This window comes from Carettochelys insculpta, chromosome 1 (assembly GCF_033958435.1).
Source record: "Carettochelys insculpta isolate YL-2023 chromosome 1, ASM3395843v1, whole genome shotgun sequence".
NCBI classification, from domain to species: Eukaryota; Metazoa; Chordata; order Testudines; family Carettochelyidae; genus Carettochelys; species Carettochelys insculpta.
Window position 1 is genome coordinate 45226629 of NC_134137.1, and position 117359 is coordinate 45343987.

Here is a 117359-nt window from a genome sequence, read left to right on the forward strand (position 1 = left end):
TTTGGTATAAACTTCCCCCCACAAAATCCTAAAAACCTTAGATTTTGGGGATAAAATCTGCTGCCACCACCCAAGTAATAGTAACAAAACCAGGGAGAGACTACTTGGGAAAGTGAAAACCAGGACACAAACATTAACCAATACCAGGTTAATAAAAAGAAAAAGAGAGAACTTTTATTATTACAACAATATTCATGTTGCAAACCCCATGACTAGATGGAAGAGTCACAAAGTAAAACACATGGGGAGTCTCCACCATGGGCCTAGAACTTAGTTACAAGGAGAGTAAAAGTACATTTCTAAAAAGTGCACAGACATCAGATCCCACTTCCCAAACCATAAAACAATAAGGCCTAATGCATCTATCTAAACTTTACCCTACTTACAGAAGATTGGAGGGGCTGTTCTTGGAGAGAGATATTCTGTGTCTCTCTCCCTCATAGCTGGAAAAAAGAAGAAGGAACAGAGAACAGAAGAGGGAGGAGCCAAAATTCAATTCTTACCTACATACCTATAGGCCAACCCCACCTGGCTAAGGAAGTTTACCCTTTTACTCCCAGGCTCCTGGCTAACCCTAATGATCATGACAACTGGTAAGGCCACATCTGGAGTACTGACTCCAGTTTTGGGCTCCCCAGTATAAAAAGGATGTGAATTTGCTGGAGCCGTTTCAGCAGAGGGCAACAAAAATGATTAAGGGTCTGAGGGATTTGGGCTTGTTTAGTTTACGGAAGAGAAGACTTAGGGGTGATTTAATAGCAGCCTTCAACTTCCTGAAGTGGAGCTCTAAAGAGGAGGGTGAGAAACTGTTCTCAGTGGTGTCAGATGGCAGAACAAGGAGTAATGGTCTGATGTTAAAGAGGGAGAGGTGTAGGTTGGATATTAGGAAAAACTCCTTCACCAGGAGGGTGGTGAAGCATTGGAATGCGTTGCCTAGAGAGGTGGTGGATTCCCCATTCCTCGAGATTTTTAAGTCCTGGCTTGACAAAGTCCTGGCTGGGATGACTTAGTGGGGGTTGATCCTGCTTGAAGCAGGGGGCTGAAATAGATGACCTCCTGAGGTCCCTTCCAGCCCTGTGATTCTGTGATTCTGTGATGTCTAAAGGGGAGCATCCAGGTATGGAAATATTATGACATCTAGACAACGCAGATATGCTGATAACACTACAAGGGTCTTGGAGAAAACCCCGTGTGCTGTCGAGAGGCCAAAAGGCAATACCCTGTACTGAAAATGCTCTGTATCCACAGTAAATCGTAGGAAATGTCTGTGGGCAGGATGGATTATTATATGAAAGTATGCATCCAGTAAGTCAAGGGCTGCGAATCAGTCTTCATTGTCCAACACAGCACTTATGGAAGCAATGGTAACTATCTTGAAGCACTGCTTGCGTAAGTAAATATTCAATGCCCTTAGGTCCAGAATGGGTCTCCTTGACCCTGTCTTTTTCTCCATACGGAAACAGTGGAACTAGAATCCCTTCCCTCTGAATACATGAGGTACCTGCTCCTATTGTAAGGAGGTGCTCAACCTATTACCTCTATAAAGTCTCATGAGAGGTATCCCTCAAGAGGGACAGGGTGGGGCGAGTAGCAGGTGGAAAGGGATGGCATAGCCTGCTGAGATTATTTCCATTACCCACTTGTCCATGGTGATCTTGGACCATTGGTGGTAAAAGGGGTGTAGCTGATGGTGAAAAATATGTTGGGTTGGTGGTTCGCATTGGACAGAGGAGATGGTGGCACAGACCTCGATGGAAGAGTCAAAGTTGCTGTCTCAGAGTTTGTGTGGATGGATTATGCTGCTGCTGGTTATGTCTTCTAGATAGCCTGTTGGGTTGTTGAGATTCATCATAACCCCTCTGCTGGTAGGGTTGTCGCTGATATGGGTAGTTGTATCACCTCTGATATGGATAGTATCTTTTTCTTTTGTCAGGCAGGGTGTGCAAGCCTATGGTGCTGAGTGTTGTTCGAGAGTCTGCTTGAATGTAGGACAGTGTAGTTAGCAAAAATTATAGACTCTTGTGTTGTATAATTCACCATGTTCAACTGCAAAGTAGATGATGCATAAACCTTTCTCCTGAACAAATCCAGCCTTTTAGCATCTTTGTCAGATGGTGGATTTATAATGTGGTACTTTGGATCTCTGCTGGGATAATTCTACTACCAGCGAGTTTGGTTGGGGATGTTTAAAAAGAAATTTCATACCCTGGGATGGTACAAAGTACTTTTTGTCCGATCTGTTTAGTGGTTGAGATGGAAACAGGAGTCTGCCAAATGTTGTACTGCCTTTATTATGGCATCATACAATGAGATTGCAATCTTGGATGATGGAGGGGGTCTTAAGTTCTTTAAAAGTTTATGCTGCTTCTCAGTGATTTCAGCAATTGGAACATCTTGACTTTGTGTCACCCTTTTAAACAGCTCCTGAAATTGTCTCAAGTCATCTGGAGGGGAAGAATCACCCTGGATAACTGCTTCATCATGGGACAAAGAGGAGACATTTGTGTAATAGGTTTCCATCTGTTCCTCTATTTCCCTGGTTGGTTTTCCAAGGGTTCCAACAGGATGGCAATTTCAGGTTGGGCCCCTGGTGGAGAGGGCTCTGAAAGTGGTGCTGGAGGGGAACCTGAAAGCCAGTACTCCTGTCTTGACTCAGGAGAGATATTTCTAGACCTGCTGCAATAATGGTATCGCTGATGGTGGTCCCTGTATTGGTGAGCATGAGAATAGCAGCATAGATGAGCATCTGGCGATGAAGAGCGAGAAAGAGAATGCCTTCTGTGTTCATGGTAGTGATCGGACTAAGGTAGATAAGAAAGTCTTGAGGACGGTGGAGGTGAGGGGCACCTGCAATAGGTATGGCTGTAAGCATGATGTGGTTGTTTCAGAAAGAATGAGGGTGGTCTTAGGAATGGCAAGAGAGAAGATACAGGATGCTGAAATGTTGACAGCACCAGGGTGGAGCAAGGAGACATGGACTGGGGGGATAATGTGGCCATGATTACTGACTGAAGTGATGGACTACAGTGCTGGGTTTTGGCCAGAACTATCAGGTTGAAGAGCTTTCTCAAAGAGAATAATTCTCAATCTCATTTCTCTGTCTTTCCTGGATCTCACTGTGAGCTTGGAGCAATGCAGGCACTTATGAGGGTTGCGGGACTCACCTAAGCAGCGTATGAATTGAGTGTGGCTGTCTGAAGCCGATATTGCCTCCCAGCAAGAGACACACTTCTTAAAGCCCATCGCAGGCATTTTAACAAACACTGGAACTGTTAACAACTTTAATTCTTAAGAATTGTAAATGAGAAGAACTGGTTGAACAGGCTACTACTAACACTAAACTCTACGGAAACTGTTATACAACTTTTTTATTTTTTTTAAAAACTATAGAACCGCAACTAGTAACACAAACTACTAATATTAACTTAATAACAACTATAAATAACAAAGGTCAAAATTCTTTTTTAGACATGCTACTGAGGAGCACAGGAGAAGTCTGTCTGCAGCCAAGGGCAGTTGAGAGGAACCGGCTCAGACCGGATTGCGCACAGGAGTAGAAGCATGCAAAGAGCCCAGCAAACTCCTGCACATGCATGATCCAAACAGAAACTGCTTTGCAAATCTCCGGTCTACGGCGCTGGGACCAGCCCAACACCTGATGTGGAGTACCCCTGGGGACCACTTGAAGAAGAAAGTTTGTATTTTTCCTTCTTGCCTAATTCAGAAACAGCTGAATGCACCCAACTTCTCACACACAAATCACTTTTTATCAGGGACAGGTACATAAAGTTTGACGGGTTGGGTCAAAGATAGTCACATGATGGGTTGCTAAAACCACTCAGCCTGCATACCTGCCCTCTAGGGTGTCCCACTACCCTGTCCTGGTGAGTTAGAAGCTATTGTCTTTCTCAGAAAAGTCACAGAGTTGTGGTAACAGCCCCCCAGCAGAGTAACACATACACTGAGAACAGCTCAACTCTAGGAGGGCTCAGTTACACGGGCTCGACCGCACCCAGAAGCACATTCCCAATGGGCCCAAAACCACAAATAACCTGTATAAAAGTTTTACACAGAGAAAGCTCATGAAGTCTGCTCTATTTAACAATAAAAGATAGATGTTCAAAGCTGTTAACTACCTCCCTCCACATGCCTGGAGCAATTATTTACACTGTGTTTGATATAAAACAAAAGTGGATTTATTTAGTACAAAATTTAGGATTTAAGAGGATGCAAGTGATAACAGGCATATCAAAGCAAGTCACTAAGCTAAAATAAAACAAAGCATGCCATTTAAGCCTAATAAACAAAGACAAGTTGTTACTAATCATATTTCTCACCTGAGTTCTCATTTGGGATGACATCTTTTCAGATCAGAGCTGTTCTTTCTGATTTGGGTGCAGCAGCTTATCTCCACACCTGTTATCAGAGTACTTTTGTTTCCAAATGCTTTCCTGTATTCTTGGAGTGAGGAGCAGTCTCTGAAGCCAGATGACGACCATCATTCCATCATTATTTGCTTCCCATTCTTTAAATAGAATTTCCTCAGGGTAGAAAATCTTTGTCTCCATTTCCCCCACTGCTGTGGAAAAGTACCAAATTCAAGATAGATTCCAGCACCTGGTGGCATGGTCACATATCTTTGTAGGACCAGCCACAGATTAGGTTTACAGAAAATGACTATTCACAGATCCTTTTTCTGACCATTGGGCCATTAAGTTCTTTAAGTATCACTAATGGTTTTCATAAGAAAACCAGGATTAATAAACAGGTTTATGCTTTATATTTCTAACTTCACATACAAGAAAGATACATACAGACAAATAGAGTATACACATTCAGGGGATTACAAGATCATGAATAATAGGTTACTTACCCCATTTTGCATACAGCATATTTAAGTTCTACATATTCATATTCAAAAACACATTTCCATAAAAATATGGGGGCACAGTGTGATATAAAGTTTCAGTTCAAAGGAAGATATTGAAGAAAAGGTCAGACGACAAAGTTATAATGGAAGTTGAGTTGCAGTTTTACCATGCTGTTTTCCCCATTTGGAATCTGTATGCAACAGATGTATGTGCTTTCACAAGCCAACACATCCTTTATGAAAAAGCCCAAGTTTCCACTGAGTAGGCTGCATGGCTGAAACACAGTTATATTGTATCACACATTTTCATCAATGGAAGCAATTCAAGTACAAACGGTTCCTGGGAAAATTAAAATGGATTTGCTCTTTCTTTATAAGAACTCTTAGGTTGAGTCTACACTAACAAGTCCTTTTGGAAAACCAGGCCCTCTTCCGAAAGAACAAGCACAGCGTCCACACACAAAATGCGCTCTTTCAAAGTCCTTTTGAAAGAACATGGTGCTTCTTCCGAGGGCCCTACTCCTCTCCCGAAGGAGGACGAGCACCCTTTTTTTCAAAAATTCTTTCAGAAAAAAGTGTGTATAGATGCTCTGGGGGCCCTTTGTTCAAAAGAGCGATTCTCATGGGTCTTTTGATCCCTGGCACGTTCTTTCTAAAGGGTGGGGGTTGTGTGGACACTCTCTTCTGAAAAAGCAGATTGCTCTTTTGATCTGCTTTTTTGTGTGTGGACGTGTGCTTTTGAAAGATGATCTTCCAGAAGATCATCTTTTGAAAGATCCCTGTAGTGTAGATGTGGCCTTAATCTCTACCCAGTTTCCTGGAACACCTCACAAAAGACCGGTTCCATTTCGTAAGACAAAACACTTCATGAGTAATGCGGGACTTGTGGCAAAACTTTCAGGTGGAGTTAGGCCACTCCCAGAGTGACTCTCTAATCATCATAGCACTGGGCTGAGAGAAGTGTGACCCACATTATTATTTACTCCTTATGGCTATGCTCACAGGGGCTACATCTACACTAGCCAAAAACTTTGAAATTGCCATGCAAATGGCCATTTCGAAGTTTACTAATAAAGTGTTGAAATACATATTCAGTGCTTCATTAGCATGCGGGCGTCCGTGGCACTTCAAAATTGACACGGCTCGCCGCCGCGCAGCTTGTCCAGATGGGGCTCCTTTTTGAAAGGACCCCAGCTACTTCGAAGTCCCCTTATTCCTATCTGCTCATAGGAATAAGGGGACTTCGAAGTAGCCGGGGTCCTTTCGAAAAGGAGCCCTGTGTGGGTGAGCCATGTGGCGGCGAACTGCATCAATTTCGAAGTGCCATGGCTGCCCGCATGCTAATGAGGCGCTGAATATGTATTTCAGTGCTTCATTAGTAAACTTTGAAATGGCCATTTGCATGGCTATTTCGAAGTTTTTGGCTAGTGTAGACACGGCCAGGCTGTTTCTACACATGACACTTTCCTCCCAAAGTGGCATTCTAATGAACAGCTTGAAATATGCTAATGAAGCATGGATGCAAATTCCTGGCGCCTCATTAGCATAAGGTCTGGTGGTTTGGAGTCCGGAAGACATTTTTCCAGACTCCAAAACGCCGGGTAGAAGCACGGCCTCGGGGGGTCTTCTGGAAGGAAGTCCTCCTTCTGGAGGCCCCTTCTTCCCGAAAAAGTCCTTCTTCCCAGCAGCTGCGCTTCTATACGGTGTTTTGGAGTCCAGAAAAACATCTTCCGGGCTCCAGACCACGTGACTTTATGCTAATGAGGCACTGGGAATTTGAATCCATGCCTCATTAGCATATTTCAGGCTTTTCATTAGCATGCCACTTTCAGAGGAAAGTGGCATGTGTAGAAACAGCCACAATGCTTTCCAAACAGACAACATGGCACGGTCCCTTATGACAATCATTTACGGTTACAACTTTGCATAAAATCAGATGTTGAAGATTCAACAGGTCCCACAACACAAAACAGGATTTTCACCAGAATTCCTAAAGCTGTGTCCATGCTAGAGCACTTACAGTGGTGCAACTGTACCAGTGCAGCTGCATGGCTGTCAGATCACTCATGTAGCTACTCTATGCCAACGGCAGAGACCTCTCCCATGATCATAATTAAACCATCCCCAATGAGCAGCAGGAGGTGAAGGTGCTGAGGATACACAAGACCTCTGTAAAATCATGCTCTGGGGATCTAAAGATGGTCACTCAAAATGGAAACATCCAAAACTAGAGGCCGCTTTTGAAAATGTGGTCCCCACTAACTTGTGCCTGATCACCAAGAAGCTAAGTGAAGAGATGGGAATAGAAGCCTGGTGTCCCCACTAAACAGAGAAATACTGAGTCAGGGAGCAATACTGAAGCCTTGCCTACACTGCTTGCGTTCTGCTGATACAACTATATGGATACAGCGCTACCAGCACAGCTCCTTAATGTGGACCCAATGCACATCTGCACAGGGGAAGATGGAAGAAACCCAGCTGTATTGGCATAGCTGAGTCTACACTGGAGGTTTTTACTACTTCAGCTGTGTCAGAGGGTGGTGTGGCTTTTTCTTATCCCTGACAGACACAGCAAAACTTTGTTCTGCAGATCTGACCAAGCAGTCTTGCCAATCTGACAGGATGGTGCTTGGTCGTGCCAAGAGCAGGTCCCTTTCAGTCCTATGAGATGTATGTGTATCTCCATAAAACCTCTCTTGGAAGGGTGGAGCAAAGTTGCATCAAGAATTTTTAGGACAAGAAACACTGATCATGCTAAAACTGGGTTTAACTGGGAGCCTACCAAGCTGTATGATTTTCTAAATCTTCTTGAATGGCCTCTCGAATCTGGGAGGATTTTTTTCCTACCATTGAAATTACTGAAGACCACTAAAATAAATCTTTATCAAATGGTTTGTTCCAAAACCCACTGAAGGCAATGGGAGCCTTCCATTGATTCCTGTGTATGACTTTCAACTGTCTTCAACAGACTATGGATTAGCACCCACATTTTTTATAATGGGAAAAACCCACTGAGCAACATAAGTGAGGGGTAAATATGCCAGCCCAACATGTGAACTGGACCTTGTAAAGGAAGAGTTAACCCACACAGCCTAATGACCCCTTCAAATGGTAGGCAGTACAACCAAACTCCATTGTATATTTATTTAGTTTAGTTAACAGGAGTCAGCCAACTTCTCTAAATGGTCTTAGTCCTGGCACGGGTCTGTAATAACATATCATAAATCTTAAATGACATCAGCAAAATCAAATCATTCATGCTTAAATTTCCAGATCTTTGTCCCTATGGAAACTAGTGCTTATACCATTGTTCCTCCATTTACATAAGGTTACTGCAATTACATGCACTAGGGAACATTACATGTTACCATGAAAGGTAAGCATGATACGTCATTCATGCACAACTGGGGCTGACCAGGGCTCCTGCCTGCTGAAAATCTGAACCTTAAGTTTATCTTATTTGGACGCAAATTATTTTTTAGAAACTTTTATAACTATAATTTTTGTTTCTAATGGATAGAGGACATCAGGAACGCTGTCCCCAGGCCTACAAGAAGTGGTACACAGGGTAATACATCATTTAATAACAATAGGACAGCAAATATATCACCGTCACCAGGCGCACAAGACATAACTCTGAAACCACAAATATGACACAACACTAACTACACATATTTACAAACCAGTTTGTATTTGCACATATTTACAGCCTTTATTTTAGTTTAGATTTCACAACTGCTGTTTATCAGTTAAACTCCATGGACTCTGTACACTGGGGACAAAAGAACAAATTAAATCAGTATTAATCCGCTTCTTCAAAAAAACCTGATGTCTCTAATACCTATATATTTAAATGTTCATGGCTTAAATAGTCTACGTATTCTATATTTAAACAACTTCCTTGAACATTCAAAGACATGCCTACCCCATTTGCTTTGTAAAAGCAGATTAATATTGGATAGTATTGTTTTTATTCAACTTTTCGTCCCCAGTTTACATCCACCATGGGGCATTTCTACACATACCACTTTTGTGGCATGCTACTAAATGGCCCAAAATATGCTAATGAGGCATGGATGCAAATTCCCCACACCTCATTAGCATAGGGTCACATGATTTGGAGTCCAGAAGACGCTCTTCCAGACTCCAAAAAGGTGTGTAGAAGCGCGGCCCCTGCGGCGTCTTCCGGAGGCCCCTTCTTCCCAAAAATTTCCACACAAAACCCCACCTTTAAATATAGTTTCCCTAGAAGCAGAGAAATCTTACCTCACAGAAGTGCCTCTCTTCTCCACAGCAGTCTTCGAGTGTCTCTGGGAAAGTGTATCTTTGGATGGGACATGAAGAATGTGGTATCTGTTCTCTGACCTTCTGTCAGTGCTCTTGCTGACAGGGAAGGGAGGAGAAAGGAGACATGCCAATCCCAGTAAGTATATGGTGTTTATCACTTACCAGCCCCGGCACCCTCAGGGAAGAACCACACCATGGTGGAGGGGCACTTACTACAAGGGCTTTCCTGCTGAGAAGTTGCAAGAGTTTAACTAGCTCAATTCAAAATTTATTTTGTAAATGCTCTTAATCCAGTTTATCCTTTCCTCAAATCAGTTTGTCTTGCACTGATAATTTACCAGATTAAGCAAAACTAATAAAAGTCAGGTTTAAAATAGAGCAAAATGCATGCACATGAATGCACCTCAGTTGATTTAGTTAACCTAGAGAAACTTCACAATCAAAGGCAAGTTTCACTAAATCCAGGCTCACTAAAAGGCACTGGAAGACCTCATTTGTTTTGCAAGCATGTCCTTGTACATAGCTCCATCCTCCCTGAAACACTCCGTGCGGATTCTTGTCTACTTAAAATCCATCTGCAGCACAGAACAGAAAAGACAAACAGTTCCTGTCTATAGTAAGCAAAATGGAGATCAAGCAATGGTTGGCTGTAGCACTGAGCATCTGCATCACCTGTAAAACTGGTCCACACCCTAATGCCATTTTAGGAGTTTTACATGCATTGGACATGCCTAGACTACACCCACTATAGCAGCACAGCTACAGAGCTGCAGCTGTGCCACTGTCATGCAGATGCTTCCTACATTGACAGAATGGCTTTTTCCATTGATGTATGTGTAGGGAATGTGGCAAAAGGAATGCAGTGCTGCTGAAGGCTGGGAGGAATAAGTCTCCCAGAGGTCATCTGCATAAGAATGCAAAAGGTGTGCATGTGTGATACCTTTTCAGGCAAAGCCTAATGCGTAGCAAGTAAGCCATGAGATTTGGTCTATTGTAAACATGTAGTTGTAAAATCACAATTTAAGCTGACACTTAAGGTGGAAGTTGTGAGATCTCACCAATGCTCTGGGTTGTTGTGGGGGGACAGGGCAGTCGCCTTAGCTGTGTAAGACATTAATTACACAGGGCTCCCTGGTTTAAAGCATTGTGAGAGAGAAGGGGAGGGGTATGGGTTGAGCCAGCTTGCTGAGTGCCTTGGCCCTGCCTATGCCTTGGCCATATAGCTATAAGCCTGGCTTAACTAACCCTCCCCACCTGTTAAAAGATAGAGCTGGCTACTAGGGTGTTTGTGAAACCCCACACTAGAGATACCAAGAGCTGAAATCACAGAGTGGCAGCTGAGGCCACACAGAGCTGAAATCACTGGGTTCTGCCTTAGGGCAGTCCCAAGCAGTGGGGTTAGGACTGGCGGACAACAGCAGGACCAGCGGGCGGCCGGTAGGAGCGGCGGCGGTAGACGACGGCGGCCGGTAGGAGCGGCGGCGGCCGACGACGGCGACCGGCGGGCGGCCGGTAGGGGCGGCGGTGGCGGCAGACGACGGCGACCGGCGGGCGGCCGGTAGGAGCGGCAGCGGCAGACGACGGCGACCGGCGGGCGGCCGGTAGGAGCGGCGGCGGCGGCAGACGACAGCGACCGGCGGGCGGCCGGTAGGAGCGGCGGTGGCCGACGACGGCGACTGGCGGGCGGCCGGTAGGAGCGGCGGCAGCGGCCGACGACGGCGACCGGCGGGCGGCCGGTAGGAGCAGCAGCGGCAGACAACGGCGACCGGCAGGCGGCCGGTAGGAGCAGTGGCGGCGGCAGACGACGGCGACCGGCGGGCGGCTGGTGACAGCAAGGGGAGGCTACAGACAAGTGGACAGCTAGTATTGCCCTGGTGATGTATCTGTGGGCTTTAAGTTTGGAACTGTACCGCAGAGGGTACACCCTGTAACTGTGTGTGTGTGGAAAGGGCCAAGAGCCCCAGCAAAAGACTGGGTTCTACTGCATATGGGGATGGTATCTGGGTAAAAGGGGTTTTATCTCTTCTGTGCTGAGATATACTGCATCTGTCGCTGTAACCTTGGGGTAGGTTATGGTCATGAAACAAGCCATTTCTATCTCAGACTCTGTGCTTGCGAGGGGGGGGAGAACCGCCTTACAGGCACCCAGCACGGGGGTGAAATTGTCCCAGGCCACTGGGTGGGGGCTCGAGCCAGTTGATTGTATCCTTGATAGGAAAACCCCACAAGAGTTGAACCCGGCCCTTCTGGCAGGCATCTGGCGTTAACAGAAGGGTTACATATGTAATCCACCTCTCTAAGAGGCAATAGCTAGGTCAATGGAAGAGTTCTTTCGCCAAACTAGCCCTGGGAACCCCCGTGGTTGGGTCACCCTAGTTATATTACAATAGGCTGTGAACTTTTTTAACAGCCCTGAGCAATTTGGCTAGGTTGCTCTAATTTTTAAGTGTACATCAAGCCTGAGGTTACTCCAGCATAGTTATGTCAGTGTAACTATGCCCAGGGACACCGGAGCTGGGAGGCCACAGTCCCACCACTTTTTGTTGCTTGTAACCACAAGAACTGGAGGGGGGAGGAAAGGAGCAGAGAAGAGTGAGTGCATAGCAGGGTCTTTGGGGGGCAGGGGGTGGAACCCTCCTCCATCAACATAGCGGTGTCTGCACTGTGAGGGGGAGGGGCTGTTTTGATAAGCTATGGCTATACGGATGTAACTTTTCAGTGTAGACCAGGCCTAGGTTCCAATGCAGCTAACAGTGGGGTTTTCAGAGTGGCTGGGAAGGCAGAGGCACTAGAATCACATCGATACAGTCACTCCCCAGAGCTCTATCCTACAATAGAGCATCTCCCTTTTTGGCCAAAGTTCTGCACTATGTTTCCCACTCCCAGGCTTTCCGTGAGGCGATTTGACTGGACGCCACTCGCTGCTATGCGAGGCCAAGCACTTGCACTATGTGACAACAGTGCATACTTAGCAACCAGTATCCATTTCTGAAAGACTGTGCGTTATTTCCTGCTGATTTGATTCCAAACTGACCTCAACAACATTTTTAATCAGCAAACTTACCCCTAACAGAGTGTACCATTTCAAACCAGAGTTCAGTGTCACCAGGGCTATGTCTACACTAGCCGAAAACTTCAAAATGGCCATGCAAATGGCCATTTCAACGTTTACTAATGAAGCGCTGAAATACATATTCAGCGCCTCATTAGCATGCGGGCGGCCGCGGCACTTCGAAAGTGATGCAGCTCGTCCAGATGGGGCTCCTTTTTGAAAGGGCCCCCCCTACTTCGAAGTCCCCTTATTCCTATCTGCTCATAGGAAGAAGGGGACTTCGAAGTAGCCGGGGTCCTTTCGAAAAGGAGCCCTGTCTGGATGAGCCATGCAGTGGTGAGCCACGTCAATTTCAAAGCGCCGCGGCTGCCCGCTTGCTAATGAGGCGCTGAATATGTATTTCAGCGCTTCATTAGTAAACTTCAAAATGGCTATCTGCATAGCCATTTTGAAGTTTTTTGGCTAGTGTAGACACGGCCCAGAGGTGTAACTAGGCATTTTACTGGTTGGGTTGAGCAAACATATTTGCATCCCCTACCAGAGCTGCGTCTACACGTGCACGCTACTTCGAAGTAGCGGCACCAACTTCGACGTTAGGCGGCGAGACGTTGAAGTCGCTAACCTCATGAGGAGATAGGAATAGCACCCTACTTCGACGTTCAACGTCGAAGTAGGGACCGTGTAGATGATCCGCGTCCTGCAACGTCGAAATTGCTGGGTCCTCCATGGCGGCCATCAGCTGGGGGGTTGAGAGATGCTCTCTCTCCAGCCCCTGCGGGGCTCTATGGTCACCGTGGGCAGCAGCCCTTAGCCCAGGGCTTCTGGCTGCTTCTGCGGCAGCTGGGGATCTATGCTTCAGGCACAGGGTCTGCAACCAGTTGTCAGCTCTGTGTATCTTGTGTTGTTCAGTGCAACTGTGTCTGGGAGGGGCCCTTTAAGGGAGTGGCTGGCTGTTGAGTCCGCCCTGTGACCCTGTCTGCAGCTGTGCCTGGCATCCCTATTTCGATGTGTGCTACTTTGACGTGTAGACGTTCCCTCGCTGTGCCTATTTCGATGTTGGGCTGAGCAACGTCGAAGTTGAACATCGACGTTGCCGGCCCTGGAGGACGTGTAGACGTTATTCATCGAAATAGACTATTTCGATGTTGCTACATCGAAATAAGCTATTTCGATGTTGGCTGCACGTGTAGACGTAGCCCAGACGTAACATTCTGGGGACGCACAGGGTCATGTCCCCTCAAACCTCCCCCTCCCCTCTGCTCCCCTCCCTTCCGTTTTTTTCGTTGCATCCATCCTAACTAGATAGAATGGCTGGTCTGCTGAGGTGAATCGGAGTAGAGGTTGCACCCTCTCCCTGAGCCCTGCCTTGCACAACTGGCCCCACCAACCCCCTGGTGACTGGTGTCACCTGCTCGAGTTGCCCCCACAGACCTAGGTGGCTGCCCCAATTTGCCCTATGCTAGTTATAGCCTTGAGCGTAAGCAGGAAAATATCACAAAGGACCTTTGTGGAAGTCAGTATATTTCATTAGCATCTTTTATTCATAAGCAAAGACCAGAAATGGATGCAGATATTTGATGCTGTGATAGATTTACAGAGATTTTAAAACAAGCTAAAGAGCAACAAATCAGCTAAGATGTTATGAGACTGCTCCTGTGGACATGCACATAGCAAAAAGGAAACAATCTTATATTTAAAAAGAGATATTAAAACCTTCTCTGACCTTCTCTAGAATAGGGAGAAAGGTATTATAAAAATGATATGAACTAACAGGGTCTGAAAGACCACATAGCACAGCCACTGCTCCACACCTTCTCCTTATGTGGTTATAAAGCAGGTATCTGCCAATTTGCAGGGCTTTATATATTATTTATATTACACTGGTGCCCAAAGGTTCAAAACAAGATCAGAACTCTACCATGCTGAGAACCACACAGACCAACAACAGAAGACAGTCCCTGCCCCGAAGAACAAATTGGTACATAATCAAACTAGAGGTGAGAGAAGAACAGATGCACAGAAAGGGGAAGTGACTCACCCAAGGTCACACAGCATGTCAGTGGCAGAGTTGAGAAGAGAAGCCAGGGCTCAGATCAATGTCCTGTCCACTAAACCCTAGTGCCTCTTACGTTAGCTAACTCAATTTAAAAATAACTCTTACCACCTTTTTTCTCTTCTAGAGAGGGCCTATTCTAGGTAGCAATAAACTGCTGGTGACATCAAAAACTGCTGATTCTCTTCAGGGCAAAGTCATGGGCTGTCAAGCACACAGCCTGAAAAACCAGGTGGGGTCCTGTTGAGTTCTAGAGGAGCTGGAGGGCAGGGAGACATTCTGATCTAGTCTATTCAGGCACTTATGCCTTGTCTGTCAGCATGGTATGTAAGTGCCTAAGGGAGGAGGGAGGGAAGGGAAAGGCATTCTCTCACCAAGATAGTGGAACAGCTACAGAGCTGGGTTGCCGCAACCCCTGAAGCTGTTTTGTGCTCCTATTCTGTGGGGAGAACGGCCAGTGCATTTGTCCCCTGTTCTCCCTGGGAGTGGTGCAGGAGGTCCCTCATGCACATTCCACAAATTCTCCTGTCACCCCAATGCAGTGGAATTAGACAGAGCTCACCATGCCCGCAGAAAGGCTTTGGGGAGCAGAATTTGTCCCATAATGACAAACATTTGATGTCTGCCTGTTCCTGGACCCACGCATGGCTGAGGCTATATATTTCCAAGCAAGATTATTAAATGTATCATTTTAAAAATTACTGCGTGCCTGTCTAGTCCAGTATTAACAATGTTGATAGTAGCTATTATTATAGAGACTCAGTGGGTTGAGGTAGTTATCTTACTGGATCAACTTCTGTCAGCGAGGGACAAGCTTTTGTGCTTACATAGAACTATTTTTCAGGTCTCCCATATCAACAGAAGTTGATCCAAGAAAGATACTACCTTACTTGTCATCTTGTCTCTCTACTATACTGGGACCGACAAGGCTACAATAAATGTGCATAAGCTAGTATTAAAGCATTTAGAATAATCAGATAAAAAGTATTTTTATGAATTAGTTTCTTATGCAGTTCCTGTCAGTAATTAATAATGCAATGACAATTTGGAACACATTTTGAATCAGCCTCTGCATCTGTACATGGGCAAAAATCATCACATACATACTGAGTCATACGTTCTGCACCAGTAAATACAGATTTGTGCCTGTGGAAACACAAGTGCCCACTTTTGTGGAGACCTGCAGATAATTTGCCCTTGTGTATTACAGAGGATGAATTTCAGTTGGATTTCATTTGTTTCTTCAACTTGGCAAGACCCAAAAGACATTCATCTCTCCATTCTCTCCTGGCATTTAGGTGTTCTGGATCAGCTGGAGTTTTTTCACTCATGGCCTGAAACAAAGAAAATGGAAAATTAGATTTCATTTTGCATGTTGGAATTTCTTTCCAAGATTGTTTTTGTCTGTTTTATCCCCTCTTCAGATTAACAGTTGTGCTGTTAATATTCTCATGGGTTCTGATGCCGCTGACGACAGACAGGAGGGTCAAAAAGGTTTGTTAGCTGTCTGTTTAAAGTCCATGCCTTTTTTCTACAGGGAGGACGAGATCATTGAGTCATATTGTTCTTGTTTGTTTTCAGGCTGAATGATGAACTAGTTGGCAGTTAGTTGATTTTTATGCTGGCCAGTCAGCATCTGTACTTGGAAGTAGGTGCTCTCATCTCTCACTGCCCTGACACTGGTAGTGAAAGTGCAGGCTGTATCCACACTAGAAGTTGAGTGCAACCTGAGAGAGATAAAATCATAAGGTGAGACACATCCAAGAAATGATGCTATCACTTTCTGTAAGAGTGGTTTCAGGAGCAAGCTTAAGTTATTAATAGGTTCCCACAGCTAGAAACCATAACAAGATGGCAAAATGAAACTAGAAGCAAAATAACACCTAACAGAACTATAGGAAAGTTGGTCCTAGTGTCTGAGCACAAGGATTAAGGCCCTGAATACCTACATGTTAAATGGATCACCAGAATCAGAAGTGGGTCTTGCCCATGACAACTCATTACCTAATAAATAAATTTGTTAGTTTTTAAGGTGCTAGAGAACTGCTTGGTTTTTGATAATTAAACGTCCTGGCTCAAATGAACAGAGACAACATGGGGAAGGAAGGCTGGGTGCAATCTTAGCTAGACCCGATCCCTTTTTGAAGGCCATGCAAGGTGGTTCCAAGGTGCATGAACACCTGAATTTCATATACCAGCAGGCCAATGTCAACATAACCAGGAAAGCAACCTTCCAAAAGAGCAGGAAGCCAGAGGCTTGAAGGGGGGACCTGTAAGCTGTGACAGCATCAGATTCAAGTCCCATGGTGGCACAGGGTCCCTGATGTGTGGGTAGAGGCATTGTACGCCCTTGTGGAATCTGGCTGTGATATCCTAAGTGAAAACTGACCTGCTCTTGACCAACCACTGGAAGTCTGAAATGGCTGGTTGATGGTCTTGATCAATGAGAGGGACAAGCCCTGGAGCTTGAGATGTAGCAGTCAGTTTAGAATGAGCTGCAGTGAAACTCCTATATTATGCAATCCAGCAGCTGAACTGCTTCCGTTTGGTCAGTTAGATTGCTCTGGTGGAGGGCTTTCTACTTCTCAACAGGAGTCACTGGGTATCTTTCAAGCTCTTGCATATTTAACCACCCAAGCTGTCAGATGTACCACCGTTGGGTTTGGCTGCAAAAACTGCCATGTTTCTGGGATAATCGATCCACTCAAAGGGGCAGTTGGCATGGACTCGCCACCAAAATGTCCAGTACAGTGCTGAATTGGTGATGGTGCGAAGAAGATGGCACTACAAAGATGACCTTCACCTTGTCCTGTTTGAGCTTCTTGAGGAGCCTGGGCAGCAGTGGCACCAGAAGAAAGACACATATCAGAGTTACCAGCTACGGGAGCAGGAAGGTGTCTGACAGGAATTTCCTGTCCATGCCCCAAATGGAGCAGAAAAGTGACATTTTCTATTGTGACTGGACATAAACATATCTGCCCAGAGAGAATGAGGGACATGGGACTGACAGTCTCTGGATGAAGAGTCCACTTGTGTCAAGATGAGACTGTCCTGCTGAGGAGGTCGGCCAAAGCATTCTTGGCCCCTGAAAGGAGAGTAGCTAGGAAATGGATTCTGTGCTGCAGGCCAGAAGTTCCAGAGGTGGAGGGCTTCTTAGCAGAGGGCAGAAGACTTGTTTGCACCTTGCTTTTGACCAGAAGACTTTCACCATGCCATCCATTAGGACTTGAATCACCATGCCCTGTATTTGAGGCAGAAGAGTTTGGCAGGCTAGACAAACCACCCTGAAGGAAGGAAGGCTGAGAGCTAAATTGCTAACGGACTCAAATTATACACACCCCAACCTCAAAGTTCTTGGTGCATGCGTGTAGCGGTGATGGAAGAAACGGCTACCGTAAGTCAAGATTCTGGGGTACAGCTGCATTGGATGGGTCCTTAGTTCTTTGTTTCACACTTCAGTTCACAGCAAAGATCCTGCAGACGTGAGAAGCAGATTTGAACACAAAATGAAGGAATTTCCAGTACCCTTTATATATTCTCAGCCATGTGGAGGGAAGCCCATTGTTCTGCTCTGTGTAAAAGTACATTCCAAGATGGAATCTGGAGACATGTGGGCAAGTCACCTGTTCATGCATGACTCAGGTCTTACAAACGGATGTCATTGCTCCCATGCTAATCTGAACATTCACAGAAAAACTCATTATATGTGGATTGGCATCACCCAAGGCCAACGGTCAGCCAAATGCTTCTATTCACTTGAATAGCAGCCATTTCACAATAGGCTGGCCAAGCCTCCTGATATCTCCCCAGAAACAAATCTTTGAAATACAAGTACATAGCTAACACTTGAATCTTCAAATATGAAAATGATGCATGATGCAAATAGTTTAAACAAACAGTGAATCATAAGTTTTATACAGACAGCTCACTTGACCAACTCTGTGCATGACTTTTCCAGATCCAGGGAGGGAATGCTGGAGCATAGGGAAACCATGCAAACCTTCAAATTCTTGAGAGACTTGTTGAGGTAATACAGGTCTAGAATAGTTTTGAGGCCCCCTTTTGCCTTTGGAATTAGGAAATTGTGGGAGTAGAATACTCTTCCTTGCATGTTCTAAGGAGCCTCCTGACCTAGGATCTGTTTGTGAGAAAGTCTCAGAAGAGGGAAGCAGGGTGGGATGGTTTACTATAAATTTGAGCTGTAGGTCAAAGAAACTATATTGCACACCCAGTGGCCTGAGCTGATATGGTATGAGGCTGAACAGAAATGGCAGAGGCTCTTAAGAAGGGGGATGGATTCAGTAAACTGGGATGTCATCCTCAGGTGCACCCACACAATTTCTTGTTTTGACTGCACTGGTCCCTAGAAGGACCAGGGTCAGCAAGGGGATGAGATTACAATGGGAGAGGGGGGAAAATAACCCTTAAAATCTCGAGGTCTGTCCTCCTTTCTGTAGGAGCCAGACTCAGGGACATCCCAAGACCTGGAGAGAGATGGAGGTGGAAGGTGGCAAAATGTCTTTCGGAGTACACAGGCCCAAGGATTGGAGGGGGGCTTGGGAGTTTTAAAGCCATGAAGCTTTGTGTCACTCTGCTCTGAAAAGAGCCTTGTTCTGTCGAAGGTCCTGGAGAATAGTCTGCATCTCCTGGCACAGTCCAGCAAAGGGGACCACCCTGGATGCCAAGTTCGTAGCATCCCAGACTCTCTGGAGGGCACCAGTGGCTACAGTCTTGTCCTATTCCACCAAGGTGGTGCACTCCTGAGCTCAATCCTGTGGGAGAATCTCCTTGAACTCGCTGATGGAGTCCACAGGTGGAACTGAACCTGCCAAGTAGGGCCTAATGTTTAGATACCCTCCAACTGAAGGTATCTAAATGTTGAATAACTCTTCCTGCCAAATATGTCCAGTCTCTTGGTATCTTAATTCTTGGGTGTGCCACTTGCCTGGGTCTCCCATTGACAGGGCACATGAACAAGGATCCTACAGGGGAGTAAGCAAACACGTATTCAAACCCTTTTGTGGGGATGTAGCACTTCTTTTCCACCTTCTTGGAGGTAGGTGGAATGGAAGATGACACTGAAGAGTTTGCTGGACTCCTCAGCAAGCTCCTTGAGCTCCAGATTCAGGTTGGCAGCCACCCTCTTCAACAGGACTTGCAGCTCCTAATACTCATTGGGAGGGGAATAGTAACGGAGAGGTAGCCATGTTCGTCTGTATCCTAACAAAACAAACCAGCAGTCATGTAGTGCTTTAAAGACTAACAAAATAATTTATTAGGTGATAAACTTTCATGGGACAGATCCACTTCTTCAGACCTGGAGACAGACCTGAAAAAGTGGGTCTGCCCCACGAAAGCTCATCTCCTAATAAATTATTCTGTTAGTCTTTGAAGTGCTACATGATTGCTGGCTTGTTTTATTGGGATGGGAGGATGTCCTACTACTTCCTCTGAGGGTGACTGCACGGATGGCAGCCGGGGGCTGCTCTGCAGTCACTGCAGCTTCCTGTGATGCTCCCACAGTAGACTCTGCACCACACTCTGACTCTAGTGCCAGCTGCACTGGAGACAACTTATCCAATGCAGCCTAAGACGAACAGTGGAAGTATGGTGCCAGCAAAACAGGTAAAGCCCACAGGTTCTAGTACTGGCACTGAGAGGGCCATTGCCCCAACTCCACATTGCAGCCACACACGCCATTGTGGTTTACTGGCTGGGTGGATTTCACCCTTTACAGGGGAAGGGCTGAACTGACCCCCTGATCTGGACCATTTCCCTTCCAGTGAACAGAGTGGGGCTGTTGAAACCTGAATCTGTCAACTGACCCTTGTCTGCAAGTGCTACAGTGATGGTGAGGAGCAGTGTCTGCCCAAACACTGCCAGGACACTGATGACCAGGACTGCGACCAGGAACAGGGACCAATGCCTGGGATACCTGATGGGCAATGGCAATTAGCACCAGGGTGACTGCTGGTGGGAGGTCTGACAGTACTGTGAGAACAGGGATCAGCATTATGACTCTGGAGTTCCATGCCTTGTTTGTAGGGAGCATGACGTCAGAGACCAAAGCTGTGGTACTAGGGTCTGAGCAACATCTGTGGTCCAGGGACTGAGGACACTCCATTACTTTTGGGTTGCTCCCATAACCAGCCTGACCATTGGCACTGGTGTCTTAGTGGGGCTTGCCATGAAGCCAGGCATCTGCGGTGCCAGTTGGTCTAAATGCTCTTTGGCTGCCAGCCGCACTTCATGTGTAGGTGGCACTGTAATAGGCCAGGACCCCTTAACGCTACCTAGAGTCAGAGGCAGGCTCTTGGCAGGGCTAGGGAATCCAACCACTGTGATACCCCTGAAACCTTCTGTAGTGGGTACGAGGCCTAACATGGTTCCTATGTTTAAAGTTCCTTTCTTGTGCGGTGCTGGTGAACCTGTTGACTTAGAACACTGTTTCTTCAGTACCAGGGAGGGGGAATGGTGCCAGACACACTTCATATGGTGTACTGAGTGCGGAAACCCAAGGTGCCAGGCGGACATTCCAAGTGTGAGTGCTCCCATGCTGGATGCAGAGCAGCCTCCAAGAGGGGGGCCCTTAATGTCATGTCCTGCTCTTTCTAAGTCCAGGAATGAAAACCTTTGCAGATCTGGTGCTTTTCTTTTCATTAGGATCCCCCAATATGTTTTACACAGGGTCACTGATGGGCATCCACTGGCTGCACTTAGAACACAGCTTGAAGCCTGGGAATGGGGCACACCCGACCTCAGGACAAAACAGACCCAGCCAGTACTCTGACTGCTCAACTACTGTGAAACACATTTACCAGCTAATTAATCACTGAACTATGCAATGAGGGAGAAAAATCTGACCAGTGAAGAACCACTAATGCTCTTGCAAAGCAAGACTAGGCACTACAGCCATCATCGGAGGCCAGGAGAAACTGAGAGTGCACAGGGCTGGTGGTGCTTGATCTATACCACATGAACACAGCACTCTAGAGAGCGCCATATCCAACCCACAGATACTGCTACGACAGAAATCTCTGATGTCTGTGCACATAGGTGCGCACACAGATAAAATGGAATTGATACAAACAAGCACTCAAAGAACAAGAAACTGTTATAAATATTATTCGTAACAACACTCAGACCTCCAAGTTCTGTTCATTAGAATAGACAGAAAGCACGTATCTTACTGTTGTATACAACAGCTAGTTTTCTACAAATACTGTGAAATGCATCTACACTAGCTCTCAGAATTCTATCAAGACAATAACGCAGATTAGGGACTTAGTTTATAGAGTACATAAATGGAAGAATTTTAAACAAAGCCAGTTACATACCTTTTCAGAACTGTTGTTCTTTGAGATGTGTTGCTTACTAATTCTTACATGGTATTTAAAAGTAATCCCATCAAGGTAGTTAAGCACTGGGTAAGGCTGAGGAATCTCCATCACTGGAGGTTTTTAATAAAGTATCATATGCACACCTCTGAAGGACAGTCCAGAGATAACACTTAGTACTCTGTCCAGAAAAGCTAGACCAGATTACCCAGTTACGTCTCTTCTAGTGTTTCACTTCTATGATTTTTCATCCATAGATATCAACATGCTTTACAAAGAGATTTAAGTTACTGTGTAAATTCTATTGCAGCATTTTTATTCAGCACATACTCTCACTGAGAAATATAGATCAGAGCTCAATCAAATAAGTGAGCATTGCAAAGGAATTAAAGCCAATATTTGTTATTTTGAAGGTCCTCATGACATCACATCTATTCAGTTTTGTACACTTACCTGGCTGATTTTCTGCTCAATTTCACCGGAGAAATCTGGTATCGGCCCAAAGGTTTTCAAAACACGTATCATTCCTTCCTGGTATCTCTCACAATAATTTGACATTCCTAAGACAGGGGTGAAAAAAGGATTTGGTCTGTTCTAGAACAGAAAATTCCAACAGTTTGCTTCAATAATATAACCTTGATCTTAAGAATTGTCCTGAATAGAGTACTTTCAGCTCTAGTAGTTTAGAAACACACACAGAGACAAGGACATCTAGGTAGAAAAAAAATTAAATTTGTAAAGTCAAGCACTGAAAAGTTAGGAAATATCAAATTTAGGGTTGCCTGGGCAATTTTAATTCACCCCACATATTGCTTCCTTCCCCCCCCACCGACCACCACTCAAGGACTCCTGCCTCATTTGGTGCACAGGAGAGATACAGTGCTCTGGGAATCAATCAGGCTTGTGCAGGAAATCAAGCTGTTACCTGTAAGACACCAACACCACTTGCTACAGAAGTTGACATGTAAGTAGTGAAGGAGTCAGGAATAACTGTTGTACACTCTTTGCTGTTGCAGTTGATTTGGTTACCAGTGGCTTGTGGTTTTCTACAATGGGATTTCCAAAGCTGGAGTTTCAGGAGTAAGTCATTTTGGTTTTTTCATCAGATGAGGGCAAAAGATGGCAAGGAGTCAGGGGAAAGAGACAGTGGGGACAGGTGTTAGGAAACAGTGACACTGGCTAAAGAGAGGAAGGGCAGTCTCATAGTTAAGAGGCTGTTAAAAGCCACCCAAGAGAGCTGGATTCTATCCCAACCACTCTCCTAAATTCCTATATAATGCTGGGCAAGTCACTGAGGTTATGTTTTCAGTCTTCATGGCAAAAAATAATTAGTTTCATACTGAAATAGCTAACTTGAGATTTGCCATTAGGATTGCACATTGAGAGAGCTGAGGCACTGTAAATTTCTACCTCAAAATAGCTAATTAAGGTCAACCCTACACCGCCCACTTTGTGCAGGTGTCCACTCCTGGCAGATCATTTTGCTCCTTTTCCCCAGACGCAAACCAGTGAGTGTTCAGCTCACGCTCAAGAGACTCATGTGTCTCCTTGTACTCAGTTTATACAAGTTAGTTTGATGTAAACCTGGGTATCTCTCAAAAGTCACCAGATACATCATAAAGGAGAAGGTGGAATTGATGCCAGATTGGGGAAAGAAATATATATTTAAAACAGTTAAGACTCATACTTTTTCCTTCAGTGACCCAACACGGAAAAGTTTCACAAAAATATGTGTGAAGCTAGTGCATGTCCCAAGAAACATGGAATTTACAAGCTACGTAGCACCAGGAGTGAGAGTCACAAATGGAGTTGGCCCAAAAGGGGGCACCCTCTTTCCTCAAAAAGTTTGAGATGAAACAAAGCATTTCACCACTGAACCAGTGAGCATGACAATACAAATTCATCTATGCTGTTGAGTGAAATGTAGCAACAAACACACATTTCAACTCTGAGTACATAAAAGCCACACCACGTTGTATTTCCTGAAACCCAGCAAATAAAAGTGGTTCTGACTCACTGTTTGCGGTTGATATTTTTAATGTTATTTAGTGTTTTTTACATTCCACACTCTATTCGCCACAACCGTACCCGTCTTGAGAGATTTCTAAAACGATCAAGAAGGCTCACCAGTGTCAGAAAGATCACATCGCACCATAAAGTGGAGGGCCATATGCTTCCTCCATGCAATTCATGATGACACAAGTGGAAATCCCCACAGTGGACAGTGAACAGGAGACTACCCAAAAACTGCATAATATTATTTTTATTCTCACGCTATTTAGAAGTCCTTCGTAGTCTCAATATGCCACCGATGTGCTAGAACACTACTTCCCAAATGATGTCTCCAGACCCACCAGCAGGCTGTGAGAAAGATCTAGCTGGGACATGCATGCCTTGGAGTACTCACTTTCCCCTTAGTCTTACATCCCCTGGACAGACAGCAGACAGCAGTGTGGGGAGTGGGATTTAGGTGGTAGCAGCAGCTGCCTGGAGGAAGCCTTTTCGGGACACAGGTGAGGCAGGGACAGGCCGCTGACTGTCTGCTTACTGCTGCCTGGATCCTGCTCTGATTTCCCCCAAGGGAATGGACAACAGTGTGGGGAATGGGAGCCAGGCAAGGGCAGCAAGAGCCTGTTCATGCCCCAGAAGAGCTTCCACTTGCTTTCGCTCCCTCTGGGCACATCTGTGTGGGGAGCCCAGTCCAGGCAGCAGCATGGAGGAAGCAGCCAGAGCAATCAAGCAGTTGGCTGCCTAAGAAACAGAGGGGCTGACAGGAGCTGGCTGAGATAACAGCTGGTCCCAACAAAAGAAAGAAAATACAGTTGGAGGGTTGCCCTAATAAAAATTTTGGAAACCACAGGGCTAGAAGGTAACAGAGAGAAAGCCGTGCTAGTCTATATAATATCAAAACAAAAAAGCAGTCCAGTAGCACTTTATAGACTAACAAAATAATTTATTAGGTGACGAGCTTTCGTGGGACAGACCCACTTATTCTGTTCTAGTATGGCTATGTCTGAAGAAGTGGGTCTGCCCCATGAAAGCTCATCACCTAATAAATTATTTTGTTAGTCTGCAAAGTGCTACTGGACTGCTTTTTTGTTTTCACAGGGCTAGAGTTAGCAGCTTGAGGGCCAGATTCTGATTTTGGTTTCACTAGTACAAATGTAGAATAACTACGACTGAGATCAGAAGAGCCCAAATCACCCCCTCACCCCTTTTACAGATTTAAGCATTTAAAAATAACAAAATAGAGACAATGGATTTCAGGAAGGCAGATTTTGGTAAACTCAGAGAGCTCGTAGGTTAGATCCCAAGAGAAGCAAGACTAAGAGGAAACACAACTGAAGAGAATTGGCAGTTTTGCAAAGAGACATTATTAAAGGCCCAAAAGCAAGCTACACTGATGCATAGGAAAGATCGAAAGAATGGTAAAGGGCCACCCTGGCTTAGCCAGAAGATCTTGCATGATCTCAAAATCAAATATGAGTTAAAAAAAAAGTGAAAACTAGGAGAAATTACAAAAGATGAATATAAACAAATAATAGATGCAGGGGCAAGATTAGAAAGGTAAAGGCAGAAAACAAGCTCTAACTAGCTGGAGACATAAAGGATAATAAGAAGATATACTAGAAGCAAGAGGAAGACCAAGGACAGGGAAGGTCCACTATTCAGTGAGGAGGGAGAAACAATATCAGGAAACCTGGAAATGGCTGAAGTACTTAATGACTTATTTGTTTCAGTCTTCACCAAGAAATCTGAGGCAGAAAGGTCTAACTTCAAAAAATTAGAAGTCTGCAAGTCACCAGGGTCTGATGAAATGCATCCTAGAATACTCAAGGAACTGATAGAGGAAGTATCGGAACCTTTAGCTACCATCTTTGAAAAGTCCTGGAAGTCTAGAGAGATTCCAGAAGACTGAAAAAGGGCAAATATAGTGCCCATCTATAAAAAGGGAAAAACGAACAACCAGGAAACTACAGATCAGTCAGTTTAACTTCGGTGCCGGGAAAGATAATGGAGCAAGTAACTAAGGAATTCATCTGCCAACATCTGGAAGAAAATAAGGTGATATGTAACAGCTAGTATGGATTTGTAAAGAACAAATCATGCAAGACCAATCTGATAGCTTTTTTTTTGACAGTATAACAAATCTTGTGGATAAGGGAGACACAGTGGATGTGGTATACCTAGACTTTAGTAAGGCATTTGATGCGGTCTTGCATATCTTCTTATCAATAAACTACACAAATACAATTTAGATGGGGCTACTATAAGATGGGTGCATAACCGGCTAGATAACAATTTTCAGAGAGTAGTTATTAATGGTTCACAGTCATGCTGGAAGGGCATAACAAGTGGGGTTCCACAGGGGTCTGTTTTGGATGGGTTCTATTTAATGTCTTCATCAACAATTTAGATATTGCCACAGAGAATACGCTTATTAAGTTTGCAGATGATACCAAGCTGCGTGGGGTTGCAACTGCTATGGAGGATAGGGTCAGAATTCAAAATGATAGGGGCAAACTGGAGAAATGGTTTGAGGTACACAGGATGAAGTTTAAGCCCAAATGCAAAATAGTCCATTTAGGAAGGAACAATCAGCTTCATACATACAAAATGGGAAGTGACTATCTAGGAAGGAGTACTGCAAAGAGGGACTTAAGGGGCATAGTGGACCATAAGCTAAATATGAGTCAACAGTTGCAAAAAAGGCAAACGTGATTCTGGAATGCATTAACAGGAGTGTTGTGAGCAAGACACGAGAAGTCATTCTTCCGCTCTTCTCAGCGTTCATTAGGCCTCATTTGCAGTATTGTGCCCACTTCTGGGCACCACATTTCATGAAAAATGTGGAGAAATTTGAGAAGGGCCAAAGAAGAGCAACAAGAATGATTAAAGTTCTAGAGAATATGAGCCATGAGGGAAGACTGAAAGAACTGGGCTTGTTTAGCTTAGAAAAGAGAAGATATAGAGGGGACATGATAGCAGCTTTCAAGTACCTAGAAGAGGGTTACAAGGAGGAGGGAGAAAAATTGTTCTCCTTGGCCTCTAAGGATAGGACAAGGAGCAATGGGCTTAAACTGCAGCAAGGGAGGCTTAGGGTGGTCATTAGGAAAATTGTCCTAACTGTCAGGGTGGTTAAACACTGGAATAAATTGCCTAAGCAGGCTGTGGAATCTCCATCACTGGAGATATTTAAGAGCAGGTTAGAAAGACATCTATCAGGGATGGTCTACATGGTGCTTGGTTCGGTTGTGAGGGGAGGGGACTGGACTCGATGACCTCTCAAGCTCCATTCCACTTTTAGTGTTGCATGGTTTTATGAAAATTATATTAATGATCATTTATTCGCTTGTTTTACAGCGGCTACTTCTTGAAGATTAAAGTTATTCTTGAAGCTTAAAAACAAACATATAGTCTTAGAGAGTCTGGACAAACCTCAGCAGATTAACAGATAGCTCATTACAAGGAAGTATTGTGTGTATTAAAGTAATATTGTGATAAATGAGAAAAAGTCTCTCAGGTATTATATTGATGTTTATTTCCAGGTAAAGGGCTGGTGGCATTTCTGTGTGGTGGTACCATGCCAAATCTTAAAATATCCAATTTAGCAGTATGGAATTTATCAGATTTGAAAGCAACAAAAAAACACCATTATGTTAAGTCAGATGTCCTTATAATACATTCCTTGTTTTCATGGGCTTCCTTTCTGTCTGTTCCCATTCAGTTCTCAAGTTTCTGTCTCATTGCCTTCCGTGACTTGAGATTGGCATTTGTTCTGTATTCACAGCTATTGGCACAGTGCTGTATGTTCAGATCTCTTAGTTGACTAATAGGGAAAAGTGCCCTAGACAATATCCTGTGGTCAGTAATTTTGCAAAAAGGGGGGAAAGAAAATAAGGGACAGAGTAAAGGGGGTGGAGAGCTGTGGTATTTGCAGGTGGGAAGATCTTGGGATATTCTTCCCACAAACAGCCAAACAAAAGAAACCAACACTCTCCTCCAGAAGTATCCTTGTGCATCAGGTTCTCCTCTCCCAAAAGAGATGATCACACCCTTATCTTCCAACATAAAACATCTCTCCCCACACCCAAAATTTCATCCTTTGTCCCCTCCCCCAAGATTTCCATTTTCATCCTTACTAATTCCTCCTGGAGATAGGAGATAGAGGAGCTGCTAGGATGAATTTCTGGCAGAAGAGAGATGCAGGCCAGCTGCAGGCAGATGCTGTTCAGTTGGTGGATCTGCTGGGCGGACTAGTCAGAGGAGAGTTCACCTCCCACTCCCCTTTGTTGCAAATTGGAAGGTGATGCCAGTGCTGGAGATCTATCCTGGGGACGGACGAGGAACCTAAACTGATAGTTCTCACACCATCTAAAGCAGTTTGGAAAAGCAAGGAGAAAACAGACCAAACATTGCAACTGATGTCCACTGAGTGAACTGCAGAATGGGCATTCAGCAATGACACTGCTGACCTTTCTCTGATGACAGCAATCAGTAGCAGCCTGAGTCTGTCTGCTGGATGCTATGTAAGCAGATGCTTTACATCCCCAGCCCGTACCAGCAGGACTGGGAGAGGATCAACATACCAGATTATGAATGGAACCAGGCAAATGCCCTGTTGTCTCGTGGCCCAGTCCAGGCCTGCAGGCAGTGTATGACTGTAATTTTTAATGGGGGAGTTACAAGCAATAGAATTATCCACCTACAGTGCACTCCATTTTATTTTGTTCATTAATGTTAAAATAATGTGTTTGCCAAATGCTGCTGCAAACCTACTGCAGCACCTTCTTTTGTAAATGGGCAACATGAGATACGAGTCTGCAGGGTAATCCTCTACTTACAAAACCTTTGCCACCCTGATTTACATCATTAAAGTAATCTTAGTATTAATCTGCTAGATCTGGGGTGGGCAGTAATTTTTGATGAGGGGCCACTCCAGCACTTGACCACTTACCAAATTCTTGCACTCTTCCATGATATTAATGGAGGAGGTGTGAGGTCTGAGATAGAAGTTGGGTGCAGAAGGGAGCTTGGTGTAAGAGACTGGGGTGCAGGAGAGGTGTGGTGTCCAAGACAGAGTGAAGGAGACTGTTGTGACCTGGGGCAGCAGACTGGGGGGCAGCAGGAGGTGCAGGGGTTTGGGCTGTGACTTAGGATAGGAGGGGACTGTGACCCAGTGGCTGGCTGCTCTGTGTCTGAGATGGTCCATGGGCTGGATCTGATGACTTGGTGGGCCAGATCTTGCCCACCCCTGTGTGAGAAGGATATACTCTGCTTTTACACAGTCAGCGCCTTCAAATAAAAAACAAACAAACCCCACCATCATTCTACAGTGCGAGGTATTTACTAGCTCATTTGAAAAAAGAAAAGCTTGCAACTCTTCCTGGCAACTGGTATTTTTAGAAGAAAAGAAACAAATGTGGGTTGTGATAAATGCCAAAGGGGAAATGTAGATGCCACTTTTGTGCTTTGTACTTTTTCCTTTTATTTGATATTTACTGAGAGTTAAACTACGCTGAAGGAATGTGCAGTGTGAGAATTACACTATAAAAGTGAATCACCGTTTTAATACTAAGAATAAAATTGTATGGCTGTCCAGTTACAGGTTGGTGTCTGAGACAAGCCTAAAATCTTCTGGTGCTAACAGGGATTATTATGATGACCACAGTCTACTAATGTGAGCTTAATGAGAAAAGGAAAAGCCAGCTCCTCACAGCACAGATTTCAATGGCAACTGAGTCGTTCTTTTTCTTCACCCACTTAAACGGCTCCACAGAGGAGACTGTACCCATTTAAACAGTTTCTTCGAGACAGAGTCCCCAGTCACCAGGCTTCTAGCCAACTGAACTATGGAGAAGCCACACTGAGAGTTTCAGGGTTTTGAAGTTAGGGTGAAATGTGGTGCCGTGGCGCTGAGTGAGAAGATTCGGCACCACTGGGAGAGGAATTGGTCAGTCAAGTGATAGGTAGTGCAGGTAAGGAAACTGTGGATGCCTGGACCAATCTGGCACTATGAGTATTACAGCTGCCTGATCTGTCCTGATTTTGTTGATCACTCTGGCAATGAGTGGAACTGGGGGAAAGGTGTAGAGAAGGGGAGCTGCACAGCCAATCATGAATGCATCCTCCTGCAATGTCTTGCCTATTCCTACCCTGGAACAAAAAAACTGTGGAACTTGCAATTGTGAGGAGTAGCAAAGCAGTCTATTGTCAGGAAGCCCCATTTGCAGAAGATGGAGAGAAGTATATCAGTATTGATCTCCCATTCGTTCTGGTCTGAGAAATACCTGCTCAGCCTGTCTACTGTGGTATTCTGTTCCCCAGGTAGTTATGTTGCTATTGGGGTCACCCAGTTCTTTATGCACCAGTTCCATAACCTGAGCACCTTGGCACATACAGAGTGTCACTGGACACGTCCCCCAGCTGGTTGATATAAAACATAGTGGGCGTGTTGTCTGTGAGGACCCAAATAGTTTTGTCCAATACCAATGGGAGAAAATGGGCACAGACTCTTCCAACAGCCCTGAGCTCCAGGATATTGATATGAAGAAGTCTCTTGTGGTGAGCCCATGTGCCCTGAATTGATGATGTGTTGCTGTGGGCCCCCCAACCCATGAGAGAGGCATCACAGTTAGTTACAGAGGGATCTGGGGATGCAAAGTTTTGCCCAGGAGGAGATTTGTTCTGGATGTACACCAGTCCAGTGACTGTAACGCTAGTGGAGGAAAAGCAAGTGTCTTTGATAATCTGTGGCAGATTGGTATGTAGTTGCAGGCAACCCAATGATGGAGGCAGCGCATATGCAATCTTGCAAATGGGACTACGAATGTCGTGGCAGCCATGGGCCCTAACAATTGGAGGCAAGTTTAAGACGTAGTAAAAGGGGCCTGTTTGACTACGTGCATGAGGTTGCAGATTGCCTGAAACCTGTGAACAGGTATGTAGGCTCTGGCTGAAACCAAATCCAGTAGAGCACCTACGAACTCTAGGCTCTGTGTCGGTCTCAAAGTGGACTTCTATAGGTTTACAAGGAGGCCAAGCTGGGAAAAACATTCCCTGGTAGTATTTATCATAAGGCAAGCGGAACCCTTGATCAGGCAGTTGTCTAAATAAGGAAAAATAACAATGTTCTGGCTTCTGAGGTGTGCTGTGACCACATCAAGTGTTTTGGAGAAAATTCGCAGGGCCACTGAAAGTCCAAAAGGGAGGACTTTTTATTGGGTCCTGACCCACCACAAAACGGAGGAACCTCCTGTGGGACAGGTGAATGGTGACACGAAAATAAGCATCCTAGAGGTCAAGGGCTGAGAACCAGCCCCTCAACTAGTGCCGAAATGATAGTTTGTAAGGTTACCATCTTGAATTTTGTGCTGAGAACGAATCTATTCAGTTCCTTGAGGTCTAAGATAAGCCTCCATCCCCTTGAATTTCTTGGTCATCAGAAAACAGTTGGAATAAAAACCCTTGCCCCTGTGCTTGTCAGGGATGGGTTCTACTGCCCCTAAAGTAAGGAGTTTCTGTACTTTTGTTCACAGGAGTGGCTTGTGAGATGGATCCCTGAAGAGGGATGGGGTAGGTGGATGGGTGTGGGGGGATATTTGTAAAAGGAATTGTGTAGCCACCTCTGATAAATATCTAAGACCCATTTGTTGGATGTAATCTCAGTCCACTGATGGTAAAAGCCAATGATGGAAAGTGGGCCCAGAATGCACTAGATCTAAAGGTGGTCACTCAGACCCTTGACCAAGCCATTTGATGCTTTTGGGAGGTAGGGTGGGCTATAGATGACTGGACCTGATGTGTCCTCCTCCTGTTCAATCTATTTTTAAGTTTATTATTGTATTGCCTATGCTGTTGTCTGCAGTAGGGGTAGTTATGCTCCCTACATCTATGGAAGGCAGAGTACTTGTGTCTCTTGTTAGGAGGGGAGTACATTCCCAGCTGCGCAATGTTGTTCTGGAGTCTTTCATGAAATGTAACATCTCATCAGTGGTGCTGGAGAACACCTGTTTTCTATCAAAGGGGAGCTCTTCCCCCTTAGACTGGATTTCACATGGAATACCTGAAGACAAGAGCCATGCCACCCCACGCATAACTATCGCAGTGGCAATTGCTCTAGCAGCTGTGTCAGCCACATCCTTTGCTGCCTGAAGGGCAGTTTTAGCAATTGAGAAGCCCTCCTTAATTACAGACTGCAGGATAGGGCGTTTGGTGTCTGGCAAGTCTTGTGTCAGGTCTTGTAATTTATTGTAGTTTGTATGGTCATAATTGGTTAAAAGAGCAGTATAGTTCGCAATTCTGTACTGCAGGGTGGATGAAGAGTTTACCTTATGCCCAAAGGAATCTAAACACTTATGTTCCCTATCAGAGAGGGTAGATTTAAATTGAGGGTTCTTGGATTTCTGGCTTACTGAATCCACAACTAAGGAATTGGGTTGTGGATGTGAAAAGAGAAAATCTGTGCCCTCAGATGGGACGAAATACTTCCTATCTGCCCTGCAATTGGTGGGCAGGATACAAACCAGGATCGTCCAGAGAACGTTTGAGGATTGCTTCATTAACAGGTAGGGCTGTTTTGGGAGGTGCAGATGACTGCAGAATTGTGAGCAGCATATATTGTTCATCTTGCACCTCCTGCAGGGTGAGATCCTGGGACTGGGCAATCCTTTTACAGAGTTCTTGGAAGTGCTTTAGGTCATCAGCTAGAGGAGAGCAAGAAATCTGAAAAGCTGCCTCATCTCATATAGACCTGTGACCCTTGGAAGAAGCCTCAGAGTCTGAATGAGCTAACTCTTCCACAGCATTAGAAATTGTTTGTGAAACTATAGATGACGGATTAGTCGGTGAGGACTGTGCTGACATTGTAGGAGGGCACCCAGACATATGCTCATGCTGAGGGATAGCATGCCTAGAGCGGTGCATCTGGGATGAGTGAGGCTGATATGTGTGCCAGACATCCTACGGATCCCACTGTGGTGGAAACTGTTGACTGTGGTATGGCCACGACTGATGTACCCAGAAAGGGGGAGGCTGATAGGGATGGTCCCTTCATGCCTGCTACTGCCTTCAGATTGAGAGGAAGATGAGTGAGGGTTGTTATATGAGGTGCTAGCATGCTCGTGCCCCATAGAGTTTGGTGAGAACACACATGGTGTTGAGTATAGCTGATGGGATTTGTGGATTTGTCATGTTTTTTGTTGTGCCTTCTTATGTCTAACTGACTGATACATACCAGCAGCCTAGAGTCACAGAATCATAGAACAATAGAGCTGGAAGAGACCTAAAAAAGCCATCAAGTCCAGCCCCCTGCCAAAGGCAGGACCAAACCCATCAGATCAGTCCAGCCAGGGCTTTGTCAAGACGAGACTTAAACACCTCCAAGGATGGAGACTCCACTACTTCCCTGGGTAGACTGTTCCAGTGCTTCACCACCCTCCTAGTGAAAAAGTTTTTCCTAATGTTCAACCTGGACCTTCCCAACCGCATCTTGAGACTACGGTTCCATGTTCTGCCATCCATGACCACTGTGAACAGCCTCTCTCCAGCCTCTTTGCAACCTCCCTTCAGTAAGTTGAAGGCTATTATCAAGTCTCCCCTCGGTCTTCTCTTCTGCAGACTAAACAGTCCCAGTTCCCTCAACCCTTCTTCAAATGTCATATGCTCCAGCCCCCTAATTATTTTGGTCGCCTTCCGCTGGACCCTCTCCAGTGTATCCACATCCTTCCCATAACTGGGGGCCCAGAACTGGACACAGTACTCCAGATGTGGCCTCACCAAAGCTGAATTAGAGAGGAATAATCACTTTTCTGGATCTATTGGCAACGCTCCTCTTGATGCAGCCTAATATGCCATTAGCCTTCTTGGCTACAATGGCACACTGTTGACTCACGTCCAGCTTCTCGTTCACTACAACTCCCAGGTCCTTTTCTGCAGAACTACTACTGAGCCAGTCGGACCCCAGCCTGTAACAATGCTTGGGATTCTTCTGGCCCAAGTGCAGGACTCTGCACTTGTCCTTATTGAACCTCAATAGGTAGTAGGCACTGCTGGTGGAGGCATGTAGGGCTTTTCAGGAGCAGATGCCTGGGAGGCATCAGTTGATGTGGGTTGCCTGGTCTCTCCCTTAGCTCTCCTGGCTGAGTAGGACCTGCATCTCTCTACAATACCCGACACGAGTGGCACCGGAGAACACGAGGCTGCCAGCAACTCACACAGAGAGCTAGAGGGTGACACTCTCACAGCATGAGAGCCTCTGCAGGACGACGTAGCTACCCCATCTGAGGGCTTTTGCTCCCCCCCACGTCATTTGGCGTGCCCCTAGATGAGAGGGACTTTTGCTCCCCCTCACGTCATTTGGCGTGCCCCTAGATGAGAGGGACTTTTGCTCCCCCTCACGTCATTTGGCGTGCCCCTAGATGAGAGGGACTTTTGCCAAAGCAGTGCTTTTAAGCGCGCTTCACGTTCTTTCTGTGCCTTTGCCAGCATACCCCGGCAATGGGGGCACATAGAAATGCTGTGGGATTCACCCAAGCATTCAAGGCATGAGGCATGCCCATCAGACAAAGGCATAATGCCACTGCCGGTTTCACAATTCTTCATAGATTCAGCTGCATTTTTCCTCAATATCTGTCTCTTTTAAGACAAACACTGCTCGTGTAAGAAAAAAGCCGCTGCCACAGCTCCACGGCAGCTGCCACTTGATTTTTTTTTTTACTTTTTTTTTTGGGTTAAGTAAAAGTGAATCAAAAATAAATAAGTATTAATAATATGAGGGAAAGGAGGGAGGCTAAACAAAAAAACTGGTTTTTCTAGTCAGGAAAGAAAGAGCTGCTCTGTGTGCATCCACAGCTGAGGATGGTAGAAAAGGTGCTGAGGAGGGCCGTGCTGCATGCTCTGTCTTCAGTGCAGTGATGTCACCCACTGGCTTTTGTGCATACGTAGCACACGGAGGTGGGGGTGGTGCACTGCTCTGCAAAGCTTTCCAATCCGCAGCGCAGGGGCGCACTGACACCTGTGTGGAGCACTGGCAGGGAACACTCGAAGGAGAACAGTATCTTAAATTTGTATTTCAGCTAAGCAAGCTCATGCATAAGGGTTTCAGCCACCCACCTGCAAGGACCAGGAAGGGTTCCAAGCAGTGTATTCTGGGAGGTTTATTTTTAAAAATCTTTTTCTAAAGCACAGAGGATAGTCCTGGCTGCAAACAGGACACTGAGTGGAGCGGGCTAGGTCATTCTCTCTCTCAGGTGCAGGGCCAGTTTGTTCTCACTCACATGGTCAGGGTGTAACTGATCTTCACATCTAGAGGTGGGAAGAAATCTTCCTTCAGGTCAGATTGGCAGTGACCATATGGGGTTTCGTCTTCTCCGAAGCGTGCGACTTATCTGGGTATAGCTCACTTACCCCATTTCCCTTCCACTGAACGGGCTTCGGGCACTGGTGCAGTCGATCCTCCCTGTTCTCTGCTTGTGGCATGTAATATTTTAGTCTCCTGTGGGCTGTAATACTTTAGCTCAAATTCAGTTGTTGGGGTTAGTGTGCAGATGATGGGTGGTATTGGTGGCCTGTGATATACAGAACATTAAGTATCTTAAAAGTCTGTGAGAATGTAAAGTGGTATTATTAACTGATCAGCTGAAGTGACTTAGGGCATTGCACAAGCCACTTACTGTACTCACAGCACCTACAGCCATTTGCCAAATTGGTATTAATGTGAATTAACCTAGAACCCCAGCACCCACCTGAAGAGAATCATCTTGTATTTGCACCTCAGCCTCTGGTGAACTTTTCTGTTTTATCCTTCTGCTGCCAGCCCTAAAACTGGGCTGAATTACACATATGAGAATGTTTCCGAGCAATTGGGACAAAAATTAGTAACTCATCTTAAAAAACTGAATCTGGATTCAGACAGTTGGTCAATGGCCACCTCCTTCTGTGACAAATGTGGCAATATTCTTGAAAGCTTGTGTTGTGTTGGTTTATGTATTGTATCAGCCAGGACTGAATATGGCCTCTCTGGAGGGAAATGAGACATATCTCTGGGGTCAATTGATCAAATGGACAATTTATAAATGATTATGATCTACTCCAAGGAGGAGGGTACTACAGCTTACCAAAGCACTCAAGAAGGTACCCCCGCATACAGAAGTGCATATACCAGTCCAAATCTCATTCTTCAGAGACTGAGGCTACTTCTACACTATCACTCTCCCATCAGAGATGCCATGATAATGAGGCAATTTGAAGGAGGCTAATGGGGTGCTAACGTTCATATTCAGCACCTCATTAGCATAATGAAGGCCATGCGAACATCTAAGTGCAGACTTCAAATTGCAGACAGTGAAGATGGGAGGCAGCTTAGAAATGAGTCCCCCACTTCGACATTCCCTTACTCTGATCTAGTTCTGAGGAAGAAAGGGAATGTCAAAGTGGGCAGCTTATTTCAAAGCTGCCTTCATCTTCACTGCCAATCTGAAATTCAAAGTCTGCACTTTGAAATTCATGCAGCCACTATTATGCTCACGAGGTGCTGAATATGCACGTTAGCGCCTCATTAGCCTGGTTTGAATTGCATGGCACCTCTGATGGGAGAGTGATAGTGGAGGAGCAGCCAAAGAGATTAAAACAAGGCTTTTGGATAAACAGCAAGATATTAAGCTGACTCCGGGCCTTCTCTTTGATTCAACAAATGGCTAAAATGGATGGGGGTAATCCTTGTGTGAGGATTGGCAGGAATTGGCTTGCATAAGACTGATACGTGACCTCTGGTAAACTGTTAGCTTGTATATAAGAACTTTTATTAGTTTTTATTATTGGTGGTTCTATGTTTTCTCTGTAATGTTATTACCTCAGGAATAAATGTGCTTTTTTAGAAACAGCATGATAACTTCAGAAAACGTGCCAGCTATAGCCTTTTTGGAGAAAGCAAAGTGTAAACAGTGGCCTGTTTAGATAGCCTGTATTGTTGAAGTTAATCCAGGGAGCTATGCACTTTAACTCCAGTCAGGAGAGAGAGAGAGAGACATGGGTTTCTACCAAACAGAGGAGACGACGGGGAACCAGAAATCACCAAGTGAACGTCTTCAAGGGATATGGAAAGGGAAGGTGCAACCACCCTGAAACTGCAAAAGCTTTTATATTGTTTCAAGACTTGAGACCTACCTTATTATGAAAAGAGATAAGACATTTACAGTCAGTCAATCTTATGCTGGTCTGAACTGTGAAGACAGTATTAGCAAAGCTTTATACAAGAAATTATTGCCTTGGAAACTGTTATATTTAACTCTTAAGGGGAAAATGCATACCTTCTGCATTGAGATGCATTGTTTCAAGAGGCCCTATAAATGCGTACCGCATTCCCAATCCATCAGACATCACAAGGTCTAGATCAGCAGGAGATACTATTCCTTCCTAAAGGGCAAAATGGGGACAGAAAAATCTCAGCACAAAGAATGTTATAGTTTTTCATTTAGTTTAGTTAGAATATATTTTGTTATCACAAAACACAAAAATACTACCTCTTGAGATAATGAATAATCTGCAAATAGAAAAACAGATCCCAAGATACAGCTCTCTTATGGCAGTACTTAGTGTTTAATATTTAAATTAATGAGCTAATTTAAGAGGTTGGTTTTTAGCATACTGTATAGGTTTGGCATGTTTTAGCACTAAATTATATTCTTTGTAAATCTGAACAAATGAGTCTGTAACTCCATTGGTTGCTTAAGAGAGTATTTGTTTTTAGAGGCATAACCAGAAATAGGTATGATATTGGTTGTAAGTTCTGTTTTAGTGTGTTAATATTTAATTTATTCCTTTTCCCCCCACAAAAACCAAAAGACCCAAAACCACAAGAATTAAAGGAATGGAAAAAGAAAATAAGAAAGGGGAAGAGTGGGAATGGGAAAGAGAGCAACATCTCAGTTTCCATCCACAAAGGATTAGTAAAATATTTCTAAAAAGTCTGACCACATTTTTTCAAATTTATCTACAGTTCCTCTTCTCCAAGTGTTACCCACTTTTTAGCTGTCAGGGCAGCCAAGACGCTGAGCCATGCTTCTATTGCTGGAGGCAGTCTGCTCTTCCACCTAAGCAACATGAGTTATTTGGTTACAAGAAGTGCTCTGGAGAACCAAGCTTTCCACGAGCTGGAGAGATTCCATGCAGTTCTGGGGAGTAATTTTAAGGAGCTATCCATTATCTTTTAAACCTCCCGTCCACTTCTAGCCAAAAGGATTGTATCCTGGGATATTTCCAAAACTCATGAGCCCATGTGGCTCTGAGAGATCCATCTCTCCAGCAGCAGTTTGTTCTGACAAAGCACAGGCATTCTAGCCTATGTGAGGACCAATGCATACAAAATATAATCTTCTGCTGGATAAGACTTCATTGCAGAGCAATAGTAGCGTCATGAATGTATTGCAAGGCAGCTTCCCATTGGCTAAGGTTCAGGATATACACAAACTTTTGTTCCAGGCCTGGAACAGAACATTTAAATTAGGGAGATTCTTTTGGACCAAGATGTCCCAACAGGCTACCTGGCCAGCTGCACCTATGGTGCTCTTTTCTCATCAGCATCAATCCCAGAGTCTTGCAGCAACCCTAAATGGCTAGGTATATTTTAATAGAACTTTGTATTCCTATGTATCTTGGTTTCACCCTGTATTACCATGTATCTTTTTAATAGGCCACAGACTTTTGTATTACTCTTTAGATTTCTTATTTTACCTCTGTCTTATCCTTTATATTGGTTATTTTATATTCACAAGACACTTTTTACTGGATCCCATATTGTACCTAAAACTCCATTTTACTCGCGTATGAGCCTGTAAACCTTGTGAGGTTGGTGAGAATGGGCATGTGTGAGAGCCACCTGGAAGTGTGAATGTGGATGCTTAAAGAGTTAGCCTCTGGAGTCAGCCTGTCTGGACCACAAAGACTTGGTGGCTAAAGAACAATGAGAGTTGGACTCTACAGCAGTGACCCGCCCAAAGAGGAAGATTAAATCCCATCTGTAGGTGATGAGTCGCACAGTAACCTGGGCAGTGGGAAAGGATCAAACCCATCTGCCATTGACAGGTGACTCATCATGCCTGGGGCAGTGGGACAGAACCAGAACTATGGACTAAAAGCTATAAGAGACATGTGCACCACAACAGAGCTGGGTTCCTCTTCTTGTCTTGTTAACATCAGAGCATTGATTCAGATCAACAGAACCTTGCTCCACACTCACCGCTAATCCATCTGGCCGATGGATTAGAGTGAGCAACCATTGGTACCTATAAGCAACCACAAGATGCATATAATATAATGGTACTGTATTCTCAATAAACGCGGCATTCTTGCCTTGTCCCTCTAAAAAGATCCTGTGTGCTTCTTATAAGCATAATAGTCTCGGGTCCTTCCAGCACATCAGGACCAAAAATGTTTTTCAAGAGATGCTTAAGCTGCAGGTAATGTCATCCAGCTGGACCAGGTAGGTTGTACTGTCATTGGTGGGATTGGAATACTAGCCAACACTGCAAGGGACATTTTACAATCAGAAAATTAACACGCTGAACCCTCTATTCCTTATAGTGGGAAGGAAGACAGAACCACCCCCATTCCAGTAGCAGCAGCTAGGGAAAAGTCTGTTCTGTTCCATCTGGAGCCACTAAACTACCTGGCTAAAAAGATGGACTGCATGACAGTGATCCAGATCTGACTGGGAGTTGCAATCTACACAAAGCCTCCCCCCAACATCCAGAGAAATATTTTAAAAATGTTATTAAGTTTTCCTAAAATAAAACTGAGGAGAGTAACAGTGAGATCTCTGAGGATACACAGTATTTGCGGAAGCACATTCACTAACTTGTCAGACCATCTGCTATTATTTATTTTACTACATGTGCCAATACAAAGTTCAATACATTTTCATCACTGTATGGTTTTCTCAAAAGGGAGGGTGCAAAGGAGACAGTATTGTTGAGCGTGGTATCACTGAAAGACCCTTTGATCAGGAGATTATTATATCAAAAGCCATATGCTGCAGCAGAACTTTTGAATAAAGTTCCTTTTCCCCCTTTATTCTCTACCATTTATCCCCCAAAACCCCACAGTGTACAAAGAAACAGAGATTTCATCACCACAGCTTTAACAGGAGCCCTTTAAAAGATCTCAGTATCAGCCCATCTTCTTGCACACCTGACAGAGAGGCAGGAGGTAAGGAAGGAAGGAAAGAAGGATAGCTCAGTGGTTTGATCATTGGCCTGCTAAACCCAGGGTTGTGAGCCCAGCCCTTGAGGGGACCATTTAGGAATTGGGGGGGGCAGGGGCTACAGGGCTCATTAGGTTGATTTTAAGGGGTTCAGAGGTTGACTTTTGTAAACCTGATTTTACTGTAGTGGACTCTCTTGTTCAAACTAAAACATTTACTTCTCTGCTACCAAGCAGAGCTCCATAAAACAAAGTCTTTGTTTTCTTAGCTTTACCACTTCAAAGATTAAAGACAATAAAAACAAAACAGCAGACACACAACACTTTAAAGACTATCAAAATGATTTATTTGGTGATGAGCATTCATGGGACAGACCCACTTCATCACTTCCTGTCCCACAAAAGCTCATGATTGTATAAAATCATTTTGTTATTCTTTAAAGTGCTAGATTTCTGATGTTTTGTTTTGTTAGAATACAGACTAACAGGGCTACCTCTCTGTTACTATAAAGACAATCAAGTAATGAACCTGATAAACTAATTCCCTGGGGAATGTTCCAGCTCCCATTTAAAGAGAGTGTTTGTTGGTAGAGTGAGTCATCTTCTAAAGAAAAAGAACAAAAGTAACAGTCGACAAGGTGCTTTGCACAAGTGTTGGTGTCTACTGGAAGAAAGGAGAAAGACTCCTGATGCACTGTGCTTGGCTGTGGAACTCAACCTTCCTGAAGGCATTCTCCCCATTTCCCAAGAAGCCAGTGGTAAGCCTGCTGGCGGAGCACTTATTCCCTTATCAGCTCATGGGAATAAGGGGACATCGAAGTAGGCGGGGTCCTTTTGAAAAGGAGCCCTGTTGGGACGAGCCACGCGGCAGCGAGCCGCGTCAATTTCGAAGTGCCGTGGCCGCCTGCATGCTAATGAAGCGCTGAATATGCATTTCAGCGCTTCATTAGTAAACTTCAAAATGGCCATTTGCGTTGCCATTTCGAAGTTTGGGGCTCATGCAGACACGGCCATGGAGACACACATCTCATAGAGTTTGAAGAAACCTTAGGAGGTCATCAAATCCAGTCTCGTGCCCTCTTGTGAGCTACAGAGACTTGAGCTAGAGCAATGTTTCCCAATTTTATTTGGCCACAGAAGGCTTTTAAACTCAAAACAATTTTGTGGAGCCAAATACCTAGGCTCTATCCTCCTCAGCCCCCAAGCTTTACTTCCATCCCACAAACCCACCCCCCGCATCCCGGCTCAACCCCTGTCAGCCTCAAACACCCACCCCCCACAACCCCAGACTTAACCCCTCTCAGCCCCAAACTGACCCCTGGGACTAACCCATCCAGGGCACTGCCTGGGGAACCTATGCCAAGTGCCACGTGTGCCCAGTGAAAGAAAGGTTGGTGGAGCTTTTCTGCTGCTGGGGGGGTGTGAGCTGGGCCATGCCCACCAGAGAGGTATGGCTGCTCAGGTAGTGGGGCAAGCGAGGGGCTCTCTGTGGCTCCCTGCCCTGCTGTCAAAATAATGGAACTAAATTCATTTGGTTTAACAGACAGATTCTTCCCACCACCCTGCCAGCCATTAAACCAACGAAAATTAGTTCTACTGTTTCAATTGTGTCAGGGCAGGGAGCCACAGAGGAATTTTTCTCTCTCTCTCTCTCTCTCTCTCTCTCACACACAAGCACACGTGTGCTTTGTTCACCTGTGTTAGAGAATGAGTACTCAGCTCATTCAAGTGGCTTGTTAGCACCACCCTACAAGGAAAAGTTCATACAACTATTTGTCTTACAGTAATGCATAGAGACCCCAGCTAAGAACAGTCCCAGAAGAATGTGAAGTCTAATCGGACAAGACACTCAGTGGTGGAGGAAGAAGTGTGATCTCCATTTTATAGCTAGGGAATGAAAACAAAATTAAGTGACTTGCCCAAGGTCACAAAGGAAGGCTGTATCACAGGTGCAAACCCAACACAAGTCTTCAGAGTCTTAGCCTAGTGTTTCAACCACAACATCATCCTTCATCTCAAGACAAGTTTAGAATCACATGATAAACTGAGGCCTGGCCTACACTAGAAGATTAATTTGGATTTAAGGGAGTTAGGTTGATTTTATAAAGCATCAGTCTTCACTACAGGGCTCATCATGTCATTTTGAAGGGGCTCAAAGGCTGCGTCCACACTACAAGATAAAATCAAATTTCCATTTGGTAGCTTGATATTAAAACGTGACTGTGTTCACACTTAATACCGCTAACCGTTATTGAGCAATAATATCAATTACAGATATCAATATTACGGGATGGGTATACGATCAAATTCAAATTTAAAATCTCGAATCAAGGCTAGTGTGGAAGCGCCACTTCCTTAATTCAAATTTATTAGCCTCCATAAGTGTCCTGTATGCATCCCACAAAGCTACGTGGTGACCCTCTGTTATGGCTTTTTTCCCACTTTAGCAAGACAAATGCAGAAGTGGGGGCCAGCAAAAGTACCTCCAAAACCTGATCTACCAGGTTTTCGTATAAACTTTTTCCCCAAAATTCTAAAAAACTTAGATTTTGGGGATAAAATTTGCTGCCACCACCCAAGTAATAATAAGGAAACCAGGGAGAGACTACTTGGGAAATTTTAGCCCCAAAAGTAAAAAACTAAGACACAAACATTAACCAATACCAGGTTAACAAAAAGAAAAAGAGAGAACCTTTATTATTACAACAATATTTGTGTCGCAAGCCTTATGACTAGATGGAAGAGTTACAAAGTAAAACACATGGGGAGTCTCCACCATGGGCCTAGAACTGAGTTACAAGGAGAGTAAAAGAACATTTTTAAAAAGTGCACAGACATCAGATCCCACTTCCCAAACCATAAAACAATAAAGCCTAACGGATTTATCTAAACTTTACCCTACTTACAGAGGATTGGAGGGCCTGTTTTTGGAGGGAGATATTTTGTGTTTGTCTCCCTTATGGCTGGAAAGAAGAAGAAGCAACAGAGGACAGAAAAGGGAGGAGCCAAAAAATTTAATTTTTACCTACATTCCCATAGGCCAACCCCATCTGGCTAAGGAGCTTAACCCTTTTACTCCCAGGCTGTTGGCTAACCCCTGTGATTATGACACACTCCAAGTGTGGCTGCGAGGTTTTGACTGAATTTGAATTAAAATTTGAATTGGAATTTAGCAGCCCAGCCTTGCAAATAAAAAAGGCACCCATTATGAAAAAATCCATTTGCCCATCGCATCACACCACATCAGTAGCCATCACACCACATCGGAAGCAATTATTGGTAGCCCTATACTGCAATCAAGAGCAGTTAGGGTAGTGATCTGACTAGCACTACTCAGGCTTGCAAGAAAGCCCCAGCTTGGACCCACCAGGAGATTCTTGAGCTTATTCCCATTTGGGGTGACCAACCAGTGATGAAGAAACTTCAGGTGGCCAAGAGAAACGCTGCAATCTATGATCAGATGGTGCATGAGATGACCGCCCGAGGTTACTCCCGGGACTCTAACCAGTGCCAAGTGAAGGTAAAAGAATTCTGGCAGGCCTATCCTAAAGTCCAGGAAGGCACTCAGCAGTCAGGGACAGCCCCACGGACCTGCTGCTATTTCAACAGCTGCACATGCTTATGGGGAACAACCCCACCATGGATCCCGGACTGAATTATGACACTTGTGGAGGCCCTTATATTGGGTTTGGGGTGAGCCCGGAGGAGCAGGGTGGCCCGGAGGAAGAGGGCAACGAAGAGAAGGAAAGGAGCAATGAGCAGGAGACAGAGGAAGCTGTTCCAGAAAGCCCAGAGCTCTTCACCCTAGACCTGGAACCGGTCCCCTCCACGGCATTGCCCTCCACGCCAGTCCATGAGCCCCCTGGACCAAGCAGTTTGGTTAAGTATTTATTCTGCACACGAGAAGCGAGTTGGGGGTGGGTATAGCTATAGGGTTGTATATAGGTGTAAGTTCACTAGCTGTGGTTCTGTGCCCAACAGAACAGTGTGTTAATGTTTCTTGGGACGGAGAGCTTCTCCTTTTTGGAGATCTCCTCAAAGGCCTCATCCAGGTATTCTTGTAAGTTTTTCATGAGGTTCTTGGGCAGGCCTGACTTGTTACAGCTTCTATGGTAGCACACTTGCCACGCCAGGCAACCAGATTGCAATCTGGTGTCATGGCACCACACAGCACTTTAGCAAATTTTCCGAGCTTTTGGTCACACAGCAGGAGTAGCTGCTCTTTCTTCATATATGTTAGTTTTAGTCTTCTTTGGCAACCTGCAGAAGCAAGAGAATACATGCTTCCTGCCCCCATTACATTTGCCTGCAGCAGCCGGCGGGTGCTCCTTTCCGCACCCCACAGTGTGGTTTGCAGGCTCTGCAGGGGTTCCCCCTCCATGTTCCCTTCCAACCAGCATTTCTTTTCATTTTTCAGTACTCCCCCCGCACCACACAGCTGCTGGGCACTTCCTCTCCCATGTCCCCTTTCCCCAGCTTTTCTTTTGCAGGACTCCCCACAGCTATGTGGCTGCTGGGTTCTGCTGGGCATTTCCCTTCCCATGTCCCTTTCTAAGCACCATTTGTTTTCAGGAATCCACTACCCCCCATGGGGGATTCCTCTGCTGTGCTTTTCCCCTTCCATGCCCCTTTACATCCAGCCTGTCTTGGGATTATTTTGTTTTCTTTACATTACTTTTATTGTGCATCGAAACCCCACACACAGCCGTCCATTTTCCACTGTCACAGGACAACTGGCTAGGACACCTGGCAGCTTGCCCTGCTGTGCAGACCTTCCCATTCCCCCACAAAAGAGAACAATGGCTTATAGGTTACCATGTCCACAAAGCAAGATGCTGGGGAAGTTGTGGCAAGTGAGGTATTGTGAAATGCACACTTACTGTCCCATCCTGAATAATCATGTGTCCTTCAAAAGTATACTTCTGTGACAGTACACAGAAAGACCCATGAGACAGAAAGACCCAAAGCACATGATATGAATTGTATCTTAATTTTGACCTTCATTTTCCAGACCAGTGCCCAACGTTCCAGAGCAAAGCAGAAGATGGAAGAAATGAAAACAAGATCTGATCCTGCAGCATATGGAAAAGACTGAGGCAGAGCACACGAATCTGACAAAGGACACTGCTCAGTGGTGTCACAGTACAGCTGAGTGATGTCAGAGTCAAGTACAGTTTAACGAGAGAATGCTTGACCTCCAGCAGCAGCAACCATTAAAGATGAGTGAGGCTGCAGTAAAGCATGCTGAGGTTGCAGCAAAGCAGACTGAGGTCGCGGCAAAGCTCATAATGACCATTACTGAGCAGACGTCCTGTGCTCCCTGCTGCAGCTGCAGAGACACTCCCAACCCAGCAGGGCAGCAGCTGATAACTGCTGGCTGGAGTCTCCTGATGAGAGGTCACCCATCCCACCCACTGTCATCACAGTCCCCAGGCGTGGGGAGTGAGGGCAAAGCTACCCTGCTGCTCCAGCCTCAAAGGCCACTGCAAAAGGCTATTCAAATACCCTTGAGAACACTTCTTTTCCCAGCCATTTAAACCTCTCCTCCTCCAAAATAAAATCATTCCTTTGAGCGTGGTGTGATTTCTTGTCCTACAGGAGTGTGTGGGGCAGGGAAAAAACACCAATCAAAATGGCAGGTGGGGGGGCAGTGCCACTGAAGGCACAGCTGCCCACTGATACTCCCTGGTCCACAGCAAACATGCGGCTGAGAGAACCAGGCGGGGCGGGGGGGGGGACAAGGGAGTGCCACTGAAGTTACATGCATTCTTCTTACTGCAACTTAACCTCCTCCCACCAACTAAAAGCATTCATTCATTACAGCACGGTATGATTTATTGGCATTATGGCAGAGACATACATAGGTACCAGATCAGTCAGTTAAAGCACCCCTTATTGCTGCAGCCTGAGCTTGGTGGCTACTGGATGTCAGTGCAGGTGGCCTCTGCTTCAGAATTCCAGATAGACGGGGAAGTCTCCTGCCTCAATTCACATATGTTGTGCAAAATAGCACATGATGTAATAACGGTGGGGACATTAGCTTCAGAAACATCCAAATGCATCAGTAAACATCTGAACCCTGCTTTTAAACATCCAAAGGCACATTCCACCACAATTCTGCACCTGCTCAGTCTGTGATTAAAGTTCTCCTTGTGGGGGTCCAAGGCTCCTGCGTAGGGTTTAATCAGGCTGAGAAGCAGAGGGTAAGCAGGGTCGCCCAATATAACAATGGGTATCTCCACGTCACCAATCTTGATTTCTCCGTTCAGGGAAAAGGGTCTCATTCAGGAGCTTTCAGGACAAGTCCCGAATTTCAGAACATGTGTGCATTGTGAACCCTCCCTGACCAGTCAACCTTGATGTCGGTAAAATGACCTTTGTGATCTACCAAGCCCTGCATGACCATGGAGAAATACCCCTTTTGACTAATATACTCTGAGGCCAGGTGGGCTTGGGCCATGATGAGGATGTGCATGTCATCTACTGCCCCACCGCAGTTAGGAAAGCCCTGGGCAGTAAAGCCATCCACTGCGGCCTGTATATCTCCTTGGGTCACAGTCTTCCTGAGGAGATGCCAACAGATCACTTGGGTCACCTCCATCATGATACACCCCACTGTAGATCTGCCCAGTGATTGGCCACTGACCGGTAACTGTCTGGGGTTGCAAGCTTCCACAGTGTGATTGCCACTCGCTTCCGAACCGTTAAAGCCTGCCTCATTTTGGTGTTGCTGTGCTTCAGGGCAGGCGCCAGCACATCACAAAGTTCCATAAAGGTGGACTTGTGCATGCAAAAGTTCTGCTGGTTGTCCCAGGTCTCCAAAAAGATGTGGTCCCACCAGTGTGTGCTGGTTTCACAAGTCCAAAACTGCTGCTTCACTGTCAGCAGAGCATTCATAGCAGCCACCAGCTCTGAGTTCTTGGACCACAATTGGGAGAGTTGCTCTTCCAAACCATGCTCAGCAGCAGAAGCAGCAGCATGAGTAGGATAGCCTAGCATCACTGAGCTTTGGAACTGAAGGACAAATTGCACGACAGCCACTGTGGTTGCCGAAATGATCTGTGCTATGAGTTGGAGTGTTCGTAGATCCATGCTTGTGCTGGAATGCTGCAGCAGGAAATGGCGTGATCTCAAGTTCTTTTTTCATGAAGTTAGTGAAGCAGTGAATTCTGGGATTCCAACATAAAACACCCATAAGCAACCAAGGATAAGACACTGTGGGATAGGAACCCACAATGCAGTGCTCACACTGTCAAACATGCACAGAGCAATGGGGATGCAGAGATCTGACATGGAAAAAAGGTGGGTCAAATTTCAAGAAGCTCTGTGGATACTTTATTTGAATTCATAATATTGAGGCTAAATATTCACATTTATTAAATAATCAAATTTATCTCAGAGTGTAGACACAGCCCAAGTTTGACTTTTGTAATCCTGATCTCACTGTAGTGGACTCTGTTGTTCAAAGTAAAACATTTGCTTCTCTGCTACCATGCAGACCTCCATAAACAAAGCCTTTGTTTTCTTAGCTTTATCACTTCTTCAGAGATTAAAGACAATCCAAACAAAACAGCAGAAACACAGCACTTTAAAGACTAACAAAATTATTTATTCGGTGATGAGCTTTCGTGGGACAGACCCACTTCATCACTTCCTGCCCCACAAAAGTTCATCACCGAATACATAATTTTGATAGTCCTTAAAGTGATCTGTTTCTGTTGATCTGTTTTGTTAGAATACAGACTAACACAGCTACCTCTCTATTACTATGAAGAGAATCAAGTAATGAACCTGCTAAACTAATTCCCTTGGGAACGTTTTGGCTCCTGTTTAAAGAGTATGTTAGTTGGTGGAATGATTCATCTTCTCAAGAAAAAGAACAAAAGTAACAGTCAACAAAGTGCTTTCCCCAAGTGTTGGTGCCTACTGGAAGAAAGGAAAGGAGAAAGACTCCTGATGCACTATGCTTGTGTGCAGAACTCAACCTTGCTGAAGGCATTCTCTTCCTATTTCCCAGGAAGCCAATAGTAAGCCTGCCAGCTCTTATGCAAATGGTCTTAAAGAAAATTGAGCTAGAGCAGTGTTTCCTGATTTTATTTGGCCATGGAAGCCTTTTAAACTCGAAAGAGGTTTGTAGTGCCAAATTCCCAGGCACTATCCCCGTAGGCCCCCAAGCTTTACCCCCATCCCACAACCCTCCTGCACCTCCCCCCCCGCACCACCCCCTCAGCCTCAATACACCTCCCACAACCTCAGACTTAACCCCTTTCAGCCCCAAACTAGCCCCTGGGACTAATCCATCCATGGCACTGCCTGAGGAGCCTACACCAAGTTCCACATGTGGCCAGTGGAAGGAAGGCTGGTGGAGCTGTTCCACTGCTGGGGGGGTGAGCTGAGCCAGGCCCACTGGAGAGGTGTCGCTGCTCAGGTAGCGGGGGAAGCGAGGGGCTCTCTGCAGCTCCCTGCCCTGCTGTCAAAATAATCATACTAAATCAGTTGGTTTAACAGACGGATCCTTCCCACCACCCTGCCAGCCATTAAACCAATAAAATTTAGCTCTACTGTTTCAATAGTGACAGGGCATGGAACCACAGAGGAATTTTCTTGTGGAACCCTTATTTTCACTTGCAGAATCCCAGGGTTCTGGAGAACACCATTTGGGAAACACTGATCTAGACTGAAACACTTGTTCACCAGGAAGTAGTGGTAACTCTGCCACCTGTTGTCATTGACTTTATAGGCAACAGCATCAGCACCTTAGTTAGATACCGCTTTCACCACAGTTGTTAATGACTTCTTCCTGGTTATACTGCAGGACCTTTGCTCCATCCTTGGCCTTTAAGTTGCTTGTGACCCCACTAATCACATCCTATTTAAATTTTATTCTCCTTCTGCTGTTGCAATACTGTCCTCTCCAGCTCTTCTCTGATCTGTGCTGTCCCTTCAGTGTCTCTTACTATGGATCTTTTTTCTCTACCAGTGGAGGTGGGGGATATCTCACAGGGCTCCAACTCTGGTCCCTGATGCCTCTTGCTGCACCATTTCTCTGGTTGAGGTTTGTAGGGTGCGAGAAGACTGTAACGGTCAAGAGTGCAGTCCGACCCCTCTGTGAATCCTCAGGAGAATTCCAAACAGACCAGTCTGTGCAAGGTGAAAAGCTGCAAAACAACTAACCCTGCCACGGCAACAATTGTAAACAAGGCTTGCTTGCCAAGACTTCAAGGCTACGCTGGCAGTAGACCACAAGAAATAGTGATAAGGAATGCATAGGCAATTTTAGGCAATCTTATGTTAATGAGTTCAGCTTTATCAGCTAGTGTTAGGAGGCCTGTTACAGAGCCTCTTCCCGAGCGAAGCTCCGATGCATTGGGTTTTCCCCAACTGGTGACTGCGGCATCTCCAGGGCTCCCGTCGTGGGTGTCACGCTCTTTCAATAAACGAAATATAGCACTCGCCTTCTGGGTGCAGCCTCGTTTCTGGGGAACCCAAGCCTGGTTGGTTACAAGGTTATACACTATATGGCTTTAACCACCATACCCAGGGGTCTGCAACCTGCAGCTCCAAAGCTGGATGAGGATCTTTAAGGACTTCTTTGTGGTTCCCAACACTATGACTGCAAAGTTTAAAGAACAAAAACAAACAAAAAAAACCCACTTGTGATTATTTTTGATAAATGGTGAATGTCTAGAAGCCCATCAATGAACAACTCATATCTAAATATCTCTTATCTCAAAATCAAAAAAGGGTCATGTAAAAAGTGGAAATTCGGAGAAATTACAAAAGATGAATAAAAGCAAACAATACATATATGCAGGGGCAAGATCTGAAAGGCCAAGGTACAGAACGACCTCAAGCTAGCTAGAGACCTAAAGTGTAACAAGAAGTCACGCTATAAATATACTAAAAGCAAAAGGAAGACTAAGGACAGGGTAGGCTCGCTATTAAGTGAAGAGGGAGAAACAATATCAGGAAACTTGGAAATAGCAGAGGTGCTTAATGACTTCTTTGTTTCGCTCTTCACCAATGAGGCTGATGCAGAAATGCCTAACATAATGCATACTAGTGAACAGGGGGCAGGTTTAGAGGATATAACACAAAAAGAACAAGTTGAAAATTACTTAGAAAAGTCAGATGTCTACAAGTCACCAGGCTCTGATGAAATGCATCCTGGAATACTTAAGAAGCTAAGAGAGCAGGTTTCTGAGCCTTTAGCTATTATCTTTGAAAAGTCCTGGAAGTCGGAACAGATTCCAGAAGACTGGAGAATGGCAAATGTAATGTCCATCTGTAAAAAGGGAAAAAAAGACAACCCAGGAAACTACAAAGCAGTCAGTTTAACTTCTGTGCTGGGAAAGATAATGGAACAAATAACAAATGAATTCATTTGCAAACACCTGGAGGAAACAAGATAGTAGGTAACAGCCAGCATGGATTTGTAAAGAACAAATCATGCCAGACTAATCTGATAGCTCTTTTGGACACGATAACAAGTCTTGTGGAAAAGGGAGAAGTGGTGGATGCGGTATGTAGATTTTAGGTACGCAAATCCAACTTAAATAGGGTCAATATTACGTTGGTGCAAACAGGCTGGATGAATGTTCTCAGAGAGAGTAATTATTAATGGTTCCCAGTCATGCTGGAAGGACATAAGTGGAGTTCCCTTTTTGGGACTGGTTCTATTTAATATCTCCATCAACAATGTAGATATTGGCATAGAGAGTATGCTCATTCAGTTTGCAGATGATACCAACCTGGGAGGGGTTGCAACTGCTTTGAAGGATAAGCTCATAATTCAAAATGATCGGGAGAAACTGAAGAAATGGGCTGAGGTAAACAGGATGAAGTTTAATAAAGACAAATGCAAAATACTCCACTTAGGAAGAAACAATCAGTTTCATACATATAGAATGGGAAGTGACTGTCTAGGAAGGAGTACTGTGCAAAGTGATTTAGGGGGCATAGTGGACCACAAGCTAAATATGAGTCAACAGAGTGATGCTGTTGCAAAAAAAGCAAACACCATTCTGGGCTGCATTAACAAGACACGAGAAGTCATTCTTCCATTCTACTCAGAACTCATTAGGCCTCCACTGGAGTATTGTGTCCCGTTCTGGGCACCACATTTCAAGAAAGATATGCAGAAATTGGAGAAGGGCCAAAGAAGAACAACAAGAATAATTAAAGATCTAGACAACATGAGCCATGAGGGAAGACTGAAAGAACTGGGCTTGTTTAGTTTAGAAAAGAGAAGACAGAGGGGACATGATAGCAGTTTTCAAGTACCTCAAAGAGGGTTACAAGGAGGAGGGAGAAAAATTGTTCTCCTTGGCATCTGAGGATAGGACAAGGAGCAATGGGCTTAAACTGCAGCAAGGGAGGTTTAGATTAGACATTAGGAAAAAGTTCCTAACTGTCAGGGTGGTTAAACATTGGAATAAATTACCTAGGGAGGTTGTGGAATCTCCATCACTGGAGATATTTAAGAACAGGTTAGACAGACACCTAACGGGGATGTTCTAGATCATGGGTGTCCAACCTTTTGGCTTGCCTGGGCCACACTGAGTGAAGAGGAATTGTCTTGGGCCGCATGTAAAATATATAATATAGTTAATGTATATAAATCACATAATAATGTTAAAAGTTTACGATCTTGTGGGGCTGCATTACTAGCTGTCCAGGGCCGCATGTGGCCCGCGGGCCGCGGGTTGGACACGCCTGGTCTAGATGGTGTTTGATCCTGCTGAGAGGGCAGGGAACTGAACTCGATGACCTCTTGAGGTGCCTTCCAGTTCTAGTGTTCTAAGATTCTATGAAATAGCGAACATGTGATCTTGAAATGTTGAATAACTCCCCCTTTAATATGTGCAATGTATTGTGGGATAGGATACTGTAGCTGTGTTTCAAATGTGTTGCTAATAAAGCCTTGATTTTGAAAAGGAAAAGGAAGTTTGTGGCACTTCTGCTGTGAATGGCAACACACATTTTAAGAAAAAACACTTAACCTAAATGTGAAGTAAAATTGGCATAACTAAAGTGGGGTTTGAATGGCTTCAAAGAAAGAGGAAAACTGAAGATGAAAACAGAATTTCAAACTGAATTGACCCAATCCCTTTGCATTTATATCAGTTTCAGTTGGGTTCCCTTTCTGCCTCATTTACAATGAGAAATTCACCACCAACAAAAAATGCAACTTCAAGAAATGTTTTCTCAAACAAAAAAAAAATTACTTTTGACATGGAGGAGCTGCTATGCAAAGCAGAGCAAGTGGGGGAAATCACCAAATAGCATAACTGTGGCTAGTTTTGTGGCATCTCAAGAGATCATGAAACAAGGAAACCCGTTCACAGATGGTAAATATATACAAGAGAGCTTTATCAAACTATCAGAGCAACTGTACACTCAACCCTCGCTCTACGAGCACAACAGGTTCCCAACTTTGTGCTCATAGGCGAAAACTCATAAGAGAGACACTAAATTCTCATTACAATACACGTAAAAGTCTCTGATTGGTTCCTAGTGCTTGGGGAAGGAGTGGCAGCAGGTGGTACTGCTTTTGAAAGGCAAGTGAACCTTGGGTTTGGGGGTTAGAAAAGGTTAAAGGCTGGGGGCACTTTGGGGCCATGAGTGGGAGGGAGGGTTAAAAGCTGGTGGCTGGTTGGGTCTGTGGGGTGGGTGGGGAGTTCAGGCTGCTGAATGTTGGGTGTGTGGTCTGGCGGGGGGAAAGGGGGTTCAGACTGCTGCAGGGCCAGTCTGTGGGGCCAGTGGTGGGGGGCGGTGCGTCAGGCTGCCGTGGGGTAAGACTGCCGCAGTGCCAGTCTGCAGGGCGCAGTCAGTCTGCTATGGGGCTGGTGGGGATGGGTCAGGCTTCCATGGGGCTGGCAGGGGGCAGGGTGGCAGGCTGCCTTGGGACTGGCAGCAGGGTCAAGCTGCTGCAGGGCCAGCCAGGGAAGGTGGGGCGGGGGTCAAGCTGCCGCAGGTTGGGGCTGCGGAGCAGGGGTCAGGCTAGAGCCGCAAGGAGGAGATTAGCCTTGTATTAGACGGGGGAGTTCGCTCATAGAGTGAACTAGGGTAAGTAAATGTGCCCCTCGCTTGAGCGAATACTCATTAGTAAAGTACTCGTTTAACGAGGGATGAGCGTACCATGATTTCAAAAGTAAAAGTGTTCAGAATCTAGCATCCTCCAGAGAGAGAGAGAGAGAATACTTTAAAATTGTGTATCATTAAAATGATCTTAAGTTGGGAGTATTCAGTACTAACCAAATCCAGGGCTTTGATGCAATGTTTATGTTACTGGAAACACTAAACTGCTCTATGTAGGGGAAGGAATTCCTTAATTTTCCAAGAGCTGTTGGAAGCACCTGGAATAACAATAGCTCAGAACTGTGGACTCTACATTTTTGATCAAAAGTTCAAACTATGGAGGAAAGTCCACTAAAGCACAGTCCCTGAGGGAGCCAAATGCTCTCCTGCCTCTCTGAGCACATCCTCTTCCTCTGGGCTACGTCTACACTAGCCCCATCTTTTCGAAAGGGGCACAGTAAAGAGCGAGGCCAGAAGATGCTAATGAGATGCTGCCATGAATATATAGTGTCTCATTAGCATAACGGCAGCCGCAGCAATTCGAAAGTGCCACTTTCGAATCGCACACCGCCTGTGGAAACGAGGGCCTTTTGAAAAGACCCCCTGGACTTCGAAAGCCCTTTATGCCTAAAACCAAATAGGAATAAGGGGCTTTCAAAGACTGTGGGGGGGGCCTTTAGAAAGGCCCCTGTCTACACAGGCAGCGCATGATTCGAAAGCAGCACTTTCGAATTGCCGTGGCTGGCAATATGCTAATGAGATGCTGCATATTCATGGCAGTGCCTCATTAGCATCTTCCAACCTCACTCATTACTATGCCCCTTCCAAAAAGAAGGGGCTAGTGTAGATGCAGCCCCGGACTCTCTTCATAGGGTCTACTTACTTTCCATAGTCATTCCTGAAACACCAACCCCTCATCTTCAAGACTCTACATACCACTGTTTTTCCTACATTTCTTCTTGTACAGCTCTACCATTCAGGCTTTATGTCACACAGTTGTGCTTCATGTCCTCTTTGCATCCTCTAGAACCTCTGGGATTTCTCCAACTTCTCCTCTCCACTTGTAATAACATCCTCAGTTTCATTTGCCATGCAGGCCCCATTTCCTCTGTTCAAATTCCTTCTCAAAACACTTATTAATAGACTGCTGAATGGGAACTGATAAAGTATAAATAAAACAGATCCATCCATTAATCATAAGAGACAAGACAAAGGACTTTTCAATATCTATTTAAAGGTCCACAGTGCACCTTCCCCACACATAAAAATGCTGGAGAATCAAGTAAAGGCAAGGCATTTGCGGGTATTCAGGTTTTTGGTGGGAGGGGATTTGTCTGTGTCTTAGATATGGAAAGGCATATATCACCATGGTACCCAAGCACTTATTAATCTACAGTGTTTATTAACTGTGTGGACATCAGTAATACAAGCATCTCTATACAGAGGAGAACTAGACAAAGGTAGTGGGGTCTGATTGAAATGCAGAAATTATAGCAAGTATAATAGCAAACAAAAGTGAAACTAGAAAAATAAAGCCTAATTAACAAATTCCAGTAGTAAGGTCTTTAACTTTCCAAACCTCAGCCTCACTTGAGCAAGTTACCCATTGGAGTAAAAGCAAGTAAAAGCTGATAGTTTGGCCTTAGGGCTTGATAACGAAATTGAGTTTGAAGACAAATTCTTCAAATTCTTTTAGAACGTAAGAAATGCATGAACCAAACATTCCAAAATGGCTCAGTGAATTTTTATCCATAGAACCTTGAGCACAACCTGACACTTGTGGATGAGTGTTCTGTTCTTGGAGGTTGAACTATCAGGGATTGAAACACTGCACTGCATTTCAATCTCTTTTGATTTGAGACAGCGTAATTGTCTTATTTTTCCACTTAACACAAACTGAGGGCAACTTAAACTAAAGTATCCGAGGGGAACGCATACCATAATTCATGACAAGTAGAATCTCGGCATTATTACACTTTCTTTAAGTAAAACATTTAAAGATCATACACTTCAGAGCTTTAAGATCCATTTTGTTCACTATTTGAACTTAAAATAATACCCAACATAGCATAAACTGAATGCAGCCTTCTGATTCACTTCCTAATCTAAAAACTGCTAGACACTGTTCCTGTGGGAATTTGAAGAGAGTTATGGGTGAAATGAAATACAAACATAAAATTTGCAGAGATCTTTGGGATCCATCAGGATGTGTGGCAGGCAAACATCTAGTTATTATTACCCTAAATATAATGACTTTCAAACTCAAGATTCCTGTACTTTGTAATTTTAAGCAACTTTAGAAATCAGAACTTTTTCAAGAGAAAAAACTGACCCTGCTGAAAACATAATTTAATCTCCCACAGGATCAGTGGGCACACTATGCATCTCAGCCTGCTCAGAGGTCATACTTCGTCGCACAGAACATGTAGCTGTGGGAAAAGTTGCAATGTCACAAACAGATGATTATGAGCTAAAAGTCTGAATGGACAGGAGGTGGAGAAATCTGTCTTCAAATACCAGTATTAAATAGCTACCTGCGACAGGAATTCCTGAAAGGTAAATAGATTCCTATTTAAAATATTATTTTCAATACCCTTTCACTGAGTGCAAAAAATATGCAAACACCACTGCAAAAGCATCAGGAAATGAAAAGGAACAACCTGAAAAATCAGTATTGTGGTTTCTGACCTTTTAACTTTGCTCTTCAGATTATCCTGAAAATGACAATATTTTGGAACAGCTCTAGTGTTTCTCATTCTGCTTTCTCTTAGCTTTTCTTTTTCTGTCTTAAGTATTTAATAACATCAAAATCTCTAATGTTTGTAAAATTTACATCCCTGTCTTAATGATCAGGTAATTTAAGTGGCTGGATGTTTACTAAGGAAGACAGAAAATTAAAAGAAATTTAAATATTACAATACGATTTGCTTGTTGTGCCTATGCAACTTGTATGTTAAGAAAATGAAGTTACACTTACACCCACAAGCCTCCATGCCTCACTAATAACTGCATACTGAAGACGGTTCAGAACAAATCCATCTATCTCTTTGGTTAATCTGACAGGTGACTGTCCGACCTTCTCCATCAGAGCATGGGTTTTATTCACTGTAGAAGGCTCTGTTTCTGGATGGGGAACCAGTTCCACCAATGGCACATAATAGGGAGGATTTACCTTGAAAAGGATGAACAAAAAATACTGTTACATTAAACCACTGAAATATAAAGCCTCTGGCAGCATGAATAAGTTCATAACAGCATGGGCTTTTTCCAATAAGCAGGATGGGCTTGATTTTCAGAAGTACAGAGCACTCACAAAGCCAGCTGACAAGAATGGCATGCCCTCAACTTATCAGAAAACCAGGCCCACGGTGCCAAATCCACCACAGTTGTAACTCCTTTGCCAGTGGAGTTACACCAACCATGAGTCCACTCCAACATTATCAGTGTTCTGCATGCCAATTCAATTTAATCATTGATTCAGTCCTCATTTCCAAAACTGTTTGTTATGCAGATGCTGATTATAAATAACATACTTCTTTTCAAGGGAGATTCTCAACGGAAAGATTTTCTGCGGTAATTTTGCTGTTGTCACAGGTCAAATACGCTCCCAAGCAGTCTACACAACTTCCTTTCAAGATTCATTTACTTTACTTAAAATAAATATTCACCTGCACCAATACCACACTCTGGGTGTGTTACGGAATATCACATAAAATACTATGCCAAGAAAGCTACAAGACAGAGTTCCTCCAAAAACTATATACATTTACTTAACAGAGGAAACACCTCTCCCAGTCACATCCCTTTCCCAAACAGCATTTCTCAACACAGTCAAAAACTTTATTATGCAAACATTACAGAATAATTACATAAAGAGGTCTTTTAGGCCTTAGAATTCCAAAAAAAGTCCTATAGATGGCTGGAAATGGTGCCCATGTTCCTTTCCAGCAGTCCATGAAGCCACAGGACAACTGGTGCCCAGGTGAGTTTCAGCAAACAGTTCAAAGGCTGCATGGGCATATTTCTATCAGTGACCGGTTCTCATGCCCTGCTCTCAAATTGTCATAAGCATGGCTGTCGTGCATGCAAAATATTGTTTGGAATGAGCACCCAAAATGTTATAAATGGCCAATATACATAGCATTTGCTCTCACTGGATTACAATAAAGCACCAATGCTACCACCACAAGTTACAGCAATTGTAATCACATCAACTTCTACTCAGCTGTGCTCATCTCAGTGCAGACATTGTCGAGCAATGTGCACCATTCTCCAGACTGTCTACCTAAGGTACTTCTACAGCCCTTCTTTTCATAGCACCCCATGCTCCAACAATTAGGAAAGTACCATTATCCCCACTTTATAAAGGGTGAACTGAGACACAGAGAGACTGAGTGACTTGCCCAAGATTCTAGACTAGTGCCTGACCACTCAAGCACCTTTCCTTGTTATGCAGAAGTCTTTCTATATAGATCCTGAGAAAATAAGGGGCCTGATTCTCAGGCACCTGACTTTCTTGCTGACTTCAGCTGGAGTTGTAAGCCCACTATACTTCTGAAAGTCAGGTCCTGAGTGCTCAGCCTTACCCCTTGAGCACTCTGGGCTTCTTTCAGAAGCGCTGAGTAGCCTGCAGGAGACGACCATGGTATTAAAACTCAGATTAAACATGTAGGAGTAAACACAAGGAGAGTCTGGTGGAGTACTTACAGGATGTGACACAATGCACTGCTTCACATGTTTAAGACCAGTGAACAACTTAGTAGGCAAAAGCGTGGAAGTTGAGCTGCTTAGGATAACATCATTATTGACAATGAGGTCCAACTGACCAAAAATCTTCTTTTTTGATTCCAGTTTCTCTGGTGTGCATTCCTGGAATAAAAAGCAATAATAAAAACATCAGAAACACTCCAGTCACAACTAGTTATCAATACACTTATTTATTTTTCAAATATACATACCAAACCTTGCAAAGAGATCTAGGTACCCAGACAAACAATCTAGAATATGTATGCAGATTTAGACATACCTGCCAGTCATAGTACTCTTCTCAGATGAACTCCTCCCCTTAGAATAGGCTTACATGAGGAAATTGACAAGCACAGCTATAATGACATAATTATTTTGTTATGGATATGCCATTAGAACTCCCTCATGTGGGTGCTCTATTCTTCAATAAAAGGGTCTTTATTTCAGAACAATTACTGTTCTTCAGCATAATTCTGCAACAGAAATGCTGGTCAATCTCCCTATGTAGGCAAACCATAAGTCAAGGGTGGGGAACCTCTGGCTAGGAGCCAGATGTAGCCTCTGCTTAATTTGATCCAGCCCATGGGAAGTCTCCATGCTGCAGGCCACGTGCTTTAGCTGCCACCACAGGGCTGGAGCACAAGCACTGGCTGGCCAGAATGGGGCAGTCCCTGGTGCCCCTAGTTGCGCGTGAATGAGGTGGGGTTATTTTGCTTCTCACTTGGGAAGCAGGTGAGTGAAGGGGGTGTTTTGTTGCTTTTTACTTGTGTGTAGCTCCCAACTGATTCTTCTGTGGGTTCAAAATACCCTGACCATAACAGGTTCCCCCTCCCTGTCATAAATGAACACAGTGCATTGCAGTGTGCCTTAAAAGGTAGGCAAACTCGGAATCTATACTATCAATAGGGATGAAGCATGTTTCAGAGATCAGGACACTGAACTGGTAATGTCTGCCAGTGAACCTGAGACTTGAAAGCCAGGAATTATCATCTCAAATGCCCCAGATGACTTCAACTCTTAAGGAGAAAAGTAGTTTCCAAACCTTAATGGGCACTTGTAGGTCAAAATATTCCCAGCAACCAGATGGAAGAAAATGCAGTCTGTGAAGCACATGTACAAAACTCTCTTAAGTGGATAGACAGCCATGTTCCCCTCTGACTGAAGTTCTTAAATGATCTCCCAGTTCTATTGCAGAGCATTCTACAATAAGTCAGTCTAGCTGTAACAAAGGCACAAAAGATGACTATAGTGGAATCTATACCCAAGAGCAAAAGTTGTTATCTCTTTGCCAAGTGAAGATGGCAAAAATTAATAAAAACACACACAACTCTTTCCTAACAGGCTATAGTTGCCCTTTGGACACAGTAAAGCATGCAAGGTTCAAATAGGAGCCAAATTAAAACGTGAAATTCTGTAAGAAAAGGTAGGCCCATCCCTTCAACAAAAGGGCAGATAGCACTCCTACCATCTCCTAGGGACTGAGCCCCACATACTCATCAACATTACTCCTTGGTGTTACATGAGGGGAAGAGATGGAGGAGTAGACTTACATTTGGTTGATATAACTTCAGATGGGCTCTGTGAATGTTTTGGGGTAAGGAATTCACACAAAAAGGTAAAAGAAAACCCTTTTCCAAAAAAATCAGTTTGTATGGAATTTTACTAAGCTTTGAGTAATAAAACCTCTATGACTCAGAAAAGATAAACAAGGTCATTTAAGAGGAGCTAGAGCCCATTGTAATAAACTCCTTTATCAAAACAAAATGATACGCTGCTTGTAATTCCTTGATCAGTTAACCTAGGAAGTTGGTTAAATTGAAATAGCTTCTTTTAGCAAAGAAACAAATGAAGAGAACTCTGCAGATACTGTTCAAACTAATGAAAGAGTTGCACTGAATTGCTTTATTGTGAGAACTTATTGCGAGACTTGCTACCTGAAAAACTATGCCTTCTTTCAGATCATGTGATAATCAAAAGAGGAAAGCTCAAAACTGCAGGACACTCAAACCAGCTATGATTATGTAAGGTTTCTGAATGGAACATTTGGTTGATGTTTCTTGCATAGTGGCACAATTGTATTCGATTTGTTGGACCAGTGGAATAGAGTTTCTGTCCTTGTGAAGCATTGAGGGTTTTTTTCAGTTGGGGATACTGACTCCTAGAAGAACAGAGAGAAAACTAATCCCTAAACTATTAATCAGGAACTTCACTTGCTGTCAATTACAAAACTTGGAGAAGTCCACAGCTATTCTGTTTATTCTGAGAAAAACAGAGACGAAATAATAGATAGATAAAACACAGCACTAAGCCTATCACATGCTCTTTGCAATAGTCAGTGCAATAAGGTTAGAATCCATCTGAATGCATTTTAAGTGACACTGTATATGCTGCCTTCTCCCCCACTGTTTTGAAACTACCTCACTTCTCATTTGCAGCAAACAGTACACCCTTATTCCAAGGCTCTAATGCCTGTATAAGATTACTATAACTCAATCTTCAACTTAATTAAACCTTACAATAAACATATTTTGTAACAGCCTGACAAGAACAAGCCAGTATGTTGGCTTTCAGCAACAATGCCTTGGAGAGGATGCACTGTAATACCTTTTAGACTTTATGTAATACCTTTTAGAGTTTAACCAACTTCTGAACAGTTCAGCCTTTCCAGTGAACATAAAACTTCTGGTAATCCAAAACATAAACTAAAACACTTCACAGTAAATACACATCCAGGTTGAAAACACCTGCCAATTTAGAATCTGATCTTAGGAGATGTGCCAAGTCTAAATGGGAAGCTGTACACTAGAAGTTTGTACCTCAAATTAATGTATTGCTATGGCTTAACCTTGGGTAAAATACAAATGTTTGAAACCCAGAACAAAAAGCCTCTAAAAACTTAGCTACTTCCATTTAATTGGCAATCAATTAACTTGAGACAGAGAAGCGCAGTGCAGACAAACCCAATGACTTAAATGTAGGCTGAACTATCTCGTACAACTTTACTAAATTGTGCATTCAACATGGGATAGGCTGAATCACAGAAATTCCCTTGGGGTTGTCCCCACAGGTGTGCTGATCAAGTCACTGATGCCTGCCTTCCCACTCTCCCAACCACCGTCCTCCTGGACCAGAAGCGCTGGTCTTCTCCCACCGAAGGCACAAAGTTGGGGTAACCACCTCCCTGCAGAGTAACTCAGATGATGAACCAGTTCAACTCTGCAGGGTGGGGTGGGGGCTCATGTATAAGGGCTCAACAACCAGGAAACCAACCCCCAAAGGGGGTTTATCTGGTGATAAATTCATCTTAAATACAATTTTAGGGGGTTGCCTACAGAGTTGGGTAATGCGACCTATGACAGTATGATTTCTAAAGCATGCCAATGAGTTGCATATTATTTGGTTTATGATGATTCTGCCGGTGAACATTAAAGGTTCCTCAGTGTGCTTTCAGTGTGGATGGACAGAGCTTACCCAGCTCACACAGCGCACAATCAACCTGTGGAACTACTCACCAGAAGACACCGTGAAGGCCAGGACTCTAACAGAGTTTAAAAACGAGTTTGATAAATATTTGGAGGTTAGGTCCAGAGATGGCTATTAGCAAGGGGTAAGGTATGGTGACTAACCTTTTGTCGAAGGCGGGAGATGGATGGCAGAAGACAAATCGCTTGATCATTGTCTTCGGTTCACCTCATCTGGGGCACCTGGCATTGGCTACTGTCGGCAGACAGGATACTGGGCTAGATGGACCTTTGGCCTGACCCAGTATGGCCGTTCTTATGTTCTTATGAATCCTGAGTGGGGAGCATGAGCAGCCCATGGAAAAGTATAACAAGTGGGGTCCCACAGGGGTCTGTTTTAGGACCATGTTAGCCGATGGCCGGGTAATGAGTGGTGTATGTGTTATTACATTCAAGTTTTTAACTGCTAGGACTGCTTGTTTTTTTGCAGCGGGCAGCCAAAACTGACTGACGGATGCCCCAGAGATCCACCCGAGACTTTAAAAGCTAGGACAGACTGTTTTTTTGCAATGGGCAGCCAGTGTGGCTGACGGGTGCCCCCAAGGGTTGGTGCAGAGAGATTACTTCATGAGAGATTTTGATTGCTAGGACAGACTGTTTCTTTGCAATGGGCAGCTAGGGAGGCTGACAAGTGCCCCAAGAGTTTGCTCCGTGGAGGCAGCACGACTTAGCGCTCAGCCTTTACTGCACCTTACCACTGACCAGGCTGAATATAGCCAAACTGGCTTAGGTTTTTTGTTTGTGTTCGGCTGAGTTACAACAACCAGAAGGAGTTAGGCTGAAGCTTAAACATGGTTACTATTTATTACAAAGCAGAAATGAAAAGTTTAATGGTTACAGAATTATATAAAGTTTTAATGGTTACAGTTGCAGGAAAAGTTAGATAAAATTTTAATGGTTACGCTGTTATTGCTCTATTTGCTTAGCTACTATAGAAGGATGATACAAATGACATGTTAATTAGAGAAAGTTACCCATTTGAGGACCAGACGCCTTAGCCTAAAGAGATTTTACTATTAAACGTGCACACAAAAAACATTGTAGGTATAATTTTTACCCCTGTGTTCTTTGACTTCGGCGTAGCCAACATTGTTTACTGAATTCCTTGGGAAGAATAAATATGGTGAGAGTAGGCTGCTCTTTATACCCCCTTGGGGCACGTATAGTTTTTCTTATCTATAACGTACCAATTGTACTGGTTCGTTTTTGTGACACCAGTGCTTACGAGGCAGTTACACTTGTAAGACAGAGATAACTAAATTTATAGAAACGGGGCAAACTTTTACATGGGCACTAAAATTCCCCTTCTGGGACAAAAGTGTGGGCGTATCAATTATTAATACCAGCCAAGGGCAGCTTGAAGCCCCGAGGCTGTCGGCTAGACCGCTAGCCCCCTTATCAGTACTTTTCACTCCAGGGTTAAGCTGACATAGCACATCTGTGTTTGTGAGGCACCAGCAGACAGTGTTTGAGATTAGCGCATTTGTGCTCTCAAAACATTCCACGACTGTGCTGTTTCTTTGCGCTGTGTGCTCTGAAGCACCGAAGAGGGGCAAGATGGAGTGAAGCAGGGGGATTTTGTTTGGCTACATTCCACCCCCTTGATACGCCACACCATGTTCCAGGACGCCAGGTGGTGGTAATGCCAGCACCTCTTGCCCTCCTTGGAGGAAGTTAAAAGTGCCTTATCAGTATGGTCTTATTAGATGACTTACAATTAAGGGATTGGTTAGGATTGTTTTTTAACACCATATATTGAATGTGCGCAGAGGATACGGCTACATAAACTAGATGCTTAACAATACATAAGAGTATACAACAAGCAATTACAACAATTAAAATGGTTAATACAGTAGTTATAATGGAATAAAGAAATGGAGTAAGAGAAAATTCTAATTGTTGAGCTAGCCATTTTAACCATGAGGCTTTTCCATTCATAGTTACAGCATGTAAGATTTTAACTGCATTTTTGATGGCAGATACATTCTGTTTAATTTGTTTTGAGTGGTTTACATAAAAGCAGCAAGATTGGTTAATTACAGCACAAAATCCTTTTTGTTGTGCTAGGACTGCATTTAAAGCTATTTGGTTTTGCAGGGCAAAGTGGGCTATTGACTGCACTTGCTTATTGAGCAGGGCCAGGGCACTGGCAGTATAATTTAAGGGCTATTTTTAATTGCCTAGAAACATTTACCATGTCTTATTTAAGCTTAGCTATCCCAAGCCAGGGCAGAAGTGTGCAGGTAAACCGATGGAAGCCTGTAGGATGCTTTATAAGGGGGTTAAGGGTGACCTTTCTTTTTAACCGATGCAAGAAACTTTTAAGGTCGGTAATACCCGGAGCTGTGATATGTGGGTGCATAGTTAGTCCTTCAGGAACAGCGTGTGCAAGTGAACATCGCCCCTTCCAGTCAACTGGTAGATATTTGTAGGCTTTTTTTCCACAAATAAAGAATAGTCCTGGTTTGTTGCTAAGGATAGGGGAGTAGGGTTTTTTATACCATTTGTTTCCAGTGGGCCTTTTCTTTGAAGCATGATAGGGGGCACAACAGCTGTAGCTATTGTTAATAGCTATGCATTGCAGAGCGACCAACAAGTTTTGTAAGATTTGGTTTGCCCGAAATAAATTTGCTTTGGCACACTGGTTTGGGAGTAGGGTGTTACTGGTTACCAGTGTAGGATTATATATGTGTTCTATGCTAGGAATTATGAATAAGGAATTGTTGTACCAGGCATTGCTTTCAGGGTACTGACTAAGAATTAGAGGAATAGTGGTAGCATTATTAATGCCAAATAGGAGCTGGTGACCGAGGGAAACGTTAATAATACTCCCCCAGCAAATTAAGGATTTTCAGTGTGTGTGACTATTATGGTTAGAATAGATGTTCCAGGATTCCAATTTTTTTTTAAAAAACTATAATATAGGTGCACTGGTGATTTCTTAAACAACCTAATTTGGGTTCAGTACCATCCTGATTCTTAAAGCAAATGGGGTGCATTTCCCTAGAGGTTCCCGTTATGTATTTCATTGGTTGACTTCACACCATGGGTTGCCATTGTTCCTGTTTTTCCCGGTTCCTTCCCCCAGAGTTAATTTGAGGGTCCTGGTGGTAGAGCTCGCTGTTGTCGAGCCAGGCTGGCCCCCACCGGATGATGTTGCTCTTGTTTCACCAGTTATTCAGGTTTAGAGGGACGAACTTGATTTCCAGTTCGGTAGAGGAGTTCAGCAGGGTACACATCCACCAATCCGTGGCACCGGCAGCAGAGATGATGGACTGGACGGCATTCTTGAGCGGATGCTTAGGTGTGGCAGAGGTCAGCGAGGTAGTTAGGAAAATGACGAGGAGTTCAGGTGCCATGCTGTTATCTGGGTTGAAGGTAGCTACAACATAACTAGGTTTATAGCAATTACTAAAAGTTTTTTTAGTATTGATATGGCATATAGCAGCATGCATATATTATGTACATTAAAGTTTTTTGGTGCATACTGATGTTACAGGTGGCCGTTGCCTTGCCTTGCTTTCAGGTGTGTATTTTAGGTTGTTTTTCCTTTTTTTGGAGAGAAAGCACAAGGTTAGCCTGTCTTGGATGTGATCCAAGCCTCGGTAATAGTTACTGGTACCCTTTTAGAATTTAAGGCAGTCCACACCCCTTTCCCTTTATAGGCATGTAGGACACATGTTCGTGTTCCCAGGCTGGGATGTTTGATTACAACTGTATTTTCAGGAGCATATTTGGAATTCTTAAGTGGTGCAGTTGGGGTTGAGGGAATTTTCCCTGTAGGGAAGAATCCCTTGCTGAGTGGACTGCCTGTAGGGGTTTGCTGATTGTTTAGCCGTTGCACCACTGTATTTAGTTTGTTTCCCCACGTACCATCAGTGGGCTGTAGGTGATTTTTTAACAGCTCATTCCAGCGCTTGATCATGCCATTACACTGGGGCTGATATGGGAGGTGAAAGGTTCACTGAACTTCGTGGTGGAGAGCCCACTCTTTTACAACCTTGTTTTTAAAATGTGAGCCATTATTAGATAGAATGTTTTGGGGTACTGGGACAATTGCTGTTAAGCGATTTAGTCCCATAATTGTGGACAATCCTGTTGCCAATCAAGTTGGGTATGCAAAACCAATTCCTGAAACAACTTCTACTCCAGTCAGGATGTACTTTCACCTTTGCCTAGTAGTAGGTAGTGGGCCAATGTAATTAACCTGCCAGGTTGCCCATAGTATTTTTTCATTTTTTAGCCTAGCAAACCGCTGTTCTTTAGCTATGTGTTTCCAGGTTTTAACACAGATAGTATAGGCTTGCACCAGGTTTCTGGCCTGTTGGTGGGTGATAAGCTACCCCCTGATATGTGCTTGCCACACCAGCTTATTACTTCCTGTGTGCCCCAGAGTTTCATGTAGCCATGGGTACAAATGTTCCCAATCTACTTGGGTGGCAGAGATTTGGGCTGCTGCATCTGCCAGGTTATTTAGCTGTGCAGTGGGGGTGTTATTCCTTCGGTGGGCTGACACATGTTCTATACTTAGGGATTGCTGGGTGGCATGCTGGTATATCCATTTTTAGTATTTCAGTTCCCATACAGGCTTTCCTTCTATTTTCCAGTTGTTTTTTTAGTTAGTTATTCACTGGGTGGCACCTGCCCACACTGCATAGGAGTTAGTGTAACTGACATCGGCCCCTGCCTCACAGTCCAGCTTAATTGCGGCCAGTTCTGCAAGCTGGCCTGTTTCTTTAATTTTAGTAGTTAGGGGTGTAGCAGAGGTATCTGCAGGGACTGATGCAGCCTTTCCCTTCCATTTTCCCTTTACCAACTTGGCACTCCCATTTGTAAACCATACCCCTTTTGGGTGAGATGGATTAAACGGGGCAGCGTTTTGAATAGGAGACGGTTGTGGGGGGCAGGTGATATTTATTAGGCATTTCCACCTTTCACAGTAATTTTTTAGTCATGGTGAGGTTTTGTGCAGTATCTGCATCACCTAACCTGTGATTGATGTAAAGTGTCCATTTTTGGGTGGTTATTCTTTGGGCTACACCTGATGGTAGCTCCTCTCCCTCCAGGATGGGTTTAATGATTGGGAGAGGAGTGTGAATAGTGATAGTCCTGGTTTGGGTTGGTTCCTTAGTTTCCCTGAAAGCCGTGTAGGCTGCCAGGAGCACCTTTTCATATAGAGTGTAGTTTGCCTGTGATTTCTGTCAAGATTTTGAACCAAATTGAACGAGGCGGCGAGGTGCTGTGTCCCTCTTTTGCCACAGGGCATAAGACATTCCTGTGGTTTCTACAGTGAGGTACAGATGAAATGGAGCATAAGGGTGGATTGAGCCTAGGGCTTGATAAGTATGTATCTCACTTATCAGCTGCCTTAAGGCTTTCTTATGTGCAGGGGTTTATTCCCATGTGGCATTCTTCTTTAACAGATTCTCCAAGGGCCGGGCTATAACAGCAAAGCCAGGTACATGTTTTTTTTAGAACCCTAGAGTTCCTAATATTTGCCTTAGCTGGACCTTATCCTCAGGTGATGGTGCCTGGCTTAGTTTTTGTACAGTGTCATTAGGCACCGACCTGCGTCCTTCCATCCAAACAGTACCTAGGAACTTCACCTCTTGAGAGGGGCCTTGGCATTTATTAGGAGGCAAATCTAGGCCAAGGCTTTCTATTGCTGCCTTTAGTTGATTGTTTCCTGTACCTCATTAAAGCTCCCCCCCCACCATCAGAATGTTGCCTATGTACTGCAGGATTTGGACGTCAGGTGGTAAAGCGAGGCCATCCAAAACCTTTGATAGTGCCCCGTGACAGATAGTGGGTGAATGCTTAAATTCCTGAGGCATTCGAGTGAAGATATATTGAACACCTTTTCATGTGCAGGCAAATCTTTTCTGGTTTGCAGGCTGTACGGGAACCATGAAGAACATGTTCTTTATATCTAGCACAGCCAGGCAGGGTTTATTTCAAGTTTGTATGGTGTTAACAATGTCTATTAAGCTGGGGACCGCTGCTGTTAGGGGCCCAGTATTGCTGTTTAACTTTTTGTAATTTATTGTGAGTCTTCATTTACCATTAGGTTTCTTTACAGGCCACACAGGTGAGTTGTACTGGGAATGTGTGCCAACTAATATTCCCTGTTTCTTCAGATTTTTAATCAGTTTAGTGACAGAAGCTATTGCTTCAGCTGGAAGGTTATACTGCTTTACATTAGTTACAGCTGATGACGGGAGGGCAGGAGCATAGGCTAGCAAACCTGATCTTATAGAGAGGGGCTTTCCCCTCCTCCAGGGTGGTTGTACGTGGCTTAAAGCCAGCTTCAGATGCCCACTTTTTTTTGTTTATCACCCCCTCCTTGCCCCTTAGGATATCCATGCCAAGTATATTGGCGTTTCCGAGGAGTATCTTGTGTTTTTGGGGATGTCGGTGAGGATTTAGGGGAATATTCAATTCTACTTTGACAAGGGGGTAAGACACACAATTTTCTTGTTTAATCACGGACACTTGAGCTCCAGTGTCTACTAGAAAGGACACCACCCTTTTATTATTTATTGTTACTGAAATCCAGGGATCATTGCTGGAATTTTCCTCCTCTGCCGATGTGAGCTCATTTATACAGAGAGGAGGTTGATCCCCGCCATTTAGTTTCCCTGGTTGAGATCAACCGTGGGCGGCAGCTCCTGTAATTTCTGCCGGAGCGGCGAGTAAAGGGTGTCCATAGGGGGAGGAGTGCTAGGGGTGATAGCAGCCCTGCCTCGCTCAGTGCCTCTGAATGTGGCTAGGAGCTTTAATTTCCCTGCTGGCAGTCCATGCAATAAATCTTTAGTGTATCCAAGGTCTAAACACTGTTTCCACAATTTGGCTCTTAGTTCCCTCTCCTCTGGGGTTACTTTACATCTGGGCTTAAAGCCCTCCTATTTGCCTTTGGGGTTTCCCTTCAGGTGCCGCCCCTTGGCTTTAACCTGGGGTGCTTCATTTCCCCCCCAATTCCCGTAGGTCTTTGAGCACATTCCCAAATAACTCTTGGTAGGTAACTCGGTGTTCTGTGGCCTGGTTGCGGGCAGCCACTGCTAAAGCTTTATAGAACCCAGGAGCTCCCTTAATTATTGGTCGCAGGTCTGTGGCTACAGCCTCCTGCTCCCATGGGCTCTTTTCTTCCTCTCTCTCAGGACTGGCACCCTGGAGTATGGCTACTGTGGATACAATCTGGAGGGCTTTCCTCAGTCCATCTCCGTCAGCCCAGGGGGTGCTATGGGTTCACCCCAATCAGAGGGGTGAATTCCCCATGCCCACCTACAGGCAAAAGTCCAGATAGACTTCGGGCCCTCGTTTTTTCTGGGGCTAAAGAACACTCCCAACCCTAGGTTATCCCTTCCACATTCTTGGGAGGACAGCTGTGTATGGCCAGCTCCCAAGTCCCATATCTGGACCAGCCAATCTATTACTCCTTCCCGGGCTGTTTGGCAAACTCTTCCTGGATCTTTCTCAGTTTGGCTGGCTCACAGCTCCGAGTAGTAATTTGGGTTGGCCATCGGAGCACGTTTTCACGAGCAGCACCCCTTTTAGAATTACTAGTGCCTGGTTGCTCCTTTTTGTTAAGAACACTCCCCCGGTCTTCTTCCCCCCTCTTCAGGAGTGAGTTCCTTCTGACATGTAACAAGGGGTCTCATGCTAATGGGGGGGTTCCTTGCCCCGCATGAGAGGTGAGTGGAACACTCATCCTCAGAGGCATCCCAGATATCCCCATCCCAATCCTCTGGGTCGAGCCAGAGAGCAGCCTCCACCTTACCTCTGTTAATGCTTTGTGGTTTACTTTTTAATTTCACTTTCCGCTTTATTCCCTCTCTTTCTCTAACAGAGGAATAAGCTGCTGCTGCAGGTGCTCCAAATCCTTATTTAGCATTCATGTTCGAGTGTCCAAGTTTTGGCACTGCTGCTGCAAGTCGTCTCTCTCCCTCTGTATCTTTATGAGCTCTGTTTCTAGATCCCAGTAATCCTTGCAAGCTGCCTACAGGGCACTTTTTAACAGCCAAATGCAGGCCCCTTTCCCTTTTTCTTTTTTCATTTTACAGGCAGTTCTCCACTTACAGAACTGCAACCACCATTCCTCTGATTGTCCCCAGTTCTTTTCCAACATTTTTTTGTCCCATTTAGGGTCACCCCATCCTTCCCGGGTGAACTTCTTCTTTATTTTGCTGAAATCTGTGTTCATCGTGACTGACTTCATGTTGCTGTGTTTCAGCCAATAACACAATCCTGCCGACTACACCAATTCTGTTAGCCGATGGCCGGGTAATGCGTGGTGTGTGTGTTATTACATTTGAGTTTTTAACTGCTTGTTTTTTTGCAGCGGGCAGCCAAAACTGACTGACGGATGCCCCAGAGATCCACCCGAGACTTTAACTGCTAGGACAGACTGTTTTTTTGCAGTGGGCAGCCAGTGTGGCTGACGGGTGCTCCCAAGGGTTGGTGCAGAGAGCTTATTTCATGAGAGATTTTGATTGCTAGGACAGACTGTTTCTTTGCAATGGGCAGCTAGGGAGGCTGATGGGTACTCCAAGAGTTTGCTCCGTGGAGGCAGCACGACTTAGCACTCAGCCTTTACTGCACCTTACCACTGACTAGGCTGAATATAGCCAAACTGGCTAAGGTTTTTTGTTTGTGTTTGGCCGAGTTACAGCAACTAGAAGGAGTTAGGCTGAAGTTTAAACATGGTTACTATTTATTACAAAGCAGAAATGAAAAGTTTAATGGTTACAGAATTATATAAAGTTTTAATGGTTACAGTTGCAGGAAAAGTTAGATAAAATTTTAATGGTTACACTGTTATTGCTCTATTTGCTTAGCTACTATAGTAGGAAGATACAAATGACATGTTAATTAGAGGAAGTTACCCATTTGAGGACCAGACGCCTTAGCCTAAAGAGATTTTACTATTAAATGTGCACAAAAAAAAACATTGTAGGTATAATTTTTACCCCTGCATTCTTTGACTTCAGCATAGCCAACATTGTTTACTGAATTCCTTGGGAAGAATACATACAAGGAGAGCGTTCCCTGGATCCTCGGGAGGCAAAGACCTTACCCGACCGGCAGGTGTAGGTAATTGGAGCTTGGTTAGAGTAGGCTGCTGGGCCCCTCTTTATACCCCCTTGGGGCACGTACAGTTTTTCTTATCTATAAGGTACCAATTGTACTGGTTCATTTTTATAATGCCAGCGCTTACAAGGCAGTTACACTTGTAAAACAAAAATAACTAAATTTATAAAAATGGGGCAAACTTTTACACGGGCAGTAAAATTCCCCTTCTGAAACAAAAGTGTGGGCAAATCAATTATTAATACCAGCCAAGGGCAGCTTAAAGCCCTGAGGCCGTCGGCTAAATTGTCAGCCCTCTTATCAGTATTTTTCAGTCCAGGGTTATGCTAACATAGCACATCTGTGTTTGTGAGGCACCAGCAAACAGTGTTTAAAATTAGCACATTTGTGCTCTCAAAACATTCTAAAACTGTGCTGTTTCTTTGTGTTGTGTGCTCTAAGGCACCGAAAAGGGGCAAAATAAAATAAAGCAGGGGGACTTTGTTTAGCTACAGACCGATTCTGTTCAATATCTTCATCAACAATTTAGATATTGGCATAGAAAGTATGCTTATTATGTCTGCAGATGATACCAAGCTGGGAGGGGTTGCAGCTGCTTTGAGGATAGGGTCATAATTCAAAATGATCTGGATAAATTGGAGCAATGGTCTGAGGTAAACAGGATAAAGTTTAATAAGAACAAATGCAAAGTACTCCACTTGGGAAGGAACAATCAATTTCACACATACAGAATGGGGAGAGAAAAGCTCACCTAATAAATTATTATTTTAGTGTTTACAGTGCCACTTGACTGCTTTTTTGTTGCGATACTATATAGACTAACATGGCTCCTTCTCTGTTAGAATGGGGAGAGACTGTCTAGGAATGACCACAGCAGAAAGGAATCTAGGGGTTATAGTGGACCACAAGCTAAATATGAATCAACAGTGTGATGCTGTTGCAAAAAAGCAAACACGATTCTGGGATGCATTAACAGGTGTGTTGTGAACAAGACATGAGAAGTCATCCTTCTGCTCTACTCTGTGCTGGTTAGGCCTCAGCTGTAGTATTGTGTCCAGTTCTGGGCACCGCAGTTCAAGGAAGATGTGGAGAAATTAGAGAGAGTCCATAAGAGAGCGACAAGAATGATTAAAGGTCTAGAGAATGTGCCCTCTGAAGAAAGGCTGGACTCAATGGCCTCTCGAGGTCCCTTCCAGTCCTAGTATTCTATGATTCTACGGAGTTCCACCTGAGGTCACATGCCACCACACCCCACCAGCACCTCTTGTGTATCAGGGCACTGTAGCCCTGCACTTAACCTGCTCCTCTCCATCCCTCCCAGCAGCGTAACTGCAGCAAACAGCTGATAAGTGGCATTCTGTCCGACAAGAAACTATTAATCAACAGTTGGGCTGTGATATACTTATTTATTGTTTTATCATTATGATCTACACTTCCCTTTGTTTGTCTGTATGATCTCAGACTGGTTTTTTAATTGTTTCTGTCTGCTGTATAATTAATTTTGCTATATGTAAATTAATTAAGGTGACAGGATATAATTGGTTAGAGAATTACATGACAACTTGCTAGGATTGATTAGTAAAATAATTCGTTAAGATATTGCTGAAAAGGACTCGAGTTTCACTACCTAAGCTGGGATCCAAGAGGGAGACCAGTAGAAAGAAGGAACATTAGAATAAAGAAGAAGCTGGAAGAACTCACCTCCAAGCGAAAGCCTAAGATCAGTGCTTTCAAAAATCTTTGCACAACTGTGACCTGCAGCAATCAGAATCCAGACAAGACTGACCTTGCCTAGCCAACACGGAAAGTTCTCCTTCCTGATCAGGACTGGTATGCATAGCATTGTATGTTCAGCATTTGTGTACTTCTTGGTTGGTAATTTTTATTAAACAGAGAGTAAGGACATTACCGTGTAAAGCTTTCACTGGTAAAAGGTCCTGCAAGCCTGCCACAAATTGTGCCTTGAGCCCTTGGAATTGGGTATGGATGGATATTTAAATTAACAGGGTTACACCTGAACCACAGGAACAAGTAAAGGTGGGTGTCCTTACACTGAGGTTTCCCGTTCACTACAGATTCTACAAGGATGATTTCTCATACATATACTATATTTTACAGCAGACCACTAACCCCTCTCCTAGACTGGAGAATGGCTGAGAGAAAGCAGGGAATGGAAGGATTCAAACACAAGGGGCTTGTCTACATCAGCTCCCTACTTCGAAGGGAGGATGGTAAGTAAGGTGTCGGGAGATTATTAATAAAGTGCTGTGCTGCATATGCAGCTCTTCATTAAGCTAATCTGCCCTCACGGCAACTTTGAAGTATTAAACTTCGAAGTGCGGGCTCACGTGTAGCCATGGCTAGCCTGCTGGTACTTGGAAGTGCCTGGGCAACTTCGAAGTCCCTTTACTCCTGATCAGTCACCGTCCATGATCAGTCATTATAGGTGCACAATCAGTTATTATAGGTGAACCACACAAGAGCAGATCAGTGCAATGTACATCCAGACTAACAAGTGGGGTGAGCCAGTGCCTTCTGAAACTAATGGAAAGGCTCCCCATTGATTTCAATGGGTTTTGGATGAAGCCCAAAGCAACACACGATAAGCATGCATTTTGGGTAAATGAGTAAAGGTAAACACTGATAAACTTTGAATGTTCACTTTGATAGTGATCACCAAAACCTCATATTCCCTAAAAAGCTATCTTGTATCAAAAAGTTTTAAAATATTAGGTCATCCAACCTCAAACTTACATTCTTAGTTCTCCTACACTTATTTAACAGTTTAAAGCTCAGCTGTGTGTGTATAATATGCATTTGGGTGTGTTCACTAGCTTGTTGTTAGAACGGATGATAATACAGGTACTTCAAAAGTAGTGTTCATTTTCTTTTTATTCGATTTCATATTAAATAAACATTGTAAGCATTGATCCTTGTTAATTATCCCTTATTTTAATATATATTCTTCAACATCTACGGACCGTTCACAATATACATTTATATCTAGGTTTTTGTTCGTACTAGTGGTGCACATCCATGCACTCTCTGGCTACATCTACACTAGAAGCATCTGTCAACAGTAACATCTCTCGATAGCATTTCTGTCGACAGAGTGCATCTGAACACAAAAGCAGATCAATAGAGCAATCTGCTCTGTTGACAGAGGGCAGGGCAGTCTGGCTGCTCTCTGCCAACAGAACAGCTGACTGGAAGCTCTGCAAACTGGGCTGCCTGTTGAACAGGAAGCCCCCTCTGTTGACAGAAGCATTGTTCCTAAAATTTTTTGAGTGATAACCCTGTTGAGACAAATGCAGAGTTCTGTCGAGACTCTATCAACAGAATGCTTCACATATCTAGACGTTCACAGTTATGTTAACAGAAGACCCTTTCTGTTGACAAAACTCCCTAGTGTAGACACAGACTCTCAGTATTGGTGTTGCACATACAAAATTTTAACCTGCCCAAAAGAAAATTCAACCCACCCAAGGATGGAAAAATCTTAGAGGGTACACTACTCCTCTTCCTCATATGCCATCAGGAGAGCTCTGGTGCATGAATGGGGCTGAAGGCAGCTCGGGGACCTGACTGCATTGCAGTCAGGACCCTGGTGTGTAGGGCAGGTAGGAGGGAAAAGGGGCACAGCCAGGCTAGATGGACAGGGAGTGGGGGTGCTGGGCCAGCTGGAGAAGGACCAGGGGGCAGGAGCTCGAGAGTCAGGGTAGGGCCCACTGTGTATGGGTGTCGCAGTGTCCACATTTACAAAAAAACGCAACCCCTCCCAGAAATTCCTGCATGTGGGCCTGATGTTGCATAATGAGAAAGGGCTGTATACATTTACGACATGATACAAACGAACTGCTGCCTGTCATGTCTTGTCGTACACAGACAGGTGTCAAAACCTGACTACTGTAGAGAGTTTTAAACCTCTTAAGTTTAATATTTTGTATTCCTGCCATCTCTTTTGCCAGCTGCCTTGTATAGTTTGGACCAGATTCGTCACAAGAGCGGAGGCAACTTATGCCTGTTTCAGCCCTGAGAGATATTTCATCTCTCGTCCTTGCTGTAGTGATTGATAAGGGCTATTCCAACATGTAGTGTTGTTGGGACACAGGAGTGCCCTGACTACCTTCTCCCCACCCCCAAATGCAAACTAGAATGCCCCACATGGGGACATTCCAAGGAGAGCTAGATGGCCCCTAAGCACTGTTTAAGACAGTACAATAGGGCTGCAGTGCAGGCATGAATTGTCCTGCATTAATCCATCAGCCTATACAGTACTCAAACAGAGAAAGAAATAGAAACAAGGCATTAAAGTAACCAAAAAACCCTCCTTGAAATGACAAAAATAACTTTTCTACAATAAAATCACAATCTAGAAAGTCCTATATCTCAAGACATTCCAGGCCCAGAAGCAAGTGCTGTGCGTTGCATTGGGAAGCTAGCAGTCTCATTTTCATTGCCCTAATGCTCCCATTTCTAATCCTTCCACATTATGAGATAACAGGCTTTAAACTTCAGAACTGATTACTGCCTGTCATGGCTATCAGACCAATATCGCATGTCAGGGGGGTCAGGGCAGTGTATTTTGTAAGGCAACAAGAAAACACTTTTCTGTCACACTGTCAAAAATAAAGTAACAGCAGCAACTCAGACATCTGTAATGCTGGAGGTGATCCCAATGGATATGGGCAGATGGGCCTGCATGTTACAAAATGTATGACAAATATAACACTACAATGCATCTCACAGATATCATCTCTACATATACAGTATAACAGACATATGCAAGTTAGTGAAGTCTTTATTTAGGAATATATTGTGTATTCACAGATTTTTCAGGCCAATAGGAATCATCACAATTACGTAGTCTGAGCCACCACATAACACAGGTCACAGAATTTCAGGACTGGATGCCACTGTGTCACATCCAGGTACAAAATGCCTATTGAGCAGCTGTGCCATCCCTGCCTTGCTACTATAGGCATCAACCTGTTCACAAACAGCCTTCAACTTTTTATGTGTTGCAGTCAAGACACTCCTTGATTCTTACGAGCCTTACAGATTACCACAGGGCAACCTCAGCACATCCTAGCTTCACATGTTTTCCAGAACCCTATAATTTATACTGCCCAGCCATTTACTGCACATTACAAATACTCTTAACATGTTGCTTCTTTAACAGAATAAATTGCATACAATAACATGCATACAAATGCTTAACGCCCAAAAGCAGCAAGCCAAGCACTGCAGTTTGAAGACACTGGTTTGGATAAAACAAGTTGTTTTTTTTTTACTACAAAGATACAGATATTTAAGTATTTGCAAGTAAAGAGCTTTAAAAGTCAGAAATGGGTACAAAAAATAAAGATAAAACACAGATGCCTACATTTAACAAACAACGTTAGATTCAAAACAAAGTTTTCTCACTGCTTGCTTTCAGCAGGCTTAGGCTGTGTCTACACGGGCACTAATCTTCAAAATAGCCATATTTCAAAGACTACTAATGAGGCACTGAATTGAATATTCAGTGCCTCATTAGCATTAAAAGGCTTCCGGCTGCGGCACTTCGAAAGTACTGCTTTCAAAAGCATGCAGCTACACGGGGGTCCCTTTCGAAAGGACCCACACCTTTCGAAATCCCCTTATTCCAATCAGTGAGTGGGATAAGGGGATTTCGAAAGGTGCGGGGTCCTTTCGAAAAGGGCCCCCGTGTAGCTGCACCAAGCCACTTGCTTTCGAAGTGCCATGGCTGGAAGTGTCCTAATGCTAATGAGGCGCTGAATATTCAATTCAGGGCCTCATTAGTAATCTTTGAAATGGCCATTAGCATGGCTATTTCAAAGATTTCTGCTCGTGTAGACACACCCTTACTGAGCAATCTCTTTCGATCAGGACCCCTGTTCTACAGCCTAACAACTGCTTCCTTTGAACCTTCAGGTGCAGCACATACAATGGGCAAAGACAGGAAGTGGTGTCCCTTGGGATGTTTGCCCCACTTTTTTGTAATTGTACTCCCCCCCCAAAAAACATTTCCAGGTGAAAACCAGGAGCCAATCTACATGAAAGGATGTTCATAGTTCTTTTTCCTTCACTTGTTTGTTTTTCCTTCCTGCTTGTTAACTCTATATACTGCTTAAATGCAAATTCAGCTGCAAACACATTCCTTTGTTGAAAACAAGCCTGTTTGCCAACTTCTGTTTGAGCAGGGCTATGGGGTTCGGAACACATGTTAATAAAAACGTATAGGGGAATCTCGTAATTTCACATACAATGTTGACACACATTTTACGATGCTAATACTGACAAACAAATCACATTACAAGGCATATTTTGTACAAAGATTAAGAAAACACTGTGTAGGTAGTGAAGACAAGGGTGTAATCAGTAACAGCCACCTTTGTCCACTAATATATTACTTGTGTCTGGTGACAAATTAGAAATGAGGGATAAGGTTCTCCAATAATTGATGCCTGGGAGAGAATGTACATGAGCATAATTCAGGTTAACACTATGAAACAGGATAACAGAAACCTAATGCACCTAAAAAAATTTAAACTCAGACTGCGAAGGAGGAAAGGATGAGTATTGCAACTGGGGACATGATTGCTACACAAAGCAGTCTGGCTAGGAAGCAGGGTAAGAAAAGGAAGTTGTGATTTGGTGATGTCTCCCGCCACTCAAATAAACTTGGAAAACTGCCATGAGAAAGGACAGGAGCCAATACAAGTGAAATGTACAATAGTTTTGTATTGAAGGAACAGTGAGAAGACAGGACACTTATGAAAATATTAGTTTCTCCCTAGGCAAAAAGTAATATGGTACTTGACAGCAAATGCATTAATGCACACTTTTATCCAATTCAGGTGGAACTATTATAATCAACAGCCAGCCCCTCCTGAGCAAGAGCTTTACCTTGGAAATTGGTTTTGCCAAAAGAAAAAAGACTCACAATAAACAATGCGGAGAAAGGACTGAGATCATTGACAACATAAACATTACACTTTGTAAGCTGTATTGTGTAATGCCAGTGATTTGGGGCCTACCTAGGTAAAGAAAGGGAACATTAGATTCAGGTATGTTTTCTGTGGCATGGTATTTTACGCTAAAAGTTGTTGCTCTTCTTCCCTAATAAATTTCTGCTTAAAACACGATTGTGGTGTTTTACTGTTTGGGGGCACATTCACCCAGATCCCATTCCAGGGGAAATAAGCAAAAAAGAAAACAAAAAGGAGGGCCTTAATCCAAAGTGGTTCTCAGCTCAAGACAATGACTAGAAAGGTCTTTCCTAGAGGATGTGCTTGACACTAGGGCCGCACATGGCCCCATACGTGGCAAAAACATAACACAAAATGAGCAATGAGTTAGAGCTGCATAAAGAACAATTAAAGCCAGAAGAAGCTACCATCTCCATCTAAAGTAGGTGAAGACACAGAAAATGTAGTTCAACATCTACATGCATGGGACAAGCATGAGGTTTTACCAGATGCACAGTAAGTTGGGATGGGAATGGCATCCACAAGACCTATCTAACCTATGTCAGATGCTGCAGTAGACCTAATAGAACAGCAACATGAGGCACTTATGAAATACCTTCAAAACAGGCTGAGTGTGTTATGGCTGGAGCAGTCCCAGACACTGAGCACCCAGGAAAAGAGAGAAATCAGCCCAGGACTAAGATAATTCCTGGCTATTCTTACATAATTGGAATAACAGAAGTCCAGAAAATACAAGTGCCAACCCCTTAACAATCTGGAACAAGGCCCTAAACTATAGCACTGTAAGAAACTCCTACCATCCGTCTACATGATAATAGTTTGGAAAGATGGATAAAAATGATGTTCAATGGGGAAGAAGCAGCTTTTTTTTGTGCTGATACTTGCCAGTACTGAGTCCTGTCACCTTGGCAGCCCCAGCCATGGGACTGGATGTGGGGGCAGGAAGGGGGCGTGGGGAGGCTGCTGAGTACCAGCTCCTCCTCTTTTTTCCTTTTTTTAAACAAATAAAGCGAGGGAAACCATATTTCCTTGTCCCAAACACAGGCCAGGGAGATACGGGGGAGAGGGGCAGCTCCTCCAAGCCCCAGGGAGCCGGGAAGGAGGCAGCACCTCCTGGTGCTTCCCAGGAGCCCTGGGGAAGTGGCAGCTGCCAGTGAACCCCCGAAGAAGCTGCAGCTGCCTGCCTCCCTGGGAACCCTGGGAGAAGCGGCAGCTGCCAACACCCCCCTTGCTTCCCTGACGCTGCGGGGGTGGGGAGGGACACAAATTGGGGACAATGAGCCCCTTTTAAAAAAATACGGAACCGTCCCACCCAATACAGGATGGATGGTCACCCCACATAACGCTCTAGGAAGAAGCAATATAATATTAGCTCACTGTCCCAGTGCCATTTATTTAGTTACTTTTATTATGCCAGCACAATAATCCATTAGAGTGCTGGCCAATCTAGCTGTTTTTAATACAATGACTAACTTCTAATTAAACATCTGCAAGTCTTCTCAAGACTAAAGAAGCAAAATAAACCAAACCAAACCAAAAAGCCCAACAACTACTTGGATATCGCAAATGCTTTAGCTCATAGTAATTGAAATTTGGTGAAATTTGATGCTTGCTAAGTACACTACTTCTTAAAATAACAGGAAAATCTCTACCCCTATGATATTGCACAGATAACCACTAATTCAGGAAGGTGAACTCAAGACTTACAAAAGAGACATTTTGTACTTTTCTACAGTTCAGAAAACAAATGGGCTATCAGTGTTCTCATTCCTTCAACGTCACATTATGGCACTTAAAATCTACTGCATGCAGATCAGTGCAAGTAACTATCTTACAAGTTTAACTTTACTCAATATGAAACAAAGACTGAATATGCGGACAGTAATTTTCAGAACTACATTAACTACCCTCTCCCTTCGTCCACTTCTATGCTACATCCCTTAGTACAGTTTATTAACTAGACAGCTAAAGCACTTCATACATTGACTAGCAGATGTACCCAGCACTGCTCAGGTCCTTACATTAATTTTTTTTAAAAAATTGAAAATAAATGAAAAATGGACAGGCTTTGTTTCAATTATTGTATTTTTCGAAAATGAAGCCTGGAATGAGGGCAGTGGGCTGGGAGGCAACAAGGGTGGGGCTGCTCCAGCAGTAGCTCCTCCCAGGGGTTTGGGGTAGTGCACCCTAGACCGAAGTTCCCCACAAGCGGCAGGGAATGCATTCCCTGGACAGTGGCTCCTCCCAGTCCTGGATCTCCTCCCCACCAACCCTCAGTTTTTTGCCCAGCGTGATCTTATGCCAGGAAATCCTCTAGGGGATTTTAGCTTATATTTATTATTTCGGGGAGGGGAATCCTGGAAGAGGGGAGAATAATGCAATTCCACAGCCCTAACCTCCTCAAATGTGAAGCTGCTCTCAAAATGAAATACAGTATCAAGCCGAAATCTGCAAACACTTTTCTAGCCCTGCAGACAAAAGCCTTGAACACAAGCAAACAAACAAACTTTACACCGTTTTCAGTCTTCCTATGGATCTCACCAACAAAATGCTGGACAAAAGGCATCTCAGCCCACCTACACCACTCACATCAATGGACCAGTTAATAGCCTCTGGATATCATAAAAAAAAATGAGGTACGGTCCTGTGTAAGCAAGTTAACCAAGAATACCAACCCCTCAATACCTTGCAACACACAGCTTTAAAACAGGATAGTAAGACATTTTAGGCAAAGGCGGCTCAACTGAGAGAAGCTGCAGAAGCAACTATTTATAAAGAACTGTACAACTTGAAAGCCAATCCATGAAATAAACCCTCACTTGTCAAAGATGGACATGGTAACATACTGATGAACCCCAGGGCAGACAGTCTGAATTGATGGAGAGAATGCTTGCGTGAGTTGCTTAACTAACACATCAAAGCTCCAGTGAATTCCATGTAACATAAAGGAGTCACTACTGTCAGGAGGTTCAAAGTGCAGCCTGTTAGCTCAAGAAGGGCCATGCTGCCAAGTATTTGCTTTATAGCTGCCAAGCTGATCAAGCACTATAGACACTGCATCCTGCTGCTCACTACTGCACCTCATTCCCACACAGGTAAGCTGCACCCCATCACCCGGACCTCACACCCACAGATGGCTCCTGTACCGCCTCTTGCATCCTTCCTCCCACCTCAACTCCCCACCCCCAACCCACTCCTGCACCCTGCCTCCCACCCAGACCACACACCCAAGCCCACTTTCTTGCAGCCTCCTCCCACACTGTACCCTTCATTTTTGGCCCCCCATCCCAGAGCCTTGAGGGTCCCACAAAATGTACTAGCCCTGACCCCCATAGGCTCTGGGCTGGTGTGCAAGAGATATGAGGGTACCACGTCAGTGTTTTTTTTTTTTAATTTTGCATCTCCCTTGCGCGGCCCCTGACTGATCTTTCTATGGGTCAGTGGCACCTATCCCAAAAGAGGTTCTCCATCCCTGTGTTAAGTGATCAGAGTGCAGACTCACCCAAACACTGCCTGCACTTTGTCAGCCTACCTGCCACTGGTTCTGGGAGATTATTCTCACACTTTGAAAAGAAAAGGTGATGGGCAACTCCAAATAATGGGTGGGCCACATGAGTAGCCCTCCTTCATTTCATCCTCCAGCAGATTGGGGTTCCGCCTGCAGCCCCACAGCACCCCTTGTGTGTCCACCTCCTCCACATGCCTCTCACAAAATGAGGTACCAGAGCTCTGGCACTTACCTGCTCCTCCCCCTCTCTCCCAGCACCCTCAGAGCACCACGATGTGCTTGACTCACACTCTGTCCCTGCCCCTCCCTCCCAGAACTGGTATAAAATATGAATACTGGTGACATGCGGCAGGGACTGGACAGGGGCCAGCAGCAATCACAATGGAAAATGCTGGGTTCTGATTGGCACTAAGTGGTGGAGCCTTGGGCAGAAAGGGTGGGGATGAAGGGCTTGCTTTCCCAATCCATGGGGTCAATCACCATCCATGAGAAATGTCCAGGACTCAATGGGGAGGGGAAACAATTAGAGAAAATGTGGAAATAGCAGAAGTCCTAACTTCTTTTTTTTCTCCAGTTTTCACCAAAAAGCTTAGTAGTGATTGTACATCCCACAAAAGCTTATCATCATCATCGATAATAACCATGGGCTCAGTGCCCGTTGGTGTCTGATGCCTCTCTCACTATTTCCCTCCATCTTTCCCTATCCAGTGCAGAGTGGCTTAGTTTCTGTAGACTAGCTCCGCACCAATCTACTACATCATCTACCCATTCTCTGTGCGGTCTGCCTCTCCTATTCAAACTATCCATTATGTCGAATACCAGGGTCTTGATTTTTCGTTCGTCATTCATTCTGCAAATATGTCCAAATAATTGTAGCTTCCGTTTTATAATCTTCTGCAGCAGGTTCTCTTTCGGCTGTATCTTCCTGTATAATTCCTCATCGGTGACCTTCTTCATCCATCCTGTTCTCAGATTCTTTCTATAACAACTCCTTTCGAACGCCAATATTCTTTTTTTTTTTAATCTTTCGTTATCACCCATGTCTCACATCTGTACAACATGCTGCTGAATACACACGTTTTCAAGACACCCAGATTAATTCTTAAGCTAATTGCTTTGCTTTTCCAGACTTTAGCCATCGCCTTCAAACTCGCTCTTGCTTTCGCTATTCTGGTCGCTATTTCCTTCTCACAGTCTAGATCATATGTTATGTTGCTCCCCAGATATGTGAGCTTCTCTATATTTTCTAGTTCAATACCATTGACACTGACCTTCCCTCCTATTTCCTTATCTCCAAATACCATTGTTTTTGTTTTATTATGCTGAAATATATCTGTTAGTATTTAACATACCACAGGACTCCTGGTTGATTTTGCTGAAACAGACAAACAAGGCTGTCCCTCTGAAACTTCCCACAGAAATTTATTCTGAAAAAATCCTTTCATTTTGATTCTAAAAGTTCTCAACTTTTTGTGAAACATGGAAATTTCAGGAGGTTTCTCTCTCACCTTTGTCCATCAAATGTAAAAATAGAGATTGACTGAATGAAAAGAGAAAAATTACCCAATGTATAAAAAGTTAATTCCACTGATTCATTACAACATTGAAATTCTTGACTGAATACTGGGAAAAATATATCTGTAACTAACTTGCAGTACGAGGACTAAGGGCCAAACTCACAAGTGACATAAATGACAGAAAGTGGGCTGGAAAATGTAAGAATAGTAGTATGACTGATAATGTTTGATATTCTGAGGCTTAAATTCAGCCATGTAGTAAAACCATTGCCTTTTAAGTCAATGGGAACTGCATCCATGAACAAAAGCCTGAGTTAGACAAGGCTGCAAATATATGTTAGAATGTATTGGAGGTGTATACCTTGTTTTTACAGTATATCCGCCTGGTGACATCTGTTCCTGCACTGTGGCCCCTTATAATGTTCTGTATATAAAAATTTACTCATTATGAACACCTACTGAATTTGCAATTACATCTGTTTGCCACTTTTTCCTGTTTTTAAAATCCTGAGGACAGGGGCACAGAATACGAGACACAAAGTCCTTAGTTTGGCCACTTTTTACAAAGCTGTGTACAGCAAAGGGTGCAGTCCACTTACAAAACAAAAGGAATAAAATGGGCTAATGCAGAGATTCTTGACTTCTAGCAGAAAGTGAGTAAGATTATTCAAATAATTCTTCTCTTTTAGCCCACTAATATAAGGTAACATTTGATTATAAACGATCAAACTTTGCAAATGGGTTATAACAAGTGCTTAGCTAGCAAACATTATGAGGACTCACAAAAAGTCAATTAGCTGCATGACAATTTTTCTTCAAACAAAACTGAGTTAAGTAGATAAATGAAGAAATAAGTATGTTTAAGGTTTACTAATTTGTTGTTTATTCACACAACTTGCCCCCCAGCCAAACAACATGAAACATTGGAGGTATATAACCTTTGTTTGCTAGAAATGGTAAAGTCCTCAACTCACCTGAATGAACATAGCACCCTCTATTGCTGTCTTTAAGTCCTCACAGCCACTAATCAGAGAGAACTGCTTCTCAGCAGTGAGGGGTCCTTTCAGCATTCCTGACTTCTCCAGCTCCTTCATTTCTTTGCTAGTGAAAACACAGAATATTCAAATAAATTTATACATTATATCACACATTCATTTTACAATTGCAACCACTTCTAGCCATTTTTTGAAAATTGAAGATATTTCTTAGAAATCTTAAATGTATTTTTGTTATTTTGCAATGCCACTTTATGAGTTTGAGAAGTTTAAGTGAACTTGTATCAGTTAATCCTTCCCAGCTGGAGGAGAGAAAAGAGATAAGGAGAACACAAGTAAAATCACTGGGGAGAAAATGGTAAAAGGTACATGACACCTAGACACAGGTTTTTATTATCCTACTTATGTTCTCCTAAATGTGACTCTAGGATCATTCTTAGGTCAAACAAATTGTAAATAATCAAACACTGTGATTTTGCACCACTGAAATCAATGAGAGTTTTAATATTGTAAATGTAAATGGACTATGCCTTTACTGTGATTGCCCTGGTCGTAAGAGCAAGGGTCAACAAATCATTAATCCGAAAATAGGTCTTATCACGGAGTTCTATGCAGGAACGCTTAACAGAAATACATAAACAGTTTGTATTTTAGCATAGATCAATTTCTACAGAAAGAGGGAACACACTCATGTTGCATTAAGGAGCTGTAGACTATCAAGCACCATTTTATGAAGGTGCAACTCTGTTCTGTTTTAAATGCAGTATTTCATGGCTTTATAAACACATAGTTAACTATGGTTTATTTTAGAACTTAGTAAATGGTCATAGTCCGAAAAGAGGGTATTTTCTATTTGTCCTTTGCTTTCTTAGCGAAAATAATTGTTAGAGGAATCTGCTACTCTCATGTTACTTAGAAATACTTTTTGTGTTCTAAAATAAGGGTTTTGTGGGCTACTTCCTCTATGTTATCCCTTATTTACCTTGTCTAGATCAATTATTTTGTCCTCCTGATCTCTTTTAAAGATTAATCTCTATTATAATATTTGTCGCATATTAGACATCCTCAATCCAGAGGAAGGGTACCTCTGGGAGGGTGGCAGGCAGAACTCTGCACTCCCAAAACGGACAGAGCCTCAGGCGTACAGGACCTGCCTGGGTATGCTACAAATTAACACATCTAGGAATAAAGAATGAAAGCAATTTAGGGTCCTGTGACACTAAAAAGGATTTAAGTGTTGTAGTAGACAAACAACTCAACATAAAATGCCATCAAAACAAAAAGCAGTCAAGTAGCACTTTAAATATTAGCAAAATAATTTATCAGGTGAGCTTTTGTGGGACAGACCCACTTCCTCAGACCATAGCCATAACAGAACAGACTCAATATTTAAGGCACAGAGAACCAAAAACAGCGATCAAGGAGGACAAATCAGAAAAAAATGATCAAGGTGAGCAAATCAGAGTGGAGGGGGGGGGGGGGAAGGTCAAGAATTAGATTAAGCCAAGTATGCAGACGAGCCCCTATGGTGACTCAGAGAATTCCCATCCCAGTTCAAACCACGTGTTAATGTGCTGAATTTGAATATAAAAGCCAACTCAGCTATTTCTCTTTGAATAACCTGGTAAAAGTTTTTTTTTCCAGTAACACACATACTCTTAAGTCTTTAACAGAATGCCTCACTCCATTAAAATGTTGACTAACTGGTTTGTGGATCTGGAGTGTTTTGATGTCTGTTTTGTGCCCATTAACCCTTTGTCTAAGGGAGTTAGAAGTCTGTCCAATATACAAAGCATCTGGGCATTGTTGGCACGATGGCATAAAATGCCAGTGTGATGATGTGGGAAGTAGGGCTAATGCGATCCTTGACTATATAAACTGGGCCAGGGGATAAGAACAGGGAGGTATACCACACCCGTAACCTTTGTAATGCAAGACTGTATGCAGTTATAGTGCTCGTATTTTTTAAAACACTGAAAAATTGGAGGAGCAGGGAAAAACCACCTGAGAGATTTGAGGGCTAGAGAAAATGCTTTATAGCTTAGAATATGCAAGATGTCTGCATGTATTCTGCTCATCATTTTTAAAATAATGTTTTTCCTATTGACTTTAGCCTTTTCTTTAAATAGAGTTTAAATATTTTTGTAAGTAAGCGTGGGTAAGTTTTACTGGACCAGGAATCAACAGCATCAATGCAAAATAAACAAAGCGTCAGTGACAATGATCATTAGCTTCCAAACTAAGAAGTGGAACCCCGGTGTACAGTCAGATACTTCATTCCTACCCTTTCTTGAGCATCTGTACATGGGAGAAAAAAAAATCCAATAGCTCACTTTTTTGTTAGGGGAATGAGACCAGAAATTTGAACAAAAAAAAAAAAAAAAGAACAAAATTTCTGGGGGTGGAGGTTTGGCTTGTAACACCCTGCGGCTGGCTCCATAAACAGCATTAAAATGCACACATTAGCGTATGTGCATTTTTAACCTTCTGATGAGAGTCCAGCACAAGCATGACAAAATGGAAATTACTGACCTGTAACTGGAGATTTCTCAAGATGTGTTGTTGCTATTGATGTTCCACAAGTAGGCATGCATGGGCTCCATGCAGCTAACACCAAAGGCTGGTGAAAGTAATGACTGTTGGTCTGTGCATGTGCAATTGTTCTCCTCATGCCCCAAACCAAGGGCACAAAAGGCAGAGCAGACTGACACCTTCCCAGTCCCTTCTTTTACTTCAAATGAGATGGAACCCAAAGCAGAGGGGAAGGAGGGCTGGTAAAGAGTATGTAAGGGTTGGGGGTAGAAATGTTTCCAAGGAAGACTGGGGCAATCGTAGAAGAGATTGTGGAGAGGGCAGAGTGAAAGTATCCTCAGGTTATGTAAAGTTTTCACTCCCTCACAGATTCTGAGTTCCTGACATGGGAATCAATGAAGCTGGGGTGTTGAATGGCCTTGGTACTCAAAGGATCCCATAACGGAGAGTACTGCAATTGTCAAATGGGGGTCCAGCATGAAGTTTCCAGAAGGGTGCAGTGTATGCTGATCTTTTTGTCTGTGGACAGTGCCAGAAGCAACACTGTTGGATCTTCCTTTGATCTCTTCCTTCTTGTACAGAACGTGCATGCCTAGTTCCTCAGGACCTGAGCTCAAGGACTCACCTGATTTTGGACAAGTTGGGGAAGGAATCCTTTCCTTAGAGGCAGATATGAATAAGGATTTGTTCTTAAGCTATGGTCAGGTCTAAATCTCTAATGAGAGGGTTTCTTAGGCTTAAGTGTTTTCCCCTCTACTCTGGCACTTATGCTCAGAAAAGCACTGCTCAGTGTCTATACACAGGGATCTCCCCGGCCTTGATCCAACTGGGGCCTCATGGCCTGATCCACGAGATGCTCCTGTACCTCACCCCAGACTCAGGAGTGGGGGAGCCAAAGGTGCTGCACTTGCTGGCAATGCGAGTCTCCACAAAGTAGTAAAGGCAATGTTAGCACTTGTCACTGATGGAGAAAGAATAGGTGCAAGAGACGCAGTTCTTAAATCCAGCACTGCTGGCACAGGCCTCCGCAGGGTCAAGTTCCCCCAGGTGAGAGACTAAACTAACTATAAAAATAGAAAGTCTAAACTTAACAAAACCTATTTACAATATGGATTAACTGGAGAGGAAGATCACAGTGGGCGCAAGTATTCTGACTCAGGCCAAACAGAGGAAGGACAGGACCGGAGAGAGATCAGTCCACACCACCCATTACGCCCTTGAGTCGGAGCACATGGACAGCAACTGGACACTACTTGCTGTACATTTACAGCCTTAGGTACATGAAGCATGTGTACCCATACATATAGGCACAAGTGATGACTTCCCCTCTAACTTGGGGGCAGGGGTGCTAATCCACCACCTCAGTCCCAGCCCCTACTCCACCCTCTCCCCCAAGTATCCGCCTGCCTCTTCCCACCCCAAGTCTCGCCCCCCTCCTTCCAACATGCACAACCCCCACCCTACCTCTTCCCATCCTACTGCCACAGCATGCCCTGTCCTTACTCCTCCAACTCCTTCCCAGAGTGTCCTGCACACTGCAGAACAGCTGCTTTGCAATGGGAGGCACTGGAGAAGGAGGCGGAGGAGTTGATTAGTGGGGCTGCCAGCAGGTGATGAGCACACGCTTATTTTTCTCTGTGGGGCTGCAGCCGCAGAGTTCCCATGGAGCCAGTGCCTATGCATACGGGAACCAGCACAAAAAGAATCAGACCTTCTCTGCTGAAACTTAGAGCTGGTTGGAAATTCTGATAGAATGTTTTCCTGCTGGAGAATACTGATTTACTGAGATAAAAAAAGTTTCACAGAGACTCGGCTCCTCTTCAGCCCTCCAGGTTCCTTCTCAAACACTGCTCTGTGCACATGGAACACCATTCCTGAACTAACCCATTAGGCCACAGCTCGCCAATTAACAGTGACTAACAAGAGATCAGAGTTAACTGGTATTTATTAAAATCATTCTAATTATTCAAATACATCTAAAGGTATACACAGTTACCTTAATTAATAATGCAAAATCATTACTGTCACTTTTTTTCCCCTCTTCTTTTGTATCGTTTTAAATACTTACTTGTGTCTTGTTTTAAATTGTTAGCTCCTTGGATCGTGGGCAGTGTCTTTCAAGACTGGAATTGCTTGTTAGTGGGAAAGGAAGACAAAATTTTTATGACCTTTCTAATTCCTTATTTTAGTTTTAAGTAGTTTGTAATGCACTGGTATGCTTACATAGTCTTGCACACCAATGACCTCTGCTGGTCAGAGCATTAATTCTACTTATAGACTCACTAAGGCTAAGTCTATACTAGGAAAATAAATTGATTTCAGATATGTAAGTCTAGCTATGGCATTTGCATAGCTAGAATCGATGTACTGGAAGCAACTTATTTCCCTTGTGAAGGCCTAGCCTCTCACATCGACCTCCCTTACTCCACGCGACAGCCAGAAGTACAGGGGTTGACTGAGGACCCCAGACAGATTTTGCTGCATCTTCACCAGATGTGGAAAAATCGATCTTCTGCTTAGTATGGACAAGCCCCTAGATTTACTGATTTTAAAAGACAGATTAGACCATGATGATCACTCAGTCTGACTTTCCCAATAACACAAGTCAGATAACTTTGTCTGGGAATTTCTGCCTCAAGTCCATCACTTCTTTCAGTTATTGCATACACCTTTTAGAAAGACATTCCATCTCTATTTAAAGACTTCAAAAGCTGGAAAGTCCACTGCACCTTTTGGTAAATTACTCTATTAGTTAATAACCCTCAAGGTTAAAAATGCATCTTATGTATAGCTTGCATTTGTCTTACTTTGGTTTCCAACAATTGCTTCTTGTTATGCCTTTTTCTGCTAGATTAAAGAGCTCTCTATCACCAGAAATCTTCTCCTAAAGCAGGTACTTACAGGCAATAATGAAATCACCTCTTAACCTTTTTCTTGGATGAACTAAATCAACTGAGTTTCCTTAGTCCTCCATTCCAAGATTGAAGGAAGTCTGAACACGTACCATTCTGTAGCTCTTTTCTGAATAATTGCCTATGTAAGGAATGTGCCAGCAAGAACTCAATGCTGCTGAAGGCTGGGAGGAATGTGTCTCCCAGAGATCATCTGCATGAGAATGTAAAAGTGTGCATATGTGATACCTTGCAAACAAAGTCTGATGGGTAGCAAGGAAGCAATGAGGTTTTATGTACTGTAAACACGTTGGTGTAAAATCACAATTTATGCTAACACAGTATAAGAATTGTGAAATCTCACCAATGCTCCAAGTCATTGTGGGGGACAGGGCAGTCGACATAACTGCATAAGACATGGATTGCACAGGGCTCCCTGGTTTAAAGCATTGTAAAGCAGATGGGGAGGGATATGGGTTGAACCAGCTTGCTGAGTGCCTTGGCCATATAGCCATAAACCTGGTTTGACTAGCCCTCCCCACCCGTTAAAAGATAGAGCTGGATACTAGTGTTTTTATAAGACTCCACTTTGGTAGATACCAAGAGCTGAAATCACAGGGTTTTGCCTCAGGCCAGACCCATAGCAGATAGATAGATGGACAGTGCAACTGGTAGGTGGCCGGTAGGAGGAGCAGCGGATGGCCAGATGAGGGAATGCATCAGTTTGAGGTGTCAGTGCCTGCATGGATTGGACCAAGTTGTAAGTGTGGCATTTGAATTGTGGGGTGCAGAGAAAGTTGGGCACGTGGATTGGCTGTTTACAATATTGGACTGGTGAGTCTGAGAGGCCAAGGTCATTGCTCAATGCATTTGAGCTGGGACAGTTACTTGAGGATTGCTTATGAATTCTGTGTGTAATAATTTTCCCAAGCTTATGCTAATTGACTTTTCTGCCTCTTTTATTAAAAGTCCTTTTCTACACTCAGACTCTGTGCTTGTGAGTGGGGAAGCATTGCCTCTCCAAGGCGCCCATGCGTATGTGTTGTTCCCAGGATACTGGGTGGGGGCTTGAGCCAGTTCTGTGTGAGATGGATGAAAAGGAACCCCTAGATGTTGAACCCATCCCTGGTTGCTGCCAATTCCTTCCAGAAGAAGGGTTACACCAATTTTTTCATATCCTTTTCAAAAGGTGATACAGTACAAACTCAGAATTATGAGCTCTAGAATGGAGGCCATCTGTAACTCTGAAATATATGTGAAGCCGAACAAAATATTATGACTGTTCCTTCAAAAGTTAACAACTGAACATTGACTTAATACAGCTTTGAAACTCAGCTATGCTGAAGAAAAAAGCTGCTTTCCCTTTCTTCTAGTAATTTATGTTTAACATAGCACTACATATATATATTTAGATTTTTTTGGTCTTTGCTGCTGCCTTATGATGTACTTCAGGTTCCAAATGAGGTGTGTGGTTGACTGGACAGTTTATAATGCCTGTATTCATAACTCTGAGATTCTACAGCATTAAAACTGACAGAGAATTTCAGTAATGGTCTCACTGACATCATAAACTCATTGGTAACATCATCTCTCTCCCCTAATTGATATTATTTGTTTATACACTGACAGACTGCATTAACATTCTATCTATAGCATCACACTATGCGTTCATATTCAAGTAGTTATCAACCATGACTGCCAAGTCCTTTCCAGTACCACTGCATTCCAAGGTACAATCCCATTTCTTTTACACACACACATTACCTGTAGTTAAACTGGTGTCATTTATTTATAAACCTAATGTCATAAAATGCTGTACGCAAGGTTAAAACCAATGCAAGCTCCACCACTTCACAGAAGTGGACCTGCTCAACTAAACAGGTTCAAAAGTTGTACTTTAGTTAAACCATTTGTGAGCATCCTCTGGATTTAGACCACACTTAAGGGTTATGGAGATACACATCTCCTAAAACTGGAAGGGACCTCAGGAGGTCATCTAGTCCAGTTCCCTGCCCTCTGGGCAGGACCAAGCACCATCCCTAACACCTATTTACCCCAATCCCTAAATTGCCTCCTCAAGGATTGAACTCACAAGCCCAGGTTTAGCAGGCCAATGCTCAAACCACTGACCTATCCCTCCCCCTCTACTGAGTGAATCCTGCCATTTAGAAGCAGAGAACTCACTGCACTGCTATGTACTACATTTAAAGGAAAAGTCTCAGAGCCAAAATTTTGCTCCCTATCATTTTTTAAATACGGAAAAGGAGGGATCATCTCTGTGATGCCTCAATTAATTTGGGGTTCGAGCAACACAGTTTTTACTAACTATATTACTGTAGCATCTAGAGACCTCCACCATGATCAAGGCCTACTTTTTTTAAATAATGTATAAATACAATCAGAGGTGACTAGTGCAGAGAGTCCAGGGGGACACTGGCCATGGGCCCCTGCCCCACTCCCTTCCTGCCCACGCTTCTCTGCCTATACCCCACCTGCCTCTTCCTGCAGAAGCTCCACACTACTTCTAGTGGGTGCAGGGGCAGTCCATCCTCCCTTGGCGTCGGGCCCTCTCCAAGCAGCACAGTCTGAGAGCAATGTGAGCTAGGAAGCTCACGCTGCTCTTACGCTGCGCCACTGAAGGGGAGAAGTGGAACTGCCCCTGTACCTACCAGAAGTGGCATGGTGCTGAGAGTGAGCATGGGGGAGAGGCCGATGCTGAGGGGTGTATCCATGTAACTCTCCCCTGCACCCCCACGCACTGCCTCTGGGGACAATCCCAGACACAAAGAGATTTCAATCAAAACAAACAAGAAAGCGAAGGATTAGAGAGTAACAGATGCGCAAAGAGGTGAAGTAACTTGCCTAAGGTCACAAGTCAGTCAGTGGAAGGGATGGGAACAGAATTGTGGTCTCATACCATATTTACTAGAGCATACTGCCTACATACACTATGACCATTGCCACTAATTATTAATAATTATCTGTTTACATCTTCAAAGTTCCATCAAACTATTTTATCCTCACAGCCTCCCATGTAAAGCTGATTATGACATATTATTTTTCTCCATTTTAGAGGTGGACAAACTCAAGCAAAGAAGTTGGTAACTTGGCAAAGGCATTAGGAATGATATATTCATCCCATGTTTACCTACTCTCCTTCAGCTTCAACTAGACAAAGCAAAAAGAGATTCCTTAGATACCGTCACCTTTCAGGTGAGGAACAAAAAAAACCCCTCCTGTTCAAACAGTGTGTGTTACAAAGGATTAAGAAATCGGATATATCTTTCTGTACTTTCCCACGATTATTTCGTATTTTCAACCACTCTCAGAGAGACAAAAATATTTGAGCGTTGCAAAATCCACTGTATCACCACATCTGGAATTCTGTGGCTGATTAATATTCACCTTGCCAACTTACCTTATTAAATTAATGTAACTTCTGACTTTACTTTCTCTACCTTGATTGGCTGTTTGTGCCAAATCTCTCCCTTCACTTCTCTCACCGATTTGTATCTAATGTTCAGTCCACACCTGCCCCTCCTACTCCCCTTCTCTCCTACCCTGTGCCACACAGCTCCTTTCCCTTCAACATTCCCTCTCTTTGCTTTTCTTTCCATTTGGCTTACCTCCTCATAAATAAATTCACACCTGCAAAAAACTGTGGAACTAACATAACTTTGTAGTCATTATACACAGGAGACCCTTGCTATTTGTGATTTTGCATATTTGCAGACATCTCCTGTCCCCAAACCCTTCCTGCAACCACCTTGTCCTTACATTCCAGAACTGACCAACGGACTCTCCGGCCTCTTCTGTTCAATGGCTGCAAGGGCCCATCCTAGACCTCTTGACTGCAAAAGGGAGCAGGAGTTTCCTAAGACAGGCACCCAAATGTGTGTCTGTTGCAAGGGAAGAGTTTGGATGTTATACAAAAGAAGAGGGCCCATTGTTCAAAAGAGTTGTATGGATAGCTGTTTTTAAAAGAAAGAAAGAGTAACAAATAAAGCTAGGATGAGAAGTGATTGTAATGGGAAAAATATACCTACAGAGACCAAGGTCCCTACCCAAAGCTCACATTTTAAAGTGCTACAAGACAGTACTAAATAATGCAGAACAATGAGTAAGAGTGTGATTTACAACCTGGATTCTTCCCACATATGAGTTTTCAGAAGTTTTTTTGAAGAAGGACCTTACTCTATGATTCTTCGTAAACAAAACATTAAGTGTGGACAACATGGTGTTGAGATTTGACATGATTACAACTCAGAAGCTGGTATTTCCCATCTATTCCTTCCAGTTGCGACTCAGATAGCAAAGGTATATAAATGGATGGTTGGCATAAACAGCAGCACTAACAAGACACTGAGATTAAGCTATGAGTTTGGGACAGGCAGATCTGATGAAGTTGTCTTCTGGAATAGTATATTGTGAGAGACAATGGCAGACCCACACACAGGGGCAGGGCGGAGTACATTCACACTCCTCCTACCCATGGGCCACTCTACCTCTTCCCTGCTCTGCCCCCACCCTCACTCTTGGCCCCCTCCAAGTCCAGCCTTACTGGGGATTACCTGGAGCAGGAGCCGGGCAGCTGGAGGTAGCAGCAGCAGCAGCAGAGGATTGCCTTCTCATGACCTCCCCAGCACGCATCATGCAGGGCTTCGTTGTGCTCTCCCAGTCTGCTGAGCTCCACTTCTCCACCCCCTGCCCCCAGTAAATCTTCCTCCTCCAGCAGATGAGCAGGTTGGCTCTGGCTGCGTGAGCAGCCCCTCCCCTATGCCAGCTGCCAGACTATGTGCAAGTGATGTGACACATGCACCGTCCACTGTTGCTGCCGCACAATGCGGCAACCACTTCACCACTGGACTACAAGCCTTCCCATGCTGCATGTGGCCAAGGCAAGAAAGCCTCAGGCTGCACAACATGGCCAAGGCATCTGCCGCTGGACCAGAGCTCAGGCACAGGGGATATCCCGTTCAGCATGATGCCCAGGTAAAAGATGTGCTTCAAGCCATGTGCTAAGTGGCCACCTTCATGCTGCTTTTGCCCTCTCCCCATTTTGTTTTTTGATTACTTGTGATTCTGCTGGTTCCAACTCTGTTTGAATTTCTCCTTCTGTTGCTTCTGCTTCTTCATCTTCCGCACCTTCTGCTGCTTCTCCTGCTGTTGAATCTGAGGGTCTCAGGGTCTCAGTGCTGGAGCTTTGAGTGGGTGGGTGGGAAATAAGGCTGGAATATTCTGGAATACCGTTTTTCACTGACAGTATTATAGCAAAATCCCAGAAGGTAATTTCTTGAAAACCTTTATTACTGTATTATGGCTGGAGGGGAGGCAGGCTTGGCTGGAGATCTGGTGGGGGGGGTAGGGAGGGAGTTGGTCCACATTTACAAAAAAAGGACTCCCCAGCAGAAATTCCTATGTACCAACATGTATGGGATATAATATCCTGCGGCTGTATGGAGGAAGGGAGATGGATGGACTATGCTAACTTCCAAAAATCCACAGCCTTGTGATTGAGGGCATCCTGCTCCCATATCTGAGGAGAGTGGGTGGCTAGCAAATCTGTTGGCTTAAGCAAGGCTATGCACAAGATTTCTCTAAACCTGGTAAATCAAACAGGTAGGTGCAGAATACATTAAAAAGAATTAAAAAATACTGATGAATTCATATACACATCAAAAGAAACTAAGGCCAGAATTTTAAAGAAGACAGATGCCTAGAGAGTTTGATCCATTTTCATCCAGGAGCCTATTTTCAAAGGCATTCAACTCCTTCATCTGCCATTAACTTCAACTATATTTATGAGTGCTCAGCACTACTGAAAATCAGGACACTTATTTAGCTTTCTAAATATTGCTTCAGAAACCTAACTTTAGGTTTAAAGCTTCTGGTCTTCATATAATGATAAACTGGTTCTCCCTTTCTGACTGGGAAGCTACCACAAGCCCCAAGAGAGACTGGAATTCAATACGTTGCTGGTGCTATGACTAGTTACTTCCAGATTCAAACACTTAGGTAATTTGTTTACTGCAGTATTTCAAAAGCAGTTTTTGTTTCGATGTGTACATGAAATGCATGAGCAAAGAAATAACTTTCAGATAAGCTTACTCAGGACCACTTCAAAAAGTGATAAAATTCCAGGGGTATCTCAGAGAGATCTCTATTTATTTGAAGAATGAGAGAGAAATGGGGGAAGGTTAAAAAAAGACAAAACACCCTATTTTGAGATATAGACAGTGTTTGTGTCTATTTACTGCCAATAACTTACATAGTTAGGAGGGTAAAGATTACGACCCAGTGTTTTACCACTCATGAGTCTGTAAGAGTCTGTTGCATTGAATTTAGACTTTGGAATTCTCTTTTAAAATTTAACTGAATATACATAGAATTGTGTTTTACTAATATAAAACAAATGTCACCTACTCTTGTCTCAGCATTTCTAAGTGTAAGCTGAGGTGCTATATTGTAAGTGGCATCCTTAAAAATACACGCCATGACACATGGGTAAAAGCCAGCCCTAACCCAGCTACAATCAGAACACCTTGTTAGTTTTGGGAAGAATAAAAACTGACCACAAAGTTTCTTAGTTTCTCTCTTCTTCCCAGTAATGGACCTTACATTATTTTTCCTTATAAGTTAATATTGATGTGGAACAAAATTTGCTCCAGAAAACATGAATCAGTGACCTTAGGGAAAATACTTCCCAGTTAGTGGTACGTTCCTACTTAGATCTCATGATATAGGCAAAGGTCATCCTTTTAAGATGAGTCTTCACCTTATTTGTATAGTCAAGAAAGGCACGGTGGGGTGCAATACTTTATTGCAATACTTTTAATATATAAACATTTTAAAGAACAGAATATGAAGCCATATCCATGTAAAGTCCTTTTGCAATCTGACCTCCCATTAGTGTATATAGAAGAGGTGACCAAACTGTGACTTGTGAGCCACATCTGTTTCTTTTACTGTGACAGTGTAGTTTGCATGGCCCCCTTCCCATTCACTGCCTACGAAACAGGGTTGGGGGCTTGGGACCTCTGTCTTGCAGTAGCATGCTGAGGTAGGAGTTTCTGTCCAGCAGGGAAGAAGATGAGGACTTCAGCCCAAACAGAAGCTCTGAGCTCCAACACCTCACACGTGTGCTTTAGCTCTTGAACTTCTGAAGATTGTCATATGTGGCTCAGAGGGCAGGTAAATGTGGCCACCCCTGGTATAAAGCTTTCTTCTTCCATATTCATAAGCAAATGCAATATTCATGGGTTCTGTGCTTACTCTCAGAAATAGGTTATTTACCTGTTCTTCTAACATGGTACCAACTGTCCTCAGAGAGTACTGTATTCATAAACCAAAGGGACTGCTACTTGCAGGAAAGAAGTTTAATGGCAAAAAAGTTACACACTTTACACAACAGGGTGCACTATTCCGGAACAGAGATCATGAGAATTTAGCTATTGTTACAATGCAGAATTCTTAAGTAACTTATCCATTCAACTAAGGTGGTCTAGGCTGCCCTAATATAGTGAATTCTTGATGAGAGTGCTATTGCTTTTAACTATAGCTGGATGTATGTCACTTTCAGAGTATGACCTTCCCCCTTTCCCCTCTCATTTCTTCTGTCAGGGCTCTTACTGCTGTCTGCCAATAACAATTAACTAGACAGAAAACTAGGTCTCCTTTATGCCTTAATCATTCCTGTTTCCTTATCTTACACTGGAGTGCAGCATAAGTGTGCCATGTTTTTACACCTCCATATTTCCAGTCTTGCCAAAGTGGTCCTAAATTTCATTATTTCATGTTATTTTCTAGCACTTTATTAGTCTTGCCCCAGGGCATGCTTTGAATTTTCATTACTGACATTATCATGGAGGCAGAATTATCGATAGTCTAGTTCCACTTGAATTTCCTCTCCAGTCTCAGCACTATGCATGATGGAATTATTTCAGTCTGTATAACAGATGCATACATGGTAATTAACAATGTGTAAGACTTGCATAAAACCTGAAACACTTGCTTAAAATCTGCAAACCATTACTCTGAATTTTCATTTTATAAACAAGGTTTACATCCATAAAAAAATGAACACAAGTTTTATTCCATTTTGGTGCACAAGGAACTTAGCATCTGCAATCATTTATTATTTTTAATCATTTTCTCTTGCTAAAAGAGGTGATCTGCAATTTTTTTTGTATACTGAAATGTCTTATGGTTTCAAACAGTTGCATACAATAAACTCAGGGTATGTGAATCATACAACAATAAAAATTTGACATAAAAGTTAATTATAGTGGAACAAAATTCGTTTTTTTTTTCCAGTTCCAAAGGTGTGTAACATGATAGATACACCGACCACTTCCCCAATTTTCTTTTAGAGAAAACCAATAATGACAAATTCACAAATGAGTAATGGTCAATTTTTTTTGTGGGAGAGACAGTAGTATCAGCACATGGATTCAAGAACATGATGTAAAATCATCATTTGTACTTGTCTTCCACCGTGTATTTCAGCTCCTTTAACAGGACTCAGCATCATAGCAGTGGTTTGGAGTGGGAATTATAGAAGTCTGTTATAAAAAGCAGCATTTTAAGAGAGTTTTCAGGCTAATGTGAGTTTTAACTATCAATATAATTTTTTATTATCAAAACATCAGTTAATGTAACTCCTCAATCTGTTCTTACGCATATAAATATTGAATGATTTTCAGAAAACCATTTAAAAAAATCTACAGTAAACTCTTCGATACCTGGCATCCACAGGACCAGGAGGTTACAGAATAATCAAATATTCTGGATAATAAAGAATACTCATGTTGGGTGGGAGAGAAGAGGAGCCTACGGGCTGCACTCACACACAGCATGCAGGGACACAGAGCAGCACTGAGTGGGCTCCTCCCCATACCCAGGGGCCGGACATTGCTCATGCTCTGTACACAAACCCCAGAGGCAGTGCCAGTTACTCAAATACCAGTTAAACATGAGTTTACTGATACTTTACTAGAAGTACAGTGAGTTTCACAAATTAATTCTTCAATAGAATTGAATTAAGCGTCTTGATTCATATTGCTGTTGATTTCAGAGTGCCTTTTGAGTTACACATGAAGGAAGAGACTAGTTGGAAACAGCCAACTAGTCTATCTCCTTCTACGCTTCTCTTTTCTGAGCTAACAGTGCTTCTGTGAAATATGGACCCACCAAAGCCATTGGGAGTTTTGCCAGTTTTTTTACATATCTTTTCTTAGAATACATCTACACTCAAAAAACATACATCTGCTACTGCCTCTTGAGGACATGGACTAGCCACAGTGACAAGAGAACCCCTCACATTGCTGTAGTATGTCTCTACACTACACTCAAGTGTTACAGTGGCAGTTATGGTTAACCAATGAGGTCTGGAACAGCCCCTGCCCATGACACTCCACCCCTGCCGGGCCTGGCACAGGTGAGCCCTCATCTGCATTGGGCCCAGCCCAAAAGCGCTATGGACAAGGGTACTCCAGCCTGGCCAGAACAACTCTGGACTGCAGGGGTCCAGGAGCCACCACAGGTGGAGGCTCTCCAGCTGGGCCTGAGCAGCCCCCATCTGTGGTGGGAAGGACCACTTCACCCAGGCTGGATCAGCTGTTCCACGCCCCAGTTAACCTGTTAAATTTAATATCCAAGTGGTTAACTAATTGAATGGGACTTTACATCCTTATCTGAAACAACCTTTTGGGATTCATATTCCTCCTCCCAGAAACCAGCTGGCTCTCCTTGTTCACATTCCATCCACTGGACTCAATGGCTTAGCCTACATATCACACTGAGAAAGGATGTAGTATGTGATTCTCCCACCACTTGGGGGTAAGAGCCATTTAGGTCTAACTTTGGCAGACAAAGTGGAGAAGGGAGAAAACCCTCTTTCTCTCTCATATATGATCATTTAAAAGAGCTAGACTCTGACTAGCCCTAAGATGGCTCACACTTCTTTATAACACACCCACATTTTAATTAACAATACCTGAATCATTAGTAAAACTTGCTACCTTTCCAGTCATCCCTTCCGCCAGGTTGTTATAGATACAGAACACTGAACCCAGTACAGCCATGATCAGTGAGGAACACAACCAGTAACATCTTTCCATATGGAAAACTGGATATTTATTTAGACTCTGCTTTCTTTTCATTCAAAACCCTATGTGTGAATATGTTTTCAGATTACCACTGTAGAGTGGTACCAAATTCTCTCACTCCATTCCTTAATTATGAAATCACCAACTTTACAAAATAAGAGGTTAAGCTCCATATCTATCCCCAAGGACTTCAAGGTAGTAATTTTCAAAGTCCCTAAATGATTTTACAGCACAATTCTACTGAATGTAACAGTACTTACATTGCTAAGTCACTTAAGCTCTTTTGAAAATTACAACCCAGTAAGTTCCCTTTAGATTCCCTTTTTTTTAAAAAAAGGGATTGTGGTCAGAATATTTTCACAACAGTAAATGTCAGACCTGAATAGCGAATTATGTTGCCGCACAAGCATGTTTCAGTTGGAAAAAGTCAGGTGACCTACCTAATGTATTCCAGAGCGCTTGTTATCTGCTGTTGCACAACATCATAAAGTTTCACTCTGAAACCTCCACCAGCAAACAGCATGGCCCAGCTGCGACCAATGAGTCCGCTGAAAAGGAAATAAATAAAAGTGTGTGTGTAACTACATAGTTCACCTCATTGAAAGGATTTTTTATTTAAATGAGCCTTAACTTTTGCTATCTGGGAAAAATGAGCACTGAATGCAACAAATTGCAATACAGCCTCTAATTGGCTGAACACCAGTATAATTACACAAATAGCCACCTGCTGCTGCACAGCCAGCAAAGGGTATTTTGTGGCAGAGTTGGGGAGAATTAGAGAAGAAGACGGAAAAATTAAGGCTGGAAGAGAAGAGGATGGAAAGCAGCACAATAATTAGTGGTTTTGATTTTTTAAGCTGTTAAAATAAGCTTTTGGTGTGTCAAGCCACTGAAGACACAGTACTTTGTTCTGGGCTACACCTCCCGGACAGAGCAAATCAGGAGGTACAACAAGGGATGAAAAAAGGGGATAATATAGCATCTTTGCAATCCCTGAATTCTGGACTCACTCCTAACAAGAGTTAGAGCAGCCTACAGATGGACTCCCATGCTGAGTCATGCGACCATGCTGTAGTCTGTGCACAAGAGCTCAGTCAATAATCTTTGCAGAAGTCATGTCACAGCTTGTACCGTGCATGGTACTAATAACAAAGAAAAAGCACCATGATAGTTCATATTTCCATAGCATCTGTTCTCCCAGGATTTTAAAGCTACTGACAAGTATTAATAAATTAAGCTTCTCAATATCTATTATTCCCCTTTTACAAACAGGGACACTAAAGTACAGAGTGGATAAATCAATTGACCAATTTTACACATCAAATTTAACAAAGCCAAGAACAGAAACCAGATTTTCTTCAAGTCAAAGTCAAATATTACACCAGGCTTCCTCTCTTGTTAGAGCGGAATTGCGCTTATATTTTCCTTTGAAGTGTATGAGTGCCACAGACATGAAAAGGTTCAGTCCATAAAAAGCCACATGACCACAAGTGAAGGAGAATAGGGGGAATGAACAAGAGAACAAGCAACAGGGAAAAAGAGAAAGACCAAAGAGAACAGAAGACCGGAAACATGTTGCTCCACCTTTCAGTTAAAAACAAAACAGGAAACTTTTCTTGAAAACAGAAGGAAACTATTGAAGTAATTGGGAAAAAAAAGACAGAATTTGACTTTGTGTTAAATGTTGCTGAGCTCACTCAAAACTGTTCTCTCCTCTTTCCCTGAAAAAAGAAACAGGATTCCATTTTAAAAGAAAAAAGTTAACTAGCAGTTTATTGAACCCATGCAGATATGGGATTAAAACTTTGTAGCCACTGTGGCCTCCCTAGATCATGGTTATTATTTTATTTTTAAATGAAATATTTGTCAAGTGCTTTTTAAACTGTTATAAACTTCTTACTGTTTTGCACTTTCAATAATCCATATAAAAGTGAAATTAATATATTCTGTGTCTTGATCCCAAGAAAGGAGCTAAGTTTTGGCACACTTTTAAAACTCTGCATTCCATACTTTGAGTAACACACTCCGAATACATGGTTCTTGTACAATGTCAAAAAAAAAAATCATGTAGGAGGGACTCAGGATTTGGCCTGAGTCTCTGGTAGGCAGAGTGTGCTCACCTCTCACAACATTTCCGCACTTAGTCTTAGATGGTCTATACCATGTGGTTGCACTATAAATTATGTACAGAGAGGACAAGACTTGTGATCTTCTGCCTACCAATGGCAAAGGAGGGGTAACTAAGCATGACCACTATTAGTCTGGTCAGTGTCATATGACACCATAACTACAGGTGCCTGAAAATTTAACTCACACTTCAAATGGTCCTCAAGCACATGGCAGAGTACTTAAGCCAGTCAGTAGAAGGTGTATGTTTACAGTTGCTACTCAGAACCATCGATAAACCTGAAAACACTGGGAAAGGCTATTTTTTAAAATAGAAAAAACCTGACCAGGCTTACCACAAAAACAAATTGCAATGAGACTTCTATTAATGTCTCAGTCCCAAAACACTGCATTACTTCATGCCTTGCCACAAATAATCACCACAGATACAGTATCATAAGTTCCTCTGCATGCTTTATGATCATTACATAAACCAGCACACAACTCGATGCACCCACACATAAGGTAAACGAATACACACTGGACTGTACTTCACAATAAATAAATATGGAAAAAAATGAGCAAACGCTCACAGAGTCACAAAAAGATGTAACAAAAGAGACTTCACACTGCAGCACAATGGGACCCTGTGGAAAACATTATATCAGCCACGGAGTGAAACAGGGCTCCAGAAAAAACAAGCAGGCCTGTAATACCTTAAAGACTAATAAATGTATTTATTAGGTTTCAGATTTTGAGCAGATAAAAAGAATCCAGAGTTTATATGGGGGAGGGGAATAAGGAGGAAAAAAGAGGAGAGGTCAGCTGTCATTAATAGGATCAGTGGAGGAAGTAAATAAAGTTAAGCCAGATGGTTGGAGCACCAGAGAATAGTTTTAAAGTTGACACCACTTGTACTACTTGTAATTCTCACAGCTGGACAAGTTGTGTGTGTACAGACAGATAAAACTGGAGCCCTAGAGAGATATATGGGCTGCACTCAGTTAACTCCTGGTTGCAAGAGGGGTGGTTACAGCAACAACAACCAGCTCAAAAGGTCGCACCTGCCCCCACGGGCAGCACACAGGCACCAAGGGGAATCAGTACCAGCAGCCCTCAGTCCAGGGCTGAGATTTCCCTGTGCGGGAGGAGGTGGAACGCTCAAGCCCTTCGCACTTGCCCGTGGCAATGGCCCCCTGGCTCTCCGCGCGGCCCCCGCCGGCCGTCAGACAAGAGCCCGCTGGGGTTTACCTGCCAATCACCACAATCGGCCCCGCCTGGGCAGGCTCCATGTCCTGCAGGGACCCCCGCCGCAGCAGGAGAGGCGCTAGAGCTGCGGGAGTGGGACGCGCCACAGGAGCAGGAACCTCCCTGGTCAGCCTCCTGCTTAGGGACCCTCTCACCTCATCCCGTGCTGCATGTCACAGCCTCCCTGATTGGCTCCCAGTACAAACGTTCCGATTGGCTCCCCGAAGGGGCCCATAGCCGCGGCTCCTATAGAGTCCCAGCGGTGAGGTGCTTCTTTTACCCGGCGGGCAGAGGGGCGGGCAGGCGCGCTCGACAAATAGTTCACCCGTCAACTCGTCATTGACGACCGTTAGGAGAGTGATTCTCTTCCTGGCTCATTGCGAGAACGACGGGGGGAGGGTGGAATTTGGAGGGAGTCTCCAGCAAGGTTCTACCTGTGGGGACTATCCAGAGGCCCCTCACCACAGCCCCTTCCTCCTTATCAACCCCCCTCCCCATAAACCTCATTCCTATCTCCCCTGTCCCCAAACTCCTCCCCAAAGCTCCCCCCCCCCCACAAGTGCCTCCTCTCTCCTGCTTGCCCTTGGCCTTCACTGCAGCTAAGCGTGGTGGTGCCTCTTCTCTGCTCCCACCCTTCCATGGGCAGGAGGGTGCACTGGAAACATCCCCAGGGCAGGGGGCAGACAGCAGCCACAGGAGGTCGCCTCTCCCCCACTCACCATATGAAACTCTGCTGGGGCATCCTGGCCTACTGAGCCCCGCTTCTCTGTGAGCAACTGGAGGCCCCCGAGACACTCACAGAGAAGCAGGGCTCAGCAGGCTGGGAGGCCGCAGGAGAGCACAGCATGGGGTGTGGGAGAGGCAACCCCTGCCGCTGCTGTCCAACAGCAGGGGGCCTGGGGTGGCACCCCATCCTATGGGCAGGAAGGCTCTGTTGTTCCCCATATATGTATGTATGGACTGTGATCACCTCACCTCTAACCTTCTCTTTTCACACCTGTTATTAAAAGCTACAGTACTGTGATATTAGCATTATAGTAGTGGTAGAAGACACTTCCACTCTAAGCTGGTATTTTAAGAAGCTTATATAGTTCAGAAAAAAAATTGGGTTACAAATTATTATACCCAGCCCAAATGTGTTTGTTGTTTTCTTGGAAGAGTCTGGTGAACCTCTGTTGTGATGATTCACAGCTGGCCTAGTATAAGGTATTTTTTTAAAGTATTTTTCACTTTTTCTTTTCAATTTTCCAATGAATTAATTTAAAATGTCCTCTTCTAAATGTGGCTTATTGTGATTTTATAGTTACAGAAAGTTAACGTAAACAAGAGAAAACCACCCCGGTATTATTTTGCCTTCTTTCAAAGGTGTACTTAAAAATGAGATACCACATACAGCAACAAAAATGTTTGTGTCATAAGATAACTGTTTTTGGGAGATGAGAGTTTTAAAAGTAAATTCACCACTCCCCTTTCAGTAAATTGGTGATCCATATCTTCCAAGTGTTAGTCTGTCTTATTTGGAACCAGTCACAATTGTGATTCACAACTTGAGCATCAGTTTGTGCAGATGGGCAGGACAGTGACTATGTATTAATTAGTTTTGTGCCATTTTACCCTGGGCAGTGTAATAGAAACAATAATATTTTTTTCTGTGTGCACAAGACAATAGGCCTGCTGCACTAATGATAAGACTAGCTATTGTTTCCATGTGGCCAATGGGCAAGAAATAGGAAAAAAGAACAATGACAAGATTACAAAAAGAAAAGGACACCGAAGGTGAGCTTTTCAAGGTCAAAAAGACAGAAGAGAGAGTAGAATATGAGTTCCCTTGTCTGTCACAGCCCTTAATTCAAGTATGTGGCTCATGTCTCTTCTCTTTCCTCTGAGCCCTGTGAAAAGATCAGAAACCTTAGCCTCCTTAGCTAAAGATGTGGCAAAACATTCTGGGCTTAATTGGAAAAAAAAAAAAGTAGTGGTCATCTTGAAGTATGAGATGTTCAAGTGTAGCAAACGTGAACTCACCAGGCTGGGCATTCTTTTCTTCTCTCACTACAGAGGTTATTTGTCCTTAGTCTAGAAGAAATAGAAATAGCCTTTCACAGTGGTATTGATAGTAGCAAAGATGACCTCTTCATTATTTTCTGGTATGTGTTCTTTGTTGAACATGCTCTACTTCTATACCACATAAGGGCAAAAAAGCTGCTATCGGCTGGAAAGAGTGGGCAGGAGCTTATTTGAGGGGGAGGAGTTAGGGCGCTATTTAAGAGTGGCTTGGACAAAGGCAATTAGGGCAGAACAAAGTTTTATTTTAAACAGTATGGAATGGAAGCATGCAGGAAAGTAAGGAATCAAGTATCTCTGAAATACAAAGTGTTTCTGAAGTTAGGAAAAAATTACCAAATCCATTGGCATGGAACAAAAATAGAGGCTTAGTTCACATCAATTAGGTATTAACTACATTTTGGGGTCATTGAGCAATCAGAAACAGCTTGTTTCAACTGAAGCAAACTAAGGTATGTTGCTAGCTACAGTGCTAAAAGTTCAGACAAAACTGGTTAGATCTAGTGTGGATAATCAGTTTACATGCTTTTCTTCTGGTGGCTATTATCCATCATTTGTAGAGCTAAATGTTGCTTGTATTGTTCAATGCAAATTATGTTATTCTAATAGTGGTAACACTTTTATATAAAATTTTATGATTCTTTAAAAGGCTGTCTACAAGAGGCAAAAGATCAAATGTAGTAAGAAGGTAGCTGTTATTACAAAGGAAATGCTGTACATGTGATTTAACAGCACTAAAAGACGAGAAAATATTGCTATTTCAATCGTGAAAAGTGTCTTAAAGATGGCCTTCCTTGTTAAATAATGTGCATTACAACACATGCACTGTTCATAATCAAGGTTTCTTTCACTATGTATTTTTATACTAATTTATTTTTAAATTTCATATGTGATCACTTTATGTATATAGTGCTGTTTACAGAATACTATATACACTAGATTAGCTTGTCTCAAGACTATATTATCGTGATACATTTTGCCTTTGTGCCATATATTTTACTTTTCTAGATCAGTTTTAAAAGTATCTGCTGTTGACCATCTTTAGTGTAATAGAGAATACAAGAAAAATGTTATTGTGGTACTCCTTCATTAGAAGGCCCAATTCTGAAAACATTATTGTGCCAACTGCAGGAATAGCCTTATGGACTCCAGTAATATTTTACTTTTTCAATTCCAATATAACTTTTTTGCGATGGAGCGACTACAACTGCGTGCAATATTCAATCCTCTGCTCAAGTAATTCTTTTTCTTTGTCTTGGAGAGAAAATGTTGCAAGAGGTGTTGGATGTTGACTTTCATATGTGTATGTTTTGAGTACATGAAGAGTATGGATATTTGAATCTACAGACATCAACTGATTATCTACTCTCCTGGTATTTGTCTCCCCACAACTATTTTTGACATTCATTTCTTCCCGTGCTTATCACTTTGTTTAGCAACTTTAAGAAACCTTTTTTTTGTCTTTATGGTCAAGGTGTTCCAATTAAAATAATGCTAAAAAAATTAAATGTGCTTGACTTTCTAGAAGATTTATTATAAGCTGTATTTCTATTATGCTTACTTTCAAATTAAAGAAACATTTTTTTAGCATTATTTTAATTGGAACACCTTGACCATAAAGACAAAAAAAAAGGTTTCTTAAAGTTGCTAAACAAAGTGATAAGCACGGGAAGAAATGAATGTCAAAAATAGTTGTGGGGAGACAAATACCAGGAGAGTAGATAATCAGTTGATGTCTGTAGATTCAAATATCCATACTCTTCATGTACTCAAAACATACACATATGAAAGTCAACATCCAACACCTCTTGCAACATTTTCTCTCCAAGACACACAAATAGATTTATTTGAGCCAGGGGGGTTGAATATTGCACGCAGTTGTAGTCACACCACCTCAAAAAAGATATATTGGAATTGAAAAAGGGTCAGAAAAGGGCAATGATAATTACTAGGGGTACAGAATAGTTTCTGTATGAGGAGAGATTAATAAAATGGGGACTTCTCAGCTTGGAAATGACATGACTAAAGGGGGATAGGATAGATAAATATGACTGATAGATAAATTATGATTGGCATGGAGAATGTAAATAAAGAAGTACTAGTTACTACTTTAACACAAGAACAAGAAGTCGTAAAATGAAATTAATAGGCAGCAGGTTTTAAAGGAAGCAATTCTTCACACAACACACAGTCAGCCTCTGGAACTAGTTGCCCAGATAAGGCCAAAAGGAATAACTGGGTTAAAAAATTAGATACATTCATGGAGGATGTATCCTTCGATCTCTATTGGCCAAGAGCATGGAACCCCATGCTCTAGTATCTCTAAGTCAGACTGCTGGATGTTGGGACTGAATAAAACAGGATGGATTGCTTGATCATTGCACTGTTCCACTCATTCCTGCGGAAGGAGTTGTTATAAAAACTGGGATGAGGTTTTGCCTATGCAACAAAGACCACATGTTAAAACATGGTTGAATGCAATCCATGTTATAACTTCTTTTAAAAATGCCCCCATAGACAAAAATAAAAACATTACCAGAAATCTATATGAAAACTATTTTAACCCTGATTGCTTCTAGAGTTGCCAGCTTTCTGACTGCAGAAAACAGAACACTCTTGTCCCTCTCCCCCACCCAGTCCCTTCCCTCATGCCCCACCCCAGCACACTCCTCCTCTGAAGCCTGGCCCTGCTCCCTCCATCCCTGCTCCTTCTGTTGCTCACTGTCCCTGACCTTTCTCATTTGTTCATTTTCACTGAGCCAGGACAGAGGGTTGGAGTATGGGAATAGGTGCAGAGTGTGGACTGTGGGTGGGAGTGTGGGTGCAGGAAGGATTTTGGAAAGCAGGCTTAAGGTGGTGCTGACCTCAGGGAGATTCTGGCAAGCAGCAATAGTCTGGCCAGCTCCTAGGCAGAGGGGTGGCCAATGGGAGCTGTGGAGCTAGTGCTCGAAGTACCTGAAGGAGGGGGCAGCATGTAGAGCTTTCTGGTTGCCCCTCTACCTAGGAGCCAGAGAAACATGCCAGCCGCTTCCCAGGAACTGGTCATGAAGCCTGCCTGTCTTGCTGGTGCTGCAGCTGACTGGTCTTTTAGTTCTGGCCAAAAGCCAGATGCCTGGCAAAGGCAACACTAACCAAGGCTAAAATACGGTTCCTTAACATGGCTTTAACAGTGGTGGGAGTGGTTCTTTCCATGTCAGAAAGAATAAACATATTATAACATAGTTTAGCTATATCTCTATTCGGCATGTTTATTTCTGCTGTATATATCAGGCTGGACAATGCAGAAATCCATTGTTTATTTAGCTAAATCACACTGCCTCTTGCTGTTTTTGGCTTCCTCTTGTCGACGCTATAGTGGTTATCAACAGGTGAGTCAGCTCAACTATAAGCAGACAGCTAGAAGGGAACTGTGGCAGCTGTACTGTCAGCAACAGAATCCTGAAAGGCAATGCCTTGTGAAAAGCCATGAAATGAGTAGGCATTCTGCCAAAAATCAGAGTACCTTTGGCCCTTTTTTATTTGGACACAAGAAGCCAGTTACAAGGAGGAACCCTGAATACTATAACCTTCAGAAACACAATAATCTTGTGACAAAATTTCAATCATAGAACACAGTTTAGATTAGGATACCTTTGCAAAGAAAGGGGACAGGAAAGTAGTGGGGTAGAGAGGTGTGTGGGAGAGCTGCAAGGCCTAGAGACCAGCTTCTGATCCAGCCATGTATATACAAAATTATTTCATCCTAAATGTCTAAATCCTGGATTGCATACTCTCCATGATGGGGTTCTTAACTTGTGGGTAATGAGTTGTGAACCAAAAATGGATCATGGCATGCATTAAAGGAATGTGGAGGCCCTTGAGGAGAGGAGTTAGATCTTGTCGTCTGGGAGTTGTGGGAACTAGGGATGGAAGGGGTTTAAGGTTTCCCCTATGCCAGAGCAGCAACTCCTGTGGTTCCAGCCAAGGATTGACAACTTTCCCAACCAGATATCCAATCCAGACACTTGGGGGAAAATGGCAACCGTACTCCAGTCCTCAGGCTGATGGAGCTTGGCTTTGCTTCCCATTCCAGGAGTTGCTACCTCTTGCAGGAGTCATAGCACCACCCAGATTTTTCTCCCCTGCTCCCTGTCATAGATGATAAACTTTCAGTCATAGCAAATGTCACATGATGGAGGGACAGCCATGCCAATTTGAGTAATAGATATTGTGATCTCAAGTGGAATTTATACAGATGTGTCCCATCTGGGTGACATTATGAGCCAGTATGTCACAGGAACAGGAAGTGAAGTCCAGCCAGAGCTGTGGGTCAGAAGCCCATGCCATGGTAACCATTGTTTACTTGTTATATGAATTTGCATATCATATGTAGTGAGTAAACTTCATTTCCTAATATTCTTATTTTGCTGTAAATCAATTTACTGGGTTGTGACAGGCCACTGGGATTTACAATTTTATCTTGAGCTCAGAAAGTTTGAGAAACACATTTCTAGGGCAAGGATTTTTTTTTTTTTTTGTTATTTATTTGTATAGGGCATACTACAACAAGGACTTAATTCCTACCTGAATCCTGAGCCACTACAGCTATGGAAAGAACAACAGGTATAATTCCTATTAGTATTGAATACCTTGTCAGGTTTGGGAACCTTAAGCCTCATGCACCCAGTGAGGCAGGTGAACTGTGGCGGGACAGGACCCTACTGGCTGGGGGCTGCCCAGCTTGAGGCGGGCGGTGACTGTCCAGTGAGATGCGATGATCTCTCCCACTGTTGAAGGCAACTGCGGCGCTCATTCTGTACACCAATCGAGCAATAGCTTATAACCGGTATCTGTTACCTCCTGTGTTGGTTCAACGCTGTTAAGCGATGCTGCAGTACCTCTCCAGGCGCGAGCCTGGGCAATTTTTGTTTTTTTTGGACCTTGGGCTGCCCAGATGCCAGTGTCCCCCTCTTGGCTTTACTGATATAGTCCAAAGGAGAGGATAACCTATACATCTGATACCAGCTCAGTTGCCGGTTCAATGCCAGAAGTTGGCACAGCACCGCCTTAGGACTCCCCTCCAGATTTTCTGTCAGGGTTTACTCCTTTAGCCTTGCTCCTTCCCAGGATAACCCACAAGGCAGTGGGGCATGGAGAATGTGGGTAACAATCCCACTACCTCTTGCACCTCCCTGGCACCACATGTCCCCATAGCTCCCCATGGCCTGACAACCTCCCAGGATCCTCCTCCCCACCCCTCTGCCTCCCATCAGCTACAATCACCCCCAGATCCTGCCCCCTTGCCCCCCCATTCACTCCCATGTCCCCCCACCTCACCACACTGCCCCCCATCAGGTCTCATCGCCCCCAGGTCCCCCCTCCCCCGGCCTCTCCACACCCGGCTGTGCACTGCTGCAGCCCCACATCCTCCAGGAAGGTGCCGATCTCGCAGCCCAGCCACGCCCTGGGTCCCCACCAAAGCTTCCAACTCTTCTTCTGGCTGTGGCTGCCCCTGGAGCCTCACGGAGCTGCTGCGGGCGTGTGTGCAGGGATCGCAGGACTGGGCCTGAAAGCCCAGGCAATCTGAGCTGGGCACGCCACCACCAGCCTCCGTGGGCGCTGCCATCCGCACAGCCGTACTACAGGCCCCCAAACTACATGCCCACCACCGACACCCTTCGGTCTCGCCCCCCGCCCCCCACACTTCCCCAACCCCACCTGCGTCCCGCTTCCCGCACTGCACCCTGGGGGCAGCGGGTCCCTCAGCTCCGGCCAGCAGTTGGGAACTTCACCGCCGTTGCCATCTAGCCGCCCCTTACCCCTGTAGAAGTAACTAGCTCTCTCTAAACTCCCATCTCAAAACTCCCTCCTGTTAGCAACGACCCTGTTTGCAAGTGCCCTGATCACAAGCTCCCTGGTCGATTGCCAGCAGGGTTTAAAAAGCTCTGGCCTTCCTGAGAGCCCCTCCCTCTGACTACTGCTCAACCAATTACCACACAGAGTTTTTAGATTTCAAACCTAATCAAGGCTAACAGCTTCCAACTGCTAGCCTGAGTACACGGCCTTTCAAACAGACAAACACAGGCCCAGAACCCCCAAACCCAGACACCCACACACTCCAGAGAGCCACCTACCCGAAGGTGCTGTAGTTTGCCCCCTCCTTCCCCAGGAGAGCCCCTCTCAAAACTCCCTCCTGTTAGCAGCCACCCTATTTGCAAGTGACTGAAATTTGAGCACCAGGCAAACCAATAAGAAAATCAACAAGACAAGGAAACCATCAAAGTTTCAAGCTTGCTTGCTGGAATGTGCGGACCATGCTGACTGGTTTGACTGATGATCTTCAGGACACCAGCGACACCCGAAAGACCGCTGTCATCAAAAAGGAACTGAAGAGGCTCCAAGTTGACATTGCTGCTCTGCAAGAGACACAACTTGGGATCTCTAAAGGAAAAGGACTACACCTTTTTCTGGCAGGATAAAGCCCAAGAAGAACCCAGAGAGCATGGTGTTGGCTTTGCCATCAGAACCACCCTTCTACAAATGGTGGAATTAGTCATGGGCAGATCAGAAAGACTCCTTCAGGTCATACTTCAAACTTGCGCCAGTCCTGTCCACCTGATCAGCGCTTACGCTCCAACCCTGTACACCACACCAGAAGTAAAAGACAAGTTCTATGACGTGCTTAGTGCTGCCATAGTGCAAATACCTGCTTGCAAACAACTGTATATTTTGGGTGACTTCAATGCAAGAGTTGGAGCCGATTGTGACTCATGGCCTTCCTGCTTAGGCCACTTCGGTGTGGGAAAAATGAATGAAAACGGACAGCGTCTTCTCGAACTTTGCACGTACCATAATCTGTGCATCACAAACACATTTTTCCAAACCACGCCACAGCACAGAGTGTCATGGAGACACCCACGCTTGAAACACTGGCATCAACTTGACATGGTCATCACTAGACGTGATAACCTCAAAAACGTCCTTCTGACACGCAGCTATCATCGTGCCGACTGCGATACAGATCACTTGCTAGTTAGCTCCGAACTCAAGGTGAGACCCAAGAAGCTGTACCACTCTAAACCAACTGGAAGGCCCCGCATTGATGCCAGAAAGACAGCAAACTCAGAGAGAGCTGAAAAGTTCAGAGTGACCCTCGAGGAGAATCTGCACAGCAGCCCTGGGGGTGCCGATGTGACATCCAGATGGCAGCATCTGAGGGATACAATTTACAACACGGCCTTGTCGATGTTTGGAAGAAGACCTAGAAACACAAACGACTGGTTCAAAGCTAACTCTGGTGAGATGATTCCAGCCATCGAAAAGAAGTGCGCTGCACTCCTGGAGTACAAACGCTCACCGAGCCAGAGTACCCTGTAAGCACTCAGCAGCCAGAAAAACAGTACAGCAGACAGCCAGGCACTGTGCCAAAAACTACTGGCTCGAGCTATGCAGCAGCATCCAGACCAGTGCTGACTCTGGTAATCTCAGGGGAATGTACGAGGGCATCAAGAGGGCGTTAGGACCCACCCAGAACAAGATGGCACCTCTGAAATCCAAATCTGATGAAGTCATCACTGACAAAGCTGAACAGATGGAGCGCTGGGTCGAGCACTACTCCGAGCTGTACTCACGCGAGAACATTATGGTTGATACAGCCCTCAGTGCTGTCGAGCTCCTACCAGTAGTGGACGAACTGGATCAGGAACCAACTGTGGATGAACTGAAGAAACCCATTACAGCATTGCAGTAGGAAAGGCCCCAGGCCAGGATGGTAAATTACCAGAGGTAATCAAGTGTGCCACAGACACCCTACTGGAACCCCTACATGAGCTACTGTGCCTGTGCTGGAGAGAGGGAGAGATATCACAGGATATGCGCGACGTTAACATTGTAACCTTGTATAAGAACAAAGGAGACAGAAGCGACTGCAACAATTACCGTGGAATCTCCCTCCTAAGCATCACTGGTAAATTGTTTGCGCGCGTCATCCTCAGCAGATTCCAAAAGATTGCTGAGAGGGTGTATCCCAAATCACAGTGCGGATTCCGTGCGGAGAGATCACCATTGACATGGTCTTCTCTCTGAGGCAGTTGCAGGAGAAATGCAGGGAGCAGAGGAAGCCACTCTATATTGCCTTCATTGACCTGACCAAGGCCTTTGTCTTGGTCAGCAGGGATGGACAGTTCAAACTGCTCCACAAGATAGGCTGTCCACCACGGTTACTCAAGATGATCCAGTCTTTCCATGAAGACATGAGAGGAAACATCCAATATGACAGCACATTATCGGATGTTTTCAGCATCAGGAGCAGCATCAAACAAGGATGTGTCCTTGCTCCGACGTTGTTCGGGATCTTTTTCGCACTCCTCCTGAAGCATGCCTTTGGATCTTCAACAGAGGGCATCTTTTTGCACACAAGATCTAATGGGAAACTGTTTAATCTTGCAAGGCTGAAAGCTAAATCGAAGGTGCAGGAAGTCCTCATCAGAGATATGCTGTTTGCAGATGACGCTGCTGTAGTGTCACACACACAAGACCAGCTTCAGAAACTGCTGGATTGGTTCTCCAAAGCATGCAAGGACTTCGGGCTTTCCATCAGCCTAAAGAAGACAAATGTACTTGATCAGGACGTTGCTGAACCTCCATCAATCAGCATTGACAACTATACGTTAGAGGTCGTCCACGAGTTCATTTACCTCGTGTCCACCATCACTGACACCCTGTCATAGGAGACTCAGCTAAATAGGAGGATCGGAAAAGCAGCCACAACTCTGTCCAGACTCAGCAAGAGAGTGTGGAATAACATCACGTTGTACACCCACACCAAAATGCAAGTCTACAGAGCCTGCATCCTCAGCACCCTCCTTTACGTCAGTGAGTCTTGGACCCTGTATGCCCGCCAGGAAGAGAGGCTGAACGTCTTCCACTTGCACTGCCTCAGGCGCATCCTTGGAATATCATGGAAGGACAGAATGCCCAACACCGCCATCCTTGAGCAAGCTGGAATCCCAATCATGCACACCCTCCTCAGGCAGTGGCAGCTCCGCTGGCTTGGCCATGTCCACAGGATGAATGATGGAAGGATCCCAAAAGACATCCTGTATGGCGAGCTAGCCTCTGGCAAAAGACCTCCTGGACGCCCCCAGTTGCACTACAAAGATGTTTGCAAGAGGGACTCAGGGAGGTAGACATCGAGCCGGGCAGCTGGGAGGAGCTGGCAGACGATCGCAGCAGATGAAGGCAGGAACTACACAAGGGCCTTCAGAAGGGTGAGCTGAGGATCAGACAGCTAGCAGAGGAGAAGTGAGCCCACAGAAAGTACAGTAAGGACCTGCCAGACACCCATTACACATGCAACAGATGCAGCAAGGTCTGTCACTCTCGTGTGGGCCTTCACAGTCACAGTCGACGCTGCAAATGATGATCCCAAATGGAACTACGAAGGGTGCGATCCATAGTCTACGTAGACTGAAGGATGCCTACTACTATTGAATACCTTCATAGTATAGACTCTTCCAGCTGTCTGGACAATCAGATAATTACAGCTGACCTATGTTCTTCTATTAAGTAAACATGCTACTGCTTGTTCCCTGCTAGGTTAAAATGTATCATAATCATTTAAAAACATGTATCAGTCAACAGTCTGGAGATGATTGCTTTGTTTTATTAGAGATATCTTGCTTTGGCCCAGCTGCTTAATATATTTAGGTTCCTACTTCCACTGAAATAAGTGGAAGCAAAACAACAATGTAAGATACTACCTATACAGGAACTACTTCCAGAATCCTCTCAATCTGCTACATGCACATTTGACATTTATCCTGCACATGATCAGAGTAATTAAATCATACCTTGATGTTGTCCAGTATCTGGTGTATGGATTCATGAACCAGGAATACAGAAGATAGGACAACTTCCCCAGAATCACTAGTGGCATTTGTGACAGTCTGTAACCTGGTGTTTATCCTTTTGTAAAACTATGGTAAAGTTTGTACAAAGTATGCCTTGTGATGCATTATTTGAAAACTTAGTTTGCGATCATTATTGTCCTGGTAACATTTGTGTGGCAACACGGTAAGTAAGGATAAAAGTCTATAGTATGACATTGAGACATTCTCCAAGATTAGAAAAGCAAGCACAGACCAGTTCCTTAGAGACAGAAGACAAACTGATGCCTCAGTCATCTGTCAACAAAATCCAATGGACTACCACTTGCTTAAGTAGCCATTCTTTGGCAAGAAGAGTGAGTGAGAAACTTACATCTTGACAACCTTAACTGTTGATTGAACCCCTGGGAGAGAATTCGCAAAGAAGATAAATGCTATAAGATGAGAGAATAGGACAAAATAATTCTCTTCCATCATCTCTATTCACAATACCAACAACATCTAAAAGACAAGTGAACTATCATAGAACTAGGGGACTGTTCCTAACTGAAGGAATCCAGCCAAACACCTGTGAGAATGTGATAAGAAAACCCTTCTTGCTTCAAGTCTGCTTAGCTTGTTAGGTTAGGTGTTGGGTTGTCTGTCTTATTCCTTTGTAACCAATTCTGACTTTTATGCTTCTTTAAAATGTATCTTTCTGTACTTGTTTTATCTAAACCAGTGTTGCTTGGATTGAAATATTTAGAACCTCATGTAAGATAATGGGGCTTGTGAGTATCATTTTCTATTAATGAAATGACAAGAGTTTCTATGAACTTGTATTGTCCAGGAGGGTATTGGACAATACAAGTTGCACATTTCTGGGAACAAGTCTGGAAATGAAAATATGCTAGTGTCACTCTGCAATATAACTCAGAAACGTGCCTACAACTCAGCTGGCAGTAATTTTCCTGCTAGAGGCTGTGTCTGAAGAAGCCAGGAGTGATTGATCTGAAAGCAAAGCAGTATAAAATGGATCCCAATTTGGAGAATTGAGGCTCAGCAATCCGTATTATACTGTGGGGAATGGTACAGCATTCCAGCAATGCTAATGTCAGTGTGCTGGTACAGGATGAGTATCCCTCTCATGATTTAATTTTTTCAGAAAGTCCTCCTGTTTTCCTAGAGATGTAAGCCTCGTGTCTTTCCTGACCAGCCATCAATATCAGTGAGACACCATCAGATGACACATATGTGTTTGCATAACCAAGGACAAGTACATCTTTCTGTTTATGTGCTCAGCTGAAACGTTCAAGGGAACAGGCAGCAGAATCAGGTTATGCAACCTATTGGCTACGTCTACACGTGAAGCCAACATCGAAATAGCTTATTTCGATGTCGCAACATCGAAATAGGCTATGTCGATGAATAACGTCTACACATCCTCCAGGGCTGGCAACGTCGATGTTCAACTTCGACGTTGTGCGGCACCACATCGAAATAGGCGCTGCGAGGGTACGTCTACACGCCAAAGTAGCACACATCAAAATAAGGGTGCCAGGCACAGCTGCAGACAGGGTCACAGGGCGGACTCAACAGCAAGCCGCTCCCTTAAAGGGCCCCTCCCAAACACAGTTGCACTAAACAACACAAGATACACAGAGCCGACAACTGGTTGCAGACTCTGTGCATGCAGCATGGATCCCCAGCTGCCGCAGCAGCAGCCAGAAACCCTGGGCTAAGGGCTGCTGCCCACGGTGACCATAGAGCCCCGCAAGGGCTGGAGAGAGAGCATCTCTCAACCCCCCAGCTAATGGCCACCATGGAGGACCCGGCAATTTCGACGTTGCGGGACGCGGATCGTCTACACGGTCCCTACTTCAACGTTGAACGTCGAAGTAGGGCGCTATTCCGATCCCCTCATGAGGTTAGCGACTTCGACGTCTCGCCGCCTAACGTCGAAGTTAACTTCGAAATAGCGCCCGACGCATGTAGCCGCGACGGGCGCTATGTCGAAGTTAGTGCCGCTACTTCGAAGTAGCGTGCACGTGTAGACACAGCTATTATATCACCACAATTCAGGAAGTCCATCGCTTCAAGTCCCTCTATTTTCTGCAGCGTGTCCAGAGTCACAATATTACGCAGCAGGACATACTTAATAGTCATACAGATCTGGACGACAACTGCCCACACCATGGATTTTCCATCACTGAGTTCACTGCCCATTGACTGGTAGCACTTTGGGGTTGCAAACTTCTAGAGCACACTTGCCACCCTCTTTTCCACAGTCAAAGCAGCTCTTATTCTGGTGTCTCTGCCTAGGAGGGCTAAGGCAAGCTCAACACCCAACCCCAGGAGAGCTGCCTCTGAACTTGAAAGTTATGCAGGAACTACTTCTCATCTCAGATCTGCCTCACACTGCAGTCCCCCTACTTCATTCTCATTTCAGGGGCTCTGAAGTGCCACTCAACCACGTGGAGCTGGTCAGCAAATTGCAATTTTTAAGCACTTCGTGCATCATCCATTCTTCCTTCTTGTTAGTCTCATCTTCAGCATGGCATCAGTAGCTACTGTGGCAGTGGCGGTCTCTGTAACTCTACAAATATAGATAGAGCATGAGACCTGTCTTTATAACACACACAGTAACTCCAGCCTGTACAAGGTGTCTCTGGATGTCAAGATAGCACACACTGGAAAAGCAGCATGAAGAACTTCATTTTTTTTTTAAGTCACAAAGGTTATGGGCCAGAAGAAAGAGAGAAATGTGTGAACTTAATCCCTAACTCCTGTAGTTCCCCGACTGTATTGCTGATATTCCACAATGCACCACAAATATTTCCCACAAGGCTGTGCATGGGATGGTGGTATTGGCTGTGCACACCTCTTTTGCTGACAGAACCTCTAATAGAGAGGAAGCATGGCAACAAAATGCTGCTAAATGTGCACATGTGCCACTGACGTTAGCCAACCCTTAACATCTTAAACCACATCAGATTGTCTGTCTGTCCACTAGCTACAAGCAATCCTAGCACTTGTAGAAACTAACAGATTTATTAAGTCATGAACTTTGTTATTTATTTAGGTCATGACCTAATAAATGTATTAGTCTTTAAGATGCTTGTTGTTTTTGAAGTTACAGATGAACACAGCTACTGCTCCTATGAGACTTTTTTGTCCATTAGTTGTTATTCATCATATTAAACTTTTCTTCCCCTGCAATCCAGCTGATGCTAGAGGGAGCTCTGATCATATATGCATGTTCAGTTCCTTCCAACAGAAGGGAACAAGCTGGCTGTGTCTAAGGTACAACAATACCTTAAGCAA

At 43.9% G+C, this 117359-nt stretch overlaps 1 protein-coding gene across 1 annotated transcript; it reads right to left on the minus strand.

Annotated features, from left to right (window-relative positions):
* Positions 1-13729: 13729 nt before the first annotated feature.
* On the minus strand, positions 13730-102276 carry CRYL1 (crystallin lambda 1). Its single transcript, XM_074985257.1, has 8 exons — positions 102133-102276; positions 99216-99323; positions 83226-83352; positions 57585-57746; positions 55855-56049; positions 36908-37013; positions 22053-22159; positions 13730-15596 (listed from the first exon to the last, which is right to left on the minus strand). The coding sequence occupies exons 1-8, from the start codon at positions 102171-102173 to the stop codon at positions 15483-15485; spliced, it is 960 nt and encodes a 319-aa protein (XP_074841358.1). The 5' UTR covers positions 102174-102276; the 3' UTR covers positions 13730-15482.
* Between the last annotated feature and the right edge of the window lie 15083 nt (positions 102277-117359).

What these genes read in the sequence shown, in the direction of transcription:
- CRYL1 (XM_074985257.1), bottom strand. Translation starts at nt 102,173, where the DNA reads ATGGAGCCTGCCCAGGCGGGGCCGATTGTGGTGATTGGCAG. An exon ending in AGTGCATTGTGTCACATCCT is followed by an intron (nt 56,050 to 57,584) that starts GTAAGTACTCCA and finishes ATCCTTTTCAAG; the next exon opens with GTAAATCCTCCCTATTATGT. An exon ending in AGGCATGGAGGCTTGTGGGT is followed by an intron (nt 37,014 to 55,854) that starts GTAAGTGTAACT and finishes TTTGCCCTTTAG; the next exon opens with GAAGGAATAGTATCTCCTGC.